This window comes from Opisthocomus hoazin, chromosome 8 (genome assembly GCF_030867145.1).
Source record: "Opisthocomus hoazin isolate bOpiHoa1 chromosome 8, bOpiHoa1.hap1, whole genome shotgun sequence".
NCBI lineage: Eukaryota > Metazoa > Chordata > Aves > Opisthocomiformes > Opisthocomidae > Opisthocomus > Opisthocomus hoazin.
This window is the reverse complement of record NC_134421.1, coordinates 23,124,033-23,268,211: the sequence shown is the minus strand read 5'-3', so window position 1 is coordinate 23,268,211 and position 144,179 is coordinate 23,124,033. Positions and strand designations below refer to the sequence as shown.

At 41.1% G+C, this 144,179-nt stretch overlaps 2 protein-coding genes across 3 annotated transcripts; one reads left to right on the top strand and one right to left on the bottom strand.

The window, feature by feature from the left end:
• Window positions 1-32,470: 32,470 nt before the first annotated feature.
• Window positions 32,471-63,343, top strand: PLEKHG7 (pleckstrin homology and RhoGEF domain containing G7). The gene is made up of 16 exons (XM_075429552.1): window positions 32,471-33,166; window positions 34,103-34,122; window positions 37,917-38,044; window positions 39,371-39,411; window positions 41,218-41,313; window positions 42,432-42,581; window positions 44,547-44,642; window positions 46,931-47,026; window positions 48,268-48,381; window positions 50,058-50,232; window positions 52,165-52,280; window positions 53,035-53,128; window positions 55,689-55,768; window positions 57,129-57,288; window positions 60,559-60,656; window positions 63,236-63,343. The coding sequence occupies exons 1-16, from the start codon at window positions 32,471-32,473 to the stop codon at window positions 63,341-63,343; spliced, it is 2,268 nt and encodes a 755-aa protein (XP_075285667.1).
• Window positions 63,344-66,032: 2,689 nt separating this feature from the next.
• On the bottom strand, window positions 66,033-141,915 carry EEA1 (early endosome antigen 1). 2 transcript variants are annotated; one of them, XM_075427772.1, is made up of 30 exons: window positions 141,836-141,915; window positions 132,851-132,943; window positions 129,934-130,056; window positions 121,559-121,686; window positions 116,745-116,799; window positions 116,546-116,611; window positions 115,670-115,709; window positions 114,767-114,874; window positions 114,559-114,680; window positions 112,747-112,902; window positions 107,751-107,867; window positions 102,624-102,962; window positions 98,187-98,336; window positions 97,044-97,163; window positions 96,610-96,813; window positions 95,795-95,995; window positions 94,263-94,376; window positions 92,911-93,066; window positions 91,045-91,184; window positions 89,724-90,054; window positions 88,120-88,221; window positions 86,475-86,669; window positions 85,426-85,608; window positions 79,021-79,206; window positions 78,472-78,603; window positions 76,446-76,631; window positions 75,901-76,139; window positions 74,334-74,454; window positions 73,906-74,004; window positions 66,033-72,846 (listed from the first exon to the last, which is right to left on the bottom strand). In XM_075427772.1, the coding sequence occupies exons 1-30, from the start codon at window positions 141,857-141,859 to the stop codon at window positions 72,724-72,726; spliced, it is 4,353 nt and encodes a 1,450-aa protein (XP_075283887.1). In that variant the 5' UTR covers window positions 141,860-141,915; the 3' UTR covers window positions 66,033-72,723. The 2 variants fall into 2 exon arrangements, with proteins under 2 accessions (XP_075283887.1, XP_075283888.1); XM_075427773.1 differs by lacking the exon at window positions 129,934-130,056.
• Between the last annotated feature and the right edge of the window lie 2,264 nt (window positions 141,916-144,179).

Sequence of the window (144,179 nt, the reverse complement as noted above, 5' to 3'; positions counted from 1 at the left end):
ATTCTAACTCTTCATCCAGGTCATTGATGAAGAAGTTAAACAAGACTGGGCCCAGTACTGACCCTTGGGGGACACCACTAGTTACCGGCCTCCAACTAGACTCAGCGCCACTGATGACAACAACATTCAGGCAACTGCAGGTCACAGCAGAGAAATATCTTTGAGTTATTTGAAGAACAGTGTACCTGCCAAAACCATCTGCCAGTTTTCATAATTTGCTCTGCAGCTGAAGCTAGACCTCGCTCAGCTGAAGGTACCAGGTTTCTGGGTTGGCATGTATGTGCTACAGGAACTGCCAGGGAGGAGGAGAAGGTAAGGGAACGTGACTGGAGACGGGGCAAGGGACAAAAGGCAGACATGTGAGAGAATGCGGTACAACAAGGAAGGAAGCGACCTGGTAAGAGGTGAAGCAGAATAAAAAATGGAAGAAGAAACGTTCCAGTCTAACAGCTTGCTGCTGCCAAGGGAATGCTTCTGCTTCCCAGACCTCCAATTTGGGTAGTACTTCTCCCTCCTTCCCACCTGCACTGTCACTTGGCACTGTCTCAGTCAGGCAGTTCAGATCACTAAACCATAAGAAAAACCACCTTCCTTCCTTCTCAGGATTTTGGCTTACTCTTTCTCTCACCTTATTCCCTCCAGCTAAGTCTGTTCTCTGGTTGGACCACCAGCTTCAGCCTCAGCATGTTTGCCTGTGCATTGGATCTGTACTGAATTCCCATCCAAACTGAGGGAGGAAGGGTGGATGGTTGCTGGCCTGAAGTCTAGGAGCAGCTGTTAGGGGGGCAATATTGCATTAATGGATCTTCCTTTATTAAATCTCATGATTCAGAGGGTCTGAATCAATCTGTTTGATGCTGCCATTGTGACTTCGGGTGCCTAAAGAAAAATCAAACACAGACTCTGAGATTTTATTTAATCCTCTCAATCAGATCATGCTTGAGCACAAAGGTACTTTACAAAAGAAAGCTGTTTAGTAAAAAGTGCTATTGCTAAATTTTATGTGGAGACATCCCCATGTGCTGTTGTTACGAGATTCTCTTCAGGTTCCGACCTCTTTTAATCTCATCCTTTGAGCCTTAACCAGCTTTTGCAAACACAGGCCAATGCATCTATGCCAGAGTGGACACACAGAGGCATGTTCCAGCTGCTGTTAGGTTATAGCAACTTCTAGTGTTGCGAGGATTCACACATCCAAATCACAAACAGAAAATCTGAACTAAGTGTCCTTAGCTGCTCTGTCCTTCAGGTACCGTTAAGGTGTTGAATTCAATAAAGGGCTACAAAAACAGCTTAATCTCAAGAAAAATCTGTTTTACAGGGAGACTGGTAGACAGAATAGATTGAAATTCTGTAAAGAAAAGGTCAGAGGAGCTCTTGGCATGAGACACGTGTAACTGTATGGGGAAGAGATTCCCAACAGACTGTCCTTTGTGCCTGCAGTGGCAGAGCAGGATTCAGTGGCTGGAAGCTAAAGCTAGAGGGTCACCATTGCTCCTTCCCCCTGCCTCAGCACCGCAGAGGAATCAGTGTTCAGGGTGTGTTTGCAGGACCCCCCCGCTGTGCCATACCCAGAGTGACACAGGGTGGCTGAAGACAGGGAAAGGGAACCTCAGAACCATCTGATTCATAAAGGGCTACCCTAAAGCCTGGGTGGTCCCAGCCTTGGAGTGTTACTTCTAGAGCACTCAGAGACCCCACGCACATCCTCAAGAACCACCGCATGGATGTCCTCACATATTTTTGTGCCATACCTGAAAAAAATTAGGTACTTCTCAATACGTGATTTTTCCTGTCACCCTGATCCCTTGATCAGCTACCGCTGTCACTCTCATCCCTCCCCTTGTCTTTCCCCTTCACTCGCCTGTAGTATTACCTTCCCCTGATCCATGCCTCTGGGAGAGACATCTCTGTGCATACTTGTTTATGAGGCTGGTAGCATTTCACAGGAGGTGGAAGAGAAATTGCAGCAGTAAAACACAAGTCTTCCCTCCACTGGTGAGAGGAAGCCAGAATAAAAGAAGATATGGGGTTGTTTGCTTGTTTTCATGTAAGGGGATCCTTATAGCATGGTAGATCAGGGACATCTGTCACAGGCTGACTAATCTGCTAGTGACTGTAATGGCAAGAAAGGGAAGATACTCTGTCTCAAGAGAGAGAGATGAGGGTTTAAGGGAGAGAGAAGGAAGTTATCTGAAAGACAAGGAAATTAAGAGGGGGAGGGAGGAGAGAAGAGCTGAAGATTTCAAGGAGATGCAGAGGCATGTTTGCTAAAAGCTGGAACACCTGCTGGAGGCACTCTCATATACCTTGGTAGATGCAGGGGGAGCAGTGGATATTGTCTACATTGTAGTTCAGTAAAGCTTTCAACACTGTCTCCCATAAGATCCTAATAGAGAAGTTGATGAAGTATGGTCTGAACGACCAGACAGTGAGGTAGATATTGAAAACTGATTGCATGGCTGTGCCCAGGGCGTGCTGGTCGGTAGCACAAAGTCTAGTGGGAGACCAACAACTAGTGGTGCCCTCGGGCTCAATACTGGGTCAAATTATCTCTTCATTTTCAAGGCACTTTTTACCTCAGGGACATGAATTCTCACTCGCCACAATACACCACACCTTGTTAATATGTAATATGAACAGATCACAAATAATATTTTCTAAATACTGCTAAGAGTCTTCCACAGTTTTGCAAGGAAGATAAGAAATTTGACAAGTTTTCATAAAAACACCATTCTGTCTAGTTGATCTACCTGTACCATATTCTATTAATAAAGACCATCATGAAGTGCTTTCCTACTCAGCTCAACAGTGTTATCATTGTGGTTTAATGCATTTATACAGCAGCAACATAGGTATTTGCATTTTATTTCCATTTTAACATGAAAGCCTGAGTCAAGGACTGTACCATTTCCACTGTTTCTTCAGTGTTGCATATGGCACACTAGTCTTATCAGAAAACAAGAGACACTGGAGTTGATATTGTGAAGCACCTCCTATAACAGAGCATTTTAAAAATCTCTCTTTCATGTGGTTCTCAGCAGCACTTCACATGTAAAGAGCTTGAGCTAACCCTCGACACTGTTGTTGCAGGAAGGAAAAGATGTTCTTGCTCTTGGAGGCTTTAAGAACTCCCTGCAGACGGAATCATCTTTGCCTGCTGTATTTGTACATCCTCTAGCATAACAGAAGCACATTTTGAGACAAACATCTTCAGCAGTGATATAACTTAAACCTATTGTGGAGTGAGAGGTAGCCCTGCCAGAGTAACATTCATTTGCACATTATTTTTACCCCGGTGAGTCTACAGGGAATTGGAGCTGTAAGGGTTTCTGCTGATTGCAACCATATTTTAGTTTCTCTTCAACAGAAAAAAGGTGAAGCATCCTACCAGTAGAACCCTAATTTTGTAAATCCATCCAGGATGCCAGATTCAGAGAAGTAAACTGATTAATGCAAAGTATAAGACTGTACATTTCTACAAGGTCTGTTTTTGAGTTGGAGTTTGATACAGAAAATGTTTCTGTAACTGGCATTTCTCAGCTAAGGCATTTGTATTTTTCTTCTTTTAAGGGTCTGTACCAGCTCAATGCTGTGGAGACACAGTGGCCATTACCGCCGGACCTGCAGATGGCCAGCACCCATCCTCACCACCAGCTGGACTAGAAGGGCTGACCAGGTTGTTCGGCATCCATGGAGCTAAACAAAAACCCCTTTACCTATTCTGTCAATTCAGATTCACAAACGAGATTCTTCAACAGTTACTTTTCAGACAGTGAGTCTCCATGGTGGATCTGGAATACAGAGTTTACTATTCATGTCCCCAGTTAAAAAGTATGGGGAGCATTAGAGGTTAGAGATCTAGAAGACCCTCTTTCTGTGTAGAGCTAGGGAACCCTCTGAAATCACATCCCTTATTAGTTTGGAACTTGTATGTTAAATCTGGCATAGATACACTTTCTCTGTTTGTTTTTAATGTATCAAATGTGACAAATCAGTATTTTTAACTCATTGCCTAGTAGTATCATTTCCCCAGGGAAGGCTTTTAACATTCCTTCCAGCCAAGAAAAAAAGTGACCTTTTGAACCAGGGCTTCAAACTATTCGGAGCACTGACAACAAAACTACACATTCATAGAGCTCGGTGAAGCCTACTACAGGCAAGTTTTGTTGCAGCGATCCATCTAGAGTAATCACATGGACTCACACGGAGTTTCTGTGGTCTCTTTAGTGCCAATAATAACTATAAAATTCTGTGTGCTACCACTACTGAAGTTTCAATAATATAAAAAATCTTTGAAGCTTTAGAAAATGTAAAGCTTCTACTTTGGCCAGCTTTTTAATGTTGGGGTTTTTTTTATCACTGTAAACCAGCCAGAATTAAACGTAGAGTTCTGGGGCACCAGTACCATGGAAGACAATAATTCCATGCTGCTTTGTTCTCTGTCATGGACGCAACATCCATATGTATCTGGAAAATTAACAGGTTGAGTGGGTGGGGTTTTACAGAAGGCCTTAATTCTTCCTCTCTGTTTTCTTGCTTTATTTAAAAGCATGACTTTCGACTTGTGGACATGACCTTTATGTAAAGCCAACAGAAACTCTTTAACAACAGCGTGATGCAAAAAAGCAAACTTCATGTCCTCTGACTCCTAAAAAAATACAACTGAAAACTTATATGGAGTCTCATGGACAGAAAACAAATTGAAGGCAGTCATTAATTTCTTATGAAGGAACCAAACATGAAAAGAGCTTACATGAACATGTAATGAGTCGCTTAAAGAACTAGATTATAAACTGATTTGTTCTGTAGAAAAGAAATTTTAGTCACAGATTTGGGTATCTCGTATAAAATATTAGGCTCCACATAAAATACCAATGGTGACCTCAGCCAAATCTAGTATTAATTTTCCTCCTCTGTCACAAATAAACTTTTTTTCTCATATACCTCATTCTCTATGAAAGAGTTGAAGGCGGGAGAAGCTGAGAAGATATCATCTCTCTAGCCTGGTCCCAAACCAGATCCCAAATTTACTCTGCCATCTATGTCAATCTACCTTCCAGACTTGATCATTACGTGAAATCAAATGCAAAAGTTTCATTTTCTTGATCTCAGGCAAAAACATATATCAAATCTTTTTCCTCAGAACTCAGTAACACTTTCTTGTTTTTCAAAACAGAGATACTGAAGGATGAAGCTTGCCTTTGATCCAAACCAAAACCAGAAATTCCCTTGGCATCTGGGAAAATGGCTCAGTCATCTATCTGGAGTCACATTTTCTGTTCTCTCTTCTTTTCCCTTGTAAGAAATCTCACTCTTAGGAACCAGATAACAGAGAAGCGACAGAGTTAGGTTTCAGCAGCCCCACAGCAGCTTTGGAGTCTGTTTCTTCCCTCAGAGAGGCATTGATCTGACCTTGTGTGTAGACATCTAAATCCGTTAGCAAGACAAAGCATACAGGCACCTCTAATGTCAGCATTTCCTATGGTTACTGTAAGCATTTTTCTTTGCTTTCCTTCATTTCCTACACTCATTCCAAACCCCAACTGGAAATACCTGAATCTCCAATTTCCTGTAGAGCAATTGCTGGCTTCTAAGCTAGAAGTGTCAGTGCCAGTCCAGGAGCCAAGCAAGGGACAGAGATGGTGGGAGTGTTACCATTGCACAAACCACACTCGTGAATCTCTGAGAACCTGCTCTGTGGCTCTAAACTGGGTATTTGCTAAATGGTGCTACAAACACACTTTTACAAGAATGTTTATGTAGTTAGGACTAAAACCAAACATTTCACAGGATAAGACAAACAATCTAACCTTAAAATAGTTTAATCTTAAATAAATAGGAATCTAATTCTCTTAGTTTGTGGCCAGAGTCAAGATGACTATCAATGACAAGATAGAAATGGCACTGAGTGATTTTCTGCTATGAAATCAGAAAAGATATATTTCATGTACCTGGCTCCTCTCAAAATAAATGGGATGAAATACTGCAGAAAAAAACCTGAGCAGTCCAGCCTTCAAGGATGAGAAATAAGCTTATCAACAACTGATGATGTGAAAGGAGCACACATCTTACAGCGTGTTAAATTTTTACAATTCACTTGCAAATTCCCTTTTGTTGTCCTGGGATGACAAATCCCAGGATCTGCATTGCTTCAAAATCTGTGTCTTTCTCCATTTGTTTGGGGTTTATTTAGCTTCATCACCTACCATAAGAAGAAAAAGTCATCACAATCTCTCCAACTTCCATTTACGATATACTTAGAATTTTAATGCTTTCTGTGCATGAAGGCATGGAGATCTTGTGAGTAAAGCTTGAACCTGTAACACTTCCATCCTTATTGTTTTCCATAACTACAAAAGAGTAGTGACTATTTGCCAAAAAGTGCAGCTATCCCACCACTCAACCTCTGGTTTTCCACAGTCCTGACCTCCAAAAGAGAAGTCCTGCCTCTGTGTACAGGAGTTGAATGTCACGGTAAAAGTAGCAGGCATACTCTAATCCAGACTCTGTGCCACAGCTGAAGTTACTTAATTGGATACTTGAAAGAGGTATACTTTTCATATGGTCCCAGAAATTGTTAGTATTTAAAACAGAAATCCTTTCAGACTAGTTTGCATAGCAACTCTTAATGACAGATGCTTGAGTCTGAACTCAGCTGTAACTAGTGGTTGCTGCACCGGCTTGAATAGGCATGAGAAAAGAGATGGAAATCATGCATTTGTATGAAAAAGACATGACTGAGTATATTAATTAGAAGCAGAAAGCAAGAAATACTTCGGAACAGACAAAATGGCCTTGTTTTTGTAGACAACTTAACGTGCTTTCAAATTCCTCAAAGCTTCTTTAACCCTGAGGTTATCCTGTTTCTCAGCAGAGATCACATTGTTTCTCATGTGTGTACAAAACATGGTTCACAACAGAGAAATGTCCACTGTGCGGTGAAGCTTAAAGAATGAGAAGCTGTCTGCTGAGCACGTGAACGCGGCAACCAAGCCTGCGAGCAGCATGGCAAGTCCATTCAGATAGAGCCTGTCCTGGCGTCTCATCGATGCTTTCTTGTACAAAAAGCCTTTAAGAAAAGGAACACTTCAGAGTGCTGTCCACACCCACAAACAGATGTAGAAGTGGAAAGCTAATACAGCAGTTGGCTATGATAAACTCTCCAGAGAGATTTTGTAACCCACAATTGGCTGGGATAAACCCAGCCATGTAGTTTGTCTCCCATGAAAACTGTTCGACCTCAGATTTGTTCTCAGAGCATGTGGCTGGTTTTTTTTTCCCATGTCCCTCCCTTGGGCATTCAGTGGAATACTTCTGTTTACTAGTGTTTCAGCCATTGCAAGAATAATATGAGGGTGTCAAAAATGTAATGTTATTCCAGGTTTACAGACTTAAATTAATGGCATTGTCGCTGGCATGTGATTAAAATAAAGATAATGTAAAAACTTCAACGGATGTTACCAGATACTAAAACTCTCTTAGAAAGGGAGACCTCACAATTTGTTGGAGATTTTCAGAGAAGGTGTGTTTATAGAAGAGTCTCCATTTTATGTTTAGAGTGGTCACGTTTTGAACAGTCTCAGATTTGTTGGAGTTCTGTCCAATGCAACAGTAGGTACACTTCAAAGCAGAAGTCCTGATTCTCTGTGAATAGACATCACATAGTAGCAAAGTGATGCAGCATTTGCTATCTTTAATCCTGTGAAAGGAGGACACCCAACTTGTTAGTTCATCACCTCATGTTCTAATAATAACAATACTTCAACACTTTTCTGATTTTACGATGCACTCAAAACCATGAAACTGTCAAAAAGTAATTCAGCAAAGAGTTCTTGGACAGTAGCTGAATCCTAAGAAGTTTCCCAGAAGAATCCTTCTGACCCTAAATTGTGTTATTATCTCAAGGAATCATACATAGTCAATCAAGCTGATGAGTTTTACAGTATCTCATTTTCTTACTCCAAACCCTATGTTCATACGTGAATCACACATTGACAATAGTGCAAATACCAGTTTAAAGGTGCTCTGTAGAGACTACACTTCATGATGAAAACCATTAGTATGAAATCAAGATCATAGAGTTGGGAATATTCCTTCTGAAAACTGTATTATTTTGCATAGTCCCAAAGCCCATAATTCATCTCCAGGTGGCAAGTATTCAAAGGCAAAGCTAGAAGGGGTAAGCAAGGGAAGAAGTAGGTCTACATTGTTGTCTAACTATTTTGACATCAGAAAACTACTACATTTTTGACAGATACTAAGGGATGCTTATTCCAAGTTGTGTGTATGATTCACATGCACAGGAGTTCACAGTATCAACTGTGGTATTGGATTTTAGAAGCTGTAATAATTCTGATAGAAAACAAAAATACATGATCTCTGCCAACGAGTTCTTGGAAAATAAACCACATGTGTATAACTTGTGAAACAAGGAGGCAGAGTTTCCGTTAAATCAGCTTGTCTGAAACATCTATGATTTTTGTTTGGCACTCAGCAAGTATGTTAGCGTGTAGAGAGGCAACAGACAAACCAAGTGGCCGCTGAGAGGTTAAGGTCCTCCTGCTGAAACTCCATTTCAGGTGAACAGCTAGTCAAAAACATGATGTATAAATGCTTCATAGTATTCTTCGATGCTGGGAGTAAGATGGACCTGAATCACCATAAATTGTCCCACAAGGATGAATTTCAATCATATTAACATGTTCAGTATCCCAGCCATGCTTTGAATCTGCTTTGGGCCTGCTAGCATATGAATATGAATAATAAAAGCAACAGCAGCTACATTTGCAACTTGCTGGTCTGTACTCAGGATTGTTACCATATGATCTATGTCTGTTCAGAACAGGAAAAAGACCTCTCTTTACATTGCCAGTGGAATACTCTGGCACATCTCTCTTCATTCCTCCCTCTCACTGCATTTGAAAAGGAGTTTATCACTGGAGGTACTATTCAATGCAGTGAGGCTGAAGTGTTTTCTAGACAACAAAGAAGTGAGGCAGAAAGCTTTGTCCTTTCCAAAATGCAGAAACTCAACACATATTGGGAATATTACTAAATTAAAACTTGAAAACCTGGTAAATTTCCACTTTTGTACTGAGCAGCCTTCCTTTAATGTGCAAAACCTAAGGAAACAATAACAATACAAGGAAAAAAGAGCGAGAAATGCAGTATTTTGTGATACTGTCCACAGTATTATATGACGTGTCTTACAATAATATAACAAATCATTTGGGATCTTATCTGGAGTGTATTCTTCATCTGTGCATCTTTCTAAACTGCTCTTATTGCAAATTGTTTTTCTTTCAGTGGTCATTCATCAGATGGTCTTTTGTTATCTGAAGGCTAAGTAAACAGGAGAGAAAACAAGCAGCCCAAGCTATTGCATGTCACCAGGCAATGTCTTACTGCCACCTTGTGTTGAGCAAAAAATATGAATAGCTTGTATTTCACAGACATGTAAATAATTAAAAAAAAAACTGTTCAGAAATAAACAAGAAGGAAAGATTTCAGAAAGGTATGGGTGAATACGTGAATACATATATAACATTATAAAAATGGTTTAAGAGTTCGTAAAAACACGAAAATACTTAATTTTGATTTCAGATTTGTTTTCACAAGCAAGTGGCAAACATCCACTAATGGTTAACAGCCTTTTGGCTGTTAAAAGCTGAAAAAAGGTCCATGTTTTTTCCTGGGGAAAAATAATGGACATTTATGATTTTATTCCCCATGTAGATTTTTTTTTTTACAGTTACATCATGAATAATGGGGTTTCTTGAGAAGCTTGAAAGATTTTTATCTACTCTTGTGCTATTTTTCAAACATTGCAAACAACACTTTTCACACATCGGTACATCCAAGTAATGAAAAATTCCTACAGTGCTGTAGCTTCTTACAGTTCAGAATAAATCCTCATGCTGCAGACAGCTTTGCCACCCACCAGATAAATCATACATGATGACAGGATTGGTCCTTGCACTTTACTGACTTACAAAATCATAGTTAAAGAAAATCTCCAGAGAGATTAGTTTTCCTTGTGAAGCAATCACTGCATAGCAACACATATACACACACGCACACAGACAAACCCAAGAGATGGCAAACTTATCTGCAGTAAATATTTGACCTTGCAGAACGATGATAAAAGAACATAGTTAATCAAGTATATATTAAAGATGCTACCACTACTACAGGTTTCCCCTCTATCCTACATTACTAGATAATGCTGTCCCTACAGCGATGCCTCACTGAAGACCACCCTTTATGTTTTAAATCCATTGTTTTCAACTTGTAGTTCGCAGGCACCTCTCAGTCCTGTGGACTCTTTCTAAGATGCCTGCATAACCAGGTTTTTTTTAAAAAAAGAGCACATTTTTAAAAGATCATGTATCATTTGCGATTAACTATATATGCAAAGTTTTCAAAGGGCTTTACTGCTCCATTGGCCAAAATTTAAATATCCATAAACTGAAAGAGGTAGGAAGCACTAAATTAAAGCTCAGACTTGATCTCAAAACTTTGGAGGCCACTCACAATTGCAACATTTTCTTTAGGACACCACATACTTTTAACTTCAAACCTGCAGAAACCAGTAAAATGGTACTATCAGCTTTACTGCTTAGTATGATGCCAAGCACCAGTCATATACAGCTTGAGGCTTTTCAAGGTTGGTGTGCTAACATGGCCTTGGACTTCTTTAGTACAGTAGATAACATGATCATTAGACAAGTGTTCAGTAAATCAGAAAGCATCTTGGGGTGGTAATATTGATGAGTGAGAAGTGGTTCAACTAATTCTATCATCATCAAAGGGTTCATATGAGCATTATGAAATGGTAATGGACTAAAGCTATGGAAGTTTCACCTCTCAGAAAGTCAGTGCCCTTGATGCCATTAGTCCTAGCACAAAAGAACAGAAGTTCTATGGCTTCATGCAGTATGATAAATGGATGAACTAGTTACTTAAATCTGTATGGATGATAAAGGCTCTTTTCAGACATTTACAATTGTTGCTAACCCCAAGTCATTAAAGTGAGCTTCTTTAATGTACTTGATGGAGGCACAATGTTGTCTCTCGAGGGTTCATTGACTTCAGTCACTGCAGTCTGTCCTGAAGGAAGTATGTGCACGGTTGGTGAAAGTGCTTCTACAGCAACAAAAAAAAACTAAAATAAACCAATAATAATTAAATACATATAATATGAATTACCACTTAACTTTTTATGTCTATAACTACAATAATTCTTCCCCCTCCCACAACAACTCCTTGTTCATTATAAGAAACTTTAATCTGCTACTATTATTTCTACCAGAAAAAGCTGTGCTTTAGGCAGTCATAGGAACATATTAACAAGGTCTAGACGTAGTGAGCTGCAGAAGATGTTATGGCACAGCCTGAGAGGCCCAAAACAGGGGATTGCTTCATATCCAGGCGAACAATGCAAGTCACACTGCCTGTGACTGCTGAACTAAGATTCAAAAAAAAAAAAAAAAAAAAGGATAGTTCAAACACAGGAATAGAGATAAGAGAATCAGAAAAGTGGCAGAATACACATTATTTGTGCCCCAAATCGTCCTTTCTGTTAAAAACTTTTCTAAGAGAGGAATTTTCAAACCCCAGTACTCCTAGTCTTGAGTAATCTCTTATAGTGCCTATGGTGGGCTCCCAGTAGATTCCACAGCAATGCTTCTGCTGCCCCAAGCCCTCCTTTCTTCCTAGCCAACTCTTTCCTCAGGAGTCCTTCAAGCTTTGGCTACAGGGTCCTATCATCCTGTCTCAGTTCTGCTGGTCAAGGAGAGGTTAGAAGGCAGCTCCTCTTACTACTGCTGTATTTATTGCTGGCCTTGCCTTGTTTCATTTCAGTTCAGTTCAGTTCCTAATTTTTCTTCTCTGCTCTTTACCTTCCCCTTTTGCTACAAAAAGAAGCAGCAAGACATACCCCTTTTTCAGTCCCAAAAGCACTCAAGGTCACTTCAATCAGATACCCCTCCAGGCCATAAGCAAAAAAGATAACAGTAAAAGAGAGTTTGTCAGACTTTGTTACCCAAGACAGCTTCTATTCTGTCACACTTTAAGTCTCAGATGATTGTAGGGATCCAGAATATGGTAACATGTTTCTATGAATCTCTCCCAGTCTACACAACCTACTCCACATACACATTCACAGAAGTGCCTCATGGTCTCATTCTAGATCCTGCAAAAAACACATTTGTGGTTAGTGTGCCTGCCTGTAAACACAAAGCTCTGTGAAGCCAAATACGACGAAGTAATCAGACATTCGTGCATTCAAATCTCTTTAAGAGTAATGGAGAAGCAACTTAGCTGGTCTCTTCTGTTGCAGCATTGTCAAATTACCAGTGCTTGTCCAGGCTGAAGAAGTTCCTGTCTTCCATATTGCAGGGAGAAAACCCATCCATATCCACAGGTGAAATACCGATCAATATCAAGGCTGCACAGTATGGACTGGGATTATAAATCCACAGGAAACCTAACTGCTGGCATCTGATCCCAGCAAATGCTTGACTGTGTCACAGTCTTGAAGGCATTCAGCTAGAAAAACCTGTCTGGAAGACCCAGCATGTGAACTATGCCTTTGATGATCTTTGAATCAGGGTTGTTTGATGGCAGCCACTGGTGACTTTCAGCAGAGTAGTATTTTCTCCTACTTCTGTCTGTAAAACCAGAAGGTTAAAAGTCATTCATTTCATTATGAGAATGAGGTTCAGCTTCTTTTTCCTACAAGAATTTGAAGGAGTTCTTTGTTAAATTCTTAATTCCTTGCTCAGGGTTTGTGACTGAAATAGCTCTATATTGTTTTAACTTGCCCATGATACAGAAAATGCAAGAGAAAATGTATGCTCACACAGCAGCCCATTGTACTGTGCGGATCTACCCACACCATCATGGACAATGGCTGCTCAGCTGCCAGTATTTAACAATAAACAAACATCAACAAATAAAAATGTTTGACAATAAATTTAATTACTGTTGGGTAGGAGAAGGAGTTGGTTTTTGTCTTGCATAACACCAATTAAGAACTTGCTCAGGAAGAACAGTCAGTATTTCAAGCAGAGGAGCTATGCAAGTAAATCATTGATGGAAAGAGAGCCCTACATCTGGGACAGAGGATAAAAGGGAGCTAAGCAGCCAGCAGGATGCAAAATGATAGCTGTTTAAACCACATTTCTGACTGCTGTGGCCAATGGTTTGATATCTCTGAGGAGCAAACAGGCAGCTATTTGTGGGTGGGACACAGAAAAACAGAAAAGATCAGCATATTATTATTTCTATTGCGACCAGACTGTTCCTGTCCAACTTCTATAATAGTTCATTAGAAACTGCCAGTGTTTACCCCATCCAATCATCCGGTTATACAGGCCCTACTTTCCTCTTAAAGCTTTAATGAATTTTAAAATGTTTGAAAGAGCATTTCCCTCTGGCTTACCAAGATAAAATAAGATATAAACAGTCCCCTTGTGCACGGTACATCCTCTGCTCAGTAGTGCTCCCAAAATGGCTTATTCCCCTATCCTCCCAGGCAATTTATTTGCCCCCGGACACTCCTAGCTCCTGACTTGCTGAAAAAAGCATGTGGTGAAGTGCACAAAAGCCTCATGCCTTATGAGAAGGACCATTCCCCCACTTTGTCCAGGAGCAAGAATAAAGCTACCAAAGAGGGTACTTCTTAGCACCAAATACTGTGAGGAGGCTTTGCAGCAATGGAGGATGGTATCTCCTGACTCTGATACTTCCCTTGCGCACTGCCTCCATCCATGACAGAGCACGCGTCTCATCTGCAGCAGCCGTTCTGTGAATGCTTCCAGCCCTGGACTATATGGTGGCTTTGAGCAACACAGTCTAGTAGAAGATGTCCCTGATCATGGCAGGGGGTTGGAACTAGATGATCTTTATCATCCCTTACAACCCAAACCATTCTATGATTCTATATTTTTATACCACTTGCATCAACCGGACCTCCACAGCTGTCTCTAGTGAGAGTCTTACTATGCATGACCCACCCTCTCTAAAACACACAGATTTCATGTTAGATCTGTCTGTCTGACAGGAGGAGGTTGGCAACACAGCTGGCAGTCCAAGTAACTGCGATCAAAACCAACCTTCTAGGAAGTCTTATTCAGCTGTTCGTTCATGTTAGCTTACACCGAACCCAGCTGGATGAATGAATATCTGGCTGTGGTACCATATATGGAGAATGATGGTAAACAATATATTAAGTTTGACAAGGTGTCTGGTGATAAGTCACAGGGTACTGGATGAAACTATGCAGTTTTTTGCTCTTTGCACAGAGCTACATCAGAGGAAGTGAAGGGTAATAGTATTTCTTTACACAGCCCTGTAAGCCTGCTACTATATCTGTCGAATCCTCTCTCTGTCAAAGACACTGACAATAACAAAATTCAGAAAAGAAGGGAGAACAAGTACATGGCTGAAGGGTGGGCTTTTCTGCAGCCACTTGCTTGAGAGCATGGATGATTACCACAGCTACTGCTCGTACATGTTCCTTTTTCTCTTAGTTCCCAGTCTATTTACTGCTCTTCTCTCACCTGCATTCTCTCTACAACTGCCCTACAAAACTTCTCAGCTACCTCCCTCTACCACCTCCCAGGTGCTGTTGCATATACATCTCAGCTGTCCCTGGTCCTCCAGCACGCTTCACTGCAGACCCAGCTATGAGAAACAAGGCTGAGGAGAGCAGAAAGCTTGTGACTTACACCAGTACACATTAGGAGGGCTACTTCCCCGTTCCAGGGCTCACAACAACCCACGAACCACCTGCAAATCCCTGAAAAAATCCCTTCAACTTTGACCTGATCATAATGAGAAGACATGAAAAGAGCACAGCAGGGATAGTACTATGGACAGTTTCTAGCATCCAAAAATAATTTAGACTGTGTAGATAGAAAGCATAACTAGAAATTACATCGCATACCAGGATGCTGTAACTGTTGGTTAAATCACAGCAGTCATTTTGCTTGGTTCTTTAGTCAGGCAACAATACAAGTCAACAAGTACAGCAGAATTTTGTGTCTAGCTCCAAAACTCATTTTAGAAATGAGGCCATATCTGTCACTGTACCTGTAAAGTCATGGGAAGAAGAGATTTATCCCTGTTGACTTCGGAAGTTAACCAATTTCATTTTCCTTTCCCCTTTCCACATCCCTGAGATAATCCCTTGTTCTCCTAGGAGGTCTGTCCTTTTCTGGCATTTTCTCTTTTTCTTTTGGCTTTTTTTCAATACACATGCACTTACACACTCAAAATGTTTCTACTGTAGTTTGGTATCTGAGTCTTGTACCTCAGGTTTTGGGAGGATTTATCAGAGAAAAGGGAAAGATGAGAGATTCAGTTCAGTGGACCTTCTGCAGCGTGCCACAATAAAATGTGACAGCAACAGACCAGCAGAGCAGGAGGTGGCAATGATAGCTGCAAGACTATAGAGACACAGACCTGTGTCATGGGTGAACATTATCTGTAACTTGCATGGTCTGGAGGCCACCTCTGAAACCTCAACTACCAGTTTCTGTTTGAGGCAGGATCTCATAGCTGCATGTCATGTTCATTTCTGACTTCATTTTTCTAGGAAAAGCAATGCATTAACTTGCAGTCTCCAGAGATTTTTTTTTTTATACTCCTTCACAGGAATATTCAGGTAATATTCCAAATTTCATCTGGGGATCACTTTACAGAGGTCTTTGTGGCACTTGACATGACAGAGCTTTGACTTTTATTTTACTGGAGTTTGAGTCCTCTGTCCATCTCATATCCACAAATTTGTCACTGGCTACCAACACATCTTTGAGGATTACTGAACACATGCATAGGTTTATATCTATGGAGGGACATTATATGTGACAGATTCTGTCAAAGGGACTTCAGACATCCGTATAATCAGCCTGTGAGATAATGCACACGAAACAGCCACAGCACAATTACACAGACAGACTGAACTGTGGCATTTCCTGATGTTTAGTGGTTAATTGTGTAAATGTACTCTTGAATTAACGTCAAATTTTGTATTTGATTCCCCTTGGATTTGTTGTTTTGTTGCAATTTCCCTTTGAGGATAACATTTCAGAAGGCTGATTCCTGATGCTTCTTAGACAGTGATTACAGAACAACCATGCAAAGTTGTTGGTATTTGACTCAACACTAATTCAATCCTATCATTTTATTCTATTTCCCTGTAAGCAGGCTGCCTTTCAAGTCATACATATGTGAATTGTGAATACCATCTTTCATTACTCCCTGGACTCGCATAATTATTTTTTTTAAATTATGTCCTATCTAGTTTGTGATTGTTTTGGATTTCAGGGAGCTTTGCTTATACTACACAGGCACAGACGACTCCACTCAAAATATCAACTAATTTTTTTTCTAGCAACATGCTTGCCAAATGCTCATATTTTAATCAAGAAAAAACTTACTTCCTTTGCAAAAAATACAGTGCCTTGCAGTCCAGGGAGGTCTATTTCCATATAATTTCCAATATTTAATTGTTAGTTTTCGTTATGCTTTAAAATAATGTACCTTTTCAGTTGTAAATACATGGGATTTTTTTACATCCAGTATCTCTAGCTGAACTAATGTTTTTAAAACTTTTCAAAGGCAATTGGCTTTTCATAGAAAACTCCAGGGATGCGGTTAGACAGTAAAATGATTATTACTACACTGGTGTCCATAAAAGCAAGGAGTAACAGGGGTCTTGATAAAAAAAACAATAGAAGCCTATAAATGTATAACTCTTGTGCTGGTTACTTTTTGTATTGCTGACAGGCAGATTAATACTAGGTTTTATCTTGCACTTACCTAAATGCCTCAGGGATAAATACACCAGTGATCGAAGGTAAAAGCACAACACTGTCTTTCTTTCCATGTGGATGACTTGCTTCTATCTAGTATTTCAGAATTTAAGGCTCAAGGCAATTTGCCCTCCTTTTCCCATATTTTGTTTTCCTGCTTTATAAACTGTGCAATAACTAAGTAAGTATGATGGTCAGCTTAATGGGACTTGGGAACATCTCCCATATGTATGTGAGGTGCATAGGAATGGGGGAAAAAAAGACTGATTTCACTATCCCAAGAACAGAAGTGATATTGTATAGTCATTCAAGCACTGGAACGGTTTATCCACAGTCTGTGCAGTCTTCATCCTTGGAGGTTTCCAGCAGGATGAAGCCCTGAGCAACCCAGTCTGATCGCAGAGCCAGCCAGGCTTTGAGTAGGGTTTGGCCTAGAGACCTTCTGAGGTCACATGCAGCCTGAATTTCTCTATGACCCTATGTCTCTCCTCATCCTTACAACTGCAATGACATTCCTAAAGCAAAAACCCATCTCAGAAGTTACTGGATTTGAACAGGTTCAGAAACTGATAGAGCTTCTTCTTCTCTACACAACTTCTACACAACTTCTGGTGCTGAATTATGGCAAAGGAGTAACTTCTGTGTTGCAGGTATGACGTACTGGGACTACTGCAAGAAGCAACGCCTTGCAATAGCAGAAGTTGGGTAGTGATGAGGGATCTCACAAGGATGAGGGCTTCAGTGGTGTACTGCAATACATCTACTGACAGAAAAATGAAATCAGCAGTAGGCAGTAACCCAAAGGTTTTAGCAGCAGATCTTTCAAGTGAAATCATTTCACACATGAACAGACTGGTCAGTGAGAGCCAAAGTGTCTGAATGGGAAGTTTGATGAAAGTAATTAAAACCAGAACATTTTGAAAGGTTGAGATAGCCCATAAGAAGTGAAGGACACACACCAAATAAACAGTACCCTGGAATAAATCATCTTCTTATGAAAGTGCCTGACCACTGGGCTCTTTACTACATTGGAGCTTGGGTTTTGGAGTGGTTTTTTTCGACTATCATGACAGTTTGGGAGCTAAAGAGATTTTGGACTCCTTCCTGGCCAGTGAATGATCTCTAGCCATCAGTTTTCTTAAGGCAAGAATTTATGTCCTTCTCCATTCAGGCTAGAAATGAAGACCCTAAAATTCACTGTGATCGTCCTAAGAAGCCTCAGTTTAAGCCGAGGCACAACAGTTTTCTGTTTCCTGGCAATACAGACGGAGTTAGTTGGTGACCAGCAAGTTTACTCAAAGCACGGTATTCTTTCTTCAGGAGAAAAGCATCAAAGAGAAAAGATATCGTGAAACAGTAAAACCTGTATGAATGCCAAGTTAACAAAATAAAAATATTGTCCACAATCAGAAAAGTCTTTTTTATTGTGGGGTGGGTTTTTAGGGATGATCCCCCAAACAAACTCAGGTCTCTCTATAAGCAACGCAGAAAAGGATATCTCCAAGGCACATTGCTATGACATAAAGTTACTATGTGCAACAGACTGGGGAAAAAGTCCAGCATTTCTTTAAATAGAAACTTCAACTCCGCCTTAACTATGGCACTACAATCAGTCCTTTCATTAGTTATATTCCATAATACTCAGTTTATAAAACATTGCTGCTGAATCTTAACCATAAAGTCATTGGAAACAGTGATCCATAACTTGGAAAGGTTATCCAGTGAGAGAGCTAATTAGGACCACTGAAAACAGTTTTGTTACTGGAAATGACTCTTATTATAATGATAGCAACATATTTCTAGCCATAAAATGCCCTTAGTCTTTACTGTATGTATCCATAGATACACACAAATACATACATGGAGAAAACCGTGGGTGTGTACGTGGATATTGTTTAACGAGGCTTTACCTCCAGAGGACTGACAAAATACCTACTGTCATGAATATATGAAACTGTTGCATCCTGCAGAGTGGAACCTCTTGTGATCATCTGGCTTCCTGGTTAATACACCTTGATAAGCCCACTGCTGTGATTGATTACTTACACAGCCAAATGATAGGAATTGGAGAAAAGGCTTGAGGGTCAATAAATATGAGAAAATAAAAGGAAGCAAGGAATTTAACTAAAAAGTTAAAATCCTCATCTACTGTAGTCAAAGCTACCAGTTTCAATGGCCTAAATTTCACTATAACTTTCTAAAAGGAGGGTTCCAAACAGCATATATTCATGTTACTCCATAACTTCTATTTTAAAGTGCACTTATAGTGACTGTGGTTTAGCTACTCCTTTCTCACAAAAGGAGTTGTCTCCCTCTGTTTTCTCCATTAGAAAAGAAGGAATTGTTCTTACTTTTGCTTTCTGTCCTCCCCAACCGTCCCCCCGCCCTTTCTACCCTTGTGTGGCTATTCAATGAAGTTTTTTTATTAATGTATATTTTTCTTCAGTACTCACCAATGCACACATAGTCTCTGCACAGACACTTTGAGGGTGTTGTGATGTTTAGCAGCCATAATGGGAAGAGCTGAATTGTCCATATCACAAGGCAGAATGAGCACAAGGTATGAAATACTCTGATTGAAGTCAGTATGTTTAGTTTAACACTTAGCAAGGGTTTGGATCAGATGACCAAGTGTCTATTTCAGTCTAAATTATTCTTCAATTATAAGTTTTTAAAGTTCCAGGAAAAATTCTTCCATCAGTCTTTACACAAAACAGCAGCTTGTTGTACACAAAAATTCATCCTTTTATACAAGAAGTTATTTGGTTAGTGACAGCTTCTTGCAAACTCCTCAAAGCAGGGTGGATGGGATATTTTCTCTAAATGGAAAAAGTACAATACAGCACAAAGGAAGAGAGGATTGATGTCTGTTTTATAGAGATGTACAGATCAAGTGGCTCATCCAGATCACAAAGTTCAACGCAGACTCGGGCAAACTCTGACCAAGCAAGTTCCCAACCACCACATCTTGCAAGTCCTGCTAGTGCTCTGAGAAATGCTCTGAACCAGAAGGGAGAAGGACCTACATGTGAGATGTTCCAGTGCTCTTTCCACACAGAGGCTATGACCCACAACAACCATAACTTAAATATCCAGGTGTGAGTGCAAGCAAATCAGTAAAAGCCTGTGAAGCTCACACTGACAGTTCATCCTGAGACCTGACTATACTTCAGGTGCCACTATGGAGCAATGGGATCCCTGGAAGTGTTCTATTTTCTCCCATTTGTGAGCTATTTTACTACACAATCTTCAGCAAATATAAACCCTTCTTTGCAGTATGTGATATGTGTCTTCTGACTTGATATACCTACAAAAGTCCAGAAGGCTGGTTGTGTTCCTCTGGATTTAATACTAAATAAATGGAACTTAATGTTATGCCCCTGTTAGGTTAAATGCAGTTTTTCCTTGAATTCAGTGGATTTCAAGGATTCAATTCAAGCACAACACCATTTCACCAGTTTTAAATAAATGCAATGGTTTTAATGCAGTGGGTTGTCTAAATGGGATAATGTAATATGTACTTACACTAGTAGATAGGCATTTTAATAATATTCCATGTTATTTACTATCCTTTCTATTATGAGATTAACTGATTATTTTGGCAGTTTAAATAGATTTGTTTTACAGGGATGAAAATGGTGCTGACATGCTGCAGATGGCATCGTCTACTGACTGGAAAATGTATTCATGAGATGAGCTAGAACTGAACAGTGTTTCAAACAACTTTCAGACACAGATAATTATTGAGTCTATTTTATGGAGACAATTTCAAGCACCATTTAGGTAACATTTAAAGAAAGCAAAAAGTCAAATTCAAAAATTTTTTCTATTAAAGAAGACAGAAATATGACATGGATTAATTTACCAAAGGCTCCTGTCTTGCCACCTTTTTCAACTGAAGCACTTCTTAGTTTCTGCAGATGAAAGGTTTTCTTTGGAAGGAAAAATTCACAAGAATTTCTTCAGGTTATCATAACATTTTTGAGACAGATTTCTTCAGAAATTACTCACTCATAAGATTTTGCCTTCTGTTTTCTGCATTGAAATATTCCTCATAATACAGAAATAAAGAGATATATAGGAAGAACTGTTTAACAAGATATACTGTTCAGCAATGCAGAAATATTTGGGGAAAATAACACTCCCATATTCCATGAATTTTAGTAACTGGCTTTGGCCTCTGAAAACTTAAGGCACTTAAAGACATTTCTCAGAATTCCAAATTTGAGTCCTAAACATGAAAAATCATTCCCTTTCACCAAGATTTCTAGTGGTGCACATGACATGTTAAAAGCTAACATGCTCAAAGATCAAAATATGAAATAAATATGATATAACTGAAAGCTAAAGGATGCAATGATCTGCAGATGCTATCATAAGATATTCTAGTGACTGATACATTAGCAACACGTTGGGCTAGAGAGCCTCCAGCCTGGCAGCTCTACGGAGCTGGGATCGTTCTCCAACAGAAATGAGCCACAAGTTCTAGACATTTTTGGATCATGCAAACCCAACCAATGTGAGGTGCTACATCTCAGGAAAAAGCAGAAAATCCCAGAGATGAGTAGTCAGTAATCTCACATTAGCTCTAAAGTCAATGTTCCAGCCTTGTCGCATAGCAGGATGCCTTTTGGAGGCAATGACCGACAAGTCTCCAAAAGAGGTCTTATTTAGCCGGTGGCTGGAGTGAACACCATCCAGAACTTATAAAAGGTATGTTACACTGGCAAATTTCACTCTAAGGCCTTATTGTGAGCCCAGAATCTCAGAGCTCACTGATTTTAGTGACAGAACCACTGCCACCATCACTGAGACTGGGATTTTACCCCTTTTGTGTGGCGGAAAACAATCGATCACTGTTTTCATACAGGGGATGTGAAAATAGCCCATCAGAAAATTGGTAGCTAATAAATATTCAAAAGGAAGAACTCCTATTAATTTATTGGAATATTTCAAATTTTCAAACACATTGGAAAATCTTATCCTTTTTTTAACAAAGGTCTACATACAGCAAGCTTGTCACTTTTCACTTTATTGTGAGATCTATTTTCTCTCTGTTTGAGCAAATACACAAAACTCCAACTGGAAATAAAGGTAATGTTTCTTTTCTAGTATTATAAGTATCCTCTTGAGGTACTATTCTTTTAAAAAATAGTAATGTGCATGTTAAACACTTTGTACGTATGGATAGCTTATCAACTGAGTTCTATATGCCATTTCAATAACCGATTGCAAACTTGCTTGTTGACAGTACTTATTTTTCACACAAACTGTCTTCAGTACTGCCTGATCGCTTCCATCAGGGAACATATCCATCTGTATCTCCATTGGTGTTCTCCTGATGCCTTTGGACATTTTCACCAAGATGTTTTCTCAGCCTGGGTCCAGCTAGCAAACTCTGACCTTTACTAAAGGATTGTGGAATACTTCTTGTAACTGCCACAACTTTTGAAGGAAAAAAAAAAAATCCAGAGTAAAAGTAAACTCATTCAATACACTTTGGCTGTTGTTTTCCCATTTAGGAAATTACATTCTGACCTCCAGATTATTTAGTTCTTTCTGCTAGTGAAGAGAATAGAGATGTCACTATACTAATCTGTAGGTTGTAACTATTAATCCTTCATTTAGATTAACACGTGTCTGAGAGGGTGGGTGCAATTCTGGTCTAAGCAACACAGCTGAAATTCCAAGCCTTGTTCATTAGAGGGTTGTATAAATCACTTAGATGTGCTGATTACCAAAATAGCTGACACCAAGTCCGTGGAGACTGCTCTTCATAGTAGTTTGTAGCTGGAACTGTATGCTATCAGTGTGCTATCAAGGGATCTAAAACATGGAAATGTGTATGAATATCCTGTTTAGATAATGAGTCTGTGGTTTTTTCCACTGTAGTAGAAAATCATTAACTATTTCTTAAAAATTGAAGTCACAGCACTGAAGAAAAAAAAGAAACCTACTTGCAGCTCTAGGGAAGCTTACTGCCTGGTTTTGTGATGCTCTTAGCTAGTCAGCAGCACCTCTGGATTTCTTCTGCAGGATGCAGACCAGAGATTTTTATAATAAACTGTTCGTGTTGTAAATGAAGCATCTCTTTTAATGACTTAGTCAAAGGGTGCTCTGCATTGTGTTCAGGATGAATGCAACAAAAAGCTGCCTTCTTTCGTTTCTCTTTGTTTTATGTTGCAATCGCTAGGGAACAAATAATCTAATAGCTGCCTACTAAGTCAACAGCAAAATGAATTCTGAAGCCAGTTGTATTGCAGTAAATTCCCAGGTGTTTTTAAGTGGCTACAAATAGGATGGTAAGAAAAATACCATACAGTAGAAAGACAAATTACCAAAACTAATTCATGTTTACCTCTGTTTTCTTTACAAGAAATATCATCCCCATTTTCCTCCATCATCTTTTCTTCTTAAACTAATGCGAAAAGAAACTGTTTGTAGGAGTGGGTATCATCATGGTAATTCATAGTAGATTAATTCTCTCATCAGTTCACAGTGGAGATGAATTTTCTCTCATTCCCATGAACATTCATCAGAAAAAGTGATCTATGCTTCCTTTGTTGAAAAAATGTTGTCAAACACAATTTAAGTTCATTCAAAATCCAAAGTGATGTTTCCCAGTTTGGAGAATGGTCAGTCACATCATACTTAGATAACACTACATATGGTTGAGTCAGGCAAAGAAATGACAAATACTCAGCCAGGATAACTCAGGATATTCAAGTGATTTTGCTGAACTGAACTGTCTACATCACTTGAGTTTTACCCCCAGTTTTACAGGGGTACAAGAAGCCATGCTAGCTTTGTGGTGGGCTTCATACCTTCTATTTCTATCATAAGACACCATTTCACATTGTGGTGGGTTAGTCCCGGCTGCAGGCCAAGTGCCAACAAAAGCCACTCTATCACTCCCCTCCTCAGCTGGGCAGGGGAGAGAAAAATACGAAAAAAGGCTCATGGGTTGAGATAAGGACAGGGAGAGATCACTCAGCAATTACCATCATGGGCCAAACAGGCTTGACTTGGGGAAAATAAATTTAATTTATTACTAGTAGAATCAGAGTGGGGTAATGAGAAATAAAACCTAAATCTTAAAGCACCTTCCCCTCACCCCTCCCTTCTTCCCAGGCTTAACTTTACTCCTTATTTTCTCTACCTCTCTCACTCCGAGTGGGACAGGGGGACAGGGAATGGGGGCTGCAGTCAGCTTATCACACATTGTCTCTGCCTCTCCTTCTTCCTCAGGGGAGGACCCCTCACACTTTTCCTCTGCTCCAGTCCTCCATGAAGCGCTCCAGCACGAGTCCTTCCCATGGGGTGCAGTTCCTCATGAACTGCACTAGCATGGGTGATTTCCATGTGATGCAGTCCTTCTGGAACAGATTGCTCTCACGTGGGTCCCTCCTGGTGTCATAAGTCCTGCCACCAACCCTGCTCCACAGCGGGCTCCCCATGGGGTCACAGCCTCCTTTGGGCATCAACCTGCTCTGATATGGGGTCCTCCATAGACTGCAGGCAGATATCTGCTCCACTGTGGACCTCCATGGCCTGCAGGTGGACAGCCTGCCTCACCATGGCCTTCTCCACAGACTGCAGGCGAATCTCTGCTCTGGTTCCTGCAGCCCCTCCTCCTATACTGACCTTGGTGTCTGAAGAGTTGTTTCTCTCGCATGTTCTCACTCCTCCCTCCAGCTGCAGTTACGATCCCAGGAGCTTTTTCCCCTTCTTAAATATGTTATCACAGAGGTGCTACCACCATCATTGATGGGCTTGGCCTTGGCCAGCGGCGGGTCCTTCTTGGAGCTGGCTGGCATTGGGTCTGTTGGACATGGGGGAAACTTCTAGCAACATCTCACAGAAGCCACCCCTGTAGTCTCCCCACTACCAAGACCTTGCCACGCAAACCCAATACACACACGCATTTGTTTGCTAACGTCCAAACATCACTTCTTAATGTTTCAAATGCCACCATTAAAAAATGATCCACTGTCTTCACATCCAAATAGTAAACTGAAATATCCTACCAAAATCAAAAAGCTGTGAAGATAAGTTAAAACTCTTTGCCCAGCTAATATTAATACCAACATCAGGCAGCCAACTAAGAAATTGCAGTATAAATGCACTTTAACTTGCCCTTCTTTTGTCCCGATATGTTCTTTAGTTGGAAAATAGGTGTAACTTATTGAATATCAAGAATGAATTTGAATGAGCTTGATGAGAATAAATGAGTTTATAACTTTCCAAAATATTGGGCCTTTTTGTTCTAAAGTAATCTCCTCTCATAGCACATCCAGTCCTAAAAAGCATATGCAGGATGGAAGAATGGTTATAGATATTTGATGGCAATTCTGTCATATTCATTACTATGATTATCACGTGGGAAGCCACTGATGAGCAAACAGAAACAGATGTCATTCTTTACAACATGTCTTGTCTTGGCAGGACTACAGTATCCCCTAAATCCAGCTGTCTGGATAAACCAGTGCCAGAGTATAACAGTGTTGGTGGGGATTCAATAATTTTTCTTCCCAGTGTCACATGTTTCTTGGTGGTAAGCCATACAGAGCTGGTCATTAAAAAATAAACATCCTTAAGGCTAGAATGGAGTCTAGTTAATAGAAAGTTAATGTAAAACTATGATTTTTCACCTAAAAAGTTGTCTTGGGACTTATCCCATAGCTGGGCAATCAGCACCTGTTACCATAACAGCCTTATATAGTGCTCATGGTGATGAAGGTGCTAAGTTCTTCTGACTCAGTGTTACTCTTCTGCCTACAGCTTATACACTGAGCTGTGAAAAAGAAGGTTATGAGGGTCATTGGGAGAAAACATCTGCAACTTTCAATTTAATGATAGCTGTCGTGGGAACCACATTAAAACAAAAGAATTAGTCTCATTTATCAACACTCAAACATAGTTTTCAGCTCTGTATTCCTGACTGATGGTTTGCCAGATGATTCCTTTATCCATTTCAAAGTCACTTTGCCTTCAGCTGGAAAACTGCAGTTCTTTCCTTCATTATACCTCTATTCCTGCAACAATTAGCCTGCAGAGAGGAGAATATCACTGTCTGATACCAAGTGCAGCTGCACAGAAGACATTGGTCTGGAGGCCTGAAATGCAGGATTGAAGGTGTCTGACGTAATGTCTCGTTGAATCGTTGCTGGTTTATTTTTTGCAAGACCCTGAAAACACTCTGAGAAACACAGGATGTTCACACATCACCCAGATAATGTCAGGGTCGCCAAGTGCACCAACAAACTTTGTAACCTCTTGCGCCCTCCTTGGGCACATTACTGGTTGCGTGTACTGTGCTGCAGCTGGCCTAAGTAGCAAAGCATATCTTTGTCCTAGCCGGTGCCACTTTCAGCCAGGTGAAGTTCTTGTAGGTCTTCTCCTTGCTGACAAAAGCCCTTATATACTGCAGAGTTTTCTGCCAGCAGGGCAGCAGTAAAGGGACAAGGCTCGATTAGTCATGCCCATGGATCACAACAGAAAATCAAAATAAGGCACAAGTTTATTGCTCCTTACTGAACAGACAAGATTAGGCAACCTCTATGCAAACTTCATGCGTCTGACAGCATCACACTTAACACTCAGGCCAGTAAACAGACTCATTAGCAGATGGGGGCCAGACAGCTTGAAGACCATGGGAAGGACTCGTGTAAGATAGATAAACCTGGAACAGTCACACTTTAAGCCACTGAGGAGAAATAGTCATATCTACCAGGGATCCCTAAATGCGTGCCTAATATAGGCCAGATGAATTACCCCCTGAAGTGCACTGCATGCGTAACAGACATCACCACCGACCACAGTGGGACTGGAGAATGGCTGCTTTAGGCGCATGCCTGTCTAAACATGGATGAGACGAAAGCTGTCCCAGATAACTTAAAGTAAAATTGGAGGAAGGAGGCCAGCATCTTTCTGATCTGCCAGGTGAGATTCAGACCTGATCTTTTGGCTGTTGTCTCCCAACTCTGCTTCAGTATTCAGATTTGCAGGACACCACACATTTTTAGATTAGGTGCTGGGAGATGAAAACCAGGCACAGCATCCGACAGGAAAGGCAGTCACCTAGATTGCTAATAGCTAGCAATGTTGTGACCCAGACGCTGAAATTCAAGCTGATCCCCAAGGAATTAATAAAGAAACTCCCAGCAGAGAAGAACGACCACAAAAGGGAGTATAACTAAAACTGACTGAAGCCTTCTTAAAAAGAGTAGATTTGCTGAATTATGTAGTTTGGAAGTAACTGATATTATGCATAATAATACTCAACAAATGCTTTCTTCTAAATATTTTTTTTTTTATAAGTAATTCTTCAAAGGAACACTTGTAGTGACCTATATCTAAGGTAAAAAGCATTACTTACCCAAAACAATGCTTCACTAAAACCAGAGCAAACTTAGAGGGAAGTTCTGCCAAGACAATCGAATAATTTCTGTTCCACTTCAGCCCAAAACAAAGCTGCTCCTTCAGTTATTACTTTACATATAATTACCCTCATGCAAATACCTACAGATGATTGCAAACCAGATACACGGTTTCATAGAAAAACTGGTAAGTGTGTGAGAAATGGAAACTCTGTTCCTCTTCTGCCTTTTATCGTCTTTGGCTATTAGTTACATTGTGGATGTCACTGATTTCTGAATGGAAAGATGCTTTCCTCTGTACAGTTTGGGATACGCAGAAAAGTGGCCACTGAGGTTCCATAGAAGTTGGTTCTGAAGAATAGAAAAGGTCTCTGCTTTCTATAGAAAAGAAAGTTTTTCTATTAATAGAAAATTAATTTTCTATTAATAGTGTGGGGGATTTTTTATTTTTGGATTTGTTTTGGTTTTCTTCTATGAATCCTATTATTATTTGCTCCAGAGGAAGTTCCAAAATAAATGCTTTATACAGAAATCATTGTGTACAAGTGGGAATGCAAGCTGCATCACTAGCTAACTTCTGTAAAAGTATTGTTGTCTACTGATTTTTAAAAAAAGCTACTATTATTAAAGGCAGAACTGGCAGTGCATGATAAAATGGTCCAATACTTGCTCTCATTATGATTAATTTCCCATTTGCTTTAACAGATTTTAAGCATTTGGCAGAGATTTCATAGAGTAGGTGTCTGCCACTAACCGAAGTTTTCGAAATTTCTCAGGCAAAATGTTCTGTATTTTGGGGGGAAAATCTGGAGTATAAAAATGTACTGTTTGTGTCACAATAACAAAATTGGAATTTCTTCTGTTATAAGTCTAGCTTTGGATTAGTCACTTGAAATTTTGCTGGCAAATAGAAAAATGTTTTTTGTGTAATTTCTATTGGTCCCATGAAATCTGGGTCCCATCAAAATTTGTCTGAGGTAAAGCCTTGGAAAAATGATAAGCAGTGTCTCCCTGATTAAATTTTTAAAAGTTTCTGTGCACACTTACTGAAAAAATCAGCTGAACTTGCATGCTCTGTGGCTGCAGCTCTGAGACAAGCCAAAACTTTCCTCTCTAATAGAAAACAGGAAGCTTCCTTTCTTTTTTCTTTAATTAGTGATGGGAAAAGGACGCTGTAGGCTTTTAGAAGACCAGCATTTTGGCTGCAGATCTAAACACCCAGAAGTGAAAAAGTACCGGAGCATAAATTTACTTTGGTACAATTTTTGATCTTTCTAGGGAAAGAATGGGAGGCGATTCCAGTTCAGATGACAGAACAATGGTGCACAACCTGCACAGTCCTCTGCCCCATTTCATCCAGTTGTGGCATTATGGTGGCTCTTAATGACACATTCACACTGTGAGCTGGATGAGACCCTTCCTCAGGGCACAGGGTGTCGTAGCTCTGGGAATGAATCAGCACTAATGCATCTAGGAGTCTGCTGTCTTCAGACCACTGCTCTATCTTTGTCCAAAAGCTGAGAAACATAAGGAGACTGAGGCTGGCATTCATAGGGAGAGAAACGGGAGTCCTCATGTGAATGTTTCCCAGAAAAATAGATTTTACCTCTCCATCTGCTGCATAGTTTCTTTGTGGTGCTACCCAAATCATTTAAATTGAACTTTTCACCAGGGTCACTAAGTGCATGCTCTTTATTCTCTGGGTACTTGACTTGAGACCTGAGGTCTGATTACCAAGGGAGCTGAACATTTACAGCTGCAGTTGATGTCAATAGCATCTGTGCTTTCAGCCTGTTAAGAGTTATTCAGAGATAAGTATATGGAATGCAGGATCTCAGATGTTTTGATTTTGACAGCAAGTATGAGTTATTTTTGCCAAGTTACTTTTGATTGGTGTGGCTACCTCTACACTGTCTTGTGAAAGCTGAGACCACATCTACCAACTTTCTCATCACAGAAATGCCTAGCTAAGCCTAAAGCCACCTGAAGCAGCTCCAACACTACATGTCAGAGCAGTTCACACCACCCCTGATCTTAGGCTAGCATTGTAATGTCTTTCTTTTATGAATATTTACGCAACTGTCTCTTGAAAAAATCCCACATGGCAGCTATCAAGTGTGGGTATTGGTATCTGAGAAACATACAACAGCTTTCTTTCTAGCCCACCCATCTCTTATCCTCTGAAAATCATTTAGGCAAACAGAATAGCAGTATTTAAATGTTTTGACATTCAGAAATTTGGGTTAGATTTAGACTTAGGATGAGGCTTCCATCAGCTGAAGAACAGGGGGAAGATCTGGTCTGGTAGACCCTGTACTGATTTTGAGAACTGGTGCTTGCAAAGGGCTGCCTAAATACTTTCACATAAGAAGGATATCACCTTGAAAGCAGCATAAGGAGTCAAAAAAATAAAAAGTCTTATGTAACTAAAAGTCCTACTTAAAGAAAATACACTTGAACTATCACCTACTAGACAGGGTGAGAACATTTTTTTAACTTAGCCCTTTTTCTTAGAAGCCAAACTGGGTAAATACGAAAATAAATACTGTAACTCTGTCACAGTCTTCCAAATAAAGTTGTCGAGTTAGAATTCTTCCAAGAGAATAAAAGAAGAAAACATTCTCAATACACAGTCACATTCAACGCTAAGCTAAGCAAAATCAGAGGCACTTTACCATTCACATCATTTTTGGGGTATCATGTTTTGGTCGGTGGATGAGTTTTGAAAAAATCTTTACAGAAAATGAAAATGTCATAGTTCACTCAGTCCCTAGATATGAACATTCGTGGAGGTTAGTGCTTCCTCACAAGTTATCTACCAAATAAACCATCTTTTCCCAAGTTTCACTTTCAATGCACTGAACCAAAGAACGTCTAAACCAGTTCTGATGGTTTCCAATTAGTTCTGCAATGCAACAAAATAGTGAATTATCGATGTTTGGATGAATTCTCGAATATTCCGATACTAAAATCTGTCTGCGTTTAGAGTTACTCAGATAGTTACCACACTTGTTAAAATTAAAATATAATTGTAAATAATGTAACCAAGGGATATATCAGTACTGTTCTTCCATGAAGGATGAACAATTCATAGTTAGATCCAGACGAATGAATCAAGACAAGCGGGGGGGAACACGACATTATTGGAGCAGTGGAGACAATTCATCTGCTCTCGCAGTTTATTATATACTTGCCTGGGATCTCTCTTGCCAAACTTTATCAGTGTGAAAAGTACAAAAAAAGAACCATAAAGGGAATGAAGTTTAATAACATGCATGTATCAGGTTACCTTTTGTAAATGGGCATTGATCCTGACGCTACTTCCGTCTGACCTGATAAACAAATCCCCTAGAAACAAATCTACAAGAAGAAAAACTAGTTCCCTATACCAGCATTCAGTAAGGAAGCTTTAAAAGAGAAAATGCTACTGCTAAGCCTAGTATTAGTTAATCAAGTTCTTGTTGAAAATTTCATTTAATTGCATATGAGAAGGATGAGACCTACTGGAAGCTGGTAAATCTTCACCTGGCTACCTTGGTAAGTTTAATCATACATATCAGTTTTTCTGCATGTGTATGGTATATTTCTGCACTTTTTATAAAAATGTATTCTATTTATGAATATTTTGCTGCTGAGAGATTCTACTCATAGAAGTAACTTGTAAGTACTCATAAAGAAACTCATGTTTTGACTTCCAAAAAAAAACTCGGTAAATTGAAAAGCAAAAAAAGGTCATATTTTTAATACAAGACCTCCATGCAAAGATGTTTTTCATCTTTTCTTCTTCTGCAACAGAACTTTATTCACATGAGTATCTAGAAGCACCATGCCTAGTTGCAAAATTCTGCATGGAAAAGAGGTGATTAGTATAAAAAAAAAAAAAGGAATCAAAAAATTACAGAGAAAGTCTGGCCAAACCATGATCAGTTAGATGTGACTGCACTTCACAAAATGTCTTGAAAGATTAAAAAGCAATAAAAGCAAAAGTCACAGCAATAGTATGCAATCATATCTTTGCTTAAAGTGGAAAACAGTAACAATTTCCCATTATTGTCATTCATGATATATATTGAATATGATTTTTACTGCTTGTCCATTTGAATAAACATATGTGTTAATTAGCCTTTATCTATTACAGAGAAATGAATAGATGCTAATGTATTTGCAGCTATTTGCTATAGTCATGAAAGAAGCAATTTCCATCATAAAGATGTGGGTTTTGGTCCTGTAAACCTCTGAATTATTGTTTTCTAATGGTTGAAGAGTTTGTAAAAAGCAATACTTTGAACTAGCAAACTTGATGAAATAGTTTGTTTCTAATCACATTATAAACTAATCTGATGGTACTGTATAGTTAGACAAAAGTCATATTCAACGTGACATTCAATAGCTCAAGAAAAAAAGTCAGCATATTTTTTAATAAACTCATTCTCATAAATAAAAGTGCCCAGAAGAAGCCAGCAGTCATCAACGGATTTAAGATTCCTCTTAGCAAACAAAGAAGCTGAATTAAAGAATAGCTTGAAGAGGTTGAATTAATAACCTTCCGTTATAACTCGAAATGTCAGTCCAGTTATAGAGAGGCTAGTCATAAAAATACCTTAATATAGAGCTTCATGAATCACAGAACATAAGATTATTTACTGATCAATCAACAGATAAGTTACTTCGATAAATTGTTCTCTTCAATATTTGACTACAATGTCTACAAAATGTTTACTACAAAATACTTTTCCTGCTGAAAAGAAAAGCAAGAGTGATTAGACTCACCTTACATAACTGCTAAATTGTATTTGCTTAAGCATTTAGCAAGTGATTAGTATTTGTACATAAACGATTTTGCAAGTAGGAGTCCTGAGAGCTAGTGACTTCCTTTTGACACAATCTCACTTATTGATGGGGGAGTGGCAACAGGCAATTAGGCAGCTGCAGTACCAGATGAGCAGAGTTCCTAATTACATAATTCGCCTTTACCATCCAATTAGTTCTGCTGACTGATGCTGACACTGCATGCACACTCAAAGTTAGTGGCTGTTTAAACACCTTGTGGAAACTGGATCCCGAAGCTGTTGAAACTTGCATTTAAGCAGGTTCCAAGTGCAGGCAATTGTTTCTGTACTAGTGTACGTATCTACGTTGTCTAGATTTTTTTTTTTTCTATTTGCATATTTTCATACACAAAAACTTATACCACAAGTTTCTAAGAACCTTTTCTGATCACGCTTCCTAGGTATACACAGCTATAAATCTTCATGCTGCAAATAAACCATGCAACAACCAAGCTCTGATTATTCTCCAGATGTGCTCAGGGAAACCTGTGTCAGGGCAGAACTTCTAAACAGGGAAGATGAGCTTCATAAAGCAAACATTGCTTTGTCTGGAAGCAGCAGCCCAGATGTCTTCAGCTCCTGCGAAACGCAGGCAGTATCAGTTTGTATGGACACTACCATGCCTCCAGGTGACAACATTCAAAGACAAGGCTATAAAGAGCCTTCACTTCTGAAGCCTCCTGCACAGGAATGCACTGGGAGCCATCATGCACCTTTCCAGTTTGACCGGCATGCTTTGGCCAGAATTTCCACTTCTCCAACTTTAAGGCGTCTAAGGATGGCCTCTGCCTCACAAGCATTGTCATTTCAGGACTGCTCTGACACAGCTCACCTGGGGAATCAAAAGGAATACACTGGCTCTCTTCACCATATTTGTAAGAGTCCACTTCGGTGCACTACAGCTTCCTCATTGTCGTTGCCTTCTTGTGTCCATGCAAAGTTACTGTCTTCCAAAGCCAAGTCGGAGACAACTACAGCAGATCCAGAGTCTGCCAGCCCAAGATCCAAACTGCTAAGGGAAAAAGATCCTCTCGGCAGCCCCAGTGAGACACTCCAAAACTCTTGGAGAACCAACTCTGCTACACTGCCTGTGAGACTACCCCGCCCCAGCCCTACACCACAAGAGGGTATTCAGGTAAGAGGAATAGGATGGTGCAACCTCCTTTTCAGTCTTGTATATTCAGCATTGGTCCATCATGACCCAATGAGTAAACAAAACCACAGTTCTTAGCCCGAACTGCAACCTGGCCCTAGACCCTTTGAGTTCTGGTTTGGGTTTTACAAGATCATTTTATTTCCAGTGTCCTTCACTTGGGTTGTTCCTCAGCCAGGGCAGTTCCTCTACTTTGTTTTACTGAATAGTATTACAAACCCCAGCCAAACCAAGTATGAAGTCATCCAAGACGGTTGAGCCAAATTTAACTTTTCCTACCACCAAAGGAAGAGGTGCCATTCCCTTTCTTTCCTTCCACTTGTCTAGCTCTGCCACTCACTAGCCCCCTCCATTTTTATGTTCAGCTTCATAAAGGAGCAGGCAATTGTGCAATCTTTTCTGAAAAAAGAAACACTGGTCCCATGAGTGCCAGTATCAGCAAAGAGAAATAAGCAAGTGGGGAGCTAGCCCTCCATCTTTCTCTGGTGGCAAACTACCATTCGACTATCCCCCATAACTACACCCCAAGCAGAAAAGGAGAGGAGCTGCATAAACCAGGTTTACTACTACACCTGCTCTCAAAGACCCTTCATTACTTGCACAAGCAGCTAAATTCGGACACATGCTTGACTCACATCCTTACCCAAAACACCTACACACACATTTCACTGAACATGGATGGTGTCAAATCCAGTTAGTTTTGTGCCACAGACCAAAAGATATTTTTGCCTCCCTTCAAATATAGGAAACATTCTGAATACCAAGCAAGTTGTTCTTTCTACACAACAGTGAAAATAATTAGCCAACATCTAAGTCTATGTAGTACACTTCTCGTAACGAATGAGTACTTTTTTTCACAAAATCAGACTGCTTGCTTGATTTCTGACCAAGTAACAAGAATATCTCACTTTCTTTCAGAGTGGATTGCCTATACAAAGGTATGCATATATTTGTTTTATATTATTCTAAGCTTCATTTCTGTACATTTTTAATGAATCTGCTTCACTCTAAACCAAAACTGAACAGCAAGGCATGTACAAGTAATTCCACTTTATTTTGTAGATTTGCTTTGTGAAATGCCTGTCACCAGCTTGTTAAACTAAACTTTTAAATGAGTTTTTTCTTTCAAAGGCAGCCCTCTCCCTGACACATTTAGCTACTTTTCAGGCAATATTTCAGCTGGAACGCAGAGCTCTGCAGTAGTAACTAATTGCCGAAAGGTCTAGCTATTTGGATTAGCAGTGTCAAATATCAGCTTGAAGAATTTGAAACATCTCATAATCTTCAGTGACATTCTTCAAAACTTTGTGGGAGGGAAAAGGGAGCAAAGGAGCTAGCAGAACAGCTCGATATTGTTCTCATACGTGAGCAAAGCAGATCTAGGACTGCTACTGGATGGGGGGATTGTTAATACTACAAACTAAGAATACTTAAATTTTGTAAGTTAGTGCAGGCAAGAAAAGGTGTTGTGTACTGTAGAACTGTGGAGGGAATTGAACCAAGCTCTTACAAGCAACAATCAAAAAGTAAAATCTTCATTAGAAATTATCTTGTTTCAGCCACATTTATTTCCTTAACATGTTCAAATGTTTACAAAAGGGAAATGAAGTGTTTTTGCCCCCAAACAAAAAGAAAGTAAGAGATAGACAGGTACAGTTAAGGGAGGTACTCACTGACAGCAGAGAGAAATACGAGCCCACTCTTCAGAATGTTGAATTTACAGTAGAAAATGGAGACGGAGATGGAAAGAGGAGAGAAGGGAGAGATCTTAGCATCTCGATGTGAAAACAGGTGGCCTGCACCTATTATGGGAAGAGTTTGCACTGATCCAACTCATAAATGTAACACATAGGTACATCTTACTGACAGGATGAAGATTTGTATGATCTGTAGTGAACTTCAGGGGAGATTTTGAAGAATACAGAATGCAAACAGCTAAACAGGAGAACATTGAAGATTTAATGTACGTACCTTCTCTTGATGCCACTTGCCTGGCAGCTTCAGAGGGAAGCCACTATATGCCAGCTAGGATATTGGTTTTGGACTTCTATCCAGACCCATTTTAAAAATCAAGAAATCACACAGGGAACAATGCAAGTTTGTTCCAAGCTACCAGAGGAAAGACTGAAAAAGGGATGTCTGGATGATGTATTATGATTTTAGTTCCTGTCCTGACCAATATTAGAATGTGCAGAAATGCAAAACAAAAATCACCAGTTTCTGCTTTAAACTTCTTTGTCAGGCTGAATTTGGTCCAAGGTCAGGGCAAGGGCTGTATTCAGCTCCTCGTTTATCCAAATCATTAATCTAACTCCTTAACAGCTAATCCCATCTTATCACAGTCAGAGAAAACTGTCGAAATGTCAGATTATTCTTTCCCTCTAGAAGTGCATTCGGAGAGTTGCCATCCTCCTCCAAGACTGACTTATATATCGTCCAGGGTAAAAAAGTACCTCCGTCCCTCAGGTTTAATGATCATGTCTTCTCCCCACTCCCAGGCGGTACTTTCAAAAGCCTTTCTTAAAGCAGCAATACTCATTTTAAGCAGCAGTGCCCCACACAGCCCTTAGTCAGGAATGCCAGTACATCTCTGTCAGCATGGCAACATGCTGAACTTCTGCTGATTTAAAATAATCAGCCAAAATAAATAAACAATAAGGGTGAGAGGAGCAGCACAGAAAGAGGTGTGTTTGGTGGACACAAGGTGAGATGCTAAAGCCAACACTCAGGTGCCTGAGTTCATCCCTAAAGTACAAACATTTCTTTCACTCAAGCACTTCAGTCCGTTATCCCTGGTAAGAAAAAAATAAAGCAAAAGGAAAAGCTACAGGGTCTGCAGGCATGAAAAAATGGTAAAATATTGAATACAGACTCAAAAACTGATAAATTGCAGTGCTTCAGTGGTTTCATGTCTCCAGCAAAACCAAAAAAAGCATCTAATGCATCTAATATATCTACAGGCATCAGGCCAGGTGATCGCAGATACCTGTACCTTCATCTGTGAAGCATGAGTACACAGTTTAGGCATGTAAGTCATTAATCAGACCAGGCATGTCAGATTGCAAAGGTATATTGTAGATACACATCCAAGTGACCTTGGCATGCTCCCACACATCACAAATTTTCATACCGGTGTGAAGGGCTTGTTTAGACATATGTGTCTCTGAAGTTCAAGGCCTTTTTGATCTAGGGAAATAGCACCATTAAACTCAGTTACTGTGAAACTGTGCTTCCCATTACTAACCTTCATAAGCCACTAGCCTCCAGCTTCAAAATATATTCTGCAATTGATGTAAGCTTGACACTTTAAAAATCATACATTACACATTCTAAACTCCTCAACACTTAGTTTTCAAGCCCCAATATGCCTGTGTTTCAAGTGTTAAAGTCCCAGACCTGGCCTTCCAGACAGCCTACAGCCCTCTGTTGCTAGGAGCAGTCTTTCCTTTCATCTGTACAATTCAATTGGTTTAGCTAAGGCAATTGCAAGCAATGTCACTGTCAGATCATAGCAAAAAGCATAATATCCATGTTCTGCTATACAGATCAAAACCCAGTTCTCTACCTCAGAGCTCATCTGCCAGTTGATAAGTTGTCAAGTGACTATTCATGCACTTAGGGGAAAAAATACACCTGCCAGGTTTCACACCAGGTGTTAGCAAATGGTTAAACATTCACAGTAATGTGTCTCCCTAGGCAAAAATGTAGTAAGAACTGTACTTAACTGACCAAAAATACCACGCACAATAAACGGTGACTAAAAAAGAGAATTTTTATATATGCACAAATACTTCGTGCCTTCTTCCTCAGCTACGTACTTACTGACCCTTTGAAGTCTGATGCAGTTTTCATGCATCAATCAGTTGAAGACAGCAGAACAGAAGCTACAGACACCCATCACTTTGCAACAGTACACTAACACAACCAATTAGGTATCAGTGTGAGTTATTGGCAAAATCCAGAAAGATTTTTGATATGCACCAATAATTCCCATATTTGAATGCAAGCAGCCTCTGGCACAAACACGCTGTTGGATACAGAACGCCTGTGTCACTTCACTTGATGGATCTACATCCTGGACAACGCCCTCGATTAGTAAGAACGATAGTTTGAAAGAGCCATTTGTTTTCAATCAGCAGGGCCACTAAGTCATATTATATTCAAAAGACAAAATATTTGAATTAGCAGAAAAAGTGCCATAAGGATCTAGAAAGAAAATAGCACAAACTATCCAAAAGATTAAACATTAACAAAAAAAAAAAACCACCACCAAAATCTTAACATTTTAACTGTTTCAGTAATGTGTTGTCTTTTCTTGAAATCACCTGAGTTACATGCAGGTTAAAAGCAGTGACAGCCCACATATCAGCTAGGGACATGGTATTTAACTGCTCCTTTGGACTCCAATGCCAAAACATAGATTCTGAAGCCTCCGCTCACTTTTTGCCTACACTCAGAAGAACCCAGGAATTTCCAGTATTTAAAGTCTCTGAGTCAAACCACGGCCATAAGACCTTGACGTCAGCAACAATGCGGAGTTGGAATGATAATTAGATATTTGCTGTTGATCACTGAAATTTTCTCTTCATTGTTCCTTTAACACATTATGTCATGGAGGCTGTGATTTGGTTTTTTAGCTTGTTTCCTCCTGTATGAGCAAGGAGCACTTCAGAAGTTTCCTCTGCAGCCACAAGTGGAGAGAGATGATGTGTGTTGTTGTTGCATCTCACAGATCAGCAGAGCGCAGGCGTAGCTCCGTGGTAGTGAGTCTGCCGGGACTCGAGGTGTTCCCTGGAGACCTCCTGGTGTCAGACCGTGCCATGGACTACCTGGCCCACGCAGCCCTGCTGCTAAGCGCAGGTCAGACACGGGGTGGGGCTTGCTCTTCTGAGCCCAGCAAAAGCCACAACTGAAACATGTGTGCATGTGGGATGGGGAGGGAGGATTGGTGCAACAATGACACGCAAGGCAGCACAGCCTCCCTGAAGGACTGCTACCCCACACTAAAGTGACTGCATCGTTACTTTTAAAGTTCCCCTCAATTTATGCTTTTTTGCCTGCAGTTTATTGTTGAATGCAAAATGTAAGAGGTAGCTAAGGGGGGCAGGACATGGATCACCTGCCTCCTCCACAGGCTAGGAGTAACCAGAGCCCAGGCCAGGATCTCCATCTGCAAGCAGTTGTTACGAATTCCTACCTGCACAGCTTCAAGCAGAGGGAAGAGAGTGGCCCATGCCACCCCTTCCAGTAGTGCTCTAATCACAACAGTAGCAGACCCAACTCGTGGCTAGAAGTTGCTCTCAATACCTTCACGCACTGAAATGTAGACCTGCAAGCAATTTCCACAAGCATCTATTATGGAGTATAGTATAGTGTGCAGTGTGATTGCCATACACCAGAAGATGCTGGTGACCAGAGACCAAAATTTTCTCAAAAAATAAATAAGTCAAGGTCACAACTGGTAGTTTCACAAAAGCAAACAAGCCAGCCATCCCCAGAAAATTCTGGAATCAACACTTTCAAAGCCTAAAAGGAGAAAGCGTCAACTGCAGTTCCCAGTCATACACAGGCCTGAATCTAGGTGCCACACATAGAAAACCCTTTCAAATTTCTTGCTGAACACACACAGGCATTCCTCACTTCTCATCAGTGCATTCCTACATCTAGATCCCCAGCTTTCTCTGTGCCTTGCTAGGGACCATGAATTACAGCCTGCACCACTGTGCCAGCCCCATGACAGATCTGAGACTTAGGGTTCATAGGACTGTTCATTCACAGGAGTTTTAAATACCTGCATAGCTCCAAAATACCACTAAGGTGCAGACATAGCCTAATTTTTGCTTCAAAATAACAGATATCTTGAAGAATTGGCCTGAGGTACAATGTGTTTTCACATGTAAAGAACTGGCAATCACATACTGATCATCTGCAGCAAGTGGGAGTGTTTAGCATCGTCCAAGATCCCACCACAGATAGATATAATTCTTGCTGTAGGAATCCAACAGGCTGAATAGGTTTCAAGTCTGGTGAACAAATTGCCTAAACACAAGTATTAAATCTGAGTCAAGTAGAGTATAGTATATCAAGCTCCATCTAAAAAACAAACAAACAAAAAAACCCATAAATAACAGTTTTATTTTTAGCAATTTGTATCTTTACTGATAACACATCTGTTTTACCCATTAGAGTCCAAAAAGCCAAGGTGGCCATTTGCCAGAAGAGGACTTGTGAGTATTTCACCACGTTTTTCTCCTTGCACTGACCTTGCTTTCTCCCACAACTAACCTGGGTAAGGTAACCTGCCCTTGGAGAAAGGCAGTCAGCAGGTGAGCCGAACTCAGAGGTCTCGGGCCACCCTGGGACTGACTGGACATTAATCCACAAAGAAAGTAGGGTGGCTCCAGTGCAGCCACCAGTGCTGTTGCACTGATGCACATGAAAGCCACTGCTCCCCATCCTCATGGGTGGTGGGAGGAGAGGTGTTGACGGCACCGGGAGGGCAGAGTGGGGCGGGCAACATGGGAGGTCTCATTCAAGCTGTTCGATGGTGGCAGCAGGCCCAAGTGCAGCTCCCCAGTGTAAGAGAGCAAAAGGTGGGTAAGCAAGTCGCATTATTGCTTTGACCACACTCTATTCTGTATTTTCTTCACGCCAACCTAGACTTTAGTGCCTGAGGGCTCTGGAGTATCTGTCCAACTCCCACTCACATGGAAGGGATTTAGCTTTTTTTAGATGCTTTCTTTGGCTCTAACACATTTCATTGTCTTTTCCAGTTATGAGAATTTTCACTTACTAAGGTATCTGAATTTCCTTTTGGAGGTTCATCATTAAAAAAATTATTCGCAAATGTCTTGATAACTTTGCACCCCCAAACAATTAATTGTGAACAGTCCTTTCCTAATATTTTTATCATTTTATCTTCTAAATCTCGACTATCAAAGAAGCGTTAGTCCAAGTGAAACCAATGCAAGTATTCAGATTAGCACGTACAAGAGCTCCCACTTCATTTGATAGCATTTCTACAGCATTTGAAGAAGCATGGCCTAAAACTGAGAATATTAAATTCAGCAAAATATCTGAAATTTGCAATAAAATGCATTCGATATTCAGCCAAAAGTGATTTCTGAGACTATTAAATGCCATAAAATTTAATTATGAAGATTTATTTGCTGGTGCATCTGTTAAGTATGTATACATATAGTTGCATTATTTTCTCTGCTCCGTTTCAATCTATCTTTCAAATCTCAGAGCTGAGCTTAAACTCTGAATTCCAAATATTATAATCAAACACGTATTTCAAAATTGGCTCAAGTTCAGTGCCTAAAGTTCAGACAACAGAAATCCATGAAGTATGAGAATACAGTTCCAGAGAGCAGATAAAACTTAGGCAAACGCCTTATAAGGCTCACAGTCTATGCTCACAGCACTAAATTAGAATTCTTAAATATTGGTTAAACTTTTTACACAGCACTGTCAGCCTGAGAAACAAAGCCAAAGCAAAAGCAATTGTTTTTATTTCATGATCCCTCACATAGAAAGCTTGAAGAGCAGGAGGAGTTTAAAAGCTCATTTTATAGACACTACTCTGCAGCTGACAAAATGAGTGTTTTCAATATGTAACTCAAAAAATTTAAAAAATAATAAACAAACATGCAAGATTTGTATACCTATGGCAGGAGAATGATTTCAACTATGAGAAAGGACTTTGTTGTCCCCTGCTTCTGACAATGCTGAAGGAAGCAAAATAATTGCTTCTGTTTACTGAGGGCTGGCCACTGTCTGTTGCCATACCAATGATTTGCCCTGCCAAAGACTGCTATGTTACATAAATAAGATCTTACACACTCCACCCATAGCTACAAATAAACCTACCATCACTGCCTCATCTCTGTGTAGGGGAGCCTGGAAATATGAGGAAATCAGAGTTGAGGGCAAGCTCCTTATAGATCAGAACAAGGCTACTGAGCTGGGCAAACTTCTTGTTGGTCTGTAAAACACTGTATGAATCTGGGGTGGTTTTTGTCATTCAACAGGGTAAAGACAAACAGAAGCAAGCATCTGATCTGGAAAACTGTCTTTCAACTGTGAATATCGCAGATTGCAACACGTATGATTTTTTCTGCTTTAAGGTATCAAAATACTCAGTATACTGTACCAAGGATACTTAAAGATAGGGATAAAAATTGTGTGTTCTTTTCAAGTTACCATTTTTCACTAAATTAATCTGGATATGAGACCGTTCTGCAAAATTAACGCATAAGCATAAGGTATATGTTTGCTGTTTGAAATGGAGGGGTGAGGGGGAAACTGTGAGTGTTGTACGTGGTTAGCAAGGGCCCTCATAGCCACCCCGGTTTTGCCAGACTTCTAGACTGCCCTAGATCAAGGAGGTACCACCTTCAGAAAAAGGTATCAAGACAACCCTCTCAGCAGTGCCTGCAGATCTGAGGAGAGGCGCTGCAGCATCACAGAGATGCCAAATGGGACATGGCCACCCCCATTGCTGCCTTAAGGGTGCATTCAGGGGTAGCCATGGAGAGGTCAGTGCTAACACCAAGGTTCAGCTGCAGAAATCGCACCAAAACCTGTCTGCCAGATAAACAAGGCTCCTGGCCTCCAGGGCCCCCTAACCATAGAAACACCAAGCTTGGGCTACCAGGGTGATGCTCAGATAACCCACACCTAACACCATCCTTCCTCCAAAGCAAACCTTTTGCTTCTCACAGCAGGCTGTTACACACAATTCCCCGTAGACTGGGTTGTTGGGGACTTCTGTCAGTGCCTAACTTATATGTGAACCTCTGACCTTGGAGTAGGTCAGTAAGGTGATAGTGGCCACCTTAGGACTAAACAAAACAATATCCAAGTACCTGTGAAGATGTAGTTTTTTGGTACCTTAATCTTACCATCTAGAAAATAGGAAAATATCATCCATCACTGCTTTCCCGCAGCAGCATGACAGATTAAATCCCTTAGTATTTGCATGCTGCCCACTATTATTTGATACAGCATCCTACCAACATAGAGTATCCTACTGCATTACTTTCAATTCAGTGTGTTTATACTATAAATGATTTGGAGGAAAATGTCAGGATTTTTATTCTTTTTAAAGGAATCATTAAGCTTTCAGAATAATCACTAATACAGCTACGGTCTTTACATGGGCGAATAGATCATAGGTTCTTTTCATAAGATCTGAAGCAGCTGATGCAACAGTCAATGGTTTTCTTTCTTCTTCAATCAATAGAGCAAATCTTGGCATGAATTTATAAATGCACAACAAACTGAGCAGAAAGATGCCGACAGCCAGTTAGAAGTGAAAAAAGAAGCAGCAGTGTGGGAACTTTTCACAAGTGAATGCACTTACTTTCAGGATCATTTGCTGGTTCTCAAGATGGTAACTTCAGATCTCATATCTCAAGAATAATGAAACATTATTTGCCCTGCTGTCAGCATGGCAGCCATAAAACTGCCTGCAAACTCTCATTGGGTGTCTACAGGGGAATGACTTGAGAGCTTGTTTTTTCTCCTGTCTTGCATGCTCATCCTATTTCTACAATTCCCTTTGATTTTTATCTTCCTGAGAGCATCTCTACTTCTACACAGCACTTTCTAGTGCTTTGTAAAAACCTTCTGATTGCAGATCCTTCCAGTAACTTCAGCTGATATTCCACTATTCTTCTCACTACCTCTGAACTGAAGCCACTCTCCAACTGACTACACTGGATATTTCTCTACCACTAGTCTGTAACATTATACTCTTCGTTTAACTTCTTATGAAGCTGTGGTTAGATCATCCTGATTAGAGTATGAAAGCCCCAAAAATCATCAGACCTGTAGTTCTAATATTACAAGAAAATAAGCAACCTAAAAAACAGCTCCTCTCCCATAACCTCCAGATTGCCTCCAACCAGGTGAATTTTAAGAGCTTTGAAATATGGACAAGAATACTACACAATGTTACAAGAATAGCGGCACTATTTATATTCATCACACATCAAAAGTCAGTAAACCCATTGAAGAGGATGGAAGCTTCCCTAAATATCTTCCTATCATTTTTCTCTTATTCTGCACAGACAATTTCTGGCTTTGTATTAGTCAAAGGAAAAAGGTTAGTGAAACATTCACCACGTTGCTGAAAAGTTAGCCTAAGCAGCACAAGAAGTACTACAAAGTAAAAGGAATAGATAGAGGAGTGAGTTGAATTCCTCCTTGATGGGGCAGAACAGGAAGGGAGAGGAAAAGGGACAACAGGACCAGTGATAGGTCCTACACAGGATGGAACTGTCCTTCCTTCTAGACTCTTTCTTCCAAGAAGATAAAAAATGGGTGAATCCTGGGAAGGGCGAGGACCTGCAGGTCCCTTGGTGAGCTTGGTGTATGAACCCACAGATAAGCCTTAGCCAGCCCCACGTGACCCATGAATGATACACTATTCAGCGCATGCCAGCTTCCCAAACTCTCCTGCCAAAGAGAGAATCAACTGAATTTGGGTAACCAGTTTTACAGATACCTGCTAATCTAAGTATATCCCAGTATAGAAATATTCCACTGATTTTAATGAATCTCCACAGGGAGCCTTAAGACCACTGTAAATACCCTTTAAGCTCTCTGGTCAACTGTTCATAGCAACTGAAGAATTACACAAGGCTAAGCAAACACTCTCACTAGCTCTTCAGTCTTGGCACTTGGGTGACAGATTTTTTCATTAATGCTTTTCACACATATACAAAAAATTCTACTTGGTAATCTATATTTTTTAAGCCTTTGTTAGATTTAAGTCAGAGTCAGCACAGCTCCAATATCACCACGAGAGCTTAAATAGTATAAAATCTTAAACAGCCAATAAATAGATATGCAGTTTTCACTCAATACAGGTTAACAGAACAATCCAAAGAGATGAAAAACCTTCATGAGCCTTCTATTTATGCTATTCCAACCATTTTTTTCCTCGTAATAACTCTAAACAACTTCTCTGGCAGCAGATACATGGGGTAGGAAGGAAAGCGTTTAGAAAGGTCGCAGAAATCTGTAACTATGACTCTGATGCTATTAATTCCTTCATGCAGATCTGCAGGGGGTGCAGTTGAGCACAGCACGGACATAGCTTCCTCCATGGCAGCAGCAGAGACCCCCCAGAGACATCACTCATGCCCTCCTCCTCACACAAAGCCCAATGTTTAGCCTTCAGGCAGGTCAGGAAATGTTTCTCAGAGTGTCATCTTCTGCAAACCCCAAATCAAATGACCATTTCGTGAAGATTACAATGCAAACATGTTCTTTTCGGGAAAAAAAAAAAAAAGAGCCAGAATTATTGAATTGGCACAAATATAAATAACATGTATTTGTTTTGCTTTTAAAGATATTTATGAACACTCTAAAATACCTCCAGAGTAATGAATTTCTCTTGGATGTGGATTTGTGGAGACTTTTCGCAAACTTAGAGGAGTTAAACAAGGTGAGTAAAGATATAAAAGTCTTACTGAAATCAGAAACCAACCAGCCCTATAAACAGAGACTAGAAACCATCCATAAAGCTTCTATTCAGATTCAATGCTCACATCTGGAATTTAGTTCAAATAATTAGTCTTTCCTCCATTTCTCTCTGGTATATCAGCAGGGGTCAAATTTCACCAGTGCAAATCATTCTCATGTGCCTCCATCAAAGGATAAACAGGCATCTGAACACAGAGGAAAGCTCATTTGACAGTTGTTTCTGAAGTAAACACAAGTTTCAGACTAATTCTTACAAGTAGCATCCTTTTAAAAGGATTTGTGAAGATAAAGTCTGACTAGGCAGTCCTTACAGCAAAACAGTAAGAATGGCAAAATAACTACAATAACAAGTTTCCTTTCGCAAACCGATGGGCACAAAGACTTTGCTATCTATCATACCACTCCAGTAGAGCAAGTTAAAACAAAATGAATACTGCCCCTCTTCAGCTGGGGTTTCCCTCGGTATGGGTGGAAGGATAACTTCCACACAGACTGGATGCTCTGTGTTCATGTGCTACTTACCCTCCAGCTTCCAAGAAGAGGAAAACCACGAAGCTCGGCTGTGATGCACTCCAGCTCTTTGCTGCTTATGGCCAGTGGCTTGGAGACCACTTTAATCCCCTAAAAGTTAAAGGAACTCATAAGTCCAAAATAGCATTTGCATAACTTTAGAAGAAAACCAGAAGCTTTTCATAGCTTGAGAACACTTTTACTGGATACCTCACCCTTAACAGCAAAGTGAATTTTGGAAAGGGCTCTTCAGCTGCAGAAGTTTAATGCTTGCTCACAATCACATCTTACACCCTAAACCAGTTGCTTACTTCAAGTCCTTTCTTTTATTGTAGTTCCCTTGCCTTCACAGTTAACATCTGCCCTTTTAGCCAAAACAAGAAAAGGAGGAGGGCTCTTCAGAGTAGGGACAATCAGCCAGAGCTCAAACACATGTGAGCAAATCACCTCTGCTCAGTGACTGACAACACACCAGGTGAGCTGGTGTAAGTGACCACCTGAGCAAGTTTGGAGATGCAAGGAAAGAGATTTTAGCTGATGTGTTTCACCTTGCACTTGCTGTGGGCGAAGACTATACATGCAGCCAACTACCAGAATTCAGTTGATATGTGTGGTTAACAATTCCTTCAATCTTGTTCAAAGAAGCGGGGTGTATTGCTGTGTGCCATTTAGCAACTACAAAGGCTTTGAGCTTGGCTGGAGCTTGGCCATGTCTTGAGAGAGTTATCTTCAATGCATTTTCTGTTTCATTTTCTAATTATGTTGTCCTTATTAATGAGGATGATAAATGACCATCTATTACTCATACACACATATAAAATAGTATAGGAGAAAGTAGCTCCTCTCAATGTCTTTTGTGCCTTTTTTAATGTATTTTACAGCATTCATTTCTTCTTGACAGCAGATTAAATCCATGAAAAAATGCATGCTGTAAAAAGTGTAAAACACACACTTGTCAAAATGAAAGAATAAGCATGATCCTACAAGCAACCCTGCCCCCATAAATACACCAAACAAAGCAGTGTGTGCAGCTACAACCGCAGTTCATAGCAGTACCACAGCGGATGGTGTTCCCTTCTGGCTCAAAATTTGGCCTAAAGCTGAGCCTGGACATGAGTTTGTGTGCAAATAGTGTGTTCAGGAGGCAAGCATGGGCTCAGGAGCAGGCTTTCACCCATATCTGACTGATTGTGTGGGCACCCTTGAATCCAGTGCAAACATATAAAGATAACTTATGTGGAATACATGATTTATTGTAGTGTTTTATGGAAGTTTCCTTCACCTCCAATAGCATGAAACAAACTCAACCTGTGAAGGACGGTATCTTCTTAAAATGACCATGAAGACTTCCTTAATTGTCACAGCTCTGTGATACACAATCAGTGTTTTCCAGTAGATACCATTCATTACCATAATTTTTCATGTCAAATCTTGTCAAATACAGCTGCTATCCTAAAATAAGTTTAAATGGAATAACTATTCTTGTTTCAAAGCTTTTGTCACATGACATTATCACGACAGAAGTGGGTATTTGTTTAGATTTGGTTTAGCTTCTGACTAATTAAAGCATTCTGGGCATAATTCTGAAGTTAATCCTGGCAATGTTGGGGAGACAAGTATAGGCATCCCTTTGTGCTTGGAGCCTTTGAAGAGCCCAGGAATGGGAGATAAAGTTGTTTTAAACTTAATTTCAGAAGATCACTGATGCTAATTTCTCTAGGGTTTTTTTCCTTTCCTTAGATAAGTCTCAGTTTTCTGAAAACTTTTTTTGAAACTGTGAAGGAACATGTCAGCAAGTCAGACTCTCCTATGGATTTCAGCTCCATACTCAGAAAGGTAACATAATTAGAAGTGTTCTTGCTTAATTTTAGCAGGTCCTTGCAGCAGGTCATTTATCATTGCATGCAGGTGCTTTAGAGCCATCATCTCAATCAAGAACATGCTGTCTGTCACCGGCAGTTTGGTCTCACTGTCAATATAATATTTTTCTTTTTATTCATTGCCATGTTTGAGGTAGTCGTGGAAAGGTGCTCTGTATGTGGGACAAAGTGTGGAAGGATTTTCCCTTCCTGGGGAACAGTAGCCCAGAACTTGAGGAGACTTTGCCACTGGCAGAGGCGAGCTTCTTGCTTTATGGAAGAAGTCTCCCTGAGACCAGACCCCAGGCCCATCGCTGGATGTTTTCTGCGTATTTCCACTCCATTGCATAGATCCTTCCTTTACTCCATGGACCAGACCCACAAGTGTATTTAAGTGCTTAATTAAGATCTCAGTGGGACTGAAATACCTCTTGTAGCCTGTGTCTGCTAAGTGAGAGTCAGGCACCAACACAAGTGTCCTGCAGTCTGCATGGTAAACCAGGCAGTTGTCCAAACAGCTCTCTCCAGGGGCTCCGCTTCCTGCACAACTTCCCAATGACTGAAAAGTTGGAAATATTAATACAGACAGAAAATCAATTCATGGACCTGAACTTTCTCTAACAGTAGAGGCTGTTAGAAAACTTCTGGGAAAATACTAAAATAGACCCTACCTCAGGGTTAGGATTTTAAAAAGGGCTAGAGCTTGGCTTCTCACCCCCATTACCTCTGACTTCAAGCATTCTTATTGATAATGTTTTTATGAGACAGACAAAATCCCAGACAAAACTGAGTCTTATCACGGATGGCATTCAACATTTGTAAGAGATTATCTAACACACTCGGATATGAAGTGACATGCTATGTGAGGCCATGTAAAGCTGTTGCATAGATAGTAATTTTTATCTTCAGCTTCTACATGAATTTCACATCATTTATTTCTAATGACAACAAAGTCTAGGAATGCTTCACACCTCTGCAGAGCTGATAGAATGGTGCTCCCATGTATTGCTTGAGCATGGTTGTGGGATTTTTTCTACTTTACCGCTTTTACTAATTTTAACTTGCCCTTAACTTTTTAACTCTCCCTTTCCTTTTTGCCCTGTTTCACTAGATACAAGAAAATCTTTGTTAAAATGCACATTACAAAACCAAAACTGTTGTTTCTCTCTTTGTCATGACATTTTTCTTTCTTGATAAGTTTCCAAGTGTTTTGTGCAGTTTTTCCAGGGTGACCTCTGCCAGACACACCAGATTTATTGCCTTAATTACACCTCCGCTGTCTTCTACTTGGAAAACTTGAGACAGAGGGAAGATTTTGGCATCTACCTGAAAGTAAAGTGATAGTCTTGTTGTTGTTGTTGTTGTTGTTGTTGTTGTTGTCCTCAGCCTTCCTGTCTTAAGACAGGATTTTAACAGCTGCAGACTAGGAAACTCATTGGAAGCAAAACTATTTAGATAGCATTTTACACAGATTTTTTGAACTGCAGCGGATGTCATAGATACAAAGTCACCCTTCTGAGTGTATGTTCCCCTGCACATGTGAAAGTCTACACTTGTAATTTAGAACAGGCAAGTGGGGGAAGCCAAAAGGGAACAACTGGCTGCATTTTTGCAGGCAGAAAATATGTACTGCCAGCCTCTATCATTCAGATTTTAGCATGTAATTTCTTAACTTGGTGACCTCCACTTTAGCAATGTGAAATGGTTACAGAAAAAAAGAAAAAAAAAGTCAAGCCGCATTGTAAAATCTCTCTCAAGTGTTTTTTTTACTTTGATACATGTCCTGCATATCAGCTTGGGTTAGATGTTGGATGGGAACACAGCATGCAGGGTATTACGTGCTTTAGCAGACAACAGGGCTCACATCCCCTGAGTAAAAAAGAGCCCCCAGCCTCTATGCTATGCCACATCAGCAGTGACATGCACAAGCCTGAAAGATGGAGAAGTGTGTGGTGGTTTCCCTCTGCTTAAGGAAAGGCGTATATGATACAAGGCAAAACAAGGGGAATAGAAACCGAGGAGCATGTCAGTGCTTTCATGTGACTTGGGATCGTGCCATGAAAGAGCAGATTTTGGCTGAGCCCTGGCAAGAAAGCTGGGCTGCTTTCCTCATTCATGGGCATTAGCTGACCCATGTGCCCACAGGGAGGAAGTAGCATCTGGGGCAGAACAGCAAGCAACCCCTCTGCAATGGCAGTGTTTGGGCTCCTCTGACGGGTTTTGCTGAACCATAGATAAAGCAGACATAGAGCATGGTATCAAAACACTACCCGTAAGGAAGCATTTGCCTCCCTCTAAGGCTGGAAAGAGCTATCAGTGAAGTCTTTGTAAAGTTACAGCACTAAAGCAGGTTCTGTCTTTGCTGACACCGCATCTGTCCAAAGCGACAACTCTGGCCAGCACAATGATGGAGATCCCAGGGAGAGGGCTCTGCTCTTACCATTAGCAGGCCAATGTGTCTTGTAAATACTTAAGATTGATCTACAGTGTTACGAGCTTAGAAAGAGAAACCTGACGAAGGGAGCTTTTCTTACAAGCAGCCCAAAACTGGGAGGACACCCCTTTGTAACAGCCAAACTCTGCAGCTTTTAGGGCCCTGGGAGTTTCACACCACTTGCTCCCTGACAAGGATTTCATACACTCATGCCTAGGAAAAAGGTCCTGTGTGGGAAGTTGCAGGTGACCTTAAAACATAAGGTGGTCCTCAAATGTAACTGAGGTTTTCCTGATGCAGTTAAAATGGCAGATAAATAAGAGCACTGCTTGATATGCTAGCATGGCCACAGCATCTGAACTAGGAAGCAGCAATGCAGAAAGTGAATCTGGAGGAGCAATGCAATTCCCCCTGCAGAGAGCCTTTACGGTGCCCTTGCTCTCACTGTGTGAGAAGCTCACCTTCAATTAGTCCCTGCCTCATTACAGTCAGCTGATGATGCAGAAAACTGTTTGCTACCTCCCGGCCAGCGTGCAAGCTGAGGCCTGAGGCAGGTTTTCCTTGTCTTCGGCAGTGGTGTGAACAAAACGAACAGTGCAAGAGGCTGCATCTGCCGGAGCTGCTGGTTGCTCCTTTGCATCGACTGACACGCTATCCCCTCCTCCTTAACAACATCTGGAAGAGGAGCACCCACGAAACAGAGAAAGGCTTTATCTGGTCACTTAAAGAGAAGGTGGAAAGGTCCATACGTAAGTAGCTAAGGTTAAAAGTCAAGCGTGCAATTAACAAGAAGCAAGTTATGTGGTCTTTTTGTGCATGTCCTTGGAGTGTGAATGGGTCCGGTCTCCCTGCAGAGATGCAGTGAGGATGTGCATGCCTTTCTACAATTCTGAGTTCTTCCTCATTCTGTAGGAAATGATTGGTGCCACCCTTGAGCTGTCAAAGCCTCTCTGAGCAAGGTCACAAGACTCCCAAATCAGCGAGTCATTTGTATTTGCTCAGAACCATCTGCAGTGACATGCAAACAATTAAGAGCAGATCACAAATTGGAACAAATTAAGAAAGATCTCAAACAAAGAAGTCTTTGAGTTGGATTTATGTCTAAGGAGGATTTGTTTGGGCTAATCCTTAATAGGATAAAATTGCACTCACAAGGGGAATATTATGTCAGTGACCTTTTACTAAATGACAGGGTCCTACTATGTAAAGTAGCTGAAGAGCACTGAAGAGAGATCTCAGCTACAGATTTTCTCTAGCTCTTGTGGAAAAAGAAGGGGTTGGTCCAGGAACATTTTTTTGTTTTAAGTAAACAATTTATTAATTCTGTCTTGTTCAAGAAGCTATAAATGCATCTGTAAGCATTTTATGGTCATACAGTACATCAGCCGATAGGTTTATTCCCCAAAGGCCTCATGCAGCCCCCACTGAAACCAAAGACAAGACAGTGCATCAGCAAAACACTTCTCTTGGCAGGGAGAGGTGCCAGGCAAGCTCTTCATCCAGCAGCACACCAGGGCCTTGAGCCACCCAGCATGGTGGCTCGCTCTCTGTCGCCATCCTTCTCAATGTCCTGGAGTCTGAAGGCTCCAATATCTCCTTGGGAGATGAGGCAGAGAGTTAATGTCTTCTAGAAACACAGACAAAAATTGTGGCTCCTTCTTCTTGGGTAAATACTCCAATGACAGAATTACCACCTAAAAGAGACACTGGGGTTCTTTCTCTTCTTGCCAAGTCCTAATAAGGAGCCTAGCCTAATGACCACATCAGGAGCACACTTTTTGGCACAGAATGGGTCCCATTGGAAAATAAGATGCTTTTGTTGCTAGTCTGGGGACCTCTGCTGGGAGGACAGTACTTTTAGCTACGGCCCCAAAAGACCGTGGGATATCTGGGGAATACTACTGGCAAAGAAATAGGTCCTTCCAGAGTTTAGATACCTCTGGGCCAAGGAAACCACACATAGAGGGCTGATCTCCCTTCTTTCACAAACACCTGACAAAGATTTGCCTTCATATTTTGATCAGTGAATCAGTGACATAAGGAACAGTTGCAGTCACAGCATTCCCCTTCAGGTGCATACGTGTGTGTGTGTGTGTCTGAAACCATTATTTGCAATAACACTCAACACATGAGTTTTGAATTTAAGTTGCACGTCCATTAAGATTTTCCCCATAATGTCCCTGAATCAGCAAAAGCTTAGTCCCCATTTTTCACATTCTGAGGCACCCTCCTCCCAACTGAATACTTCAGCCACTTTTGGCACCTCTGCCCCCGAAATGAATGCTCATTAATTTCACCAGTCTATTGACCAGGCTTTATATAATGAAAATTATTTTTCTCTCACTACCCTAGGCAGTTTAGAAAGGCAGGATTTTTTTAAAGAACTTTTTAAGATTACAGTTTAGTTTTTATATGATTCCCCCTCTTCCCCAGTCAGATTAGTAAACACAACGCTTGCATTTAGAAGTGAATTTAAGCCTGTTTGAATGTATGGTTTGAAATTCTGGCTCTGCTAACCTAAGCAGAATTCAGTCATTTTTTACAATGAGGCCAAGATTTCATCTGGGGCTTCACAGGTGAGGTGCTCTGGCTTCCGCTGGAGAAAATCAGTATTCAGCATTTTCTAGAAACAGGACTGTTTTTTCCAGCCTTGGCAGTAACTGATGTTTCACATATTTCAGGGGATCTAGAGGGTAAAGTCAAGTGGTTGGACAACTTTCAAAAGTTCAGGCAACTGCAAGAGGTCATAGTTTGGCCTCAAATCTGGGATCGTGACAAGAGATTCTTTGTCCCAGAGGTAAGCATTTTTTTAAAGGTCATTTTTCCTTGAGGAAGGTGTAATTTCCTAACGTGGTCTAAAGTTGGCTGGTTGTCTATACTCCAGTTACTAGGGGTGGTTCTGCTCTAACAGGAGCAGCTGCAGCCTGAGCACCACAAAAGCTGCAGGTGAACGCGCAGGCTGAGCACAGTGCCTTGGATGGCAGCAGAGGTTGCTCTCACCTAGCATCCAAGAGAGTACGATCCTATGACCCAGGAGGACTCTCCAGTGTTTGCTTTTAGGGGGCAGAATGAAATGGGATGCATGGAAGTATTACAGCCTTTTTATGAGGAGCATATGAAGTAGAAATTATTTGCCTCTTTCGCTCCTCAAGCCGAGGTATTTACATTTAAATACCACTACAAAAAAGCACATAGCATACCTGGGAACATTGCCCCCTTACCCATACAGACAGACTTTAAGCAGCATTATGGTAACACCATCAAGTGGGTCTCGCCTCAAGGATTATGTCTGTTCACACAGTTCTGTAAGAACCGTTAAACTCACTCCAGCCAGCAAAGAAAAACTCATCTTAACATTTCAAAAGCGTAAACAATTTAAGCAATAGCACTACTGAAGTAACACAGCCGTGCTCAGTTATTAACTGTGTGATGTATTCAGCCTGAGACAAGAGTACACATGTGCTCAGTTTGTTGAACTGCTCGTTGCCTCCCAGTTCATCATCAGATATGCACAATTCCCCCTTCTCTCTCTCTCTCTTTTTTGGGTCAAGTGTTTGAAGCAAAGCTTAAGAGAAAACAACAGTGAAAACATTTTGTCTTCAGCGAACAGACTTCTCCTTCATGAAGGCAGGCTAACATTAGCAGGTAACATCCCTAAATGTCCTGGTATCAGGAGTTGGCTTAACAGAATCATATTTTATTATGGCAAGTCCAGAATGAACCTCTGCAACAGTATTTGGGCAGGTGCAGGAAAGAAAAAAGCAGATGTGCAGCTTGTCAGAGAGAGACTGAGAAGCAGCCAAACCACCAAAAGGATGAGTAAACTGCATGATTGTTTATTGTCACATCTGGGTATTCGGTCTGCCAGGTATTGGAGAAGTCAGCTTGAGTGGCCAATACCTATAATTTAAAGGGGCAGTATTACTGTCGCGTTCAAGAATGCAGCAACAGGAAAACAGGAATTTTAGACTATTCTATACAAGGTGCCCCACATGCCTGGGGGCTAGTGTCAACACACCTCACCTCTCTGACACCACATCCACTATGAGTTTCATTGAAAATTACTGAAAAGTCCAGTAGTGTTATCTATTTTTCTTTCACACTTTCTCTCTGCTAAGACTGCTGTTCTGATGGATACCTTGGAACAGGCAGGTGTTATCCTGCCGGGTGGCTTCCCTTTTACCAACAGAGCACTCATACTGCACGCCGTCAACTCCACAGGTAGCACAGTGGTCCCGCACGAGCACACCAATTTCTACAGCACTGCTCGCAGCTGTCTATCACCTTGGCAGGGCGGACACTCACATCTGCCGACATTCTTTTGTAGCAAGGTACAGGTTGCTTGCTGGGGGGCTGCTGCAGAATCTCTACCTGGGCAGGAGAGGAGGGTTTCCAGGAAGCAGAGCCTGGACAGTTTGGAGAAGACCAGCATCTGAAAGGACGCTGGAAGCCATGTGTGTGCCATGGTGGCTGCAGGGCTGTAGCAATGGTTTGATGGAAATGGGCGCAGCCCGTGTCTCACACTTCCTTCACCACCTCCTCAGGAGCAGAGATGCAAAGAATAAGCACCCAGCACTTTCTGCCTCCTGCCACCATCATTACTGTTAAACAGGGAGCAGCAATAGGCACACGGTCCATTTTTCAGTGTTTTTGTTTTCCTTCCCACGCGAGGAGAAATAGTAGCAGAGGAGAAGGCACAACGCCAGGGAAAGCAGAAGAAAAGCTTGCTGCTGATGTTTAGAGGGTGGCGAGCAGAGGACGAAGAAAGCCATGAAGTCCTCTCCTGGCAATGCTTTCCTCTGCATTCATTGCCCTCTTGATGAGACACCAGCCCCCAGTGCAGGAGGTAAGGGTGGCCATGAGGGGTCCACATTTCTTTCTGCAATAAGTAACTAGAAAATGCGAAAGGAGGTATGAGCATAACTCTTACCCACCAAGACAGTCAGCTGCCTGCAATCTGCAATATAAAAGAGCCTGGCATTTGGCCACTTGTCTGAATGAAATATCTTTCAAGACAAAAATGAAATCACAAGTCAAATATCATGACACACAACAGAAAGAAGCATGTCCAAACTCATAACTCTGAACACACTTCCACAAGTTTGGTGCTAAGTCAAACTGTCCTTGCTTGAATGAAACTGAGATCACTGAGACCACAACTGAATGTTTTTTTTTTTAAATCCTGTAGCTGAGAGAAGTGGGTTTGCTCAAATGTTGGAAGGGAAGGCTCAGGGAGGACATAACGGTTGTCTTCGACTGCCTAATGGCAGGTTTAGGGCAGTCGGAGCTAAAGGCTGACATAAAAACGCAAGCTGTAGCATGGGGTATTCCCCCGTTAGATATTTGGAACAACATGTTCAGAGTTAGGTTATTCAAATATTGACATAGGGGACCAGAGAGGTTGCAGAGTCTCCTTTCTTGGACACATTCAAAACCTGACTGAACGACCTGCTCTAGCTTGGCCTGCTTGCAGCAGTGGGTTGGATCAGAGACCTTCTTGCAGGAAGCTGTTTAAAATACACTCTTGCTTTTCTTAACTTGCTCCTTATTGTCTAGTATAATAATACTTGATTTTTCAGCATGGCTTGGAGATCAACCTGAAAGATTTTGACACATTCTCACAGACATTTGTTGTTCTGTTCCTCACATCCTCATGACCTCTATGCTAGGAAGAACAGATAAGCCAACACTACTTCATGTAGTTTTTTTAAAGGCTTTTGTGATGCCAGCAGTTAACATTTAATGGCTGCAAAAGCCTGTAAAGAGAGCAGCATACCAGTATTTAAAGGTACTAGGAAAAGGTGGCACTTCCCGATTTCTTTATCTCTGCCATCTTTAGAAGGTTCACTGTTTACCAGGTAGGATTTGCCAATTTATAGTATGCTGATTGTTGTATTCATAGGTACTCCAGGTGATCCAGGTCACTTCTCTTAGAAGGCAAGTAGTTGTTTTTTTCATAAAGAGGTAGCTGCTAGAAGGTACAAGTATTAGTAGCCAAAATCATCAAAAGACATAGGATTTTTTAAGCGCTGCATTTGAGAGTGCAGACTAGGGGATGAGTAGTTGTGTACTATGTTGGAAACCATGCTTCTTTGTTAAAAGCATTTTGTAAGATGCGGTGGTTCATAGATGTGCCTCATCTTAGAAGTAGAAATTCCTTAAAATAATCACACCAGCAAATTGATTTTTTTGTTTTCCTCCACAGAAAGCACAAGACTCCTTGAGGTCTACCTCTTCCTATTCGATGATTTCCTATTAATTACCAAAACTAAACATAACAAAAAGGTAATAATGGATAGAGATATACATGGTTGTGGTTGTTATGTTTTTAGCTTGGTAAATATATTGAATGTACTTTGGAAGATTGATCTACTGATAAAAATACAAGATGACTAATCAGCATGAAGGATGGATGATACTTCCTTATGCTAACAGCAAACCATAATACTGATTCAAAATCCTGCTTCTAGGCTCAGTATGTTGCAGGAATGCTATGACAGGCAGAATTTACAAGACCTTAATATTTTCCTGATATTGTTCGGATATGCTGGATTGCTAAAGCTCAGAAAAGTTTCAAGAATTCTAATGCTCCCCTCATGACTCAGTCCAGCTCCCAGAGAAATTTTTATCACAGAGATATGAGAGCTATTGGAAAGAAGTAAATAAAATAAAAGAAGATGACAGAAAACAGAAAAATGGTAAAATGGATGGAAGGTTGGCTTTTTTCTCTGTTCCAGCACAGCCTGTTCTATGTGTCCTCTCTTTACCTTGATTTCCCCTAGTTTAAAATCGAGATAAAATTACTCTTCATAAGAAAATTTTTATTGATGGTAGATGCTATAGATTGAGTGCTATAGATGATAAATACCCGTATTGAGCCACCAAAAAAAGGCATGGGATGACCTGAAATTCCTACAGCTTCAGTGTAGGGGTATATTTAGCTAATTAAGTTTATAAAGATGATGTAAATTAAGGCTATGAAGATGATGAAAATTAAGGCTGACAAGACCTGTGCTAAATCTCAAGTAGTTTGTGTCTGATTTAAAGACTTCTTGGGGTTTTTTTTCAAAGAAGTACCTGTTCTGCCTTTGTAGGAGACAGATAGGTAGAGAAGGCATGCAGCGAGAAATGGTAGAACAGCAGCACCACCCTTTAGCAATGGGGGGGACGAAAGAAGCAGGAATTCAAGGGTCCTGGTGCTCTCAGGCAAGTCTCTTTGAGGTTGCCCCATGTACACGTGTTGGTGAATCTTCTGTGAAGGGCTGCAACCCATCTGGAGAGCCAGCAATTCTGTGTTTTGCGTGTACGTTGGGGGAGATGGGGAAACGCACCTCCTACAAATGGAGAAAAAGTCCTGCTATTAAAATAAGGCAGGGAGGGGAAAACACAGACCTTTGAAGACCTTAGAATGACTGTTTTCTGCCTGTGGACTTGTATCGTGTTTCTGCTGTGGCTTTTTTAGTACAATGTGTGACCTTGCACGAGAGCTCCAGGTATCGATGAGTTTTTCTGAGGTTCCTCAGGCATATAAGCTGTCTGAGTGCCTTTGATAAGAGAAAAAAACATAATTTATAGCTGTTTAGTGCCTATGCTTCATGAGCAGATGGGAGACAACCAGCTAACCAACTTCATTTTCTATTCCCAGAAATACAGGGGCTCAGACGCCAGCTTAATCCCTATCTCTCCTTCCCTCACTCCTGAGTTGCAGTCGCTCATAAGAGAGGGTGGGTTTTGCACAGTCCTAGACCAGCCCATCCCACTAGACAGACTAGTACTGAAAAACGTCGACCCCGTCCACATTACAGGTACGTACCCACGTGCGTTTGAACGTCTTCGTAAATACCATCTCCACCTGTTGCATGGGCGGCAGTGTAAGGGTAAGGCGTTGTGTGCCCACAAGCCACCCCCAGGTGCCCAGAGTGCAAACACCGGTGCCTCACCAGCATTTGGCTTCACAGCTCTGCTCTTACCGTGAGGCATGACCTGCTGACACAGACATCACGCTCCACGCCCCCCTGCCTCTAACAGCGACTTTCACATACGCACCAGTCACTGTCAGATGTTATCCATATACCCCAAAGCAGGCATCAAGACTCCAATGACTTCTTCCTCGTGAACCAAGTATTTCCTTTCCCTAACTGTTCTAACAGGCTCTGTCAAACCCCGAGCCTCTTTCCCGAGCACATTTTCAATCCCTTACTAGTTATGCAGCATTTTTTCAGTTGTCCCACTGCCCAGCACCCCACTGCACTGCTTTCCTGGGTGTCCTCACGTGCACAGCAGCAGTTCTTGAGGAGGCTGCAGAGATTTACCTTCTGCTGCTGCTCCTACTCACCTCGCCGCTGGCTCTCAGGAGGATGGAAATCACCTGCCGTATGTCACTGCTTCCTTGCTTACAGACATCCAAATGCCTCGCCAGGGGAAACCACCTACAGTAACATCTGCTGTTGTGCCCTTGGGCGAGGAGAGGGGAGGAGAACTGACCTCCCCAGAGAGTGACCAGCCTTACCCTGCCAAAACTACGCCCCTGGAGTCACCAAACCAGAGTTTGGGTGAGGGGGCAGGCATGAAAAATCAGAATTCCCCTTGGTCCGAGCCTCTCATATGGGCTCTCACACACCTCAGTCTAACATTGCCCAGATCCCAGCAGCCTCCTACATCAAAGCGAATTAAGAGAAATAAATACAAATCTCCAGGCTCCAGGGCCTGTCAGCCATTCTAATTCTAAAGACTGGGAGGAAACTCTGTAGGAAATCAATAGATATGGAAAATAAACCTAGAGACCATAAGATTTATTACTTTGAAATATATTCACCCAGAGTAATTAGTATTCAGCATCAGTGATGATAGGAAACAAAGGTAGGTAACAAAAGGTAAATGACTAAAGATGAGATAAGGGAATGAAAACAGAGAAGGGTAATCTCTTTTTTAAATGTGCTCCAGGCACTGTCTGCCTGCCTAAGCAGTCTCCCTACCAGCCCAGCAGTAGTGAAGCAGACCCAGCAGCCACTTCTCGCCCGCAGGGTGGAGGGAGGGCAGCCCCACCTTCCTGCCTAAGCCTGGACCAAATGCAAGGTCGGCAGCTCCTGGGCGCTGGAGAGGGCGGCGCAGCCACCCTCCGCTTTGCACGTACAACACTGGGTGTAAAAGACACACTGGAGATGGGAATAAGATTTCTGAGGTTTTTTTTCCAAGCCAGTATTTGCTACTTTCAGAGATTTCTAATCATGGTCCTTCTTATCCCCGTGATCCAGCTGCAACCAGCAGAACAAATTTACCTGCTGCATCCCAGCCCAGGCCCTGGCCGCTGGTTATGGCCCTTCCCTGCACTTTGGACCTCATTGCCTGACTTGTCTCCCATACAGTCCTACCAGCTTTATTACAGCTGTAGCTACAGCAGTCTCTGTTACTTGCCTATAGATTGTACCACCTTGGAAGCCCCATTCTAGTACAGGACCCATTGGAGTGGGGTACAGTAAAAATAGTGTGAAAAATTACTATAGGGAGACATTGCAGTTCGCATTTCCACCTTTTTGTGTAAAGCAACAAGGAAAACTTCTAGTATCACTGGAAAATCTCCCTTTGCAGGAAAAAAAAAAAAAAAGAAAAGATTAAAGATTAAATATTCTCAAGAATGTGCGACATCAGGGAATGCTGCCAATTTATTTGCAGTTCAAGGAGACTTTTACTACTGATGGCATTAAAAGATTAGTTAGCGTGTTCCCAGACAGGACAGCACGTGACTTGCAGCGAACCATCATGTTAACCAAAACCAAAACCCTGATTTTTGATGTAAAAAGTACTTTTGCATCCATTAGTTTGCTGAAGGTTGATCTCTCTTTGGAAAGAAATGTACCTGAATAGAAGGACTAGAAAAAAATATCTCTTGCAATATCATAGAAATACCTTTCTGTGAGCAGGCAGGAGGCTGATAATTATGCAGGATAACTCTAGCCCAAAGCCTGCCACGTGTCAGTGGCGGGATAAGAGGTATAGTGATGTACTCTTAACACTGAGAAGCTACCCTAATGGCAGAACTATCCGCAATGCCAGGACCTTGTATAAGAGATGTAACTTTATATGTAAGTGTAATAGTAGGAACCCATCTCTGAAGACAGTAAGCAACAACATACTTTCTGATTAGGAGTTGCTTTCCTTTTAAGATTCTGCTCTGGATTTAATCTTTGCAATTACTTACTACTGCTCCACTAATAATACTTTACACCAAGCTTGAAGGAGCCAGATCCACTGGTACGTCACTCTATCAAAGACTGTGGTAATCTTTACAGCCATGGAATTTCTTTTAGAAAACATTACTGAGAGCTTGGTGTTGAGCATTGCCCAGAGGAGTCATTTTTAGGATGGCAAAATTGTATTTCCTATTGACCACAGACAGGCAGAAGGCATGACTTGTGAAACATAGCCTCTCTGCTGCTGCAAATTTCAGCTGCTAACTGATTTGCTGCAGTAATTTAACCAGTCTGCCCTCCACTTGCCTCTTCTACAAAACTAGGATTGTAGGACACTTTATCTTCCAGAAACATTTTGAGGTCTGACTGTAGAGCACTTGGAAACATTTGGACAAGCAGCATTACACAGCAGCAAGATATTCTACATAGCACAAGACTTCAGAGCAAACTATATGAACTAGATAAGTTTATCGAATAATATGTCAATTGTAGTAGACTCAGAAAAACGCTGCCTTGTCTTGGCAGAAAAATGGGGCCTTTCTCTTTAATTTTTTATATTAGTTTTTCTCTAACTTCGGTTATGATTTAGTCCATTTTGAATGGAAACTTCTCTTAATGATCCTCAGGTAGACTCAAAAGCACCGTAGCCACACAATGATAAAGCAATTAAAAATAAAACCAAGGCAAGCAGAATTAATGTTTTAAAGTAACAAAGCTTCCCGCACAACACAAAGCTAACCCTATCAGGGTGCATTGCCCTGTGAAGAACCAGAAAAGATGATTACATGTATAATTTCTTCAATCATAATCAGACAATGTGATATAAAATTGGACTGACACCTGCATGTGGGAATTTATATAATTTCTCCATATTTTTTTCCACAGTCTTCAGCTTGCGAAATGCTTTCCTAATACAGCATGAAAATAGGTATCGTCAGTGCATAGCAGTCTTCTTGCTACAAGCTCAGACAGAGACTGCCAAGGTAAGTAGCATGCCTTTTTCTTTCTTCTCCAATTACACAGCTATGCTTTCTCTAAAGAAGGATCTCAGCCTAAAAGTGGCCGTGCTGTGCTAAGAATCTATTACAGTTGTGGCATTTGACCAAAACGAAACAAAATAACACCCCACTGTTCTGGCTCTCACATTTGTTACAGAATTTTTGCTGTTGAACATGTACAAATTTTATACCAGGGCTGATAGCAGGTCGTATTCTTGTTGAAAAAACATTACCATTTCTGACTGCTAAAAAAAAAAAAAAAAAAAAGCCATTTCTTGTGTCACAGAAATGAAGACGGTCAGCCCCTCCAGAGAAGTCAACACCAAAACACCCCTCCCAACTCCTATGCAGTAGTACTCAGATCAGAAAACTGTATCATGCTTATCTATGCACAACACACATTTTGCAATTGCAGATGAACAGATGGTATGATTAATTCCACTGTTATATAAATTTACCCCTCATTTTCACACCACATCACATTTCTAGTAACAGCACTGTACATAACATCTGAAGGTGTGTGGCAGGCACTTCTCAGAAGTGGGCTTTTTTTCTCCTGTAAGTTGAATTTCATTCTCTAATACCTAATGCACAGAAATTTGACTGTGACTAATACTAATTCTTAAAAATAAATTGCAGCAGAAGGACTTTTTCAGGGAAAAGCACTGAGTGAATTCTTTCCACTGTCAAGTCCCTGGTTCGTACCTGGAATAGGTATCTACTCGGAAATCGTTAGCTCCTCCTGTTCTTGAAATACTACCTTCTCCTTCGCAAGCTGCCTTCACATCAGGTGGCTGCCATCTTCTCAACTTCTCCCAAGTCCAGTTTATCAAAGGAGAAAACCCTGCAGTGAAACATTCTTTTCACTTGGATGTGGTGGCATTACTGCATTTTGTTGACTTTGAGTGCTCTGAGCCCTAGGAAAGGTAGAACGGTTGAGTGAACAACCTTATTTCAGCACTCAAGAAGCCCAATCTCAGCATGATTAATATATCTTTTAAAGAAACTTTGCTACCCAAGACAAGCTCATGGGTTTAGCTGACACAATTCTGCAAGGCAGAAAGGAAGATGATCCAGATGATTCGACACTGGTGAGGACCATCAGACCAGGGCCTCGAGCCAGCTAAGCTACAGGAAAAGGGAGACAGCAAACCAAATGAAGCCGTAAGCACCACATTCCCATTGACTCCTGCCAAGCAGCGACCTGTTACGTTGCGAGCCGCCTCTTAGACCTCCCGATGCCTGTGAGGTGCCTGCCTCGGCTCCCGGCTCCCTCACGAGGCTCAGGCTCCCTGGCCCACCTCTCTCTCGGAGACCCCATGCTCAGCAGACACATGGAAACACAGACCTGGAACACGCTGCGGTCGCTCATCCTGCCCGTAGCACTGCCCGGCCACATGCTCTCGTCTCCCTGTCCCCTGCTCTCTGCCCTGAGCCTTGGAAAGCTCGGCAGTTCAAATCCTGCCTCCTACACATCCACTACCACCTGCCAAACACCTGTGTAACCACCACCACCACCACCCTGGACCCTCCCCTGCCGGCAGCTCCGAGGGGGCAGAGCCACCACCTCGCGCCACAGCCGGGCTCTGCGCTCTGCCAGGCACGTACAGCTTCTGCTTGTATCCGCTGCTGGGACTCCTCAGACCTGTAGGTCACGCAAGTCATCTCTCCAGCTTCCTGTTTTTCAAAGCGATGTATCTAACCCATTCAGGGTGTAAACATGCCCAAGAAACAATCAGGTGGGTCAATAACAAAATTTATGAATCCCAGCGCAGCATGAAGCAGAACAGGCTGCTCCTTCTCTTGCATTTCTACTCTTTGCATCAAAGCTCAGTGTCTCCACATGAATTACAGCAGGGACATCAGCTCCTGACTAGGCAAAATAAAAGCCCTGGGGCGGGAGAAGCACAGCTAGGCCTTAAGCCCATGCTGCTGCCAGCTAATTTGTAATGTCTAATCACAGCAATTCAGAGACAACTCAGCTTCTGTGACCCAGATCATCTGGGCTAGCACAGAGAGAAGGAAGTTACGTATTTTAAACCCACCTCTCCAGCCACCACCCCCTGCCCTCATACCTGAATGACAGCGCATACAGAGCTGAATGCTGTCAGCGTGATGCTAGAAACCGAAATTCACGTGGCAGCACGACAGGTCTCGGAGGGGGACAGAACTTGTGATGCTGACAGCACTGGACCTGTCTTAATCAGAGGAACAGGGAGCCCAAACTGCAGGGACAGCATCAAATTAATAAATAATACATAAAAAACAGGTGAAATAGCCTGCAGCAAACTTCACCATCTCAAGCAAACAGAGCATTAAAATCCTACCTTCCAACCAAAAAGGAAACCTCCGCTGGAAATCGCTGGCCCAGACACAGACAGCGGCGTGTTGGCCTCAGCAACCGGAGAGTCTCAGTTCTGGGATAATTCATCTTCACTTCAGGAATTATGAGCGTGGGTATGAAGAAACACTAAGCAAAACTAAAGGCTTGGAGTGTTTATGTATCTGAAGTACTGCAACTTTTTTAGATTGTCTCGGTTTACCAATTATTTTTTGTGTTACAGAAAGCATGGATGTCACAGATAGAAACGGCAATCTCCAATTACACCACGCAACATGAAACCAAGAAAAGCACTGCTTTCTGCTTCCCAGATGAATCCTCTGAAATTTAGTAATGTCAGCACAGCACCAACAGATCCAGTGGAAGACTACCGTGGTGATAACACAGTTGTTCCTCCCAGCATGCCTTAAGATTCTGAAGTTAACAGATTTCTGACTTCACTAGACAGAAGTGATGTGTTTTGACCACAGGACGTAGGAATAAACTGGAGGGGGAAAATGAGCTATGCAAAAAATGTATCGCTTGTAGAAGCTTCTTTGCTTCAGCTAGGGCAAGGCTCTTGCCATCCAGGGAAGTTTTAATACAGCTTGTTGGTTCCTGCAAAGCAGGACAGGCAAAAAAACTGCATTGGTGAGAACTTCTTCACCAGAAAAGTCTAGAAGGGTTATTCCAACATCATGCAAACTGTATTAACAAATTTCACAAAATTAAAATTGTATAGCCGTAGGTCCCTATTAGTTATGTCTACCTGCTGAACTATAATATCACAAGATGTTTTTTGCATTAACATTGAACTTGTGGAGGCAGATCAGTAAAAGCATATATTGTGTTGACTCCTTATTAATTTTTAAAATGAGATTATTTAAGTTTCTTTGAAAAAGTTCTTAATTATATACATCATTCAGTTAAACTAGAGATGCTACAAAATATATAAACAGAAAGAACAAAAGTGCAATGATGCCTTGCTTTATTTGGGCTTTATTTTTTTTACCTGAAGGTTTTCAGCACTATTAACAGCAGATGTGTCACCATTCGTTATTTACACCCATTGCAGCCTTTAGAGTTTGTTTGCTTCACAAATTTGTGAGTTCCTTTTGCATGAAACCATTCAATACTTCACTGCTATCCCAGACCTGTGGTCCACATAGCATGTGTGCCCCTATTTTTTTCCCCCTCTTTTTGAGGTACTGGAAGAGACCCACAGCACAGCCTGCAACTGCTTGCCACAACATTTGCACAGGTTACTACCACAGATGGAGGGTGCTCTCCCCAGACTAATCCCCCGAGAGCAGCCAGGGTTGAGAGAGAAAAGGAGACTTCCCTGAAGCCAGTCTAAGTGAATCTGCCACTTCTCCCACTTTCTGTCCCCAGTCCGCGAGTCTCCCTCAGCAAAAAAGCTAGTCCTTAGAATATCCCCTCGGGGTCAGACATGACTTCAGGTGGAACTGAGCAGAGAGGCCACACGTATGAGGACGATGCTGAAGAACACAGGAGCACCATTCCAGCTGTTGGCACTATTCACGGGAAAGTCAGCATCCACTTCACATTCACCCCTACTCCAGAACGCGGTCGGTGCCAGGTTCAAGCACTGCCCCCAGCCCAGCTCCCCCCCCAGCTCCCCCTGCCCTGAAGCCATGGTACATTTCATCCCCTTGAGCTGGTTCACCTGCACACACAAGCTATGGTCTGGAGGCTGCATGCATGTGTGTGTCTATGTATGTACGCACGTACGCACCTGGCTCAGCACCCTCCAGATGCAGCCTGGGCCGCTGTGGCACACGTTCCTGCTCTTCCCCGTGTCTGTGACAGACAAGTTCTTGCCACAGCTTCCTGGGAAAGGAACAGCCACCCAGGCTCCATGCCAAGCCGTGAATGTCTATGGCAGGGGAGCAGAACAGAGCTGAGACAGCAGATCCACCCCAGGACACCACGCAAGCTGCAACTGCTTACCCACAACCCGGCTTACACAGCTGTGCGCAGCTCCCAGACCCCAAGCTCAGCTGCACGCTGCATCACGCCGTCCCCCTTCCAGCCCCACAGCATCTTGAACCCAACACTGGTACCAGAGATTTCAGGCCCAGAGAAGTCACACCTGACAGACTAAGCTCTGTGCTCCATGTGCTGGCAGAAGGGAGGGGGTGTTTTACTCCTCTGTGTATTTTCTGCCAAAATGAGCTTAAGCCAGGTCTGCTGAGTTCACCAGACAACTAACAGTCCCAGGGATTCCATATTTCCCAGAGGCCAGCACATCTCCAAGAAGGACACCCCAGGGGAAGGGCATACCCACACACAGGCTGTCTTCAGGGAGACATAAGCTCAACAGGCTCTTCTGCGGTCTGGAGAGAAAGATACCTCAGAAAGCAGCTGAGGCCAAAATTAACTCCCTAAAACAAACTGCCTTTCAGAGGAGACCTCTTCTCTCCGTCCTTCTCCACTGTTCTACACAGAGCCCCTAGGAAGATCTGCTTTGATAGCTAAATACATTTTTTTTGTGAATACCCCCACAATTCAAGAGTGGCTTTGTCATGGGACTGATCACACACACGTTAATCACCTGGTTTCTCTCTGCAACACAGTTCCACCCTGAAAGAGGTTTCCATCTCACAAGTGAGCCCTTCATTAGGCTAAAAAATAACACCAGTGCTACTTCGAGTCTTCCAGTTATGCCAGTTGTCCAGCTCCATTGAATGCCATGTCTGAACACAGCCAGTGACACCAGGACTTCAACCGAACACAGGAGACCCAGCAGCTATTGGGAATGGAAAAACTGCTCTGAATTTAACTTGTGAAAGACTAGATTTGAAAAACAGTCATTATCACTGCCTCCTCAGGAACGTGAAAGCTTTTGCTGCAGCTCCCCACAGGTCTAAGAAAGTGGAGCATTTAGCTTGTTCTTAGGTGTGTGGCTTCCCAACAGTTCATTTGTAAGATGATACATCCCCCATTTCTCAGCACCTTTGCTGTCTGAAGCGGGGCAAGCTAGTTTTGAATGACAGAAATGGTCTATTAGAAAGGTCTAATTTACTTTTTTTATTGTCATTAACCATTCCTTTAACAGGTTAGAAAACAAAAATGACGATTCAGTAACATTTCGTCGTAGTTTATGCAGAACCAGTTGATGTATGGTGTCATTTTCTCATCCAAATCCACGGCCACCTTTCAAACGGCAGAGTTTAGGAATTACAGTGCACGCTGGACCAAATTCTTCCACAATGTAAGGCACAACTACATGATCACAAGTAGTAAACACAAACACTGAAAACAGAACTTAAAGAGAACTGAACTTCAATTAAACAAAACCGAAACACACTCATGCAAAAAATCCATCTACACCTACTGAGATGGTATGATCCAGTTTAAAAGAAGTGCAGTACTCTGTAGGTAAAACTGCAACATAAGGCTAGTATAATACATTACCTCTAAATACCGGGTAAGAACTTAAAACTTCTTCCATTTATATTTTATACATTTATACAGAAATTAAGTTGTATGAGCAATATTCACATCTGCAATAATAAACTCATCATTAAAATTCAGAAAAAGAGGCAAACAAGACAATGTAATTTGTGGCACGTGTCCATCACAGAATACCATTCATCAAGCTCACACCTCAAGTACTGAAGAAAAAAAAGACGACTAAATCAGCAGTACACTTGGTGAATGAGGCTCTGGACAGCCACATGACAAAGCTGCATACAAAATTGTTTTCACCCAGCAGACCATGATTATGAAAGCTTGGGGTTATGATTTATTTCCTGTCCAGCAGCTAGAGTTTGCAAGACTGAAACTACAGAAGTTAAAAGAATATAACAGAGTTTACAATAACTTTAAACTACTGGATACTTTCAAACACATAAAAAAAGACTTAACTTTATACCTTTTTGGTGATAAACTTTTGCAATTTTGGCATTCACTATAAGTTTTACATAACGTGACAGTGAGCAAGCCTTATTAAACTTACCTAATGTTTGAATTTCACGCTGAGAGGTAGTTTAAATGAAATCTTATGTAACGGCATCAAGTGGTGGGGTTTTATGATCTTTTTTTTGTGTGCAGTTTTTTTTTTTCCTTTTCTTACAAAAGTGACAAATTCTATACAAGCAGCATTTTGGACACATTACTATAAAAAGTTCTGGTATTTGCTAACCCAGTGAGACATTGTCTTTCCAACATCCCTTTTGTGCTAGGAATCAAGCTTTAGCGCGATACAACGGAGCACTCTGCCATAAAGCCAACAGCGGGAGTCTGGACCTGGCAGCACCGGCCTGCTGACATACGACAACAAACAATCTTTCCCAGCCCTCTCTACCCAAAACCAGCAGGAAATACAGATGAATTCGGTTTTAGTTTAGGTCACAGGGGAGGAAAAATTGGGAAACACCTACCAGGCTTCTGCTTTCACAGTAATGTTGATCCAAAAGGGTTAGCAGGGCTTCAGTAATCTCCAAATGAGCAGATACTCCTGTACCTGCTGCACCGTGCGTGCATAGTGTGTGGTGAGCTACAGACAAAAGGCAGTTTATTACATTAACTAGTACCTATCCTCCTCATTGTTATGATCGTAAGCGGCATCTGATGTTCTCTCTAAAGACGCAAACCTCTTTGTTCAGTGCCCTTTAAAAAACAGAACAAAACAATATTCCCAAAATTCAGTTTCTGTGGAGGGACTTTACTATCCAACTATTGCTGTTGAGAAGTACACCCCTTAGTAGTGCTTTTGGAGAGGCTGTGGTTGGGCAATATTTTTAAACGTCCTAGAAGGGGTGCTGAGGTCAAGACTTGAAAAATTAAAAACTGGACAACTGGCAAGACCCTTGAAAATACAGAAAATTCACGTTTTCTCATTTCATAATCTTAAGGTGAAACTCTTGTAAAGACAATGTGTGTGTGACTACACGGTTTCTGCTGTTACATGCTCTCAGATGATGATGGCTTTTTTGGTACAAAGGAATTACGAGTGCAGTTCTTCTTACTTAGCAAGGGGCCAAATGTAATACAGTGAAAAGCCCAGCTGAAGATAAACCTTCTGTTCATCGATGACAGCTAACACATGCAATGCCAATGATGCCATTCCACTTACTGTAGATTATATTCGGTTAGACAGCAAAAAGTGCATAGTGCAAATGACAGTGTCATTTCGTCGTCCTCCACAAATATGAGAGTGGGAGGGATGCTACTTGGAGGAGCAATTTATCAGTTTCAACATACTCAAACCACGGTATCGTTCTTCTTGGCATAATGTGCTGCTTGAACTTAAGACTCAGCCGTTTTCTGTCTGCCACTGAGTACTGGTCATAAATTTTTAAGTTTTGCAAAAAGCATCTGTTCCCATTTTCCATTTAACTGACATTTAACATTCAAAAAAAGTACTTGAGTTTTCCAGGTCCCTTCTTTAGGAACGTCTCTTCTCTTACATCTAGCATGAGAGACTCAATTGTTCTCGCTAATGTAACAGAAACACAGCAAGGTTCCTTCATGCTTCTGCTCCCAAATCTCTTCTTGCTTCACTAAGAAAGCTTTTCCAGTGAGGATTCACAAATAATCCTCATCGTCCCAAAACCAACAAAAATAGTTACTCATTGTTCTTGTGTACCTAGCGCTCCACACTCCATGGCAACTTGGTTACTTGACACCTTCCAAAAACAGAGGAAAAAAACCGCCCTGTACCCTAGAGACTTGGACTCTTGTGCCAGAGAGTGAAGCCAACTGAAAAACGAGATCCCTCTAAACCTCTTGCCTCAGTTGGAAGCTGCAGCAGAAAATTCCTTTTGTCTCTTCATCTGCAGACAGCAACTTCTCCTACTGTGACTCATTAATTTTATCCTCTTTGTTCAACCTTTGCAGAAAGGGGAAGATTTCTAGAAGGAAGGAATACACAGGGAAAAGAAATAAGAGTGCAGCACAGCCAGCCAAGTTCAAAAGCCTGCCATTGATGTCGCAACGCTACCTGCCTCCAGAGGCACTGCAGGACAGAGGTATGAAGTCTGTGTCGCTGACATCAGGCTGGAGCAGAACACTAGGATTTGGCATTCTGGAGGCAACAACCCAAGGCATTGTGACTGTCTGAGCGGGAAGAGAGGTGACGTCTCCAGGAAGTTAAAGAACCTCTTCCCACCCTTAACAAGAGCATCCTGCACACTTTTCCCATTGCCTCCGTAGCTTGTCGCAGCCTGCGTAGCAGCTGGTCTCGCACACTCTGATTCTGAATGTGGATGGAGTATCCTGCAGCGGGGACAGTTTCAAGAACAAAACCCCACACTTCACTGTCCCACTTCTGATGCCATGGTAACAGCTAGTAATCAAAGGCAGCCTGAGGATCCCACATAACTACTGGTTTGAGCACTGGTTTTACCATTATTTCCATCTCTTGCTCTATTATGGCCTGTCCTCAGTGAATCAGAGCAATCTGGTTCTTGCTAGAGGCTGCTAAAACACATCGCTATGCATCCTCCAGTTCCAAGGCTCTAGCCTCTTCTTCCATTTTATTAATACTTCCCCCTGTTCCTGTGTTTGCAGTCTGAAAAATCAGTGCATTCAACTATTTTGTCTGGAATCCTTTAACTCAGTGTGGTAAAAGTTACCAGGCTTTTTATTAGGTTTTCCTATTATTTATATTTTAAAGCAGTGCAACAAAAAAATCCACATTCCTACTGACAACATGCCCACCAAAACAGTCAGACTCTGCAAGCAGATGTATAAATACAGAGCTTTTCACCCGCCAGTTTCCCTTATTATGTATCTCCTAGGTCATTTCATTGAGCTTAAGCACAACTTCCAACCCAACAGTGGGGCTGAGAGCATTACAGGGTCTATTGTACCATCAACTTGTCAACAAATACAGACCAGCACTAAAAAGCATAAAAGAAGGAGCACAGGGTTTAGCAATGCAGTTACAAATTTGCTCCCATGAAAAGCTGTAGAAATCCTGACCTATTGCTGCAGACTCCAAGCTCAAGGAAAAAAGCTTCTAGCCCAGCACTGTTCCTCCAGATTTTAACAATCCCTCTTTCTAAAAATGTTTATTTAAAAAGCACTTCCATCCCTTCAAAAGACAGTCACACAAACTGGTCAGCAAAAAGCAACCTTCAGAAATCAAGCTGGTTTTGCCTCTGAAGCCAGGGTGCTCCAGAGCCCCAGACCAAGGTCTGATCTAGAGTCAACCAACCGCACTGCTTCGGCAGCCAGCTGAGCGAGGTGACTCCGCTTGCCTTTACACAAAGCCATCGCAAAAGGCTGGATTAAGAACAATTCAGAGCTTCTCGAGCTTCTACCGCTTCCTCTTTAGTGCACAGCTCTCTCCTCAGCCTTCACACATTCCTATTCACAAGCGAAACGCCTGAACACAAGTGAGTCTTTTAATCATTCCCCTTCTTCCCCCTAAGAGATTTCTGTTTGCCTCACGTGTTTTGTCCTTCATGCAGCAAGAGAGGCTTCTTTCTTCCCTCTTAAAATCCCTCCTGCTCCACGTGGTGGTCCTTCACCCCAAGAACAGCACGAGGCTCTGTGTGTCACACAACAGGGCAGAGCGGCTCTGCGCTGGAGCACAACGCTCAGATCTTTACCTTTCCCACATTTCTGAAGTCACTTCATTTCACTGAAGTCAAAGAAAGGCTCGAAGACAAACTCTTCAGATTCTCTCAATAAATAAATTGGTAGAAAATAAAAAAATTCCCGGAGTCAGAGATTCTGTTCATATTTCTATTCAAAAGATTTTTATGCCAAACAATTTCACTCATGAGGAGAAACAGCAAGTCCAGAGGCTCTGCTCATATGGAATCCTTGCAGCAATTGTTTCTTTTCAGCAAGCAACTACAAAGGTTGTATCCCAAACCCTTTTGCAGTGAGGAGAATCAGTTACATACTACCACTGGCTTTTGGGAAATAAGAATTTAAGACAACTCCTTGAGGAGGACTCCTTGAGGCTGCCAAGACAGAACTAGACAGCTAAGCTAAGAAGAGATATGAAACATATAGTTCACTACTGGAGAAGAGGAGTTAAGAACTTTCACTTGAGAGTTAATCAAGACTAGACATTTTTCATAAAAGAGACTCTTCTTCACTCACATACGAGAGCTGTCAATAGACAAAAGCAAACGAACCTGCCTAATGGCGGCTAAGCTTCCATCATCCTGACAGAATTTGATTCCTTACCTCAGGCAAGAAATAGAGGAATTCACAACACAGTCCTTTTCTCTGAACAGCTGGCACAACTTTGTAAGACACAGGAGGGGTGTGGGGAATTTATTAGGATATTTAAGACAAGAAGTCTCTAAATATTGGAAGGCATAACCCATGCTTGGAAGAAATAACCTAAACGGTTTTGAAATACCATATACAAAGGGAAGAAAAGTTAGAGAGAGGCAGGCAAAAACAAACAGGTGTAAATAAAATCACGACACAAAAAAAGTTTGGAGCCTACATGAATGCTACAAGAAACCTCTGATGGAAGTACAGAGAGAAAATACGAATAAATATCTGAAGACACACATATTGGCCTCTTCTTTAGAGCTGTCTGGCTTATAACTAAGCCAGTAGCAGGACATTCACACCACTGTTCTGAGCAGACTAAGTCATATAACTAACATAACATTTAAGACTCCTTGGTAATGGGAGTCAGATGCAGCAACAGAAAACTGAGGTTTGTTAGGTATAGCAGGAGTTCAGCTTCTTTCACCAGAAGCTGAGGGAAGGGACAGAAGAAACGGTCAGGTAAACTGCAGCAGTCTCAAAAAAAGACTTTTTCTTAGTAGGATACCAAGCGTGGAAGTTCTGGATGTCCCTTGAAACCTCAAGGACCTCTCAGGGCTTCCAGGGTATGGGCAGGGGGAGAGATGCACTACAGACTACTACCAGTACTGATTGTTTGCTTTTTAAAACCCACATATAAGGGTCTCTGGATTATTGAAATCCATCAACCGAATATGTAAAAGTGAAATCAATCAATACGGGATGGAATATTGTACCATATCATGTAATATTCCTACAATGCCAACTAAACTTTGTCTCATCATTTGTTCACACATACTTTCTCTCAGACACACACACAAACTATGCAATACAGTATGTGTAAAGCTGTTCCAGTATCCAAGCACTGCAGCTGGATAAGGACTCGGGTGCCGATAGTACATCTAAGTGGGCAAATAAAACTGAGTTGGAGTGCAGTCCAGCCGTTACCCTCACTTCAGAGAGAAAAGTCCAAGAACCAGGGAGATAGAAAGAAAACAAAATCACAAGGGATTATAAAGAACATCAGATATGCAATCAAATGCAACAATTAGTTATGCTTTTACAGCAACATTTGATACATAAAATCCTCACAAGTTTTTGTATCTTCCTTTCTCTTCGGAAGAAACAAGAATAAATTGCAGTATCACATAAACGCTGTTTCTCTTGAGCAAAAAAATAAAAGATAAAAAAATACATTGTTACTCCTCTGTTTAAACTTTATTTACAAATAACTGGGTACTTCTAATCTTGACATAGAAGCTCTTTCCAGGATAAATGGCAATAAGCTATGGATGATCTGAGCCCATGTCTCACAAAAAATACAACAGTTTTACTTGGTATCAATAAACATTTTAAAATATACTAAAATTTGCCAAGTGTTACAATCATTGTCCAAACTGAATAGTAGTCTGAGTGCTGAATGAAGTGCATCAACAGAAATTATAATTTTTAGTGTAACATTTCTTTGTCACTCACGATAGCCAGTTATCCTTGCAAGTCATTAAAGCAAGTATTACAGACTCGGACAGGCTTCTTAGAAGAAGGAGTTAAGGCATTCTTTGCTGAGCACTCGGCACAAAAGATATTTCCACACTGTCTACAGTGATGCTGTGAAAGAGAAGAAACATACATGCTGAACATCAATGACAGGGTATCGATCACTAACAGACACCACTATCGTGTCAAGTTAACTCTCCCGTTCCAGAAGTTAGCTTGAATTTTTAAATAGTAGTTACACAGCACACAGAAGGGCACAGGAGTAAACCCTTTCTAAAGGGTATAGAGTAAAATTTTCAGAAACACGTCACAGAGTTGGGAGGCTCTATCAGTTTCAGAAATGAACTCGCTGAAGTTCATCCTCCTCTTGAATTTCTCCCCTTGAACTTGTTCTGGTCACATAAAACACGTTCTTCTTACATGTAACTACCTGCTTTCATACTGAGAGGTATCCTGGAATCAAAGGATCCAGCAGCCTTTGTTCCACTGCTACCCAAAGAACATCACTACAAATAATGCAGGACATGGAGAGCCACCTAAGACCAAGTGCAAAATGAACCTCATGAATATCCCCCATCTGCTTCATTGCCAAGTCACTTGTTGGAGCGATGGTAATCTCTGGGTGAAGGACAGACCCTGCCAGCTGAGGGATGCTAACATCTCAGCTGACCACAGCTGTTTATACAAACAAGCTCTGACTACAGACCTAAAACACATCCAGTTGTCTCTTCTCTTCCATGTCTCGTTAGTGTTTAGAAACAGTCACAAAGCACCAGATCATGTTGATGCCTCGTATTTTCACATACATCTAATTTCAACAAATTTATATTCCTTTTATACCTGTAAATCCAGTTCAGACTGATTATAAATACGTTCACTGTAAATATCCTTACAACAGCGTAATTTTGCTTGCTCTCTCAGGGGACTGAATTATTTTAACACTGTTTATAAACTCATGCTGTTAAAACAGCAAAACAATCATGAATAAAGTAAGCTCCACAAATGTTATTTTTAATATTTACGGCACTACAAGCAATAATTGTATTCTGAGATGTCCTGAGTATCACAGCACTATTCAGGCCATTTTCTGAAGTTTTAGTATTCCATCTAAGAGTTTGAAAACAACAGATAAAAGAAAATCCCCACAGACCCACCGTAAAACACACCTACCCTTCTCACTGTCACCGAAAAGCCTTTTCCACAGGCCATGCAATTCTGTACCTCATTGTCTTCTGCCCACTTCCTGTTGAGAGCTTGGGTGTGTTTGATCTATACAGAAGACATAAAAAAACATGCATGTGTAATTCCTACTGATTTCCCCTATTTTCACTGCACACACTACTCAGTGCGGTATAAAAGAATCAATTCTGCCAGGACACTTAGAGCTCATATTTGTTCAGAGAGAAAATCTTTCAAATTTCAAAACTATGAGCAGATTTAAGAACCCACAGACAGCAATACAGCCCTCGTACACCACAAGTATAACATCCTGATCGCCCTGGAAAGGTAACCTACCACCAGTCTGACACAAACCTGAAATTCTCCTAAGTTCCCATAGAGAGAATCAACACGTTTAATTGCTTCAAATCAAACTATACCTGTAATGACTGGTTTTCTCGGCCAAGTTCCTGCATTGCAGCAGTAGTGTTGTCCAGCTTTTTCTTCATTTCCACAAGTTTGGCTTGAAGCTTTTCAATTTCTCCCTCACTTTTTATACACCTGAGGAAAACCAGTAAATAGTCAGCTTCTAGCACATAAGGCAATGTACACCGCCTCCTTTGGGCAGGTTGTCATGTCTGAGAAGCTGCTCTTCTAAAATCCAGCCAAAAATACCCTTGCTGTGAAAAGTTCTTGGATGCCTTGGCTGGAAAAATGTTCTGGTCTACCAATAAATTTAAGATTATCTGGCATTGCTCCCATATATCTGGGGCTTATTAATACCTAGAGTTACTCATAAAACCAGTGACAGTACTGAATGCAGTCCACCAACAGCAAGCCCCGACAAGCACCCCTCTGCAACAGGACACCCTCATGAACCAGCTGCAGCAGACCAGGTCAGACAAAGCGGCAGAAAAGAACCCTTTTTCTTTTAGCAAGGCCACCTCCCATCAGCTGAAATTCAGTTAACTGCTGAAAGCCAAATTTCAAAGGGTGTTTTTCTGCCAAGCTGTAAACAGCTACCGGATGAGCTCGGCACAGTATGGCAAGGGACTGCCAAGGAAAGAGGATCTCACTTGAATTGATCCCATCCTTTCCCAAGGTTTACTGCTCAAAAACCAAATCAGCAAGCTCGACAGTATCGAGAAAAGTTTTCCACTCTGCCTTCACCAAACATTATCAGGAAAAAAGGACGAAGAAATTTTGCTGTCTCACAGGTGTTTCTTCTACCTTTGCAATCGCTGCTTTCAGGTAATCCTGCTGCCTTGCATGCCTCCTGCTGCCTAAAGGAAAGGTGCTCTGCTTATCTAAGCCTTAAATACATTTTAGGGACAACAGCAGAATCAGAGAAAAGAAAATGCCTTGTGCGTGAACCTCAGCCTTACTAATCCAATAACACGTTCAGTCTCCTAACACTGAGAGTGGGCATACCTAGGAGTCCCTAAGCAAATTCTGTTTTCCTGGGGGCACTAAGGAGTCTCTTCCAGGCTTCTGGATGACTAGTGCATCTACTCTGATTGAGTCAAGGCAGAGGAGCCTCAGTGTGATGGAGAGTAGTTAACTCAGGTAAGAGAAGACCTCTCTACCAGGCCTTGCAAGGTTCACACCACAGATGAGGTGACAAGCCTCAACCTAGACACCTCAAAGTTCAGAGGAGCCCAGCAGATTTAGAAGGCTCTGACAGACAGGCATAAATCTTCGACCACAAGCACAGAGCTGTGGCTTTGGTGACAACAAAGGTCCCGATAAGCCTGTCTGATTTTCTAAAGAATGGTCACCCTGTCAAAGCCCACAAGAGCACAGCTTGTTCCTAACACTGCTTGCTGTGCTTTGGCAGGGATGACAAGGTTGCACTCTGTAAACTGCACTCACACCCCAGGCACTAGGAAGAAACACGGATTTAAACAAAGCGCCCACAGAGAATCCTGAATCAACCAAAACAAGTTATCAGTCTGAGGTTATCCATTTCCCAGACCACGCTTCCACATCATCATGACCACAGCTTACCTCTCCAGCAACGCTCTCCTCTCATCCTGATTATTCTGCACTGTTGCTTCCAAGACAGCAATGTCCCCACGTAAATCATCCGTCTGTTTCTCCAGCTCGCTCACTCGCCTCTGACTGCTTTGCCACTCCTTCTTCATGGTAGCCAGGTTTTCATTCAGAGCTGTGACCTGCATGGTGAGCTTGGTCTCCTTTTCCTCATGTTTCCGGTTTTCTTCTTCTTTCTCTTTTTTCTCTGTGTGCTAAGAAAACAATGGAACAATGAAAAACAACCTTTCAAGTATTCTTTCCCTAGTCCCTGCATTTACTTGCGGCAAAGAATCTTACTGTACTGGAATCACTACTTTCAATCAGCGAACCCTAGTAGACAAGCCTGTCATCCCGCTTCATTTTCCTACACCATTAAATGTCTCAAAGGTTTCTGACCTTGTAATTTAAACATTAGTGTAACATGAAACCCATGTCAACTCTTTGCTTCTTCTCTGTGCCTGAAAGAATCCAAGGGCATGCTCAGAAAACAACACTCTTATACTTTCTAACATACTAACCAGTTTAGCTTCAATTTCAGCACATTCTTTCTTCAGCTCTTCTTCTCTCTTTTTCAGCTGATCTTTGACAGCTTGTTGGGTTTTTTTCTCCTGTTCCAGAGCTGAATTCATATTATCTATTTTGCCCTGCAGCTCTAATTTCTGTTGAATCAACAGCTGTTTTGCATCCTTGAGATTTGCCACCTCCTGTTAGGATACAGAGCTCAAAGTTAAAGTAGTAATATTGAAAGTGTAATTATTTAAAATCAAAACTACTGTGATTCTTTCCAATGAGAAGACAGCAATAATTTTTAGTTTTCTCACAGGAAGAAAGGATGATTTTATTGCACAAAGTATCAGTGATTTTCACGATCAAGGATTTTAAACTCACACCTACATTATTAACAACATTCCATTTTAAAAATAAATTTGATGTATGTTTCTACTAAAGTAGGGGAAGCTCTGTTGGATTATTTTCTACAGTTCTTTGAAAAGATATGTCCATTGTCATTTTCTAAAGCCTGTTCTGAAATTTACTTCACATTGTTCTCTGGTTGCAATAATAAGGTTAAAAGCATCATAATGACAATGCAAAAAACAAACACTGATGGAAGAAAGCTAGTTTCTATTAGTCTTAAATGCATAAATAATTAGGATGTTTTAAGCAAGTAGGATGATACATTTGGTTTTAAACATTAGTTTTACTTGTTCTTCTGCAATAAAACATAAGAAATCCTGAAGTAGAATTGTTAGTCAAATTTATAAGAATCATTTTCCTTAAAATTACACAGCCAAGCATGTAGGTACTAACAGACTAACAGCGGTTAGTTGCCAGTTTTCCATAAATCAAAATCTGCGTCACAAATTAAAAACAAACCAAAGACAGCAAGAAAACATATCCGGAGGACAGGGGGATGCCCTGTAGATGCATATCTATCCATTCCTTGGTAGGAGATGGGAAGCAGGGTATCAGCCTTCAAGAGATCATTTCTGTTTTAGTCTGAATGCTTGTAGGGAGACTGAGAGATGAGTATTAATCTGCCATTGGTATGCACACACTTTATATACATTTTTATAAATTTTATTCTTTCGAATAGAGATTTTGGGAACGATGAGAATTCTAGTAACCTTTTCCCAAAATCCAAGAAAGCACTGGGCATAGACTGCTTGACAGAAACAAAGTACAGATATCTATCTAAAAATAAGCAAACATTTTCTGAACACTGGAGAACAAAAGAACATCTGAAACTCACAAGAGATCACATTACTTTCTTAGTGTATAGGGACTGTACCTTCATTTATACTTGCGTAGCAATTTAAACCATGTGTTTTTAACCGATGCAAATATAACCACTAATAGTACAATATGGAAAACACAAACGATGGGCTTTTAGGAGTATTTGTTTCTACAGAGACCAAAAAAAAAAAAAAAAAGTAGAATGTGGCAAGAAATAGTTTGTTTTACTGAAGACTAAAATTTATTTCATTAAAGCCTCCAAACTTTTACCCTTTAGAAAGCTCATTTGATTGTTATGATTTTGGAAGAGAGCTGGTCTTTTATGAGGCCCCTGACATTGTTTCTTCCCCAACTGACATTTTAAGAAACCACAGCACATCAAGGGAGTTTCAACTCTACTACACATCCCTGAGACATACCAGATGTGTCTAGAATATCTGGGAAACTTCACATTCATGACACTTTTGGACATCTTTTCTGCACCCCAGAATAATCAAGCAAGAGTATGCACATGGAACCTACAGAGGAACAGAAGAAAAGCCAGGACATAGAACCCATCTTGAAGCTAAGACAAGTGATGTCTCGTTCCATCTGCCCAAGAACACTGGGCACCAGTGTTTCCAGATTACCACTAATCAAGTCAGCATAGCTCCGGAACCTCAACAAAATCTGTGCTTTGGTTCCCTTACCTGTAAACTGGTATTTACAGCAACCATCTTTGCAAAGCCATTCCACATAACACGTACTGAGTAGGCACATATTTCTTATCAGATAACCAACCACACGAAGACTCAGTTTGTCTCAATATACCTTCTCAAATTCTTGCTTGCAGGCTCTAAGCTCTTCAGCCAGCTTGACACTTTCTTTTTCAAGTCTACTCCTTATTTCCTGGAGCTCTGTTGTTTTACATTTTTCATTAGCCAAGTCTTTTTCTTTCAAAATCTTGAAGAGAAATAAAAAGTGCTAGAAAAGTTACTTCTTCCAAGTTCGCAAAAAAAAATAAAAAAAACAAATAAAAACCATCCAGGGCCCAAAACCTACTTGGAGGAGTTACAATTAAGGGGAAACAACTGCCACATATGTCTATGCACAGTTCATAGCGCAATTCACAGCATGTTTGCAGTTTTAGATTTAAAACTAGTAACATTTTTCCATCTGCCTAGCCACTTAGAACAAATTAACAGCCTATTTCAAACCACATTCACTTTGACTGTTAGAAGTCTTTGCACCAGAGGTTCAGTACAACAGAGCTATGTACTCAAAATACTCCTTGTTTAGAGATGTAAGGGATATCAGTCAAGAGTGCCTGCGTGGGGTGGATGTGTCTGTGTGAAGATTTCAAAAGACAGAGGCATTTACCCTGTCATTCTGAAGATCCTGTAACATTTTGGTCTTCTCGCCCAGCTGCTGCTCCTTCTTTGATGCATCCTGCTCCAGTGTAGACTTTGCTTTCTTCAGGTCTTGAATCTGCTGATTATTGCTAGCAATTCGATTTCTGCTGGAAACTAATTCTTCTTGAGTTAGAGCAAGTTTTTCTTCTGTGGACTAATTACAAAGAGAGTTCTACAAATTACCTGTCAGTGTAAGAGCTTCAGATACTCAACAGTCACTTAAACATTTTCCACATGGAAAACTCGTTATCTAGTGTGCCACATTTAGCTTCAAATGTTGACAAAGCATAGTTACAGAAACTTCTAAGTTACAAGGTTACCCTAAGTAAACAGAAACTACCCCAGTACCATTTCCAGCAGTAATACCTTACTGTACGTATTCCAACTTGCATCCTTCCACAGAGAAAAGGTGAAAACACACAAAAGGCCAGAGAATGAAAGGTGACTGTTTGATGAAAAGAGAATGAACTTGAATTTGCTCACACAAATTTATTCTCTGGTCACATTATCTGCTCTGTACCTTTAGACAGCTGTTACTCAAGAGGCAGTGAAGCTACACCGTGAGGGATTCAGTGCTATTTTTTACCATTGACTTCATGAAGCTACTGCTAGGACAATCATGGAATTTTTGAAAATCCTGAAATGAAATGTAGAACCTAAAAATGCTAAAGTCAGGACAAAACATTTCAGTCTAAGCTGCATCAGTTCTTTAAATACAAAATTTAAACTCCCATTCAAAATCTACCACAGACTGTATTTTAATTGGCCTCCAACTCTCACCATTACCTAGAAAAAGAACTTGGATGTGTCTCTCTACATCAGCTTTCAAAAAACCCAAGAAACAACCTAAAATTTGCACCCAAGGCTCATTATATTTGCTCACAGCAAAGTCAAACTTTGGGGTTCTTCTTGAGTTAGTATTCTGGAGGTTATTCTTTTTAAAGCCTTCAGCCTAGGCAAGGACTAGCTCCACTTATAAGCATGTTCTTTCACAAAGAACCAGTGAGAAAGAAAAATACTGAACTCATCCTCCACTCCTCCAAAATACTGGTATTCTACGGAAATTTTTGATTATAAGATACAGAATGTGAGGTGAGGAGATTTACTATCCATGATAAATCTGTTGCCTTCAGTGCATCGTAAGAATTTAAATTCTTCCAAGATAAGCTAAATTCTTTTTGAAGCTCTTACTTAAATCCTAATCAAATCTCACTGAAGTTTAGTGATTCTACAAGGAACAATAAGCACAACTTTGACTTCACTTAAGTATGCATATCCTTTAGCAGCTGCCACGTTGATCTAAAATCAAATTGATTTCTGATGCCGCCTAACCCTTCCTTGTAATGTCTAACGTGTTTGTTGCCTGTAGAGTCAGATTGAGTTTGAAACACCAATGATGGAACACCGCTGATGCAACAGCATTTTCAACAACCCCAGTAGCTCTCAGAAAGCTCTGACCGGCTTCTAAAATTAATTTTCAGAGAAATTATTTGATTTGCTTTCTGAGCTATTAGAGTTTACTACCTAACACTTCACAAGGTGTTAATTCAGAAAATGTTTTAAGCAAAACAGGAGGTGCTTTTGCAGTTTCAAGCTTGCAGCAAGGCAGGTCTTTCAGAAAGCAAAATTCTCTCTCTCTCTGCTCCACTGTGGACATATTTTCCTAACAGTACCATATTTTCCTAACAAAGAGAAAGGATGGGAAGTGTAGCATCCTCACAGAACATCTTCACAGGAGAACCCAATAGTCTCCGCAGTTTTAGAAAGAAGTGTAACAAAGACACAGCTTTTATTCAAATTCATTTCCAGTAGAAGAAATGTCTTACGATCAATTTGTTAGCACAGGATGATGAAATTGGCTGTGGACAGTGACGCCCAAATTAAAAGCCTCATCTAGGGAATATTCCTCTCTCAATGCTCGCCCCGAAAGTGTCTACACTGGATACGTTATCTCATTGTGTCTATATCTAGGCTAAGACCATTTAAAACATCTTTTGAGGGGAGCCAGTATTCAGTGTAGTCTACACTGTATTATGCACAAATGTGTCTTTAACTCAGTAGTTTCTAATATAAGAGACTTGGAATTTTGCATGCATTTTAGCATATTACAACTTACATATACAAGTGCCTCCTAACGGTGTTGATTAATAATGATGCTACCCACCTTAATTGGGAAACCATTCAATATAATTTTAACAGTAAATGCACCTTCTTCTATCCATTTATGCCTTTCTTTCTGCTTTGCTCAAAAGTCCCTCACAGCACCCTTTCAAAACGAGCAGAAATCTTCTGGCACATGGTTAAATGTTCCAGTTACTATACTTACTCCTGGCTTAGTCTCCACTAAGACTGTAACTCAGTCTGATTCTTTTGGACTGCTGAGGCGCTCACAACGTTAACATAAAACCACCTTCCAAAACATCTGATGCCATTTACCTTATTTAATTATCATTCAGTTTTGCAATTGCTCCCAGAATACGACAGGCGTTCTCCCTATAAGATACCCCCAACCATCAGACTGCTATTTAGGATGGCAAACAAAACTGAACGCATGGAACAAATGAAGGTAATCTGTAGTTATTTTTGTAAATAAAAACAGATCTTAGAATGACTAGTATAGAGTTTAAATAAATAAATAAATATATAAGGAGATATCACACTCTGATTCAGTACAACATGGGCTGTTGCAGTATAAATAATAGTGTCAACAGCAGAATTAGCTGGCTGTTAGGACCTGGATTCATTCCCTCTAAGCGAGATGCACAAATCAGCATTTTAGTCTGTGTCTCATCTTCTTCCCTTCCTGACTCCAGCCAACAAGGAGAGACAAGAAATTATTCAAAGATGCTAACCTGATCTCTCCTCAATTTCTAAGAAGAAGGGTTAGACTTACTGTAGGCAACTTAGGCTCCTGACACACAGACCTGAGGTTTGGCAGCATGAATACTGTCCCAGCACGTCCACTGAAGATACACTGACAGTGATGCCAATATTGGAGGCAAAGAAACATTCTTTTGAGAATACAGAAGAAACCAGGACTGACTACAAAAAGCACAAACGCCAAGACTGAAGGATACTTGGCAGAGCTCAGAAGAGCAGGATTCACACAAAGTATGTTTGCACTAACTCAAAATCAGGCAAAAACAACAGTTCCCCATTTTTATTAACTGTTCTACATAAAACTTCCCTTTTCCACAAAAAAAAATTGGGTATTTTTTGCATGTGTGTATATACACCAAAAATATTCATATGTTGTATATATACACATATATTTTTATGTACATGTGTGTGTATATATATGCACAAAAATACGTTATAGAAATTTTTTTGTTATACGTATTCTTCTTTTTAATCAAAAACTGTGTTTTTTTACAATCACTCAAATCCCACCCAATTTCTTTTTCCTGTCACAAAGACAAAAATGTACAAGTTTAGTTACTGTTACAGACGGTGCATTTTTAAAACACAGTAAATTTGCAGCAAACAGTATCCATAAAATTATAGCTGTGTTCTCATTTCCTAATTTGTTACAACACTTCTGGCTGTTCCTCTGCAAGACTTACGGCTTCAAAGTTTGCACCTAGCTACAGCTACGTAGCTACGTAGCTTCTGTCACTGAAGCAGAATTTAGGATTCGGCCGTGCTGATGGCACCCCAGAGAGCAACTGCCCCCTCCGCGGCCCTCCCTCACGCAACACTGTATCGCCAACTGCAAAACTTCACGAAGCGTTTGCTCACTTTTCTGTCACACCTCAGTCTCCCAGCCAGGGATAAGCCAGCGATCCCAGCAGAGATATTCAGAATAGATGCCAGCAGATGGTGCTCTGGGCATGGCCCAGCTCCTGCCATCCCCTCCCAGGAACCAGACCCACCACCCCGCTCACGTCACCCATCTGCTTCTACAGCCTTTTACGATCTATCCCCATGCCTGAAATCCTCGCCTCACCAACAGCGTGGTGCTACACCACATGAGAATATATAAATTTTCCCTTGTAGTGTTTTTAACTAAAGAAAACCCAGCCTTGCTAGGATCTCATGATACGGCCTGGCCTGTCTGTTCTAGACCACGTTGAGCTTCAAACCGTGGGGACTCCACAGCTGTGCAGGGAGCTGATATCTCTGCTGAAAATCCTGCACTGAAAGACACCCAAGCTCACCTTACACACAAGTTTTAAAAACTACTACTGCCTACTAGTAAGATTAAGACCAATCTGAACCTTGGCCCACCCACTAGCTTCGGTTCCAAACTTTAACCAAAATCCATAGCCCTGCCTCAAATTATCTGCTTTTATTAAACAACTCTCCTAAGGCAAAACATAATCCAGGTAATTGACTCTGAATTGGACTGTGAAACTCTACCATAAAGTTCTTCCGACTTCAGTGGTATTTTGATATTCAGCTCTCATGACTAACATTATCATGCTGGGGCTTTCTGAATGTGCTTTTTCCTTTGCAGTCTTCCAAGACAAGTTATCGCTGCTTCTTTAGTTAACATTGCAATGAGACAGCACATCCACGATTAAAGATCCACTCCCCACCTTTTCTCTCTTCTACATTTTACAGAAAAAAGTGGTGGCAAGCAGACCTCACTAATCCTAATTAATACACGTCTTTTAAAATTTTTTTTAAAATCAAGCAAACAGCCTCCAAGTTGGCACATCACTTCAGTACCGAGGACCCCCAATCTTCCTGAGACTCTCTAGGCTCCACAGAGACTTACACAGCAAACCAAGTTATCTGATAGCTCATCTCAACAATCTTGTTTTGTTTTCCCATTGCCATCACCTTATTTTACCTTTATGCACGGATGTTCTCTCTCTCTCGCTAACTCAGGTTTAATAGCACATGGGACACTTACTGTCCTAGTTTACACCTACCAGCACTAGAGGTCATAAAGCTTATTCAGAGCTATTATTGTTACAAGCGATACTTAAATGAAAACTATACCAAAAAAAGCCAGTTACTGAGCACATCCAACACTTTTACAGATCATTGCACTACCAAATGCTGATCTAAATGCATTACAGGAAATTAACTCATAGAGGTACATGTGCTATAGTAACTACCCGTAAGAAAGAGTATGTTTAAACCCCCTTTGCTTGTTAATCATGACAAAGTTCTTCACATTTTTACATAGTGATTCAACCAAGAAGCACTGACAAGTAAAGCTTCTGTAACTTACAGGGAAACGCAGCAGGTAATCTAATGCTACAGAGGAGGAGTATGATTAATAAAACTCCAATGGCCTCCAAGGAGCTATTTCTCTTTTTCTTAAAATAACCTCAAACCTGGAGCTTGGCTAGGGCTCCACAGCACACATGGGCCTATCCGAAATGGCCACAAAACCTGTAATGAACTCAGTGGTGGGACTGAAAGGCCTCCACGAGGACAGGTGAAAGGGAGCTTTGAAACCTAAGCAGTTACCAATGGCTTCCTTTATCTACAACAAAGCAAAGAGAAGCTGACATCTAAAGCAGATCAGATGATCTGTCCTCCCAAAGTGCCTACTTCTCTCTATAAACTTCAGAAGAGCCTAAGACAAAGGTGTCCGACAGACACAGACAAAGCTGGAGTGGGATTTATCTGAACAGAAAAGTGCCATATCTACACATCTTGCCAGTAGACAGGCAGTCTCTGCTGCACAGAGGACTAACTGGAGCATTGGCTTAGCACTGGCATGAAGGAGGGCAGCAGAAAAAAAAGGACAAAAACCATCTTTTCTCATTGACTCAACTCCCAGCAATACATCTTTGAGGGCACTGCACCCTAATGCCAAATCACATAAACTCAGTTTAGGAATAGGAAAAACTTCAAAGACTAAGTTCAGACACCTGTATTCCAGGCAGGCCCCTAAACCTGCTGCTTTTACTAGTTTGACATCCTTGAAAGTCTACAATCTGCCAGGAAGAAGCAAAACACGCAAGGACATGGGAAAAGACTGAAAACTAAAATTCTAGCTAAATCATCTAGACGAGAGCGGTTACTCACATGCTGGCAGAGACTTTGCCCTAATTAGCTATGCTATCTAAATTAATTGAAAGCTACAACACATAGCAACAAAAAGCAAGACAAAAAATTAACTTTTAAAAGAACACGGAAATAAATCATCTTTCACTTTGCTCCTACAGCTCAGACTGCTGCTGCACAAATGGAAGGGCAGTTCAGGTAAGCTGACAAATTCCCTCGGTTTTAAATCAGTTTCAGGATGTCCTTTTACCTTGGGGAAAGGATTGAACAGCACTAAATTCTACATATAGCAGAAGAGATTTTTCCCCCTACACAGTTCTTGCGTTGTTTCTTGTTCTTCAAAATGGATACAAACAGATCTACAGATCTACTAAATCACATATGACATTAAAATGATTGTAAGTACCTTAAGGTCTTGCCTGGTTGCCAGCAGCTCAGACTCTTTCCCATAAAGGTCTAACTGCAGTTTCTCCATGTTTTCCTTATGTTTTTCATGGGTCTTCTGTAAGTCTGCTAGCTTGACTTTCTCCGCTTTAAGCTCCTGTGCTGACAAAATAGACTGCTGTTGCAGTTTATTCTCCAGTTCTGCCTGAAACATAAGCATAGGAAGTTTCAGCTAAAGTTACAGACAGTAAAGTAAGCTTAACCACTTCAATAAGCTGCATTTCTACTGCAAGACAAGATTTTTCTCCACTTATGAAACAGCAGTTCAGTAATCTGGTGTTTGTGATCTTATGCTAATATTTTGTAACTAATTTAGCAACAAAATTTAATTCATGTCAAAAGACTAAGTGAAACACATTAAGATCAAACATCAAAGGTCTAAATACTGTTTCCAAGTCCTAAAGTTTCCACTGATTGATGAAAGCACAAATACAATCACGTAGCATAGGGCAGCCAAAGCTGCAGCAACATTTAACAGTGCACGGCACACAACACAACATTCCTTAACGTTCTAAGACATTTGAACTCTTTTCATTATGGTTTATGAGTTTCATCCTGTCACTCAGATAAATTCTTTTTGTATAATACGAGAAGACTTGGTTTAAAACTGCCATGGACATTACAAAGCACTGCAAAGTTTGTCTAAACCACTCTCAGAAAACTCTGCTGCTTTACAAGAAAATGGCAGCTCTTGCCTCATAGCATGCTCCTGAAGCAAAATAAACACACTCAATGTAGCAATTTTTATCACTTTATGGAAACTCAATTCCTACAGAATCCATATTGCAGCACTGGTTGTTTTTATGTTATCATAGTTGTTGTTGTTGATGTTGTTGTTGTTTCAATCTCCAACAGCATCCGAAGACCGTGTTTCCACATCCTGACCTTCTCACTTCCAACAGGACTACAGCAAACAGCTGTTTATCACAAAGATATTGACAAAAAAGCTGCAACATTTATCAGAGAAAATTACATTCATTTTCTTCAAGGAGTAAGAGAGGCCAGCCTTACCTTTTCTAAAAGGGCAGTTTTTAATTCGGCTTGCAGTGTCTCACTATGTTTTTTCTTCTGCTCAAAAGATTCCTTTAACTCTCTCAGCTTTCCCTGGAGATGTTGCTCACTTTTTTCTTTCTCTTTCAGAAGACTCTGAATTTCCAGTACTTGCGCTCGTGCTGAATCAAGTTCTATTGACAATTGCTTAGTAATCTGTATTCAAAAAACATTAAATAACTGTATATAATTTTAATTTAAATCACTATTTGTGCATGCTGCAGTATGCAAAACTGCCTATTGAACTGTGTGGATGACAAATTATGTAGTACAAAAAACAACAGACAATTTCACAGATGAAAAACTGGTCAAAGCTGTCAAAGCTGAACATACAGCTTCAGGAAATCAGGTCCCAAGAGACTGCTTGAAGTTGTGGAGAATCCACTGATTGCAGGAATCTGAAAGGCTTGCCCTACTCTACTTCCTTCTAGGCACCTTCTATCCTCCTCTGCCAGAGACCAGAAACCAGGCTATGCCCTTCTCGAGATCCAGTGTGCCTGCTCTTACGCACTAACAAAGAGCTGCAGATCATTTGCAGCATGCATCCAAGCATGCCACTGTTACTCCTTGCACACAGAACCAGACCATCCCACAGTGCCACTGTGCCACTGCTGCTACCTTCTGCTTCAGAGCTAGGGGGTCCAACACTGGCAAGTAGATTTTAAGAGCTACCATAACACATTAAAATCATCTGTTATTCCCAGTTTCCTACCCTTAGAGCAACTGCAGTCTTTTTTCACCATTTAAAATGAAGAGCAGGCAACTGTTCTCCAGCCAGCAGTGGTCTGAGCTCTCCTGCTGCTAACTGTAGCAGATACCAAACTCATCCCCTTGCGCTTGCCACAGAGCACCACAGTGCTTCTGCTGAACGTGAGAGGAGCCAGGGGAGTAGCAGCAGCAGTCACAGAGCAATTACCATCACACCTGCACACCCACAAACCATTTTCAGGCAGTAAGAGTCCACCACAGTCCATCGAACTCTGTCCACTGCTCATATCTTTTCTGACTCCCTTAGGGAACAGGTGACAGCTTGGGTAAAGAAATCCATGAAAGTGGATTTGGCCTTCAGACTGCCAGCTGGATTACATGGTTTGCAGTCCGAAGGCTCATCTTTAAAAAAGAAGTACATTTGGTCCATGTGCAGACACAGGCAAGCGACTTCTACAAGGTTGCAAAAGCAACTAAATCCTTCAAGGATCTCTGAAAATGTCCTGTCAGTCACACAGAGAACATACTGATTCGGCCTGAGACTAAAACAGATCTAAGGATATGAGAAAACAACTTCTATTACATGAAATCATGAAAAAAAATTAGGACACGGTAATACCAAGTAACTGTTTCACTCATGAAAAAACCTGAAGGACTAAAATCCCCCACTAATGTATGTGAGGCACAGAAAAACAGGAGTAAAACTTGTATTTTAAAGCTTCATATCAACACCTAGGAAATTTCCAGCATCACCTTATTTCAGTGTCCCAGGTAGGTTACAGTTTGAGAACTGCAACCTCTTTATCCCTCATCAGTCCCAGCCTGCAAGAGTGAAAATGAATCTTTTAAACATTTATTATTGGTTTCTAGATTTTTTGAAATTAAGCAGACAGCTTACCCCCTCTTTTTTTTCCAGTGAGTTTTTCAATTCATTCCTCTCTTTAGCTACAGACTCTGTTTGTACCTGGAGCTGTTGTTTTACTTCTTGGCAAGATTTTTCCTAAAAAATGTAAGACAAGGAAATATCCCTGTGAACTTCTAAGACCAAGTACTAGGTATTTTTGCAGGATCTACAAAGCCTTGAAAAATAATGCTTTCCTTTTCAGTGAAAAAGTTTTCCTTCTCAGCCGCAGACGTATTTTCAGCTCAAAACTTCTCAAAACTTTAACAGTGGTAAATCTAAGCTGAACATAGCTGCTACCCTGTACTAACAAATGCAGCCATGTGTCACAGAGCTTTTCTGGTTAGGGATAGTCCCCCTCTTTGAAGCCGCTGTTGGCAGCCCTCCTCATTCTCATGGGAGGCAGTAGGCTCATTGCTCTCCTCAGGATCCAAAATTTCATGATGTTCTAAAACTCACAAGCAATTACATTTGTGAGACTTGCACGCAAATACAACTACATTTTAAGCACAAATACTATGCACTTAACACAGTGGCAAGCCTCCAAATGACTACAGAATTAGAAGCAGAATCTGAACTCCTACCTCAAAGTCTAAACTGGGGAGAAAATCCTTCAAGTTTTTAGGAGAAACAAATATTTAAATGGCAGCAACTAAGTAAAGCAAACAAAAAGGCTTATCTTAAAAAGGTGAAAGAGTAAAGTAAAAAATGTTATTTTTAACTAGGAGCTGAATTTTTATTAGATCAGAATAAAAACAGCTCTGAATGGATTCTGGGAAATGGTGACACATAAGAGGAGAAGGGAATGCGAATGACACTCCTACCATGTCCAAGGCAGGGGTGTCAAAACAACTGCGTAAGAGAATCTATAAAACATGTATTCATATAGTGATCATTCATATTACTGACAAAGGAAAGGAGGGAAGAAAAAGGTGTATTTTAAAGCTAGTGAGAGTTCACTCTCATCACGATAACAGGTTCCTCTGGTGGTCAAGCATTTGCCATTTTACCATCACTTGTGAGACCTTTCTGAAATTCAAATATTTCTAGTACTCTGATAATACCTTGAGTAGGCATCTCCCCAAATGACAGATGATGTTACTCTGCCTGCAGCAGGCAGCCTTCCAGCGTGTCCAGACAAGTGAACAGAAAGGTTCTATACACAATGACTCCAGAAAGGAAACTAAAATGGCCTCAGAAAAATAACATCTTCTTCAACACTGGTGGCACTTTAGCAAAGGTTTTATAACTTCATGTTGTTATAATAAGACTGATGTATTTTTAAAAAAGGGCACATTTCCCATCAAATTGTTCACCACTTGTCTCCACTTTAGTTTCTTCACCATATTAAAGGCATGCAGCAAGAAAAAGAGATCCTATTGTGTGTTATGACTGATGTTTACTACCATAAACTTCCAGACAAAAATTTAAGGTAGGACACATGTATGAACTACTAAAAATCCCTTTTTTTTTTTTTGCCTTAAGGCAATTAATTTCCATACACTGTCATGATATGTACACCATTTTCAGACAGAAAGCAAAGTCCTTTTATCAGACTGTAAATACCCCCAACTTACTGTCTAATGAAAGAAACTACTAACCATTTCTGCCACAGCTGCTTTTCCTTTTTGTATTTCTTTTTCTAATTCCTCCTTTCTTTTCTTAAAGGATTCAGAACTTTTTGAGAGCTTGTCTTTGGTAGCTGTAAGGTCCTTTAATAGGGTATCCTTCTCTAATCTCACTTGTTGCAGCTCTGATGTTGCTGCTTGCATTTTACAACCTAATGCCTTGAGTTGTTTACTTGTATCTTGATTTGATTTCTCGAGGTTTTGTTTGAGGTTGGCCTTTTCCTCCTCCTGCTTTGAAATTTGCTGTTTTGCTTGTTCAAGGGCCTCAGATTTCTTCTGCAAATCCAATTTAGCATTAGACATTCTGTAAATACAAAGAGAAAAATAAATTTCTTTTTTAATTCGTCTTCACGGGTCACAGAATCACAGAATCACAGAATGGTAGGGGTTGGAAGGGACCTCTGTGGGTCACCTAGTCCAACCCTCCTGCTGAAGTAGGGTCACCTACAGCAGGCTGCACAGGACCCTGTCCAGGCGGGTCTTGAATATCTCCAGAGAAGGAGACTCCACCACCTCCCTGGGCAGCCTGTTCCAGTGCTCCGTCACCCTCAGAGGGAAGAAGTTCTTCCTCATATTCAGACGGAACTTCCTGTGCCTCAGTTTGTGCCCATTGCCCCTTGTCCTGTCACTGGGCATCACTGAAAAGAGCTTGGCCCCATCCTCCTGACACCCACCCTTCAGATATTTATAAGCATTTATAAGGTCCCCTCTCAGCCTTCTCTTCTTCAGGCTGAACAAGCCCAGCTCCCTCTTGTATCATTTAATATCTCTATCATTTCATATATAAACTGCAGAACTACTTCAAAACACACCTTTTTCATCCAGAGCATAGGCATTTTGTCTCTCTAATGAAGATATACTAGCAACTCTAAAAACTATTTTGAGATGGATTTTTCTTCCTCGACTATAAGGAACAGAAACTATCCCTTTGCTGCTCATGCATAAATTGGAAATTAGTCTTTGAAAAATGTTACAAAGCTATGGATATTTAAGATGGACCTCACTACAACAAACTGTTCAGATGTTCAGCTAACAAGCACAGTGAATAAACTGAAGCGTATGAATCACAGCAGTCAGTGATTCCCATGAAACAACATGGCAGATGGAGTTTGCAGGCATATAAAGTGAAAGAAAACAGGTGGGATAAAACTCAATTCTCATAGCAGAGGGAACACATCACTTTGCTAAGATTTTAAGAAATCACAAGAAAGAGGAATAAAATTTCAACTCTAGTCCAAACCACTCTAGTTTTATGTCTAGTTTTGAAAAGTACTATAACACAAGAAATGCATACGCTTCTCTTGCAGCTTCAAGTTGTTTACTTAGTTCTGCTATTCGGAGGTCTAATTCTGTAGACTGCTGTTGCTGCTGCTGTAACTCCTGAAGAGTTTGATCTTTGCTTGCTTTAGCATCAAGAATGTCAGCTTCAAGTTTCTGAGATAGAAAAATGAAAAGTTAGAGCCATCATAACACAACCAAAAAAATAAAAATAGCAATAAAAAGCAGAAGTCATCTAGTCTGTGAGTAGCTTTTACTGCAGAAAGTCATTATTGTAGAAAGCAGTCACAATTCTTACAAACTACGTATTTCATTTGTTTGCTATTTATCTTTCATTATTTAGTGCCTGTAAATCTCTTGCTCCCTCAGAAGTGGTAAAACATTCCGATATCATCTTTAAATTGAATGCCAAGCAGCCATTTTACTGCAAAGTAACAGATAAAAAGCAGAAATCTTTAAAAAGACTACCCAAAACCCTTCTACAAATAAAGGCCATACACAGTGCACAGCTCTGGGGCCGGGTTCTCAGCCACCACCAAGTAGCTCCAGTGGTTTCAGATGACTGCTGGTTTACATATCCCAAGAATTCTGCCATTCTTTGTAACAAAAACAGAGACACCAACTACAGCTGTAAAGAAATCCTACAGTCGCCTGGAAGAGGTTTTTCTTGTCTTGTTTTTAGAAGGTACTTGTTCATTTACTCGGGGTATAAAGAACACAGGGCTCTTCAGCAGACAGGCACTGCTTAGACTCTTCAACACACTGGCTGTTTTACAGGCACTTCTGCTTTGATGCAGTGGCCATGAAACAAGAGAGAAGTTTCTCCCAGAAAATTCCTGAGGGCTTTTTGTTTCTACTTTTTTTTTTTTAAATACCATGCATGCAACTGGAATAATCCCAAAGAATGGTGATGACACCAAGATTTTACACAGAATCGCATTCCTGTTGACAGCGTCAACACCCCTGCTTAGTTTCACACTTCAGCTACCAACAACCTCATAAAATGTTGTACAAGCACTGTATTCCTCCCGAGCATTTGTGTCTGTTGGTTACTTGTGAACCTTTAGCAAAAGGACAAAAAATAAAAGCACAAATGAAAGCAGGCAGGAAAAAAAAAAGTCTCCCTCAAACAGATGACACTGCAAAACCAATTCTGCATTGCTCCTAAAATCCCTGTATGATACGGTGTTATGCATCATGAATTTTGACCACCAAGAATGCTTAACAAATATTGAACAAAGGTTAAAGCCCAAACTTAAAAGCTCTCAAGCATTAGGACTAATTCATATCCTTAACTAAAAATATTAGTATGTCAAAACACCAAAAGGTTCTACAAACCTCCTGCCAGAATTACGTGTACTTTAGGAGAAAAACTGATCCCAGAAATGGAATGCAAAACTCAAGATCAAGTTAGAGGAAAAATATTGATGAAAAAAAACCTCAAAAGCCTCTGCAGAAGCCTACTGAAAGACTTTAGAAACAAATTAAACCAGACAGTGTTAACTTGGGCTAACCAATGTAACACATATTCCTCCCTGCTGCCACTTGTAAAGTGTATAAGGTTGAACTTGAAGACTCTAATATTAGGAAGTATTCATGTACCCTCTCATAACACTCTCCAGGTAGCACAGAGGTTGGTAAAAGCACATGTACAGGAAAACGACAGTATAGTGGCAATGTCCTAAGCCTGTCTCCTCTGGGTGATATGCTAGCATGGACGAAGAGGAGAATAGCATTAAAGGGTGGATCAGGAAACACTAGTGAAAAAGAAAACCTCCAAAAGCAGTATTGGCATGATCTTTGAGCACAGCTTTTATCACATACTAACAAACAACGGAGAACATCAATTTCTGTAAGCTCAGATACTGAGTTCAATACAAACCTTAAGCTGTCCCTCCAGCTCTTCAGTCTTCTGTTCTAAATAAAGACATTGCTCTTTGTACTCTTTAAGATTGGCTTCCAGCTGAGCACAGTACTCCTGCTTGTCATTCAGCTTAGCTGTAACCTGACCCAGCTGAACGCTGACCTTATTTAACTCCTGAGGTAAAATAAAAATATGAGGGTTGTTTGTTTTTAAATAACTTACAAAAATGACTAATGTCACATATGCTTTAAATGATCTAATGTGTTCAAATTAAAAAGGAAAATCATGTTACTTTTTCATTCTGAGGGGCAGGAAATTGAGAGGGGAAACACAAACAGGTGCACAAATTTGCTGTTAAACTGACAATATTTCTTTTAAAGCCTCAATATTCCTCTCAAACTTTACAGGCTGTGGGCTATATCTTAACAAAGGTATTTTAAGTTACAAATGGAAGAGGAATTGTAGGTAATAGAAGCACTAGATTCTGCAGTCAGTACAACAGTAACTAGGAAGTAACACTACAAAAACGTTAGAGAAAATTTTTGCTGTTTACATGAAATCAAGCACCACCGAAAAGGAAAGCCAATACCATTGAAACAGTCAGTTCTCTACATACCAGAAATTATTTCAAATCATTTGGTTCAAACAACTTCAACTTCTGCAAGAGACATGAACGCATTTACCTAGTAACCACTATGATGACAGATACATCAAGTTTGTTGCTCTCCATCCAAGACGATTTAATTATTAATTCTCAATTAATAGCTGCAAAAAGACATCTTCTGTTTATAGCAATTAATTACGTTCCCACCCTAAAAAATGGTGCTATGTTAGCATCTGGTGCATGTTTCCATGAAGACCACAGCAGCACTGATTCTAACAATGCAAATATTTCATGGAATGCTTCACTAGGATTAACACACATTAAAACATGCAATTTTAACAACAGTCTTTCTGTTTTTTGTGTCATTCGGTACACAGATAATTTTTTCCGAATACAGGCATCTGATTCTGAACTCATCTGAACCTGCAATAAGAGTCAGGAGTTTTCACTTGTACCCAGTGCATTCTACAATTTTTTCTTCATAACGTACAGGTGAGAATCGCAGTGCATAGCCCAATAGGACAGCTCAGATTCTGAACCATAATACTACAGTGAGGAGTGGATTCACAAGTAAATTCTTTACATCGCCAAATATATCTGATCCGGATTACAGCAAAATGAACTGGATACCTATCACATGGTTAAAATATCCTGAATGATGACTTCCAAATGCATATTCACATGTCTATTTAGTTTCTAAACAGACTATTCTTAGGTTTTTAAGTAGTTTTTAGTTAACATAGAAACTTTATAAGGTGCTTATAACCTGTTGCTTATCTTGCAGTGCATGCTGGGCAGTGTCCAGATGATTCTGGAGATCTGCTCTTTGAGCAGCTTTTGATGCTTCTGCTGATAGCAGCAATTCAGTCTTTGCTTTTACCTGAAATACAAGTTGTATTTCACTAAAACATCTATTTTACCATAGCTCATTCAAAATTTTTATACTTATCAGTAAGTTTAATAGTAAAATTAGTACTTTACATGTGCTACTTCAAAAAGAAAAGGAAGAAAGATTTTCAAGGTTTAGAAAAATATCCAGACTTTAAGGAGCAGCTAGTTCTTACTTTGACCTAAAAAAACAGACAAACAGAAAAAAAAAAACCCACCAGTCCCACTCATCTTCTATTCTAGGAAAATATTTTCACTTACAAACAAGGAGCAACGGGATAGACACTGCATTCACACCCATGCATACCTTCATAACCTCAGATGACATGCACGTTTGAGGATCTCCAAAATTTTTAAAAGCAAAAAGAGGAAGAAAAAACGAAAATACGCTTCCACACGCATTACTATCTTTCCCTGTTCCTACCTGTCTGTCAGGGAGCAAGCCCCTTTCCTTCCAAATATCCAGTAAGCAAAATTTAGAAGGTGAGTATGAATGGTGTTGGTGCAGAGAGGAATTATTCAGGGTCACCTGCTATTGTGGTTTACTATTTGTCTCCCTAATAGAAATGCTGTTCTCTGAAGACTGTAAGGAAGCTCGCACTGCCTTAAATAGCAGTTGCAACAGTCCATTGATTATTCAGTTTTACCTCTAAGGTCTTGGTGAAAAAAACAGTCCAGGTATCGCAGCGAAGCTCAGTAAAAACATCACAAAGCTGTATCAGAAGAAGTTCCCAGGCCTGTTTGGAAACTGAGTAACACTAATTCTAAAGACATCGCAGTGTACTAATCCAACAACTACAGTACTAGATGCTCCAAGTGTATCGATGCAAGAACATAATAGTTGCCAAACTTCTGATCAAGTGTTATTTATTCTTTGGGATAGCTGAAAGCAATTCGATCTTCTAGCTTAAGCAGCACTTCACAGCAGGAGAGTCCGCTTTGAGTCCATACTGGGGTATTTCCTTGTTTCATAAATTAGACTGACAACAAGGTGGCCTGCAGCTTTTTTTGTTTTATTTTTGACAAAAGATGCCAGCATAGGAAAATTCTAGGCAACAACAAGACCTTAATGATTTGACAGACTTTCACTCCGGTGCACGGAATCCAGAACTGGTAAGAGCAGGGGTTTGGATGGCTAATCATTACAAATGCAACAACAGACGCTTGAGGACAGATTTTCCCAACTTAATTCTGAACTCTGGTGGTTTTTAATTAAAAAAGTAACACTTGCCATCTATCGCTATTCTGAATCCACTTACATTTTCCTCAGATTTATCTGCCTTATTCTACTTCATTTGCCTGTTAGTAAAAACATGCAATTTTTCCCAAATTACTTTATACTTTCTCTGGAGAGAATAGAGAAATCACAAGCAGGTTTTATCACCACCAGACAGTACAGAGTGCCATTACCTGCACATCAAGCTGTGATACTTTCTCTTTACTTTCATTTAGCTGGCTGGTTAGTTCAGTGATGTTTGCTTCCAGGGAAAGCACACGGTCTTGAGCAGCTCTTAGATGTGCCTTTTGCTCCTGCACTTGCTCATGCAAATTCTCTTGGGCTTGTTTATGACTTTCTGATTGATTCTTCAGCTTTTCTGTCAGCTGAGTTACCTGCAGTGAAAAAAAAAAAAAAAAAAAAAAAAGAGGTAAGCAGAAGAGAAGGGTGGAACAGCACGTCCACAGAAGACTTAAATCTTTCGAATTTCAGCATGTCTTGTCATGGTTTTGGAGACTCCACACTGTCACATTTCTTTTTCTGAACTATTACAGTAAAGCTATATTGTACACAATACCAGATTTGAAGCAGGATACCAGTTAAAAATGGAAGCAAAAGAGACTTGTCAATCTGGCTTTACAGTAACAAAAACAAAATACTAAAGAGACAACAGATACAGGCTAAACTGAATTTCGGTGTTGAAAGCCAGAATTAAACCTCTTTTTAAAATAAGAGAAACAAACATGTATGTGTATCCAAAAATTATTTGTAAGCACACATTACCAGCATATGTACATAGGAAACCTCTAGGAATTCCTTCCTCTATGATGATAGCAAGGAAGTCATCAAAACACAAGTCCTGTGAAATTTACACTGAGATCTTTAAAGTAAGTGTCAAAAACTGAGCAAAGCACAGAAAAGATCATTGCCATATCTGATGAGACAGAAAAAAGGAAACAAGATTCAATAATCAGTATGAGAGAAAAGAAACAAGTCTCCAAGTTCTTACCTGTATTTGCAATGCATGGTTTTTCTCCTGTAGCTGGTTAAGAACTGCTGTTTCTCCTTCACCAGCTTGAATTTTTGCATATAAATCCTCTCTTTCCTTTTCTAGCAAAGAGATGTTTTCCTTGCTTTTTTGAAGCAAAGCCTCAAGATTTTGAATTTTTTGGTCCTTATCTCCAATCTGTCGTAGTACTTGCTCCAAATCATTCTAGAAAATCGCATAATAGCTTCCTTAATTACAGGGACCTTAGAAGTTATTCCTAATGCATAAAATGTTGGATAAATATATTAAACACTCTCTGTCTATTCTGTTCCAGGTTTACAAGTTAATTTACTGAACCTAATATATGTCATGCAAGCCACTTTCACAGAGAAGACACACTGAAAATAACGACATCCTGAAACGCACTGTCACATACAGATACATAGCTACATTACCTGGGCTTCTCGTAGTTTTGCTGTAGTACTTTGCTGAAGTGTCTGCTGTTCCTGGTGCTGCTGTTTTGCCTTATCTAATTGATGTTGCAGTTCTGTGAAGTTTGCTGCTTTTTCCTTTAGCTGAAATAAAAAAACCCAAACAAAAACAAACAAAAACCAAACAAACAGAAAAACAGATTAATGAGTGAACGAGCACCATTCAGTATGCCAATAGCGCTCAGTGTTCATTCTAATGCTAAAAGGTTTTACTATAAACATGAATATTGGTATAAAAGTAAAAGTGCGTGATGCTAGTTAAAGAATCAAAATCTAACCAAGCATTCATTACTATTAATAGGTGAGAGTCTGTATGACAAGTGAGAACTATGACACAACTCAGACATATACGTATTTTAGCTCTCAAAAATCTAAAATGTAAGAGATTTTTAGTACGTTTTTTTCAACAGTCGTTAAGATATAACATGACTGATAATACACATACCTGTAACACAACATTATTATTATTATTATTAGCAGTTTTAGTAGCAATTTCAGTTTAGCAATATCTCCACTTCTATACTGGTCACGGCTTTGCAGATTAGCTACAAAAAAGCTTTTAAAGCTTTGACAACATACCACTCAGGTATTTGGCCAATCCTGATAGAAGCAGTAGAAAATCAGCAACATATACAAGATGCTCATTGAACTAAGTATAAATTAATAAAACAAGTGATTTCTACCCATCCACCCCACACAGGTTATTAACTATCAATGACCTGCTGTGTGATGTTCACTTTTTCTTCATGTAGGGCTTTATCTCACAAAAATATATACACACAAAACTTTACCCATATCAGCCTAGGGGCACCTAAATAATTTTTTTTATAAGATCCTTAGACAATGCTAGTAAGTACAAAAAGCACATCTTTTATTCACCTACAAAGCACCATGAACATACATGCATCTGGTGAGCATTTAGCCTTACAAAATCCGTAATGCAAGTGGCATTTTGGCAGATTTTCACAATTTTACTGTAAGACTTTAACAGTGTTAGTCAAATAAAATTCCCATAAGGACAAACTTTATAAACCACAACATCACAACAAGTGTACACAGGCTGCTACCAGAATCAGAGCAAACCAGAGTCTGCATAAGAGCCCTTACCTGCTCCTCAGCACGAGAAAGTTTTAACTGCAGATCCGCCACCTGCTGCTCTTTGTCCATCAGTTTCTCACCAGAGAGCTGCCGTTGCTCCTTCAGCCGTCCATGCGCTTCCCCCAGCTGGCGCTCGGTTTCTAGAAGTTTACTGTGCAACTGGACCAAAAAACAAAAAACAAATCTTTCATTTTTTCAGCCATTCTTTAGCCAACAGCACTGTATTTTAGACACGTTTTCTGCAATGTTTACCCTAAATTTCCACAACCCTGAGTAAAACAGCTACATGAGTTCCTGAAGTCATGTACGCACATCATAAACCTCAGAAACACAAATCATGTCAAGGACCAGCATCAACTGCACAAGCTCGAAAATGTATTCAAAAAAAGTAGGTTGGAGGGACTCAGAAACACCCTCATTCATCTACAGAAGCCCTTCAACACCAGTTACAGAGATTTTATAGAAACACAAAGAGGGCAATCCTTCCAAGACATAATGACTATTGTGTAAAACAGCGATGCTGAGAGCAATCTCATCTTAGACAGAGCATGCCCTCACTGCTGCAGATCCAGTGCCTGAAGCACCGTGCCTTCACCTGCTCCGCTGGCTCCCACAACATACTGTTCGGCACTGCTAGACTAGTCAGAGCATGATTTTTAGCTGGATCTGGCTACATCAGCGGCATTCATTCTCTGCAGAGAAGAGCTAAGTGAAGCTTCAATGCAGGGTGCAGAGTAACCTTGCTGGCTTACAGCCCAGCACCTCCCAGCAGCAGAGAGCAAGCAAGGGGCTGCGCTCTTCCAGTTGGACACAAGCCTGCCTCATCATTTTGTTAGTCATCAAAAGCAGTACTGCACCATCTTCCAAGTGCAAGACTGGCCTTTTACTATTCACTGTTCTAAAAAGCTCTGTCTATAAACCCAGCTGTACTTCTCTTTGAAACTGCCACTATAGGCCCGGGGTTACCTCCTGCCTACTTCTACATGAATACATTCACAGATACACAAATGAACTTTCAGCTCCATGCAAAAACAGAGAATGCATCAGACTTTGCAGCACAGCAAGAACTTTCTACAGGTATTAGGATGAATGAAGCCTGCTTCCCTATGAATCCATGTCCAAGACCCTTGAACCATTCACCTTTTAACTCCAGGCCCTCCCTTCGATATCCCTAAACCTTTCTCACGCTTCCCTCCAATTCCTGCCAATATCTAGGCAAAAGGCAGCACAATCTTGCTGCTCATTGCAAGCTACCACTTGTTGACGACCTGGCTGCCTAGCGGGACAGAAAAACAAACAGTGGTTTTGATAACATTAAACCTTCCCCCCAGGCACTGAGGGGGTGAGGCATGAACATCAGTCTTTCTCCTTTACCCAGCTGCCTGTTTCCACAAGAATTTAACACTGAAGAACCAAACGCTGAAGACCTTTGGGCCTTCTGTCAAAATCTGGCTAAAGTTATCAAATAATGCGAAAGTTACAGGGGATGGAGACAGGGAAACAAATGTATCTATGCCTTATTTTCCTACGAAACCAAGCCAAATTATTTGTTTATATGTCCACAACCATAAAAAACCATGAATGAAAAGCTGTTCTGCCTGTGGCCAAGACGCTGACTGCTAACTGTGACTGCACACTTAAGAGAAAGGTAGGAGAAGAGAAAGGGCAGGTGGAGGAAAACGACCATAATTTCTCCTTCAGTAATCAAGAACTTTTGTCTTTTTCTGCAGGAAACACTAAATTATTAATACTTCCCCCTTGTTAAAAATATGAACAAGAGCTGGAGGAAAAAAACCTAATGAAGCAAGGGTGCAACAAGATAACTATTACAACTATTCACGGCTACGTTGATACTGGGAGAGAATACTTGGAAAGGGGGAAATCAGCAAGCAATATTTGACAAAAGTCACTTTTTGTTACAGGCAGAGCTGAGTATTTTTGAAGGACTTCAAGACTGACTTTAAGTAAACAGAACCATATAATCCAGGATTAACCTATGTTACAGAATCACACAAAAAATATTTAGACTTTCAAACATACAACCACATAGATTCAAATTTTCTCATCAACAACAGTATTTATTAGCAATTAACATTTCTTCAGGACTGAAGGAGTCCATATTTTCTTCTTTTACCCTCTTCCTATTGTTGTGCTTGAACCAACATATCACTGAAGTTTCCTTCCATTGTGAAGATCACTTCCTTCACATCACCCAAATTCTAAAATATACTAACTTCAGCAGGCATGCATCCGTTCAAATAAGTTATAAGAAGATGGCAAGGATTCTTTGAAAATGTGATTTGACTAAACAACTATACAAATACCTTCAAAAGCAGCATTGATAGTGTCAACATAAGCTATTGGACTACTTATATAAAAAGACAATTCTATTGAAGTATAAGTGAACAAACACAAGAAATTTAGTCTTTTCATGACAATAGTAACTGAAGTCTGGAGGGAGAGAGAGGAAGACAAGTTTTTGCTTGGCTTTAATTTTATTTTATACCATGTATGAAGGGCTTTTTTCTTCCGCTATTCTTCTACGATACAATTCTAAAATGCCTCCTGAGATCCAGCAGCTTGCTCAGGTTTTCTTCCTTAGACTGTCTTCCATCCCAATGGTATCACCAGAGAATGTGTGATGCCTCCGTTTCCTTTCATAGGAATTCATTCAGTAATGCATTATTCACCTTCTTCCTCCTTCATTTTCCCACCCCAAAAATCCTTCCTGAAAATGCCCTCTCAGGTGGAAGCCAGATTTCAGCTCAGCCTCCTGGCTGTGCTTCTGAAGCTTGTACACACGTTGCCTAGGCAGACTGAGCCAGTTCTACCAGCTGAGGATTCCTAAGCAGATAACTAATATTATTACCTTCCCTCCCCCTAACAGAAGACTGATGGGAGAGAGAAAGTCATTCTGGAGACATTATACATACATAAATGAAGTTTTGCCAAGCCACAGTTCTTCAAGATAAACTCTATACATGCAGCTTGCAACCTAATCTACTTCAGATTTGACAAAGGGCTGAAAATTGAGAAACATTCACTTAAAACTGATCAAGCTTTATCACAAGGTTAAAATGAAGTAAGTCATACTAACAAAAACAGACTATTTTTTCCATCTTAGGACTAGACACGATTCCCGATGCACAAATATTTCTCCAGTCTAACACACTACTCCCCAAGAGACTAGACAAAATAGAGTTCAATCAACCTCAAACATCAGTATGCTCAGTGTTATACAAAAGTCCTGCTTCCATAACTCATTGGACACAGCAGAATGATCCATAAATGGTGGGGGGACATATGCTCTGGGTGTTGTCATAGCTATCAGCAACATAAAGAGAAGGTGTTTGTGGAGAGACACAAAGGAAGCAATATTAAGACTTCATGTTATCCCTGCTTTTCACAGTATTCCCTACTGTATTCACTATTCAATTCTAAAGCAAATCAAGCATTTTTCAGTTCTAATGTAAAACAAAGATTCACTTTTCTCACAGTTCCTATAGAGTAGTAAAATTATTAATAGAAGCAAAACTACTTCTGATACTCTACCTGAAATTGTTTTTCTCATGACCTGAAATTATTATAGCTTCATCTACCTTACTGAACCAGAATAAATAACCTTGCTGACTTCTACGGATTTGTCTATTACCATATTTGTCATGGAAACTCAACATTCTGGGTTGCTCTCTCCTTTGACAATATTTCCCTTATTTCAGGGAATGCATCAAGAAAAAAAGGAGAGGGGAAAAACTGTAGGATGACAGAGGAGTTCGTTTAACACTGTAAGAGAAAAAGAGTGGACAAAAAAAACTATTGCAGATCAGCTAAAGCCTTTTTTATTCACGTACAAAAAAGTCAAGTCAGATCTTGAGAAATAAGCTCCTAAATTTATGCTCATTCAACCTTAATCTTCAAAACTGAAATTATAAAGATAGTTCTAAAAAGAGATGTTTCCCTTTCAGAAAAAGGGGAATTATACTACTGATAGGTATTACATTAGCTTTCCCAGAAATAAAAAAGTGGAAAGGTGGTTAGATTTTGCTGAGTTTGATTGTGACACAGGGGCTACAATTATGCTCATTTGCCCCTGACAAGAGTTTGGACCTACTAAAATGACTGAGAGGTAATGGCAAACAAATACCAAAGAATTTCTGCACTCTTGTCACAGCCTCTTGTTCTTGCCTGTTCTTTTGTTTACCTCTCTAAGGGGAAGAGGTGACTGTATTTATTCTCTGCAGTGTTAGGAAGAATGCTTTATATTTATTCAAATACCAGCTCACTTTATATTTATTCCAATACAAGTACTAATTAGTTACTCCCCTTCAATAAGCAAATGCAAATACAGGTGCACAAAAAATATTCATGCATAGTTTAAAAAACCTTAATGGGATGGTTTAAGAAACCATCCCAATAGGATGGTCTAGGAGGCTGAAGGAAACTTACCTGACTGAGCTCGCTTTGGAGTTGCAGGCTATGCTGCTCTTTTTCCTCCCTCTGCTGCTGGAGCTGTTTACACTCCGCCTTGAGATGCTGGTACTTTGTCTCTACTTCGGACAACTCTTCTTTAAGTTTCTGGCTTGCTTCCCCCTTCTCACTTAGCTCTGTCTGTAATCTCTGTATGGAGGCTTCAGATGCAGACAGCTTTGCCTGAAGCTGTTGGCAGTCCAGGTCCTTCTGGTGAAAGCTTGCCTGCACGTTCTTCTTACTCACAGACACTTCATTGTGTCTTTCTTCTAGCTGGGCGTAGTCCTGTTCTTTCTTCAGCAGCTTCTCAGTCAGACTCTACGAAGAGAGTTACACTGCAATTCAGTTGCAATTCTGCTTACAGCTGTTCAATGCATTATTCAAATTTCTTCTCAGTTGTTGATGCCAAACAGTGAAGAACTTGCTCAAAAACATTAATAAAGAAAATATTGACCTCTATGTCATATTACACAAGTGAATTCTGGAGCCCATACAGCACACAGTTTCAACTGGAAATACTGTTTTTCATGTTCTCACAGAAATCCACTTCCTCTTGCTGAGAACACCACACAAACTCTATTTCTGTGTCCTGAAGACTAATTTGCTTCCCCTGAACGTTCAAATTCTAGGTTATTACAACTGCACTTGCTTGGGAAAAGCTGAAATAGGAATTTGAGTTATCAGCATACAGAAGAAGTTTTCAAGTATCACTGTCCTTCACACAGTTCCCTAAGCAAGAACATTCGTGTTTTAATTCCTGCCTCATCCTGTGGAGTCATCACGCTGATCATTTTTAGAAGTATCCTAATTTTGCCCTGTCACTACGCTTACAACATGATCTGCTAGCCAAAATTATGGAAGAGAACCTGTGAAAACCAATAAAATCTGTGATGTTGAATCTCAGAATGAAACACTCATGATTTCACCTTCATTTTAGAAGATTATGTTTTTACATCTTCATTCACACCATCTAATTTCCTTCATACGAATCAGTTCAAAGAAGACGGTTGCTTTGAGTTTGAAAACACTAAAAATTGAGATTCCCTAAAGAAAAGACATGAACAGCACTGAGTGTCAGATTTTTCTTACCACATTAACAGCAAATATTGCAGGGTCTAAGCTCATACTATCAAATCTACACACTGAGACAAAACTGGAAAAAAATTATTTACAGATAATTTTCAGCTATTACATACTTTTTATCAAATTGCATAGATTAAATATCTTAATGTACAAGATATAATTCCAGAAAGTTTAGGTTTTCCCCCAAGCTCAGCTGAGGCACTAACTAGAATTTCACAGCTCTCCAAGCAGGACAAAGAAGCCACGAGAACCATTTCGATTTTCCAGTAGCACTTTTTGAAGCACAGAAATATATTTGCATGGAGACCCTGTTCATCATCCAACCCAAGTAATTCATCCCGTCTTCCTGAAATGTACCAGCACGTTCCACTGATTGCAGCATCTTACCAATACCTATCCAAGTGGAGCATTTCTATGCACACCTATTAAATGTTTGTGTTCTTCCTGCAGTTTCAGTGACTACTGTATTCTCTAGCAATCCCTTCAACTAAAATACAGAAAAATAAAGAACACTTCTAGCATGTCGGCACGAAAACATGCCAACAGTGAGTTCAATCTTCTGTAGCAAAACTTCAGACAGTTCTGCAACTTTCAAATAACACTGCTCCAAAGATAAGATAGTCAGTGCTGCAATTCTAGCTATGCTGGGCATCTTAGCAGTGCACTTCTGCGCAGTATCCAGGGATGAAACCTGTTTTGTCAGAAGAAAAAGCTGTAAAACTATTCAAATAAGTTGACCAGTTTTGTTCTCTACAAATTTTCACAGATGATGACCATATTAGTCATTACGACCATATACAGACACGTATATTTTACAATCATAATAAAATAAACAGAAGAATCTATAAAAAAGAGGGAGGTTAGAAAACAAGCAGTCTTGCAAATGACAACTCTAGCAGCTCAGCAACCCATGAGAGAACAAATATAATGCCCTATGCGTCCGTTTAATAAAATACATACTTTCTAAAGCATACAACTAAGGCAAAATTTCAAGGCTAAAGTTTGATTATTGAACTCTAGCCCTTCAGTAATATATTTCAAAATGTTTCTTGAAAAATAAAACAACCTGTTGCTGTTACAGGTATGCATATATAAAATGCAGGGATAGAGCACGTAAAGGATGTACTGAGGCCAGGTGCCATCTTTACCCTCCTGAAGTCAGTGGCAAGGCTCCCACCGCTTACATTTTTTACATATTTCACCCTCATAATATAAAATAAAGTATCAATTCCCTTATCATTAAAGAGAAATGACCAGGCAGGATCATCAACGTTCATACTGAATAATGTTCCTGAAATACCAACACACCGCAGAACCTTCTTCATCACAGCTGGGCAAGTTAGAGCTAAGGTATTAATCTTGCTACTGTTTCCTAACTAGATCCACACGTCACATGTAAAACTCCTATGAGCTACTTTATGTAGAGTCAGCACAGGGCACTACATTAAATTTTCAAGTAAGGTGGGGGGGGGGGGGGGCAGGGAAGGAAAAAAGAAAGAGAAATAGTTACTGTTATCTTGAAGCAGACTGAGACTCTGTAAAGCCTTCAGGAATGCTATGTAAAACAAAAAAGAAGCAAAGCCTCTCCACCACCACCTTACAAGCTATCCAACGGACAGCCAAGGCCAGCAGCTACTCACAGCTGGAGATGCCGCTCCACATCCTGCACTACTTCTCTTCCTCCCTGGTCTGGCGATCAATACAACAACCAACACCGGTGTTCAACGCCACTGCCCCCGGCAGCTGAACACCCTTCTGCAGTCAGGAACGGCCAGACCGAGCCGCAAACAGCCACTGCTGCTTTCGTGGGGGAAGAGCTGGGTTTGCCCCACAGCCTGCTACCTCCACATGTGACTGGAGCCCAGGAGCAGACTTGAGGCCACAGAGCTGCCACGCTATGGTCATTCAGGTTGTCTCAGTGGACCCAGCAGTGTTTTCTACCTGGATGCACATCCTGGCTGCATCCCAGATATATAACGAGACATTTGGGGCACACATGAGCTACCTCTCTTCCCCAAGCTTTGATTTCCACACAAAAGAAAGAGGGAATGACAGTATGTCACAGCAACCAACAAAGGGCCCTGAGTCTTCAAAACTCACAAGATACAAGGGGAAACACCACATCGATCCCTTCTTTCATAATTATTCCTTGGAAAAACACACATAATAGATTAGTAGTGACAGTGGCCAGGCATTAAGGAACAAACTCTGTGGTCACTGATGGAACTTCAGAATAGTTACATCAACAGAAGGTTAGAAACTAAGCATTTTTCCCTGTAGATAATGCATCACAGTTTTCCTAAAAGAAAACAAACAAAAACCCACACACACAATGGGTTTAGAATTATAGCAAGTCTTATACTTCAGAGAATATGCTGGGTTTACACACTAGATCTCTTCTGGGCTACAGGGCATTACTGGCCGCTGCAAGACAAACCAACCTCCATAATTACAGCGCTTTATAAAAGAAGGAAAGGCAGTTCCTGCTGGTCTCAGAGAACTGATCTTAACTACTTGTCACCTGCTCTTCTCAGTATAACTCCTGAAAATGTAAGAAACAGCTTGCTTGCTTGAGTTTGTACATGAGCTTGAAAAACTCTGTGTCAATGCACAGAAATCTCTCCCCGCATTGCCATGGAATTATAAATGGATGTACATATCAAAATGCAATATATTCTATCCTGCATTAATAGCTTCTCCCTCCGCCTTGACAGCTTCTTCAAGAATGGCAAACTGTTCGAAGTGGGAGCAATTTCTGTTATTTGGGAAGCTAGTCTTACCTCTTCCAATTCTAGGTCCAAGTCCTCCAGGGCCAAAATTTCTTGGCCAGCATACCATTCTTAAGGACCTCGCCTTTCAAAAAGCTGCACAAAGAGGTGGCTGTAAACTGCTTTAAGCCACTGAAACTGAAAGAGGGAAAGTAGCTTGCTGCTGCTTCTCTTCTTCCTAGTTCTCAAGGGGCATTAACCTGACATAGCAGAGGACTGCCTCTTAAAGTATGGTTATCGTATGCATGAATCTGTTTCACTGCACACTGTTAACGGAATAGCAATATATTCAGGCAAGGGCTCTATACTGTACAGCAATAATTTTGCCAAAAGCTTGATTCAGTGTTGCTGGTCTGTGGAAAAGTACAGCATGATAATTCTCACCATCTCAGTTCTGCTCCTGATTTAATGAGCCAAACCAAGAGTCATTCTACTAAAGGCAAGGGTAATTTACTGAATTTTAATTGCTCTTTCTTATATTCTTTGCAAACACTGCTTTAATATTAGATTACATTAAACAGACACTGCTTGATCTCTGTCCTTTCCTATTTTTCAAGACCAACAACTTTGCTGGAAAACACACATCTGTAATGTGTACAGTTCATACACAGTGTTACATATACACGCAACAAAAAGCAGCGCACTTCTTTCTCCTTGTCTCCTTTCCTCCCTTACCTCCATTTATTACCCCACAACACATGCTTTCTTAACGCAAGTACAAAATGCAGCAAGCTCAAAGGGCTTTGATAAAAACTCTCAAGGAATACTTATAACCTGAGAAGCTTCTGAAGTTTATTTCCATTTTCTACTGTTCATGATTGACAAACGGCCAAAAAATATGATGGGAGTACAACCTAAAAGCTAAGAAACTGGAAAACCAATGACGAGAGCTCAAAATGTTTTCTGAATTATGATTTTTAGGCAGACATAATATTTTAAAGCGTACTGCTTTTTTCTTTTAATATGTAAGATGGCAATACTGGTTAATGATAGGTAAGTATAACCTGCAGCAATTAGAAACCTGCAATCATAACAACCCTGAGGATTTCAGTTGTAACACACTGATGATAGTTAAAATACAGTGTTTGCTTGTACATTACGATATCCCTTGTGTTAAGCAAAACGGCAAAGGAATTCTCAACTTCTGCAACACCAAGAAGTGTTTTGTCACAGTCTTCAGGGCTTCCCAAGCAATGTGTGATGCGTTTCCATTTTAATGTGAACTGACAAGCATAGGAAACAACAGCATTCTCACCTGGTTTTTCTGTTCTAGCTCTTTGACTGAACTTTGAAGTTTTTGCAGCTCCTGAACATACACAGCTACCTCCTGAGGTCCTTTGGCAAGTTCAGCTCTTAACTGGTTAATGGTAGCCTGAACAGACAAACAGAAAAGTCCACATTTAAAACAACACTTTGCATGCATAACCCAAGAAAGGCAAGATGTCTGGGAGCAAAATAAAAAGTATCTTGTATACAAATAAACAGCTTAAGAAAAAAAATCACTCGCAAACTAATCTCAGAGCACCATCAGCTACAGAAGCGCCACAGAGTGTAATTTCCCACCTGCAATTCATCCTTGTCATTTTTTCCTGAAGACAAAAATTGGCCCCAAGCCAACAGGTTGAGCCAGGCTGAGCCCACAAGCGATGAAAATCACAACAGATTATCCATTAACTGTTATCACAGTTCTAGCTCAGGGTGAAACCCTCCCAAGTCATTGAAGTTACACACCCACAATCTTTGCCTCCCTGGTAAGGGAAATGTACTGGAAAAGGCACTAGAAGCGAGTCTGGCATTTGATGCAGACTTGGTGTGTGACTTTTGGACACATCAACCCTGCAGGTCAGCATAATCAGGGGAACAATACAACTCCGTTAAAGAGGATTAGTACAAAACAGAATATATCAACGACTGCAGAGTATTTGAATACAGTAATGGAAGCAAACACTTTCGACGGGTAACAGTGACTGCCCTAAAGCATACTGTGTATGAACGCACTCACTTTGAATACCCTATATAATAGTGACCTTTTTAAAGGAGTGTTCTTTCGTATTGTTCTCATAACCACAGATTTCAGCACAAAGGTATAAATACTGAATTCAAGAACGAATTAAAGCAGAAGTAGTAGACAATAAAAATACTATTTACAACATTCTCACAGAAAAAGGAAGACCAAAGAGAACATATGAACGCATTACGTGCCTACATATAGTTATTAATTCTGACTTTCCTTAATGCTGTGCTTTACAAGGCTGTTTCATCACAGAGCTGTTAGGTAAAACACATCCTGGGATCTGTCTTAAGCAGACAAACATTCCAGGATGTTGTCAGAAAACAGAGTATGGGTATTTGACCAGTGAGAGAATATAATGCAGAAAACATGCAGAAGCTTAAGGACACCACTGCAGCCTTTCAAACTAGAACTATAATTTAGATGCATAAAGATACACTTCTTTCATTCACAATTCAGAAGCCTACCCACTTCACATTTCACTCAACACAGAAATACATCATGGATGACTATTCATTTCTGATATTGTCTGGCTGATGTGTCTGTATGATTAATGAACCAATAAGCAAACAGGAATGTATCTGTTTAATGACCTCTTGAAATTATCTTGATGCAACAGAAATCTACTGTAAGAACAGAAAGCTTTCAAAAAAATTTACCTCAAATTTAAGTGTCTCCATTAGAAAGCAGAAAAAATATAATGGATGGATGAAAGATGGAAATAAGCAGTCACAAAAGCTGCTAGTAGACACACGCAAATTTGTCTTCAAATATTCCAGTGTTTTTAACGCGTTTGTTTTGTGGAGGGAAAAAAAAAAACCAACAACAAACAACAGTCCTGGCTTTATCAAATTTACCCATAATTTAATCTACTAATCTTACTTAATTCTGTGGGCACTCAAGTTAACAAGCATGCCTAGGCCCTGTATTTTATGAAGATTTATCAGATACTGAAACAAATCCCAGTCTGCAGAGATTCACAGAAATGCTTAGCTCCACAGCAGTGCAGCTGTCTTCATAATGTGTTTACTATGCAGAAGTCACTATAGTGAAAAAATAAACATGGAAGTAGCAGTTCAGAATGAACATTCATCTGAGAGATCTAGACACCAGAGTTTCAGATGCAACTCTGAAATAAGGCACAAACATCCAACAAAAAAAAAAAAGGGGCAGACAGCATGAATCATTTAGGCAGCAATTGTAGAGCTATACTATTCTTCACATCCCTCTCCTGCAGCACTTCAAGATGCTCATATGGGGTTAAGATGATCTTTGTTATTCTCTTCACCCATGCCATAAATTTAATTTATTTTAAAGACATCCTAGTTTGGAAACCAATATTAATATATGTATTCTCAGTCATCCTGGCAAAATAGCCAAGGATAGCTTAAGGACCGCTTTACCCTTTCAGCCCTTGAGATGGTCTTTAACAGCAAAGCTGAGATCAAACATGGCCAAACTTTCATGGCCAGAACTGTACCCATTCTGCCAGTGAAGGACTTCCATTTCTTGTTTTCTTGTGGCTAACACTTTTCACTATTGCATTATTTTAAGATGAGTAGAAAAGTTTTCACCACTATGACTCTGAGTAATTTTTATTTTTTTAAAAAGTCTGATCTGTCACTTCACATTGACAGAAAAGCTTTGATTTTCAACACGTCTTGGGCTATTGTTGCCCTATGTTGGAACTAAGCAGAGAAGCTTCTCTGGTTCAGCCTACATACTGATGATACTACACAGACATCTGATATTACTATAATTGCTGCAATGTAGTTTATAATCCTTTCATACACCTAAGACTTCTCATACAAATCATAACAGCCTTCTCCTCGATCTGCCGTTACTTCCAGGAGGACTGAAAAAACCTTCTTCACTTGTCTTTTTTCCCTGTTAAAGGCTGCATTTTAAAGCTACCTTCTAAAATGGCTAGTTATGCGAAAACTTGAACAGTCTGGGGGAACAGGAGCAATTCACGCTTCTGTGAGAATGTTCTAGGATGAAAGATTTTTGTTACGCCCATGTCACTATGTCATTTTATCTTCACATGAAAACTAAATATCCAAAACCACAAAAGACTACAGAGACAGTACTTTGAAATGAAATCTAAATTCTGCAGCATAATTGTGGGATCTCATAGTTAAAACCAAATTACAATTATGCAGCAACTTACACGGCCGCATAACCACATTATATTCATAGCTCCAACTGTGATGTTCCTTTTTTTCACATCTGGTGAAGCTCTTGGCATACAATTTTAACTCGAAAACAATGGTAGATTCATGTTTAGTACAATACTGCGCCCTTGTACAATTCCTGGAGCTCAACATATCTGTTGGGGGGGGAGGAAAGCCCTAATGAGTTCAGAATAATGTTGGGCAGCACTTCTCTAACGCTCTGCAGGGCAAATGAAGAAACAGAAAGTTAAAACAGCAGTTCTGAAATCTAGGGCACATCAAATCCCAGATTAACAAGATGTCAGGAATCCTTCACACCCACAAATCTCAATGGGACAGAGGATACTAGAAGTCCCGCAGAAACTCTAGGTGTTCCCTCATGTAAGCTGGGGAATTCTGCAAGGACCCCACTTCCCTAGGGGCCACAGCCCTGCATTGACAAGTTTTGCTGGCTTTGTTGCTCTGGTGGGGGACAACAGAAAAGGAGGAGGACAAAATTAAAAGGTCTCAAACACAGCTGACAGTCTTCAGTGAAGACCAGGACACTGTCAAGCCATGCACTTGTTACAACTATACCAACAAACCACTAGCAAGACGCAACAACAACCAGCAAAAGAATTCTTCTGCAGGTATGGATTTACCAACTCCTCAGTAGAATAACTTGTATGTTAGACAAAAGCCTTTTGCTGTATTTTTATCAGGATTTCTTGCCATTATCTTTGTCAGAGATTTCCCTCGCTGTCATGGTAAACAACATCAAAGAGGCTTTAGCCAGGAGTGATCTGAGACAGTTTGAGGAGTAAGGTTCCCTCTTAAAGATCGAAGTCAGAGCTGTTGCATCCCTTTTTCTCCATCTTGCAAGGAAGCAGAAGTGTTCACTGGTATAAAAGCAGAGGAATCAAAAACAAGAAAACTGAATATTTGCTGTGGGAGAGGCAGTTAACTTTGCTTCCTTAAACACCGAATTATCATCATTTCTATACACAAGAACAACAAAACTGGACAAATGTTTTAAAATCTCCCATCAGCAATTTAAAACTTCTCCCACTGACTCAGCCAAAGCAGGGCAAGCCTTCACAAAGCACTTCTAAAAAAACCAGCACATTCTGCAACTCAAGTGGACAGTGAGGTCCCTTTTAAATGAGATGAATTTTAAAAGTTCAAATCCAGAAAAATATGGAGAAAAAATGTAAAATAGAATAAAAAAAACACTAGAATGAGAATAATAGACTTTATTTTTTACTTTGGACTGCAGCAACAAAGAGAGGAAAACTAATGTGGTGTTGCCTGGAAACAGATTACAGGTGACATCCTCACATCTTGACCTTAAGATGTGGTGAGGCCTGGCAGTCACTCACTCTCTGCTCTAGTGGATAACAGGCAACACTTGGAGGCCATTACGCAGTGGACTGGCGGCGGTACATATGCAGAACGGATTCGTACAAAATATTCCTACAATAAATAAGAGGAGTAAAAAGGCCTCCCATTTGACAGTAAAAACTAGAAAAAACAAAAATGAAAACCAGTTTATAATATCCACTGAAGATTTTAAAATCTTGTGTAAGTATATATGTCCCATAGCAATACTGAAATTATTATCTACCTTTTATTAATAATTTATTTTTCTTTATTTTAACACTCTAGCATCTACTTTCAGGCAAACCAACTCAAACATTAATCAAAAGAACCATTTTCAGTAACAACTGTTTTTATCCACATGTAGCTCAATAAGAGAAACAAGTCATTGAATCACACAGGTGTTGCTCTATTTCTCTCTCCCAGCAGAAAGAGCACAGCTCTGCCAGAAGGTTTTTTCCTCTGTTATTGGGCTCTTGTATATATGTTTTACGCCAAGGAAAGGTTTTGCAACAAAAAGCATGGGGATTTTTGGAGGGTAAATATTTACAGAATTATGCAATTTACTGTAATGAAGAAACATGTCTATTAGATGGGTAAGACGATTCGGTTAAGAGAGAGACTTTTGCATTATAATGAATTAATATTTTCCACTTTTATACGAAAATCATGGCAAAGCTAGCACATGCATCTTTAGCTATGATTATTACCTCTGAGCTAGCCTGCTCTGCCTGCAAGTGCTTGCACTCGTCTTTCAGCTTTTCAGACTCCCTTTCACGTTCCAGTGTCATTTTGTCCATCAGTGTCTGAACTTGGACCAGCTCCTTTTTCAGGACAGCCACATCTTCCACACCAGGCCTCTGCAGCTGAAAAGTAGAAGAGCGGCTATGAGCAACATGCTGTTGGCAGATATGCTTCCAGTGTCGATGTCATCTCTCAAAATATTTCAAATCATCAATTTATAGACAAGGTGATCTATACAGTATTACAGCTGTAGAAAAAAAAAAAGAGGGGAGAAAAAAAGCAAAAAACCTAACCCACGGAAAAGTATGCATCATTCTCAAAGGAAACATGATTTAATAGCTCGCTGTCACTTCTTGCCTACTAAACTTTGAACTTGTTGATTGACTCAACCAAATCTGACAAATGGGATAAGGTCTCAGAGATTAAATTTCTGTAATTTTCATGCAGGTAGACGGCTAGGTAACAGGAGGGAGACCTTCCCTGCGAGAAAACACTGAAGTGACAGGGAATTCATGCAATATATTTATCAGAAGTCACAATTCCCTGAGAAGTAGGCTGTATTGACTCCACTACTCTACTGAAGTGATTACTGTATATACTTTACTGTTGCAATACTCACAAGCCCCTCTCAGGACTGAAAGACATAACAAACCAGTACTACAATGACTTTTATAATAATACCGCCTCTGTCTTCAAGAACTACTTCAGAAAACCACAAGAACAGACCAAAAAAGGGCAGCTGAAGGAAACTTCTTGAAGGCATGTCGGGCATGCCTCATACCAGACCCACAGGTAAAATCTGCTGGTCATTACATCTAAAGTACCGTAACGTCCCTCAACGCGAAAAGCTATGGAGGGAAAAGGGAGGGGAAAGGCAACACTGGGCACTGAATAAAGTAGAGAAAAGGAAGTGAAGGCATCTAGAAAACAAAAGGTAAAGGAAAAGGCTAAGAATGCAGAAGGAGAAAAGAAGACAAGAAACAACTGAACAGAGAGGAATGGATGGGTCCAGTGACTAGGCAGGGCCAAGAGGGACTCACGAGCCCTTCAGGGCAGCTGACTACAAGGGAAGAAGGGGGATAAACAAATCCTACTTTCCTCCAGAGTCTAAGCAGTGGTTGAGCGGGAAAAACTGGGACAACCCCTTCAGTACTGCTTCTGAAGTGGCACGACTGCCCTGTCACTGGGACTGCTCCCTGGAGCCATGGCTGCATATAAAAGCCACCAGGAGCCAAAATCCTGGAATATACACACACTGGTATTATCAGCCAAGCGCAAGAGGGACATCATCAACATCGGCATGGTGATGACAGCTGCCAGCCTTTCAGCCACTGTGTCACGAAACACCTCTCCGAGTACTTATGAACACAGCTGTCCAGGGACAGTTAAAGCGTAACACCACATGGAAAAAGGGTGACCTAAACACAACCATGGAAGTTAGCAACAGTATGCTCCAACTACAGGCTTGCACAGCAGATCTACACCTGGAATACCCTGAAAAATTGCTGAAGGATATAGCATCAAACAAGCAGAGTATAATATAATATAGGGTAAATTTTAATATATGTCTGAAACTATATATATTTCCTTACTGAAAAAACACTGAAAATATAGGTCAATGAAATAGATCAGAAAGAATGGTGTTCCGAACTTTTTCAGCCCACAGACGTCTCCAGGTTCAACAGAGTTTGGCTGCTTTAAAGCTGCATTTGCATTCATTTAAGCACATCCCTTCCTTGACTTGAAAATAACAAAAACATTAGTGCAATATAGAATACCAGCTCTGTCTTTAAGTCTTCCACTGCACTTCTCTCCTTCTGCAGTTCTTGTGTCAGGTTTGTCACTTTCTGGTCTGCACCTTCCCGAAGGCTGATTTCTTCATCATATTTTGATTTAAGATCTAATAAGAAGGAACTTGAATAAATGATCACTTGCACAAGTCGCACAAGTCGAGAACACAATCAGACCTCATCTTACTATACTTACCCACAATTTCAGTGGCCAGTTGTGCCGCTTTTTGTTCAAATAAGTCTTTCATCTGTTTAATGTTAAAATTTTCTACTTGGATCTCTTCTAGTTGCCGTTCTAATGATTCTATTTCCATAAAAAGAACAGTATTATTTTCTGGAAGAGCTAAGACAATACAGTTACTCACAGCCTTAATGAACCACAACAGGTAAGAAAGTAATTTAAGTTCACTTAACATCCAATTAGCTTAGCAAAGTGAACAGCTTTACGCAAGTTCAATATCTACAAGCATGATGCCGGAACCTGTGACTAGTTGAGTACTCTGCAGGATTAAGTACATATTGGTTTTCACTGGTCACAAATAAACCTTCAGATCACTGCAACATGCTGCTGAATTCTGAGCCCCGAACTGTGATTAAAAGCTCTTTAATCATGATCAGTTAGATACTGTATGCATACATAAGGAAAATTTTATTCCATGAGTACCTCATAGAGAAAAACATAGAACAAAAATTATTGGTCTGCAAAACTAAAAAACAAACAAACTAAATCATTGTTTTCCTTGCTAGCAATGAGTACAGAAAAACACTAAATAAAACCAGCATTGACAAATGCTCTAGTTTAAATATCAAGAATCAATGTTCAAAATTACTCATGAGAACAACTTTCAGAGTCAGGAGAACTCCTGTCTCACTTCCAGAAATTACAAACCCTGAGCCTCTGGAACCTTTCCCCAGGCTATAGCTACCAAGAGCTACCTGTCTTCAGCACTTAAAATGAACTTTTTTTCCAGTACTTATACCATTCCAGCTTTCCAGCTCTTTAATTTACCAAAAGTGCTTCTTCATAAACCTAAACACTACACTGAAAAAAATTTCAGAAATTCCAGCAGAGTGCAGAAATTAATAAAATGTTAGCCACCTGTAGATGTAGCTGTTGTAAATCCATCAGACTTTGAATCCTTAAGAAAACAGAATAAACACATCATTAGACAACAGAAATAAAAACTGCTATGTCAAAGTTCATCTCATTTTTTGAAAAGACAGGGAAATAAAGACCTCTGTACTCAAATACTGCACAGCAGTATAAAAATACCTGATTTCAAACAGTTATATCCAGATGACCGGAAAAGGCCAAGATGATTTTCCATTTCATGTATCACTACACTATCAGGCTTCCAGACTTGCAAGACTCCAGTAACAATCCCCTCCCCCTCCCTTTCCTCGATATTGAAATCTACCCTAAAAACAGAGGTTACAGACATCATTAAATACATTCGGAGAAGGCATTCTGTCAGAAAGCACTTCTGAGGTTTGTAACAATCCAGTATCTAAGTAGCTCATAGTAACAAAAGAAACGAGAGCTTCCTTCGCGCACAACACACACAATTTGCCTTGCCTTGTTTGTTTAGTTCATCTGGACACCCGTGAAATCACACTAGTGTTCTCCAAAATTTCTTACAAGAAAGACCCCATCTGCCTTTCTCGTAACAGATGAAGCACCATATTCGATTTATTTTCTTTATTCAACCAAGTTCTGAATAAGCCAAACAGAAGGAAAAACCTGAACTAAACTTGTAGTGAGTAATACGGAAGAATCATTATCTATTCTGACTTTGTTATTCAGATGTATATATACAGTTAGATTGTGGAGAGATAACTAGCTTTGTTTTCAAAAACATGTCAATATTCAAATTACAGAACTAACTAAATCAGGCCACGTGCCTTACAAAAAAGGTATTAATCTTCAATGTCAATGCTGATGATAAACCTGCTTGAAGTATTTTAAAGCAATTACTTGCTGCCGCTGCCCCTGCAATTTCTCTAGTTCTTTCTTCAGCTCTTCTGAGTACCACCTCTCCTCCTAAGGAGAAAAAATAACAAAAAAAAAAAAGAAAGGATATGGGGGAGAGAAAACAGTAAATTTGGTTGCTTAAGACAGTGGAATACTGCAATTTGAAACAAAATACCAAGTGCGAGTAAAATACATTTCCAACCTTCAGCGAAGCTTGCAAGTCTTGGACTTCTTGTCGGAGCAGTGATACTTCATCTCTGAATAAATATACCCACGAAGTGGAGAAAATGAATACGCAGTGGTTATATTTTGTCAATTACATACAGGTTATAACGTGTATTCAGTAACTGGAGCGAAAGCCATGTACTACATAAATATAACTTACATAATTATAAATAGTTATTTTTAGATTTTTTTGAAACTTGGGACAAACCAGATTAATAGATACTTATTAGTTCACTTTGCACATCATTTGAAAAATGCTAAACACATATGCAAAATACATATGCAAAAAGTCTCAACAGAATATAAATCTAAATCCATGCATCAGCTCAGCCACAAGTTCAGAATGGCAAAGCTGTGCATTGGGACACTCAACTGGTTTGCATGCCTTTTTATGAAAAGGACAGGTTATCCTCCTTCACTTGCCATATCATGTAAAGGAACACTGCTAAGAGATACCACGCATCTTACTCCTTTTGAAATATGCTGTTACATAATTTTTCATCCGCACAGCAATTAGGTAAACCTCACAGACACAATTACTTAATGGCCTGAATGTTTAAAGCCTTGGGACTTTAAATTCTCATATTTCGTGCTCAAGCCTCCAGCCATGCAAGAACACAAGATCCAAGGCTAAAATTGTTACTGATTGATTTAGACAGCATCGTTCTAAATTGCAAGTCTCCTTACAGAACTGCACAACTACACATACAAGGATAACGTTGCATTACTGAGGTACAGCCACTCCAAATCTAGAATACGCAGGTCATTAAAATAATGCAAACAGACCCTTTCTTATTGTTTGTACAGTGGCAACACCAAGGAGTACACAGGATACATCTGGGTGGGTGTCAGTGCCAACAAATTCTCTCAGTTTTATACCATACTATTTTATTGCTGCTGTGCTGCATTGTCCCCTCCTCCACAGACATTCTTTTAAATTCTCTCATATTTAGGAGGAAAAAAAAACCAAAAAAACAACAACAAAGCAAGCTCTTCCTTAGCTAAGCTGGGAAGGAATAGATTCAGTCTACATTAGCATATTAACATCAGGTCAGGGTCAACAAGAAGTAAGTGAAACACATGCACTTGAACCAGTGAAGCAAGAACTCCAAGGTGGACCAATTTTACTGGCAAAACCAACATTAGATATTGGAAGGCTAATTGTTTTCAGATGAAGATTTTCTGCTATTTACACATTGTTCTGCCTGTGTGAGACATTCACTGGAGGTTCGCAAATACAACTTTACTGAGGCGTAGCTGCAGTCCAACACCCACCCATTGGTTGTGGGTGGAGAAGAGGGAGCAGCTTTCTCATCGGTGTCAAGCAGGTATAAGTAAACCAGCTAACGTTCATACCTAAGATTATAAATGAACATTCAAGCGAAATCTCAGGTGAAACAGTTAACTATATTGAAGTTAGGCCTGAACAGATACCAGATCTGCAACACTAAAGCATTTAAGATGCTCTGATCTTCGTAGCAAATAAAAGGTTTTGAGCTGCATGAAAATAGTTTGTAATAGAGGGGAAGGAGGAGGGGAGGAGAAGGAGAAGAGAAAAAGTTTGTAATGTAAGGACTCTTCTACAGCAGCTGCCTCAATATTCCCAACACAGTTTTGCCTGACAGTTTTAAGATGAAACCTAAGTTCAGTTTAACTGAGCAGTGGAAAATTCATGGAGGAAAAAAAAGTACAAGGGATCACTATAGACAACGTAACTTTGTTTTTCTTACTGCCACCCAAATCCTCACCAGATGTCCCTTTCTGCTAGGGCTGTTACTATCCCTTCCTCCTCTCCGCATATCTGAGCCTAACCATCCAGCAAATCCCTACTACCTTCTCCTTATGCTCCACTCCATTATCCACCTGTAATGCCGGTGCCACCATCATAGCAGTAAGCAGCGACGGCCTTGCTGAACAGCACTGGGAAGAGTTACACGATTTACTCTTGGCACTTAATTATGATAATTTATTGGGGGGATGGGGGGAAGAGGACACAAATGTAATTCACAGTACCTAGCTTTCTCTATTAACTAAATAAGGAACTTCACCTCTCCATCTTCGTCCTATGAATTACATGTAAGCTTCACTCCTAGACCGCTAACAGAGTGGCTCCCTGCTGTAGGCTGCAATATTTCTTTAATATGATATTCCAAGTCTTGGACAAACATGTTTACGTTGAATGAGAATTTTCTCAATCAAGCACGCAACTGAGAAACATCAGAGAATTCCACACTATCAGGAACAAGTAGCTCATGTGTTACACAACATCTCTCACAAGACTCCCTTCATTCCATCCAAACTCCTTGATTTTGTCCACTTATTCAATTATATGAGAGAAAATAAAACCACTTGTCCTTAAACTGCCAAGAGCCAAGAAAAAAAAAATTCACCAGCCAACATCTGGTTGACATTGGAAACTTGCAGGCATAAAAATAAATCTTTCATAAACTACATAAGCAATATAATTATAACCAGTAATTCCCCATGTGAATGCTATTATTCTACTAAGACTATCATTTCAGGTCTCAGTTATATAGAAGAACAGAATCATAGAATCATTAAGGTTGGAAAAGACCTCTAAGATCATCAAGTCCAACCGTCCACCCAACACCACAATGCCTACTAAACCATGTCCTGAAATGCCACATCTACACGTTTTTTGAACACCTGCAGGGATGGTGACTCCACCACCTCCCTGGGCAGCCTGTTCCAATGCTTGACCACTCTTTCAGTAAAGAAATTTTTCCTAATATCCAATCTAAACCTCCCCTGATGCAACTTGAGGCCATTGCCTCTCATCCTATGGCTAGTTACTTGGGAGAAGAGACCAACATCTGCCTCACTACAATCTCCTTTCAGGTAGCTGTAGAGAGCAATAAGGTCCCCCCTCAGCCTCCTCTTCTCCAGACTAAACAACACCAGCTCCCTCAGCCGCTCCTCATAAGACTTGTTCTCTAGATCCCTCACCAGCCTCGCTGCCCTCCTCTGGACACGCTCCAGCACCTCAGTGTCCTTCTTGTAGTGAGGGGCCCAAAACTGAACACAGTACTCGAGGTGCGGCCTCACCAGTGCCGAGTACAGGGGCACGATCACCTCCCTACTCCTGCTGGCCACACTATTCCTGATACAAGCCAGGATCCTGTTGGCCGCCTTGGTCACCTGGGCACACTGCTCGCTCGTGTTCAGTCAGCTGTCGACCAGGACCCCCAGGTCCTCTTCCGCCGGGCAGCTTTCCAGTCACTTCTCCCCAAGCCTGTAGCGTTCATAGAATCATAGGTCAGAAAAGACCTCTAAGATCATCGAGTCCAACCATCAACTCAACAACACCATGCCTGCTAAATCATATCCAGTTGCCTGGGGTTGCTGTGACCCAAGTGCAGGACCCAGCACTTGGCCTTGCCAAACCTCCTACAATTGACCTTGGCCTGAAAAAGCTTACATCAGACAGAGAAGAAATACTCTTTCTTGAATAAATGTGCACATAGGAAACTAAATATAACTCCAGTAGTGCCCTACCACTTTCTTCTTTATAAAGCTCTAATTTTGATTTCTTTTGTTTCAGCAGCTGGGAGAGAAGGCAGCTACTCACAAGAAAGAGCCCGTCCATGCATGAAGACACAACCTCTACTAGTGCTGGCTCTTACTGGCTTGCCAGCTCTCCACAATACTGGGAAGATACGGATCTTCATTCAGACAACAACTGAAACATGTTACATTCTACACTCCTTTCTCACTGAAGAACCACCCTCTTCTGCGTTAGTTACATAAATGCATGTATTTCTTTCAATGTAATTACCATTTTGGGTCACAGTTCTATGAGTGACAAAACATTTGAACTGTTTGCTTCCCAGTATCAGCAGAAGGCAGCTCCGTTCACAGGTCGTGCGGTGCGGACCTCTGCTGAACAGGGCCGCAGGCAGCTGCTGTGTGCAAACCAAGAGAGTCTGGGGGAGCGCGACAAACCAGCAGCATGGACTGTCATTTACAACAGTCCAAAATAAACACTGAACTGAAAAAGAATTAGGAGGAAGCAAAAAGAAACCTATGTAAATTTTGCCCCTAAGAAAAAGCTCCCCAAACCACCGCAGACAGACTACTCAAACTTTTCTAGAGAAAATTTCACATTATTGGTTCCTGCTACATTCTGCTGGTCTCAAAAATAAACCAACCTGGTATGTTTCCTAGGAATATATGTAACAATACAGTTTTGACCAAACAGTTAAATAAAATAAATAAAAGAAGATTTCTGAAGATCAGCATGGAGTTTCTGGAAACAGAAGGAGAATTAGTGACACAGACAGAAACTTCTCAGATTTGCAAACAACTAGGTAATATGGGAACCTATTTAGGCAAATACTGATGTTATAATTACCCAGTAAGTACCCTAACTACCCAGAGATAAAGTCAGGTTTCTTCTCTATCTTCAGGGTTGTTCTCCCCCACCCTCAAAAGATGAAATTTCAGCTCTGTGACAGAAACTAGGAGGAACCTGTATTTTTTCTGCCACACTCCTAAAAATCACTCCAGTCTGTAATATTGCATTGTCAGCTGCATGAGAAACAGGTGACTTAATTAACAATATAAACATGTGTATTTGATTTTCATGTATTGTCAGATCAGTATGAGCCAATGTAAGTTTCAAGCTCCTTTTTAATTGTAGTCGGAAATGGGGCATGAACATTTAAATACATGACTACATAATTAAGTGTTCAAATTAATACAGCCTTCAGTGTAATTAGAAGCAGCTCAACACTGACGCAAAAGCACATGCACAAATGAGTACTGTTGCACCTTTCCGGTGACAGATGACCTTCTCCTCCATGAGTTGAATCAATGCCAGAATTATGAACTGCTTCATAGTGCTTGAACAGCTCCTCAGCTGATCCATGAGACTTCATGCACAGAGGACAAATAAAGCCCTATTATAAAAAGGAAAAGGAAACAAAAAGAGGTAAGAAGCAAATTTTTTTTCCCATCTTATTTTTATACAGAATTCTAAATTTTGTTTGCGCATCTAAATGGTAACAGATACAATTGTTAAGATCCATACTAATTATTTGATGCTCTGATAACAGTTTTAGCAATTAAAAAGTTAGAAAATGCCTACAAAAGTCCTGTTCCATTATTCAGTGGGTTTTTTCCCCAACAGCATTACTTACTAGCAACAAAACTTTAACGTGGAAAATAAGAAGTCACTTCAGCAGGACTGCTCTGCAATTTCTTCCTCCGCCAGAAAAGAATTTTTCATACAACTTTTCATAAACTCAGATTCTTCTTCCAAAGAGGTCGTACAGTTTGGAGCTTGGTCTTAAAAAAAGGAGATGCAAAACCCCCCTCTAAAGCACAGCTATCGATATACCTACTACCACCACATTTAGGCTACTGATTTCAATATGAGCCAGGAGATCAAGAACCGCTTTTTACCTTGCATATAATAAGTAAACGCAATTCAGAGAAACTGTACCTCAAGAAAATCAGATCTCTACCAGCCTAAAGAATCAGAAATCATCCATTTTAATTCCAGCATATTTACTGGAAGCTTACCACAGTGAAAATTTAGCAGAGCAATGCCCTCATTCTACCCATTAGTCCACAGACAAATGAAAACATTAAATATTATGTACTTCTAAACATTTGTGGAGCGCCCAACCTGCCATTTACCAGAAGTACCACCCACCTCATTTTACCTAGCAACCTATTACACCTACTTTTAGGGGCCGAACTTTATACTGGTTCTTCACTTCTTTGGTTATCATGTCCACTCTGAGCTCAATTCCCATTCACGCTACAGCCCATACTCACCGTAGCGGCAAAACAGAGACATTTCAGAGTGAGAGGAAACAATTTAGTCTCACGTTAAAGGCTCCCTGTAATTCCCAGCTGTGCAAAAAGAATCTCATGCAAGTGAGAGGAGAGCCCCCTGTTTCTTAAATTCATTTCAAATACGCTTTTGTATATTTATGTTACCCTTAAGTCCCTTACAGTACAAACTGTAGCGTGCTCCAATGCTAAACCAAGGCTCTCCAGCATCCAAGGTGAGAGTAACCCTGAGGGATTATCACACTTCACATAACATATGCTCCTCTGTGATTCCTGAAGGACATATGATGAGTTTTGATACTCCTTTTCTTCTCTTAACTTTACCTTTGGATGTTGTGAGACAAGCCACAAAACTTTAAATCTTAGCACAAAATGAACATACTGAATGTGTACGTTGACAACCACAACAGTGCTCACGTCCTAACTTGACATTCACAGTATTTTGTTTCACTACTCACTAAGAATTCAATAACCAAACACCTACATGGATTTAACCCGGGAGAACCACCACATTCAGCTACCTGAGCTTGGCCGGAGCTCCAGAGCACTGAACAGTGACTTCGCAACTGCTATTACTTGTTTAGTGTTTCAGAAATAAATAACCAAATACAATTGCTTGTCAAACATACTGCATATCATATTGAAGACTAATTTTGCCACAACTACATCAAAGAATACAGTAAACTCCTTCCTAAGCAGGCAACAGGCACTTACCCTTAACAACCACCTATTTATTACCAGAATTGATCAGCACAGTTTCATTCCAGATTAAACCAAGTTAACTCATATGGATGTAAACATGTCAAAATGGGTACAGAAAATTGGTCACGTGATACAGTTAGCAAATAATTATATGATGGCAGTGACGGTCACTCTGAGCAAAAGAACCAGCGGGAGATCTGGCAAATAGCAATGGCAATGAACTATAGGAGGCATCAAAAAGCATGGGATTTATATTTCCTACTAGGTGAAAGCAGCCCGTCTCGTACAGTGATGCTGCAACATCCTTTTGGGATTAAATGCTACCGAATTGTTCTCAATGTTTAGTTTAGTTTCACAGTGATGGGAAGGTTTGCTGTTCACAGATAAAACCAAATGTTCCTCCTAGCACCAGTAAGTGTCTCTGGAAAGAATGAGTGTAAAAAATTGCTCTGGCCTCTCCTTCTTTTTGCCCTTTATTTCTTTCCATTTAAACAGCAAAGTCTGTTTCTTTGCTTGTTTTTTTGTGCTTGGGTTTTATTCTGTGAAAATAGGAGTCCTGGAGAAGAGGAAAGAATAGATTATATGTGCAATTAGCCTGAGGGGACAGCAATCAATCATTTGTCTCAATTATTAGGCAAAGCCAGCCCAAGATTTCCCAGGCCGGCAGATCTGCAGGCAGCGGCTGCAAGGACGAGGAGCCAGAGGCAGGGCAGAGCTGCCAAGCCAAGGGAACGTGCTGCGGCCACCAGCAAACAGAGTGGATGGGAGCTCTGTAGAGGCAGGAGTGCTGTTACTGCCAGAGCGGCGAAGCACACACAAAACCTCCTCTTTATGGTAGAAAACACCTTCTCCTCACATGGGCAGGGGTAAAAAGCGCATCACCCACCAGCCCCAGCCCCCCCACCAGCACGGCCACGACCACGGCTGGCCTCACACGTGAGGAAGTCGGTGCTGGGCTGCAGCTCTCACGCACACCCTTGCTCCAACGCAACGCTTCCTCGAAGTCTGACGCACGAGCTCTAACAGAGCAAGACATCACCCTTCCACACCGGGGCATCCTCGCCAGGGAAAACGTCATCCTTGCCGAGCAGAGCCTGGGTGGGCACGAACGCCGGCCCCGGCAGCTGCAGGCACCGCCACTCGCACATCAGAGCCTTAAACCACCCGATTCGGGGCCCGGCTGTGTCTCGCAGGCTGATGATATTCAGATGTCTAGTCTAATGTCAGCAGCGTTAATTTATTTCTCTTTATAGTAAGAAAACCAGAATCATCAGGATCTCCCTGGGTACCAGACAGTAACAGACAGAAGTGTAAAGCTCTCCTGGGCCTGCAGCTAATAGCCCCAGGTGACAAGGCAGACTTGGGTTGGTGGGTCTCTCGCTTTACCGCTTTTAAAAAAAAAAAAAAAATACAGTCATAAAACATATCTCTCTCTAAGCATCATCTTGAGATTAATTTTGACAATATACGCAAAAGTGTATTTTACTAATCTAAAGACAAATGTGTGAGAAGGAGAAAGAGGGGAATAAACCTTGTGGTCCGAGACGCTTAAATCTTCTAAGCATTTTTGTTAGTTTGCAGGAATTTATATCAAGTGCAAGGTATTCCTACATCGGGACCATGCCTGCCCTGGATAAAGAGGAGACTGCACGGATGTAACTCTGGTCACCGCAACTTGGGGGAGCTGAGGTGTCCTTCCCAGTAAGCCTGCTCTTGGTCCCCTTAATGAACTGGCTCCTTTACAGAAGCAGCAATCACACGAGCAATGTTCTTGTATTTGAAGAAGGAAGCTATCATATAAAACATGAGCAGTTCTGCTTTTCAAAAGGCTGTACTTGCCAAGAGACACTTGGTAGGTATCATTTCAAAATGCATTTAGGAGCTACTCTGCATAAAGCACAGCCACAGAGAAGCAAAAGACAATTCATATTCTTCATTTAATAAAAGCAAAGACATCACTTACAGCCCCTGCAGCACTGCACCGTAACTTGTAACTCCCTAATTGGTGTTTCTAATTGGGCTTTATCTTTTGCTTTACACAGGAAGACCAGAGCCCAAAAGAAGTTAAAGGATGACTAGTTGGGGTTTACTTTTATAAATACAGAATCGTTCCATCAGGAAATGACAATTTATTGAATCCAAAGCTTTTTGCAGACGCCTGTCAGTTAATGGAAAATAAAAATCAAGCCACAACCACTACATGCACAAGCGTTTATCAGGAAAGAGCTCTTGAGATGACCACACAATTGCTGAAGCAAAACAGAGCAAGGAGAGTAAAAAAAGAACAGAAGTCCAAACCAAAACCCCATATACCTGCAGAAACAAGCCACTCAAAGTCCGCACACAATTTACAGCCCAAAATAGCCCCTGGCTCAGCAACCAAGGCATTCCAACGAGAATGAGAGAGGTGCTAAACTTCAAATCTCAGTTTTCTGATCCCAAGGGCAACACTTCTCCCTCAGGTGGATGCCATGCCTAGCACCCAGCACCTCCACAGCACCACGATGATCACAGCGGGACAGGCCTTCCTCAGTGTGAAGACTCCAAAACACACCGGTTTCACTCGGAGCAGAACAGAAATTGCTACGTAGCCACTTCATAGGAAAGTGTCTTGCCTCACCTTGAGTTATAATGCCATTAATATTCATACAAATCATTAATACAGTACTCTTTGAGAAATATGCCAGGATGCTAAAAGCAACACTAGAAGGCAACTCTCACTACAAGAACTACCATATTTCTTTTTATTGTACCAATATAGTTTACAGGGCTATTAACCATTGGAAGAACTTTGGCCTCCCACATGGAAACATGCTGCCTGGGGAGAGCAGGGGCACAGACCTACAGGCACACAGCATGCAATCAGGCTGACCACAGGCTACCGTACAGCCCTCCTAATCCTCAGACTATTTTAAAACTGTCTCAGAAATAGTTTACCTAACAGAAAAGTTAATGTATAGGATGGAATGGATTCTGTTTCTCTGGCTTCTCCTTGTATTTCTCTGTAGGACTTGGGGGGGGGGGGGGGGGGGGAGGGTGATGGTGTAAAATTATACTTCTGAAAACTTCAGCCTTCTCAGAATATTGTCTTACTTGTAATGTTTTTTTCTTCACCCTCCGCACAAACCTCATCTAATGAAGATGTGCAGTGTGACAAGACATTTTGAAAAGTGGTGTTTTCCTTACTCACTAGCAAAAAAACCTAAACGCTTTCAAAGATATTCTCTCAACATGCTGAAGGCTCCCACCTGAGGTTTAAAAAATAACCAAACTCTTACATGTAGGTGTCTACTCCCCAATGACTACCAATAGAGAGCTATTCAACACATTTAACGGAGGAAGAAACTAGTGAGATGACCTAACAAATATGTACACACGTTTATATACAACTGTAGGGTCAAGCATAACAGCTCCCTGGGTTCCATCATAGATAACTGGAGCTTGAGACATCTACATACACATGCATTACATCTGTCTTCATCTGCCAGCTGCTCTTTTTTTCCCCCAGAGCTTTTATGAAATGGCCTTTGTAGAGCTAATATGAAATCATGTCTTAAGTAATTAATGGTGAATGCACAGCTTGCTTTCTTCGAAGCTCCTTTCTCACAAAATTAAAACTGGGGTTATCCGGCAGAAAGAAGATGACACTTCTTGAAGGACAGTCCCATGGGCAAAACAGTTTTTATAAGATGGGATTCAGATTTGCTCTTCTAGTTGGATTCCTATTTCAGTTTGAGATCACAGCCACAGCTACCTCGCTTCCTTAGCATTTTCTTGAAATATCTGATGATTGCATAGTCTATTCTCCAATCCCATTTTAATACTGCACAGAACTGAACAAGTGGTTCCATTTAGGCTGCTGTGATTGCTGCTGATCAACAGCTGCATGTGGTAGAGAACCATACAGCACGAATAGGGCGCACCAAGCTCTAGTTGCTAATACAAACAGAGCTTCTGCAACGTCTTGAATTTTTATCCCAGCAATTATGTTGTGAGTCAAGCTGAAAGAACCAAGGACCTTTGCTGTTTTCCACTGAGAAGCCAATTTTATTCCACAAATATTTTTCTTGGAAAAATAAATTTAAGTACTGTGGTGAACAAAACAAAACAAAAAAAACACGACAGAATTTCAGTATAATTGATACTTTCACCATACGGAAAAGACGAGTGACTATTCTACCATATACACACTATAGCCCAATCCAGTATACACTTTAACATGCTTGGCATTCACACAACCAGGCTTTAAGTTTGAATAAATTTGAGTTTCTGGGTTTTATCTTTGGCCTGTTTCCAGTGAGCCACATGAACAAAAGGCAACAGCTGTGATTCAAGCCCAAGACTCTAACACCTTCCAGCCATGACCTATGTTTGTCCATATCTCAGAATTCGGACTTAAATTAACAGCTCTTTCACAACTGTACTGGTACAATCAGCCGTATGCTGTGAATAAAGTCCAGCATGTTTAAAAACCAAAAGGAAGTTCAAGAGCTGTATGGCATGTTCACATGCTCAGAGACGTAACCACTTCTCTGGAGCTGACTGTAGTTTTTGTGTGTCATGAATATTTGGAAAAATTCTAAATTCACTATTCATGTTCTTCCACCGCAGGTGAACCTCCACAAACTTCCCTGATACAAGACACGCATCTTCACTAGTATTTAAATAGTAAGTCTAAGCCAAAACTCATATATTCTCCACTTGCACAGTGATGTAAAGGCTGAAATATTTTACAGGACAGAAGATTAGGAACTGTACATACTTAGGGCCAGAGGACAGAAATATACTGATGTTTCAGAGCTGAAAGATGTATCAAGTAGTTTCTAGGCTTTATTTCCCAAATATATATTAAAGCAATTAACTGAATCCTCGGGAATTTCCCAGAGGCAGATTAAACTGTCTGTCTAGACAGCAAGGCCAAGAACACATTTCTTAATTTATTTCAGAAGTCTTACATACTGATTTAAAAAAAAGTTATTTTAAGCTAAAGAATAAATAAATTAGGTCACTCCCTTTATATATTGTTGAAAGGAAAATATAGTCAACATTTTTTCCACGCCTTCCACCAGAAAAAGCCCTTTCCTCTGTGTTTACATAAACAGTAAGGCAACAGTGGCTTCCTCAGACAACACCTCTATTTAATCATTAGAAAAGTAGGAAAAAAGATCATGTTTTACATAATTGAGACCTGTAGTCCATTTCAATTTTACAACTAAGTATGTAACTCTTGGGACAAAAAGAAAAAGGTGTCTCATTACAGTTTATTTTATAACAGCCTGCAGACTTGATGTCTTCCCCAAAAAGAAGCTGGATTCTTCCTGAGAAGAATAGAACCAACATAATTTCAAGTTCAGTTCTCTTCTGTTTTTATTACTATTGATAAGTAAGACTACAATTCTGTCACAACCTACAAGACTACAATTTTGTCATGAATTAGAAATTCTAATCCAGTGAATCCCCTATTTCATAAAGAAAAGTCACATCACATGGCAAAGTCAAATCAAACCAGTATCTCTAATTCTTCATTCCCTTAGTATTGTTCCGATGTTGCAGCAAATTAACGTGCTAATGTAGCTCAACCAATGATTTTTGTTCCTGTGCAAAGCACGTAAGTACCACTGAGGTGAAAACAGCCACCGCAGTCTAATTTGAGAAGCAACTGAAAGAGCAGCCAAAGAGAATAAAATATCAGCGTTCAAGCATTGACATGATGTTCTGTACAAAACCAGTCCACGACATTCCAAGTGCATCCATAAAAACAGAAGATCCAATTAATTGCATCTACAATAAGAGGCAAGTAGGAAAAAAGCACCATAAAGAATGAGGTCATGAGGTCTTTTCAAAGAAAGACCAAAAAACCCCACATTTTTGCACTGCTTTACACTCCAGGCAATCCTGCTGTGAAAAGTCTGTTCAGAAAACATCAAGGTCGTATCTTGCTTGTATTAGCTAAGAAATACATATTTACTAAATATCTGGAAAGTTTTGAAGACTACCCGAAAGAACTGTTTAAAAATTGCCTTAGATTTAGCCTAGTTGTAGATAAGACAATAGATACTAACAACCACTGTATTTTAAACATTGCAGGGGTACCATGCAGTGGTTTTTTTTGGATGCCTCAGGAGAAACTGGGACAGGAAACCTGAAACTAAGTCTCTCTGACTGACTCACTGTTTAGATGTCCTGATTGTCCATCAGAGACAGTCAGGAAATGCTGGACACGGTTTAGAAACGTATCATTGCTTTAGGAAAAAACAAAACAGGAGAAGCCACACAGCTTTTTATAACGTTGCTGCAATACGTAAGGTTCTTAAACATGTTCAAGAAGGTCATGTCATAGTCTTATTTACAAGAAAATCAAGCAAAAGCTGTTCAAAATGAATACAGTGGTGATTGCAAGCCTCCCAATACTGCAAATGTCTCTCATATGAGAGACAACTGCAAACCAGAAAGCTAGACGTAGATTAATTCTTCTGCTGAAGGCATACTTTGGAATCATGCATAAGATCTTGATCAAGTTACCTTTCAGCAAGGAATCAAAAGAAGCAATTTTAAAAGCTGACACTCAAGCCATGAGAAAAGATGTATGTTCATTTAAAGCAGCCCATTACCAAAGCTATTGAAACAAAATAAACAAGACCCACAGTAACAGCTGGGAGGTCACGAAGCTCCTCTCTTCCTTCTGTCCCAGCGTGCTCATTCTGGTAATGTTCAGACAGATCAGTGGGAGTTACACACACTTTCATACATAGTGGACAGATGAAGCCCTGTGAAATGTATATTTGTTTTTAAGAAACTAATAAAGACAAAAAAGCAGATCTGGAATCAAATGCTGTGCAAATTCTTACACTGAAAGTTCTCTAGCATCACCAAAAGCAAAGTTTGTTTTCCTCTGCAAAGACAGTTTTTGCAAGCCACCTATCAATCCCATGGAGAAGGCAAGAAGGAACAGTTATTAAGATCATGAAAAAAAACAAATCCAAACCACGCTTTAACAACTAGCACCACGCTGCATACTACTATCTGTTTTCCAGATGCTCTTGGTACCCCCTTCGTGTGACAGAGGAATAAGCTGCATAACAAGCTGTGAGTGGACCATTACAAGGCAAGATGTCAGATCCATCACACAGTTTCTAGTAAGGGTGTTCAGATGTTTCACGGAGAGAGACAAGGGTGGTGTGGTGAGACTGCAGAAACACCGCCGTAAATTAATAAGCAAGTCTGCGGCAGCAGGAGAGGCCTGGGTGCCGGTGCAGCCACAGCCTGGCTGCCATGCTCGCTTAGGGAAAAATATGCACCTTCCTCGGTAGAATTAAAAAAAAATATTCAGCATGCTCACCAGAGATTTACCAAAGCTGAAAGTTGTATCGGTTTCTGAACAGCAGCTTTACATCTTCAAGACACATGCTACATGCTTAAACACCTGAAACAACTTAAACAAGGTTAAGGCCCCTTCCCAAAAGGGTGTCTGTGGCAAACCTAACTAGCTATCGCAGCCAGGTTACACTCACGGAAGTGTAAGCACACTGGTGGACTCAACTGCAAGCACAGAGTATTTAGCAACCCTGTACTGCAGATGGGAGTTGCACTGGGACCTAAGCTATAAAGGTGAGATAGGCTCAAATGTTTCCTCCTTGGGCGGGTGGCACAGAGTATAAAAGATGTATCTAGACTTGATTACAGGTCTGTGTGATCTGAAGGGCTGATGTGGCCACAGACAGATTTTCACCTCTCCTTGAATTCAAACTGTTCCTTGCTCAGGCTTCCCCACTCCTTTTTTTTCACATTATAATTCTCAAAAACCAGGATTGATCTCAACTAAGCTTGAGGAGGTAAGAAACACGAGAATCTGCACAGATTTAATAATTATTCACCACTGGAATCTTACAGCAATACAAACTAGAAAATCTAAGCAAGAAACTGCAATGAAAATAAGTCAACTGGATTTCCGACTTTACATAATACTGGAGAACCGGGTGGGAACGTAACAATAAAACAGAGAGCAAACGTTCTGCAAAGTCTGACTACGGTGCTCCTGGAGAGAAGTTCTCAGAGAGACAACACCTCAGGCCAGCTGCGCAGCAAGAGGAAGACCAGCAGAAAGGCTCCAGTTGCGTGCTGTAACGCGTGAATCTCAGGAGAGTAAGAACCCATCACCAGCTTCAGAGCTCAGTTTCAAACAGATTTTGAAATCATACGCTAAGGAGAACACCCCACTTGTAACTAATGCAACACACAGTGGAATTATTGGCAACTAAAAGATATTTTTTCATGCTATACAGTTTCAACCAAAAGTGACACAGTAACCTTTGGTTTCGACCCAGTAGCAAGAAAGCCAAGGGTGCAACAGTGCAGGCACGCCACCACTTTGGAAGCTCCTCTTACATCAAGAAAATACCACTACAGTAGTATTGAGGTACCTTGTGACACCCACCAGCTGTACAGTCAGTGATATTGCACTTATGTGAACAGAATTGTGCAACTTTAGCCAAATTTTGGAAAGAAGCAATTATGTCATTGCATATTTTTATGCCTTAATTAACTACAAAAGTAATGCGATTTTAGTCTGCAATTTAAGAATATTTATTTGCTTCAGGGACAGTGTAAATATACATACAAACCAGATTTAGACTCACAAATGCGTGACTTGTAGAACATACAGTAAAATATTAAGGAATGATTATACTGACTGTAATAAGTCTTCAAGAAATAAGAAATAAGCAGATGCACAGATGTAAGGCAATTAGGATTTTAAACAGCACAGGGAAAATTTCTCTTACTTCTTATCATGGCAGACATAGGAGTACTTGAATCATCATACACTTTATCCAGTGTAAGAAAGGGCACTTTGCTCCCTTTAATGTTGTAATAGGAGTAATTAACCTTGCACTGCATTTGTAGGTAATCAGGCAACATTAGCACAAACTAGCTTCAACAGCCAGTGAAGTCAGTTTGCATTTTTCAGAGTTAATGTTTGACAACACTGTAAATCCAAAGCCATTGTAATATGGGATTGAAGCAAGAATTAACAACTTCTGCTGGCTAAGTATCGTGTACAGCACATAAAAAATGGACAGGATTTACAAGTGGTAGATTTATACACCAACACCAAACAAAAACCAACATGTATGATATTTCATGAGGAGGGGGAGGTTTCCAGTATATCTTATAGTTAAGCAGAAGCAAGGTCAAAACGGAGTATAAGGGTGATAAAATGTTAAGCCTCATTTTTCAGAACTCTCGTAAAAGATTTTACTAACAAGGAGTCTTAAGCTTATGTCTCGTTGCTTTTAAATTTAATAATTCATCTCTAGGATTACAGGAAAGATTGCTTGTGACCATTTAGATAGATAAGCCTAATTAGCAGTTACATATAAATATGGCCTAGCCTTCCTTTTTTTACTTAAATAACAACCAGTTCCTAGAAGATTACACTTCTGAGTGTTTCTTTATTACAGCTGTTATATAGGTAGGGCACCAAAAGTTGCTCCCAACAGCTTCATGGAGCACAGAAACAGCACCCAAGATCTACAATCCCGTCCCATGTACAGTGCACAGTACCTCGGAGGAGCCTTCGTTGTTCACATCCACGGCATTTCCTGGTGTGGCAGATGAATCCGAATCTGAGCTCTGAGACCCACCTCTACCTGGAGTCTGAAAGAGAGGAGGAAGAGAAAAATGAGTGTCTACAGACTGTATCTGATAAAGCATGGTACGTATCCTATGCAAAAGCCTCTCTTCTACTTGCTGGAATACAGAAGAAATTTCCCTCTGCAAGTGTAATGAAGTGAACAAGCTGACAAGCTTTTCAGTGCAATACTTTAGCAAAAGCTTTTATCCAAGACTCTCCATGTGTTAAAGAACAAGCAGTCGCCAGAAGCAAAAGCCAGGATTTTAAGCCACTTCCTCTCATGAACACTCCACACAAAGAATTAGGCTAAACTCTGCCCTTATATCACTCACTGACATGAATTTATGCCTCTGTCAAATTGGAAAACATCTCAAAATGACAATCTAAACAGTTTCAGAAGTGGTAAACCAGTATCGTACTACTTGATAACTGGTCTACAATCTGAACAAGCCTTTAAGTACTTGAAAGACGGAAAACTAATGAGCGAGGACCCTGCTGATACAATATGCATGAAAGCAGGTATGCTGCCTTCATTTGCAAAAAAAAAAAAAAAAAAAAACAAAAAAAAACCACAACACAAAAGCCCCCAAGTGTCAAGCTTGTGGCAAAGTTAAACCATGTTAATCAGCAAGATATCCTATAAAAATATTTCCTATGAATCTGCTTGAAATCAAAACAACAGCATTTAATGGAAACTATAGATTTATAGAAAATAAGAAAACAAACTTGAAATACTACTTGATTCAAAACCTGGATAGATGGATCGCAATTAAAAATCCTTATTTGGCTCTGACTTTGATGTACTGATTTCTCGTACTCATCTCTACAACTCCACTGCTTGACCGATGGCAGAAGTTCACATTTTCAAAGCAAACATCAGGAAAGAAGTTATCTTAATACCGATACGAAATTCTAGTTTCAAGAAAGATTAAAACTTCATTAGCTACTTCCACAATGACAATTGCAAATGGGATGAAGCAATGCTGCTGCAGTATTTTAGCCCATCTGGAAATACTTGTAACGTTATGAAGCATTTTCTAATTTAATATAGGGAGACAGAGACTAAAGATACAGAATTTTAAATATATAGATTGAAATCTACAGAGAGGGGGACAAAAGCAGATAAACAGCTTTAGTTTCTAGGTCTTGGTGTCTCAAAAATCTTATTTTAGAATTTTTTTGCTCAAATATATCCTCTTTTCATTTTTTTCCGACAAATCAGCTATATAACCTTCTATATCTGCAGCACACAGGCCTTTCCATGCTTTGACATTAAGTGCATTTTCCTGCTTTGTTTTGCAAAGAACGTTCTATTTCCAACTTTCATAAAGATTATAGCCTTTTATCACTAATCAAATCAAAAAACATGCAATAAGAAGGTCAAGTTTACTGATTAAGGGCTTCTGTCCCAGTGACATCCAGTTCAATTTCAGAAAGGCTCTGAAGACTGGCCAAAGAGAAGCAAGGATGAGCAAAGCAGCAAGCTATCAGAGCTGGCGACAGCCAGTGAAGGAGAGGACCATCTCTCCTCATTGCAGCCTTCTCTGGGGTCATCAGTTGCATGATCAACATACACCAGTTTTCCTACTCCTGTGTCCTTTTTTCCTTTAGCTGGTTTATGTTTCTTCAGAAAATAAGAACACAATACTGTTTCCTTCTAGTACAGCATACAAAAGCAATAGGCAAGGTGACACAAGCTCTCCAAGTTCGTAACAGGAGAGGCAAAAAAGTGTGTAAGCAAAGAATATGATGCACTCGCAAAGCACATCAAAACGAAGGCATCAGTACTTCTCCTCCAGGTCACCAATACAGATAGTAAACAAGGCTCATCCCAGCATGGACCACGGGTGCACGCTCATCAGGCTTCCATATGACATCAAACTGGGAGGACCAGCTGATACACTCAAGGGCAGGGCTGCCCTTCAGAGGGACCTAGGCAGGCTGGAGGAATGGGTCAATGGGAACCTCATGCAACTCAACAGGGACAAATGTGGAGTCCTGCACCTGGGAAGCAAAAATCCCTGGCGGCAACACAGGCCACTCTGCTGAAAGAGACACAGGGCTGGTGTCAGAGAACAAGCCAAACAGGAGCCAGCAGTGTGCCCTGGCAGCGGAGAGGGCCACCAGCATCCTGGGTTGTATTAGCAGGAGCCCAGCCAACCAACCACGGGAAGCGATCATCCGCCACCAGCCAGCACCCATTGGACTGCATCAAGATACCACATCCAGTTTTGGCTCTCCCAGTCCAGGGAGGACACTGATAAATCAGACTGAGTACAGCAAAAGGCCACCAAGACTGCTGGGGCTGGAGCAGCTGCCCTGTGGAGAGAGGCTGAGGGAACAGGGCTAGCTCAGCCTGGAGCAGAGGCAGCTTTGGGACAGCCTAACAGCAGCCCCCCCATCACCTGTGAGGAGGTCTTCAAAGAGCAGAAGCCAGGCTGCTCCCAGCAGTGCACAGTGGGAGGACAAGACACAAAAACAGAAACAAGAGAGGTTCCCACTCAACGTAGGGAAAAGCTTCTCCAGCGCGAGGCCAGGCCTGAGCAGCCTGCTCCCGACCTCCAAGCTGGTGCTGCTCGCAGGAGGAGCTCAGACTAGAGAGCTCCTGAGCTCCCTTCCTGCCCATATTGTTCTGTGATCTCCAAAGCGCTGCCCTGCGGAAACACACGTCCTGCAGGAGAGCTCCAAAATGCAAGTTTAGAACTCCATTGACGAAGATGTGGTTGGTGTGCCTGGACAGGCGGAGGAGTATTATCTAAAACAATTGGTAAGGTGTAGCCAAGTTTCTCAGTAAAACAGGTAAGTTAGAATATTACATCTAATGTCACAGTTTTCTTCAGTTTATATAGTTCAGAAGTTCCTTTGCATGCAATCTATAAACCCCAATCAATCACACAACCCAGAGGTAAAGCTCACTTGTGAATCCATTTTGTGCACGAAAAAAGAATCCAAAGAAAATGTATATACACGTATGTCTACACAAGGGAAGATGAAGACGTCAAGTGTCAAAGCTTTCTTCCATAAAGGAGCTGAACTTTCACAATATAGAATCATAAAATGGTTTGGGTTGGAAGGGACCTTAAAGAACATCTAGTTCCAACCCCCCTGCCATGGGCAGGGACACCTCCCACTAGACCAGGTTGCTCAAAGCCCCATCCAACCTGGCCTTGAACACTTCTAGGGATGGGGGGATCCACAGCTTCTCTGGGCAACCCATTCCAGTGCCTCACCACTCTCACAGCAGAGAATATCTTTCTTATATCTAATCTAAATCTACTCTCTTTCAGCTTTAAGCCATTATACCTTGTCCTATCACTACCTGCCCTTGTAAAAAGTCCCTCTTCAGCTTTCTTGTAGGTCCCTTCAGGTGCTGGAAGGCTGCTATAAGGTCTCCTCGCAGCTTTCTCTTCCTCGGGCTGAACAACCCCAACTCCCTCAGCCTTTTCTCACAGCAGAGGTGCTCCAGCCCTCGGATCATCTTCATGGCCCTCCTCTGGACCAGCTCCAACAGGTCCATGTCCTTCTCATGTTGGGGGCCCCAGAACTGGATGCAAGACTCCAGGTGGGGTCTCATGAGAGTGGAACAGAGGTGGGAGAATCACCTCCCTTGCCCTGCTGGTCAAAATGATCAGTTTCTTATTGAGAGGAATATTTTAAAAGTCTTTAGAAATCTGAACATGATAAAAAGGCTTTTGTATGGCACTTGGGTATGGTGGCTGTTCTGTTCAAGAAAGCCTGAGAACTTAGACACCTATCTGTCCCAGCACCTACATCCACAAGTAGAAATCAGACATTTTGAAATGGAGAAAGTATCAGCATTGATGGATATGCACTTCTTTACTAATGCTTTACAAGAAATGGAAGCCTTTTGTTCCACTCTTCAGCTCCAAAAACTGAAGAATGTGCCTTCACGTAGCCTTGGACAGAAAGACAAGCAGAGGGAGAACCTGAACAAAACTCGGTATCCTGGGCAACAGCAATAAGAGATGGTCCAACCATCTCCTTAGCTGGGCAGCATATACCTCCACTTCTGCAACACCTGTGCATATTCTTTCAGCATATTTAATGAATCATTCAGCCCCAAAACCAAGAATCTTTTGTGACAATTAACACAATATCTTCTTCACCTTATATTGTAACTTCTTACACAATGCTACTGTGCATTGTTAATCGCCCATCACATTTCACCCCAGAGCTGACTGCATTTCGCAATGAGATTTGCATATTAAGTTCTGCTAGTTCTAGTACTACAAATTGGAGATTATTACAACCTCCAGGATGAAAGCTCTTATATTAAAAGTACAGTGTTATTACTACGTGGTTGATTAAAGTATTTGCTTTATGAAACACTTCAGACATGCTATAATCACACACTAAAAGGCACCGCGTGGCATGTCTTACTACACGCAATATACAAGACAGAAATTATTAAACAGTACCTGGTAAAATACTTTTAACCTTTCAAAAAACAATGTGCTCTCTTTAAAAGACAAAGCGTAATTCCAAGCTAGAGTTAGAAAGCGTAGTACAAATAGGCAGCATTTTCTGGTGAGTGGCATGCACTGGGAAAAAGAGTGAGAAGGAAAGAGGTCATTAAGTAACTTTCAAGCCTGGGAAAAACACCACATAGCATCCATTTGTAAAGTAATACAGACCAGCAAGAAAAAATTCATACAAATTTGGAAGGATGTTATGGAAACAGAGACCATAAATGGAATTAACTTCTCTTTCAAGGCCGTAACACAATTTAACATCCTTCAACAGCCAAATAAAGAATGAGGGATTCGGAATATTTTTTAACTGATCGTTGCAAGATCAAATAGGTTCACACACATGTTTAAGTCAGGCTCCCAGACCACTGTTATATCAGGTCCCGTTAAAAATAAATAAATAAATAAATTTTAAAAATCACAACACATTGAAGAACTCGGACTTTGTGAAGTAAGGAAAGATTCAGAATGATGCTTCTTGTTTCCAGTTCAACTACACATGCGAGCAAAAGAATGACTTATGAATCCCATAGGAAAAGTAAATTTTCACACAGGCTTCTGTATACTTTTTTTTTTAAATTAACATTTGACCCTTAAAGGCATATCTGGAGTTCAAAGACTGATGCAAAATCAGTCCCTCACTCAGAGTATTTCCTTCCTAGTTGTCAAGAGTTAACGTTTGCTTACTTTGCAGAGAAGCATATGCTTCTCCTACGAGCACGAGAGTTGTAGAAGTAATATGCTAAACTTCATAATGTTGTTCTCTGTGTTTTCTCAAAACTGCAAGCTAATATAAAGAAACATCATTAACAACAAAAAGGACAACAACGATTGCAGCTTGTTTTCTGAAAAGGGATAGAAAATTATATAATGAATGAGTTGCGCTAATGCATTGAAACGACAGAGTATAAATATGGTTCACTACTGTGTCATTTTTGCATAGTCATTTATCTGTCTATAGCTACACTCCATTCAGCTATGATACTCTTTTCAGCAGTTTTAAATTCAGAATAAATTAAACCTTTGAAAAAATACATTAAGCCTTCAGAAAGTCTGAACAAATATGGATTTTCCCAGCACAGATTTAAATACTACAGAAGGGTACTACTGTCCAAACATATTAAGGTTCTGAGGCAACAAACATGACGCAAGAATGAGAAGGTAAGAAGCCCAAACAACTCTCAGTGCTAGAAACAGAGTAAAGCACAAAACAGAACAGCAATACTGTTTACTTCTAAAGAAGTGTGATGCTATTTTATGACTCCGTAAAATGAAAGGACTCCTGACTTCACAGGACATAAAGACCTTTCCTTCCCATCACAGCATGGGTTCCATGCGAGCAGAGCTTGTGCCCAGGAAGAGGCACACACTCTCCCTTCAACCCCAGAGGGATGGCACCGGCACAGCTGCAGCTCAGCATCCATCCGCATAAACATGCCATCTAGCAAGCCCTGCAATTACAAACATAAAAAGAAAACTATAGGTAAGGCGTGAGATGCAATGCACCCCAGACAAGTAAGCATCTCTGCTCCTGAGGCTGGAGTAAGAGAAAAGGCAACTGCACTACCCGAGCTACAGCAATGCCTGCAAAGCCCTGTTCTCCACCTGGACCCCAGCACCTCAAGACCAAGAACTCAAGTATTGTAAGAAACAGAGCGATAGGATCTTGCCACCCAACCACAGCACAACCGCCAACAGCCACAGACAGCCAGTTAAACACAAAGAATGAAGACAAAAACTAACTTAAACACTAGTCACGCTGCCCCAACAGATGGGTCCTGCGCTACAAAACACGAGCGATGGGAAGAAAGCTCGGAAGAAGGTGAAAGTAATCAGTTTTCCACCAGCTGAAAATAAAGGCCTCCTCCTTACGAAAAGTCTAGTTTTTTTTCAAGTCTTGATATCTTGCAAATGTAAGAAGCGAGCTCTGCTTTAACAGACCAGAGAGCCACTGTCCCACTAGTAGATGAACAACTGAGAGGGGACATAACAGCCCCAAAGGGCCTTCAGAGTTGATCACAACACAGAAAAAAGAGCGCTCTAAAGAATCCGTCGACAAAAATCAAAGCATCTGGGTAGGAAAGTTATGTCTTGGACACTCCCCGCAGATGTCTCTTGGGAAAGACTACCTTTTACTAGATCAGCATGATGAACAATGCACGAAATTGAAAAGTGGCAAGAATGAATGAAAAGGGGTTTTACGGTGCACACGTACAGAACAGATGGATCCTCGAGATGTCACACTGAAAACACACATAAAATTTAGAAACAGCTTGCAGGGAAAGGACCTAAAACAAGGACCTAGTTGAAGACATCATGGACATACTAACTTCAAAACCTAAATGAGCAATGTTCAGTAGCAACAAGTATATACTTCCTATTTTGAAAATATGCCACTCAAAGTCACCATGAAGATGCTTTTAGAAATAGAAAATACAACTGTGGAACAAATAAAGAGGTGCTCAGGGAACAGAAGAGGTATAAAAAAGAAAGACTTGATGTTTTAAAACCTCAGGAATCAGAATTTCAAATAGGTAATTAAAACTATAAACAGTATCTTTGCAGGTTTTGTCTTCCTCCTTTGCAGCTCAATGGCCAGTTGAGTTACAAAAAAAAAGGAATGTAATAAAGAATTTCTTTCTTTTTCAACATACTTTCATAACTCCAGTTATATCACCAATAACGACCAGCCATCCGGCCAGAAAGGATGGCATCACCTGTAATCAAATAACAAACCAAATACATATACAAAAAACTACATTTCAGTGACTGAACGGTGGGGGCTTTTTGCCAGCTGCATCGAAGATGCACAAGAAAAGGGTCAAGCGGAGGTTCCTTGGCCTTCAAGTTACTGCCTCAGAGATGTGCAAGGTTTTAATACTTATGCTCTTTATGAACAAATCTGACAGCAAGCTAAGGGTCACTATTAACACCGAAGTACGTTAGAAGTCTTTTTCACATTTTGCCAACCACAGATTGTAAGTCAAAAAGGTATGTATGAGGCTGTGCATATAATCGCTGCTTTTATGGCAGGCCTAAAGCCTGTTTAATAAGAGGTGGATGTTTAAAAGCACAGTTTTTTGCACCAATTAAAAGATTTACGTCTTTTAAAAACTTGGCATTTCTCTACTTATTTTTTGGGCAGGAAGAAGTCTGTTTCACCGTTGTTGGCAATTAGCTCTGCTGCAGTTCTGCGGTTTTGGGGAGCCACTGGGGAATAGTTATTTGTCTAAACTTTTCATAGAAGATGGCTGTTTGTAACACACAAAAACTTCTGCACTGACTTTAGACTTTTGTAGGAAGTGTTCAGCCGAACTTGTGGGCAAATTTCCTCCGGCGCTGCATCAAGCCTTTTCCCACACCATAGCAGCTTTCCTTGACAGCCTGTTGTTCCTCCGAATCAATAAACACCCCGTTCATCGCTGCCAACACTTGATTAGATCCGTACTACGTTTCCCCGCTTGTTAGCGGGGCTTCCCCTCCGACTTCAGGAAGGAAGCTCTTCCCTGCAAAGGCGCAGCTCCGAGCGGACCGAGAACGCTCTCCACCTGCTCAGGGCCCACCGGAGGCGTGCTCCAGGCCGAGGTGCTTTCTGCCCCCCGTTCGCTCTCCTGCTCGGAGCAAGGCTTCCCTGCGCGGCAGAGGGGCGGCGGACCTCCTCCCGCCCCACACCGAGCGGCACCCGGGCCCCCGCCCTCCCACCGCCGGCGGGGCCGAGCCCTCCTCGGTGCGGCCCCCAGCCCCGCCGACAGCCGCACCTTCCCCCCGCGCCGCCGGCCGGGCGGGCAGGGAGGATTTCGGCAGGCCAGGCGGGTGTCGCAAACCCCGGCTCTCCCGGCCAGGCAGAGCTGCCGGAAAAGCCGGTTCCCAAGATGGGGGGGACAGCCGACCGGTGGCCGCCGGGCTGGCCCTCGGCGTCAGGAGCCTTCCCCGCTCGCCGGCCCCCAGGACATCGCCCACGGTCCCGCGGCGGCTCTCCCCCGGGCTCGGCGTCCCCCGAGCCTGCCTGAAGCGCGGGCGGCGGGCGCAGACGCGGCCGCGCCGCGGGAAGGAGCCGCGCCGGGGCAGGGCCGCCCCGCGCCCCACCGGCAGGCCCCGCGCCCGCCCGCCGGGCCCGCCCGATGCCGCCCCCCTAGCCGGGACGCGGCACAGGTCCGCGGGCCCGGCCCGCCCCGTCGGGGCCCCGGCCGTCCCCCGCGGCGGGCGAGGGGGCGACGGCGGACAAGCTCACGGCCTCAGCGGCCGCCGCGGGCCTACGCCCTCCACCCTGCGCCGCAGGGCGGGCCGGGCCGGGCCGACGGCTCCGGCCCCGCCGCGGGGAGCCCAGCCCCGAGCCCGGCCGGCACCAGGAAGCGGCGCGGCACGGCACGGCACGGCACGGCGCCCTCGCCGCCGCCGCCGCCGGGGCGGGTCTCGCTGCCTTACCCGCTGCAGGATCCGCCGGAACATGGTGGCGGAGCGCGGATGCCGCCGGGCGGCCGCGGCCAGGCCGAGGGGGAAGCCGCGGGGCCCCGCGCCGCGCAGCGCCGCCCCCGCCCCGCAGGAGCCCGGCGCGGCCCGCTCGCCCCGTGACAGCGCCGCGGCCGGGGAGGCGGGGCGGCCGCCGCGCCGGGGAGGGGCCGCACCGCCCCGGGGAGGGACGGGCCCGGCCGCGGGCAGCCGAACGGGGGGAGAGGGGGCGGAGGAGCCGGGCCGGACGGGGCTGCCCCTCGGGACGGGGCGGCGGTGGCGGCGAGGGGCCCGCGGCCCGACCTCCCCCGCGGGGGCCCTGGGAGGCGGCCGGGCGGGTTCCCGCTCCCCGGCAGCGCGGCCGCGCTCCCCTCGGGGGCTGTGCCTGACCCCTTCGCCGCGGTCGTTGCCCTGGAACCGGGTCCCGGCCCGGGGGAGGAAGGGGAGGGGAGCTGGGACGCGAAGCCGAGGGCTCTCTGCGTGCGGCCCGGCGCAAACGCAGCCCGGCGCGGGTTTTGCCCGGTGCGCGGTGTTGGAAGTAGCGAGGAAGGCGCGTTGAGGCGCTCTGGCTGGGTAATTCCCTGGAAACTTAACTGTGAGGGAGCAGTTGCTTCCTCCGGGCCCTGAACTGACACGGCGACCTTGTGGCACGACCCACTGGGTATTTGCGGAGTATCGGACTGCTCACACAAGCACACACCCGCCTTCCAAAAAAAGTACAGCCCGAAAACATCAGTTCAACCAAGAAAGGACCTGTATCTACGTGTGCTAAGGCAAAAGCCCGCCTGAGGCGTGGCAGGAGGGCTGCTGGACCACCGGTAGACCCTCGCATACAGAAATCAACACGCTGCAGTTCCCCGCTCCGTTCTAAAGCTGCGACTCTTACACACTGGATGCAGGGCGAGGGGTGATGAGTAAATAGTAAACCTGCCCAAGGACTAGCTGTGCCAAGTAGAGCAAATACCGTAGCGGAGCACCAGTCGTGCTGCAAAGATTGAACGCATTTTTCCACTCAAAGGCTGACATTTGTAAGCGCTCTCAAACCCTCAGCCTTTGTGTGAGTTACGAGCGCACGACCAGACGGGTTCAGCCGCAGCAGCTCCAGGCTTGAGGCACGGCAGCATTAACGTGCTTGAACTCGGCTCACTCCAGCTACAGGCCCCAGTGTGTTTCACGCCCATGTCATTTAGTCCGCTAATGGGGCGGGTTAAGAGCGCACACGCAGTTGGTAATGGCTTCAGCTGGTGAGCGGTGACGTCTGCGGTCACGTCCGTTAGATCATTTTCATTTATGTGTCTATAGTACAAAATGGCTTTCAAATTTGGAGTGCTGTATGGCAGTAAGGAGGTTTGTTTCTGAAATTTTGTACACAAGGTTACTCGTGGGAAAAGGATTGTTCTTCTGCGGCTGTACGGTTCCTTAAATATCTAGGCAGGCTGTAGACATTTAAATGTAATCAAATTTTAATACCTCGCTACCAGATATTTCAACAGGAGCTGCTGGCAGCCCAGACGATGAACTGCTGGAGTGCTCAGTTTGCCGTACCCAGGTAACTTAAGCAGCCCATCTTCGCAACAAATATTTTGCTCCCCCGGGTTAGCAATTCATGAGTGCTCAGAAGAAGAGGATAGAGATTTGAGAACACCAGTTAAAAGTCTTGCATCAGAGGAGGATTTTCATGGACAATCTTGCAAGGAAATGCACGATCCTTTATTTGTGTGGATGTTTGTGTGAATATATGCCTCTGTCTCCTTGTCCACCCATCATTCCCGCAGTGACTTATGAATCTATCAGCCAGTTTCAAATACAACAGAACCAGACAAGGCTCGAAGATACAGAGTTCCTACAGATTTAAATAGGCAGCTGGGGAGAGGAGAGAGACCGACCCTATTGATTCCTGCCTGTAAAGGAAAGACTGCAGTGTGACTGCCTTTACTGAATACCAGAGAATGCACATAAATATTCACCCTTGGGGCAGAGATCTAGGAAAAAAAAAAAAAAGATTAAATCGGTCACATTTCCAGTGGAAGTCCTTGGTTTCAGTTATTGTGTGTATGGTGATGCCTACGAATTCATATCGTGTACTGCCCCTAATATTGAAATCTCAAGCTGTTAGAATATGGTTGATGTCCTCAGGCACAGGAGTTGTAAATTTTCATTTCATCCAACCTCATAAACTCTGTGAGGGGTTCGGTGGCAGGGCAGTTAAAAGGTGCCTTTCTATGGAGTCCATTGGTGGCAGAAAGACCACAATCACAGCAGAGACTTTCCTGGATCCATCTGTAAGCGGATATTCCATCCAAAGGCTGAAAGTCTGAAC

What these genes read in the sequence shown, in the direction of transcription:
- PLEKHG7 (XM_075429552.1), top strand. Translation starts at nt 32,471, where the DNA reads ATGCAACAACCAAGCTCTGATTATTCTCCAGATGTGCTCAGGGAAACC. An exon ending in CATTTGCCAGAAGAGGACTT is followed by an intron (nt 39,412 to 41,217) that starts GTGAGTATTTCA and finishes GTCATTCAACAG; the next exon opens with GGTAAAGACAAACAGAAGCA. An exon ending in ATGATTTTTTCTGCTTTAAG is followed by an intron (nt 41,314 to 42,431) that starts GTATCAAAATAC and finishes TTCAATCAATAG; the next exon opens with AGCAAATCTTGGCATGAATT.
- EEA1 (XM_075427772.1), bottom strand. Translation starts at nt 141,859, where the DNA reads ATGTTCCGGCGGATCCTGCAGCGG. An exon ending in GTGACCTCCCAGCTGTTACT is followed by an intron (nt 121,687 to 129,933) that starts GTGGGTCTTGTT and finishes TTTTTATAATAG; the next exon opens with GGCTTTATTTGTCCTCTGTG. An exon ending in GGTCATCTGTCACCGGAAAG is followed by an intron (nt 116,800 to 121,558) that starts GTGCAACAGTAC and finishes ATATTTATTCAG; the next exon opens with AGATGAAGTATCACTGCTCC.